This window comes from Oryx dammah, unplaced genomic scaffold, assembly GCF_014754425.2.
Source record: "Oryx dammah isolate SB20612 unplaced genomic scaffold, SCBI_Odam_1.1 HiC_scaffold_15, whole genome shotgun sequence".
Lineage (NCBI taxonomy): Eukaryota > Metazoa > Chordata > Mammalia > Artiodactyla > Bovidae > Oryx > Oryx dammah.
In genome coordinates, this window is record NW_024070199.1 from 35597996 (window position 1) to 35741004 (window position 143009).

Genomic DNA, 143009 nt, shown 5'->3' on the forward strand with positions numbered 1-143009 from the left:
CCAAAGAAACATGTAAAATACATAACCTACATGGACCTACATTACCAAGGGAGGTGTATTAAACACTGAAATAACCTGTATGTTGAACAACAAACATACATGAATAGACACATGCATGGGGATAAAAGAACAAAATTTCAAAACTTTAGGGGAAAAACAACAATGTAAGTCAAATTTACTGTAATAAAAATACACATTACCTCTACTTAAAAAAAAAAAAAGGTGAACTAATGACACACAAGCTGTCACATTCCAAATGGATTTTCAACCAGGAACCAGGACTAAGCCTAAGTCTCCGGTTACCATAGTAACAAGTGTAGGGGAAGAAGAAATTCTGCCACGAGTGGTCCTTTCTGCAAAATCAACATTCCAACTATTGTTCATGGTTACTTCATATTCACAAGGACTACTGGGCATTAACTGATACTTGCACTTGAAACATTTTTAAGGGAAACCAATTGAAAATAATACACACTGGGCAAGCAATCAAGAAGAAAATTTCTAAAGTAACTTCAACTCATAATGCTGTTTTAAAAAAATAATCCATGAAAAGCTGCTGAACCCGGTGACTCATGATAGACATGCAAATCCTAACTACAAGGAGGGATCACTCCCCATCAACCTGAAAGGCCGTCATGAAAAATCTACAAAGAATCAATGGTGGAAAAGGCATGGAGAAAATGGTATCCTGTAAAGCAATGCTGGAGACCAGGCTCGATCGGATCGGTAATAGCTTACCCACTCCAGTGTTCTTGCCAGGAGGATCCCACGGACAGAGGAGCCTGGCGGGCTACCGCCCATGGAGTTGCAAAGAGTCAGACACAACAGAGCAACTAACACAAAGGTCCTCGTCGCATGTAAACGGTAAAGGTCACTGTAGAGAGAAGCATAGACCTGCCTGCAAGAGATAAAACAGGCCCAACAGAAAATCCTGCAGAACCACGACAGAATGCTTGAGGGGAAAGCAAAATGAAAAAAATTCATGCAGCCAAGTCGCACTGGACTAGATTTACAACATCCAACAAATGGAGTATGCAGCTGGATTTTGGGAGAAGTGAATAGATAATGAGTGTGTGACATCAGTGCAGAGTGCACTGTGCTCAGCCAAGAAAGAATGAAACAGTGAGATCTGAAGACACAGACAAAACTAGGGGGAACTAGTGAAGAAGTCAGTCACAGAAAGAAAAGTCTCATATCACTTACAGTTAGAATCTAAATATGCACACCAATGAACTAACAGAGTATCAATTCAGAGACTTAAAAAGCAAACTTCCTCTTAGTAAAGGAGATAGAGTAGTGCAAGAATAAATTCAAAGCCTTAGATGCAACAAATATATTCATTCCATATAAAGAGGAAAATCAATAAGGACCTAGGTATGCCAAAAGATTTCTACTGACAATATCACAAATAATATGGGTAAAGTCCAAATGTGAATAGATATATGTGTCTTTAAAACTGAAGAGCACGTTTTGGATACTTAGAACTACACAGCCTTTGACCGTGAGGATCACAACAAACTGGAAAATTCTTCAAGAGATGGGAGTACCAGACTACCTGACCTGCCTCCTGAGAAACCTGTATGCAGGAAAAGAAGCAACAGTTAGAACTGGACATGGAACAACAGACTGGTTCCAAATTGGGAAAGGAATATGTCAAGGCAGTATATTGTCATCCTTCTTATTTAACTTATATGCAGTGTACATCATGCAAAATGCTGGGCTGGATGGAGCATAAGCTGGAATCAAGATTGCTGGGAAAAATATCAATAACCTCAGATACACAGGTGACACCACCCTTATAGCAAAAAGAGAAGAGGAGCTAAAGAGCCTCTTCATGAAAGTGAAAGAGGAGAGTGAAAAAGTTGCCTTAAAGCTCAACATTCAAAAAATGAAGCTCATGGCATCCAGTCCTATCCCTTCATGGCAAATAGATGGGGAAACAATGGAAACAGTGACAGATTTTATTTTGGGGGCTCCAAAATCACTGCAGATGGTGACTGCAGCCATGAAATTAAAAGACGCTTACTCCTTGGAAGGAAAGTTATGACTAACCTAGAGAGTATATTAAAAAGCAGAGATATTACTTTGCCAACAAAGGTCTGCATAGTCAAAGCTATGGTTTTTCCAGTGGTCGTGTATGGATGTGAGAGTTGGACTATAAAGAAAGCTAAGCAGCGAAGAATTGATGCTTCTGAACTGTGGTGTTGGAGAAGACTCTTGAAAGTCCCTTGGACAGCAAAGAGATCCAACCAGTCCATCCTAAAGGAAATCAGTCCTGAATATTCATTGGAAGGACTGATGCTGAAGCTGAAACTCCAATACTTTGGCCACCTGATGCGAAGAACTGACTCACTGGAAAAGACCCTGATGCTGGGAAAGATTGAAGGCGGGAGGAGAGGAGGACGACAGAAGATGAGATGGTTAGATGACATCACTGACTCAATGGACATGAGTTTGAGTAAACTCAGGAGTTGGTGATGGACAGGGAAGCCTGGTGTGCTGCAGTCCATGGGGTTGCAATGAGTTGGATACTACTAAGCGACTGAACTGAACTGACTGACTGCCCCACACCTATCTTGCCCCTCCCACCTCCCTGTCCCCAGTGGTAGCCACTAGTTCTCTACATCTGTGAGTCTTTCTGTCATTGGTAAGTGCATTGATGTCATATTTTATATTTTATATATAGGTGATTACATATGGTGTTTCTCATTGTTTTTCTGACTCACATCACTTATTCAGATAATCTCTAGGATTATATTGCTGAAAGTGCCATTATTTTAATCTATTTTATAGCTGAGTAGTATTCAGCATATAGTTCATATATGAAAGCCTAGGTATATATTTCACATATGAAAGCCTAGGCATACAGTTCACATATGAATACATAGGTATAGATCCCACATATTACATATAGGTATATATTTCACATATGAAAATATAGGTATATGTATTTGCAGAGTGGACTCCTTTGCTATTGTCCTTCAACCAAAAGAATAAAAATTCTATTGTAACTTATAATGACACTAATTCTTACAACTTGGGCTTGGTAAAATGTGTGTTTCACCAGGACTTAAAGGGCAATAGTTCTCAAATTTCAGTGTTTCAGAATCACCTGAAGGTCTTATTAACTCCAATTGTCAAGCTGCAGTTCCAGAGCTCCTGAATTAGTAGATCTGCAAATATCAGTCCATGGACCATGATGAAGATCCCTGTGCCTTTTGAGTAATGCTGTTAGAGACTTAAGATGACTCTTCTAACTTAGGAACACTGTCTTGCATCTTTATACAAAAGTCTTAATTTGAAACAAGAATATTCCAAATGCCTACTATTTATAAGGCATTGTGAACTGAAATCAATCTGTAGACATCAAAAGTAATGAAAAATAAAATGTTCTGTCAGAGAACACTGACAGAAGCAACTTAAGTTAAAAAAGAAAACGTATTTATCCTGTAGCTAGATTGATTGGCTTGACTTGACTGATACATTCTTTGTAAAGCAAATTAAAAGAGTAAAACTACTTTAATGTGACTTTTAAAAATTTCATTAAAATTAGCTTCTTGGTGGAACTTTTAAAAATTTCCCATTTTTAGTTTGCTATTTTGAATAGTATTCCATTTATATTTCATATATGAAAATAGAGATATGTTTCATATATGGCAAAATAGTTATATATGTCATATGAAAATATCAGTTTTTATCTCTTATATGACAATAAATGTACATATCACATATATGAAAACAGTGGTACATACCTTACAAATGAAAATACAGGTACATATTTTTATATCATGCAATTTAAAACTTACATAAAATTTAAAACTTTCAAAGAGTTAAAGCCTTTGATTGTGTAGATCACAACCAGGTGGAAAATTCTTAAAGAGATGTGACTACTAGACCACCTTACCTGACTCCTGAGAAACCTGTATACAGGTGAAGGAGCAACTGTTAGAGCTGGACATGCAATGCTTCCTCCTTGGGAGAAAAGCTATGACAAAGCTAAACAGTGTATTAAAAAGCAGAGACATCACTTTGGCAGCAAAGGTCCATAGAGTCAAAGCTATGGTTTTTCTAATAGTCATGTACGGATGTGAGAGTTGGATTATAAAGAAAACTGAGCACCAAAGAGTTGATGCTTTTGAGTTGTGGTGCTGGAGAAGATTGTTGAGAGTCCCTTGGACAGCAAGGAGATCAAACCAGTCAATCCTAAAGGAAATCAACCCTGATTTTGGCCACTGGATGCACAGAGCCAACTCATTGGAAAAGACTCTGATGCTGGGAAAGATTGAGAGCAGGAGTAGAAGGGGGCAACAGAGTATGCGATGGTTGGATGGCATCAGTGATTCAACGGACGTGAGTTTGAGCAAATTCCAGGAGATAGTGAAGGACTGGGAGGCCTAGCGTGCTGCAGTCCATGGGGTCACAAGGAATCGGACATGAGTTAGCCTCTGAACAACAACAAAGAATTGAAAACGTCCTACATAACTATTTCTACATATATATTTCATCAATAAAATTCATAAATTCTATAAAATTAGTAACGTCCATAAAATAGAAAATTTCTCTAAAATTAAAACTTCCATAAAGTTAATAACTTCCATAAATTGAATAACTCATAAATTAATAACGTTTATACAATCAATAACATTCACTTACTTTCATACAACTAAAACCTTCCTCAGAAAACTAAAAGCTTTTTCAGAAAATTAAAATTATAAAGTTACTTTTAATATTAAAATCTTCTACTCTATGAAACATCTTTTAAGAAAAATTTAAAAATGAACCAGAAACTGCAAGAGACTATTTTCAAAACACATATCAGATAACTGATCTGCACTCAAATTATACCAAACAGCTCCACTACAATTTGGTAAGGATTGGTATGCATACCTGGGAAAGAAAGATAAACAGCAAATAAAGAAAGAAGGACTAGGGTGGGATAGAGAGGGAGCCTTGAGATAGATAACCCTAGGATCTGATGTTACCGACTCAAGTGGCTGTACGCTGACAACAAGCACAAAACTGAAATTCGACCATACACCAGCACAGCATCCCAGGAGATTAAAGAAAAGGAAAGAAAATAAAAGGAATTACTAGTTTATGCTCCACCGCCTCCTTAACTTGGGCTGATGTCCCATCCCTGGAAACTGAGTGGGCTTGAGAGCCAGGGCTGGGCTGGGGTGGACACAGCCTGGAGGGTGCTCTTCACTGAGCTGTCTCTTCAGCCTGTACCGTCTGGTTGGCTCTAGCTGGGGCCAGAATCCCTGGAGCAGCCCAATGATGGTGGCCTGACCTTCTGGCTTCCGGGGCCAGGTTAAAGTCCCCAAGTATCTAGGTCCCCGTTGCTGGGGTACCGAGCTGAAGCCTCCTTCCTGAGAGTGCAGCCTCTTAGGAACCACAGCATGGAGCAGTGCTGCAGGTCCCTGAAGTCCAGAGGGGAGGGTGAAGCTTTAGGAGGAAGAGGTAGAGCGACATAAGCCCTTGGGGTTTGCTCATTCCACTGGAATTCACAGCCTAGGAAGATGACTTTCCCTAAGGCTCTAGTTGCAGCTGGGAACAGAGCTGGGCGTGAAGAAGTGCTGCCCCCTTGTGGACATTATCTGTAACTACAGGTTGACCGCTGGTGCGTAGTCAAAGTGAAGTTGCTCAGTCGTGTCCGACTCTTTGCGACCCCATGGGGGGTAGCCTACCAGGCTCCACGGTCCATGGGATTTTCCAGACAAGAATACTGGAGTGGGCTGCGATTTCCTTCTCCAGGGGATCTTCCCAACCCAGGGATCAAACCCGAGTCTCCTGCATTGCAGACAGACGCTTTATCGTATGAGCCACCAGGGAAGCTGTTAAGGGCAAATGACATCAGGAAAGGTCAAGCGGCGGGGTTTGCCGAAATAAATTTCAAACACAACAGACTTTCAAGAAGCCAACTGCAGCAGGTCAACCTTATTCACACACTTTAAGGGGCGGGGGAAGGAAAAACTATATAAGAAACACCCAAACAGCCACGGGATGAGCTGCTCAGCATCCCTCATTATGACAAGAGGAATGGCAATGAAAACACAGGAAAAATCAAATCCAATCTGAGAGAACGGCCGTCCTGACTCCTGAAACAGTAAATGGGGGAGAGAGCCGGGAGACTATGCAAGCCTCCACGTGCTCCGCAGGAATGGACGCTGGCCTTAAACCCTAGACAGGGGTGCCTTCCCCGGCCACAGAGAAAATGTCAGGAGAGCTAAGCCTAGGACTTCCACACTTGTACCTGGGTTACATCATGAAAAACTTTCAAAATGACACACACACCCCAACATTCACTGCAGTGCCACTTCTGCCAGTCGTGACACAGAACCAAAAAAATATCCCTCACCAGACTGAATCTTAAAGAAACGTGGTACATATATACAACGGGCTATTCCTCAGACATGAACGACCACCACTGAAATGAAGAGATTATGACGCTGGTCCCCCCAAGAAGGACCTTGAAGGACTGTACACGAAGTGAGGTGAGACACAGAGGAGGAGCCCAGATGATGCTCCTCCCAGGCCATCTTTAAAAAACAGACACATGGGAAGTAATTAAAACCACGAAACAGAGACCGAGATTCAGACAGAAATCAAGAATCAGGAAAAACAAACTGCGGGCGAGACGGAGGCGAAACAGCCAGGGATGGATTAGGGTCGGTCCTAACATATACAAGAGTACGTATTTGTGTTATGGAATCCACAAGGCTCATCTCCTGCCTGCCTTCCTTTCTTCCTTCCTTGCATGCAAATATACACAGAACTATTTATCTCTAACATATACATAGAAGTCTGTCCCTGTAATAGGTAATCCACAAGGAGTATGTCCTTTCCTTTGCTCCTTGCATGTATACATTCTGCGTTTTTAATAGTTAATCCACAGGAATGTGAGGTTCACCACAGAGAACTGACTCCACCTTGTTCAATAACTTCTATGTGAAAAGAGTACAGATACGCTCTGTGTATAGTCATAGCTGAACCCACCTGTTGCACACTGAGGACAAGCCTGGAAGTGCAAACCAAATACACTTCAACATAGCATCAGCAAGAGATTAAAGACAAGAAAAGGAACGAAAGTATTGCCTAGTTTACTCTCTCTGACCTCCCTCACTTGGGATGCTATCCCACCCCTGGAATCAAAGTAGGCTTGTAGCCCATGGCTGCAATGGGCTGGGGTTGACACAAGCCAGGAGGGTACCCTTCACTGAGACCCCTCTGAAACATGGACTGACTGCTGTGCCCTGGCCATCCTTAGAATCCCTAGTGTCCACAGACCACGGTGGTCTGACCCTCTGGGGTCAAATGCCTGGGGCAAGACACCAAGAATCCAGGTCCCATGCTACAGGAGTCCCCAGCTGAAGCTTCCTTCCTCAGAAGGCAGCCTCCAAGGAACCTCAGTCTGGAGGGGAGGGGTGAGTCTGGAGGGGAAAGGTGATGCTTTAGGGCGAGGAAGTGGTAAGAATCCAACCCTTGGGTGCTAGTTCAGGCACATTCCACTGGAGTTCAGAGCCCAGGAAGCTGACTTTCTCTAAGGCTCTGGTTGCAGTTCGCACCGGAGTCGGGCATGAAGTGCTGCCGCCCTGTGGATATTTCCTGTAACTACAACCTGACTATTGGTGCTTACTGAAAGTGGAAAAGTAAAAGTGAAAGTCATTCAGTCCTGTCCGACTCTTTGTGACCCCATGCACTGTAGTCTATGGAATTCTCCAGAACACTGGAGTGGGTATAGCCTTTCCCTTCTCCACGGGATCTTCCCAACCCAAGGATTGAACCTAGTTTTCCCACATTGCAAGTGGATTATTTACCAGCTGAGCCACAAGGGAAGACCAAGAATTCTGGCGAGGGTAGCCTATCCCTTCTCTAGAGGATCTTCTGGACACAGGAATTGAACCTTGGTCTCCTGCACTGCAGGTGGATTCTTTACCAACTCAGGGAAGCCCACTGGCGCTTACTATCACCTCCAATTCACAAAGCCTGAAGTGTTGTTAATGAATGCTGTCATCAGGAAAGGTCAAATGGCAGGATTTGTCAAAATAAATTTCAAACTCAACTGTCTTTCAAGAAGCCAACTGCAACAGGTCAACTTATTCACACTTAAAGGGGAAAAAAAAGGAAATACGACATTGGAAACACCCAAATGGCCACAGGACAAGATGCTCAGCATCCCTAATTATTATAAGAGGAATGGCAATGAAAACAAACAGAAAAAATCAAATCCAATCTGATAGAACGGCCATCCTGACTGCCTGCAATCAGTAAATGGGGGAGACAGCTGGGAGGCTATGCAAGCCCCTCTACATGTTCTGCAGGAATGGACATTGGCCATAACCCCTAGAAAGGGCAGTCTTCATATGCCTGAAAGAAAATTTCAAGAGGGTTAAACCTGGGATTCTCAGATCCACACCTGGGCCAATTCTATGAAAAACTACTTCTGAAATTGACACATGCACCCAACACTCACTTCAGTGCTACTTCCAACTGCCAAGACACAGACTCCAGAGAGCATTGATTAACAGATCAATTCATTAAAAATATACAAAGGCATACTGAGACATGAGATACTGACACTGAAATAAAAAAATCATGAGACTCAACCCCACAGGATTGGACCTTGGAGGACTACACCCTTAGTGAAATCAGTAACAGAAGAGGAGAAAGCAGATGCTGTCCCTTCCAATCAATATATAAAGAAGAGATGCACTGGAAGGCATCAAAGTAAAAATAGGGACTCTGACAGTCAAACACAAACAAAGAATTTTTTTTATTAAAAAGGAGAAATGACCAAGGATCTTTAGGAATCGTTGTGATGTATAATGTATAGACAGAACTCTGTCTGTTTTATGTTAGACAGAACTCTGTTTTACGTAACCCAAAAGGTTTATCTTCCGCCTGCCTGCCTTCCTTCCTTTCTTTCTTTCTTCCATCCATGCACACATATTTCATTGAGTTTCAGGGGAAAGAAAGAATGAGAAACAAGCACTTGGGCGTTTGATCACGCACATTCCACACTAATTCACAGCCCAGGAAGGTGACTTTCTCTGACTCTGGTTATGTTGGAACGAGAGATGGCATGGAGAAGTGCTGCCCCCTTGTGGACATTTCCTCTAACTACAAAGAGGCGGCAAAGGGCCAGGGGTGGATTAGAAATCCATCCTCATACACACACAGAACCCTGTATCTGTGTTATGTAATCCACAAGGATTATCTCCTTCCTTCCTTCCATGCAAATAGACACAGAAATATTTGTCTCTAACAAACACATTGAAATCTGTTGCTGTAATCTGTAATCCACAGGGACTATCTCCTGGCTTTGTTTCTTCGATGTACACAAAAATTCAGTGTCTCTAATAGTTACTCCACAGGAACCTGAAGTTCAGCACAGAGAACTTTACTCCACCTGTTCAGTCACTTATAAATCCAAAGAATCAAAGGGTACAAATATGCTTTATGTATAAATATTAATTGAATCAGTCCATTGTATTCCGAGGATGAGCAAAATCTGAAAATTGACTATACTTCAGCGTAGCATTGGCATGAGCTTAAAGAAAAGAAAGGGGAAAAAATAATGCCTAGTTTATTCTCTCCAACCACCTTAACCTGCGATGCCATCTGATCACTGAACTCTGAAAAGGCTTGATTCCCAGGGCTGGACTGGGGTGGGTTAGACACAGCCTAGCAAGGTGCCCTTCATTGAGACCTTCATCAATGCCCCTTTTAGGAAAAATTAAAAAACAGATACATGGGCAGTAATTTAAAACACAAAGACTCTGAGGTGTTTTTCTATGCATGCGTGCTCAGTCGTGTCCGACCCTTTGTGACCCCATGGACTTAGTCGGCCAGGGCCCTCTCCATGGGATTTTCCAGGCACGTACTGGAGAGGGTTGCCACTTCCTGCTCCAGGGCGTCCTTCTGACCCAGGGATTGAACCCATGTCTCCTGCATTGTGAGGCGGTTTCTTTACTACTGAGCCACCTGGGAATCACTAGAGACTCTGAGAATCAAACACAAATCAAATAAAAGAACAAAAAACAGGCTATAAATTAAAAGTTGGTACTAATCTATACATAGAAATGTGTATGTATAATAAATAAACCACATAGGTTATTTCCTTTCTTCCTTCTAAATATGCACTGAAATCTGTATCTGTATTAGATCATTCACAAGGATTTTCTCCTTCCTGTGGACTTGATGTTCACCATAGAGAACGTCACTCTGCCTTGTTCAATAACCTCTATGTTAAAAGAATAAAAAGGAATAGAAATCTGGGGGTACATACTTCATAACTGAATCAGACCGCTGTATACTGAGGACAAGCACAAAACACATTGGACCATACATCAACATAGCATCGGCGTGAGATTAAAGGAAAATAAAAGGAAAGAAACATTATGCCTAGTTTATTACCTCTGACCTCCCTGACCTGGGATGCTATCTGATCCCTGGAACCAGAGTAGGTTTGAGTCCCAAGGCTGGACTGGGGAGGGGTAGAAACAGTCTGGCAAGGTGCCCTGTGTTGAGACCCCTTTTAAACTTGCACCAATTTTCCCTGGGAGCCCGATCAACGATGACACAACCGTCTGGCCACGAGGACCAGGGTCAATTCAACAAGTACCCAGATCCACGGGGCTGGGGTCCCCAGCTGAAGCTTCCTTCCTGAGAGTGCAGCCTCCTAGGCACCTCAACAGGCAGGGGTGTCTCAGGTACGCATGATTCTGGAGGGGAGAGGTGAAGCTTCGGGGCGGGGCGGGGGGGTAAGAAGTAGTGAGACACAAGGCCTTGGGTGTTTGCTCAGCACATTCCACACTAATTCACAGCCCAGGAAGCTGACTTTCCCTAAGGCTCTGGTTCCAGGTGGAAGCAGAGATGGGCATGAAGAAGTGCTGCCGCCTTGTGGACATTACCTGTAACTACAACTTCAGCACCTGTGCTTACTGGCACCTCCAAGTCACAAGGCCTGTAGGGCTGTTAATGACAGCTGCTCTCAGGAAAGGACCTGGGTGAGTACTGTGGAAATCGATTGCAAACACAACTGGCTTTGAAGAGGCCAATTACAAGGTAAATTTTCCATACATCCTTTAAGGTAAAGAAAAAAAGAATAAAAATCCCCAAATGGCCAGAGAACAAGATGTTCTATATCCCTAAATATGACAGGGTAAGTGCTAATCACAGTGACACCAAGAGATCAGTCTCACCTCAGAACGGCCAACTCACAATTCTACAAACAATAAATGCAGGCAACGGCTAGAAGAGCGAACCCCCCCTAACATGGTCATTGGAGTGGACATTAGCAACAGCACTAGAGAGCTTGTTTGTCCACATGCCAGAAAAATAAGATTTCAAGAGAGGGCAGCCCGTGATCTGACATACCCACACCTGGGCCTATATCCCGAGAGAACCATCATTCAAAGAGACACGTGCACCCCACATTCACCACAGCACTACTTACAATAGCCAAGACACAGAACCTGCAAGCTGTCTCTGGACAGATTAAAAGTTAAAGAAGAAGTGGCGCATATATACAATGGAGTATTACTCAGCCATGAAGAGAGGCCACTGAAATTATGAAATTATCCCGGTAATAATCACAAGGATGGACCTGGGAGGAATATAGTCTAGGTGAACTCAGGCAGACAGAGAAAGAAAAAAACATATGATGTTCCTTCTAGGCAAAATAAGAAAAGAGTAACAAAGGAACAAATTTACAGCACAAAAGTGACTCTCAGAATTCAAACAGAAACAGAAGGTTCCAAGAAAATGTGAAAGAACAAGGATGAATTAGTAGGTCAGGGTTAACACACACCCAGAAATCTATATCTGTTATAGCAAATTGAGAAGGATCCTCTCTGTCCTTTCTTCCTTCCAAACAGAAACTTGTACCTCTAACATATACAGAAAAATCTCTATCTGTAATAGATAATCCAAAATCATTATTTCCTTCCTTCCTACCACATATACACAGAAATCTGTATCTTGAATAGATTTTCAGGAAGAACCTGATATTCAACACAGGGTACTTTGCTCAACCTTCTGCAATAACCTCTATGGGAAAAGAACTGCCCCACCCACCAAAAAACAGATAAGCTTTATTTATATGTCATTAGTGAATCATGTGGCTATACCCTGAAAACAAGCAAAAAACTGCAAATCGACTATACTCCAATGTAGCACAGGCATGAGACTAGAGAAAAGGAATAAAAAGCAACGCCTAGCTTATCCCCTCCCACCTCCCTGACTTGGGCTGCTCTCCTATTCTGGGAGCCTGAGCAGCCTTGGGTCTCAGGTCTGGACTCATCTGGGGTCAAGGCAGCCAGGTTGAGACACCAAAAGTTTAATAGAGATGGACAAGCCTGCAATTTTGGCTCCACTAGGTACAACAGCCAAAACAGAAAGGCAAGTTAACTATAGACGTGCAGGTGAAGGGGTATACAAAGGGGTAGGGCACATGTGCACAATGCCACACATCTCAAGCATAAAGAAGTAGGAAGAAGTGCCAAGTCCAGAGTCAGGAAAGAAAGTAGAGATGATCATTCCATGTGAAGTAAGAGAGACAGGAAGAGACTAATACCATACTATATCACACTATTCTAGGTGTAATCTAAGGATGGATGCAAGTGAACTTACTGCCTGGAGACACGGGCTCACAGATTTAGAAAAGAAACTTCTGGTCACTAAGATATAAAGATGTGAGACAGGGAGAAAAGAGCTGCTTCAGACTAATATATGCACACTGCTATTGATAAAACAAGGGACCAGGACCCACCATGTAACAGAAGGAAACATCCTCCACACTCTGTATTAACCTATAAAGAAAAAATCCCAACAAATCATATGTACAACCATGAAGAAATGAAACAGTTTGTCATAGAAGGAAAAGGAAGAAACAAAACCCTCACGAGATTGTAATTCACCTGTATGCTCCAGTTCAAATGATGGTTGAAAATAGATATAACAGAAAGGATATTCCAACTCTGTTCCCCTCAGGCATAGTGACTTGTGGTGTCATACCCCTGGGGCCCAAGACTGGTTTGGGTGCCAAGGCTGGAGGGTCCTGGGGCAGAGCGAGCTGGGAGCATGTAGCAGGGGGTGCATCCCCAAAATGAACCTGGAGTTCCTGTTTCCCTCTGGAGAGACCCCACCTCCAGATACAGCAGAATAAACTAAGAGATTGGAAGTAACATATACACATTTATATATATATCAAATAGAGGATTAAAAAGTACCTACTGAACAGCAGAGGGAAGTTTACTGAATATAGTGTCATCACCTATATGCAAAAAAGAACCCTAAAGAGAATAAACATCTATGTATAACTGAATCAAGTTCCTGTAAGCCCGAAACAAACAACATCAGAAATCCACTCTATTCCAACAGAAAATAACAAGGAATTTCCGGGGGGTGGGGGGGAAGCATGCGGCAGGAAGAAGTGCTGCCGCCTTGTGGCCATTTTCTGTAATAACACCATGAAGAGCTGTGCCGTTGGGCGTTTAACATTCACAAGGATCCAGGGACTGTAAGTAAAACACAGCTGCCCTCGAAATATGTCCTAGGGGTTGTCATCGAAAAAGAATCCAAAGGATGGCAGGCGTTAAGCCAATTTCAAGATGTAAGTTTAATTCACAGTCTTTTAAAAAATCACATGAAAAAAAAAGTCAACATCACTAAACATTAGAGAAATGCAAATCCAAGCTACAGCAAAATATCACATCACACTGGTGAGAATGGCCGTGGCCAGACACTCTGTAAACAAACAACGCCAGAGAGGGTGTGGAGAAAGGGAACCCTCCTGCAGCGTTCTTCACACTCACATAGTACGTCCAGCAGGAAGAATAGTATGGATGATCACTTGAAAAATAACACAGAAGTACCTTGCTGCTGCTGCTGCTAAGTTGCTTCAGTCGTGTCCGACTCTGTGCGACCCCATAGACGGCAGCCCACCAGGCTCCCCTGTCCCTGGGATTCTCCAGGCAAGAACACTGGAGTGGGTTGCCATTTCCTTCTCCAATGCATGAAACTGAGAAGTGAAAGTGAAGTCGCTCAGTCATGTCCGACTCTTAGGGACCCCATGGACTGCAGCCCACCAGGTTCCTCCGTCCATGGGATTCTCCAGGCAAGAGTACTGGAGTGGGGTGCCGTTGCCTTCTCCGAGAAGTACCTTAGGACCCAGAAATACAGTACCTGGAAATAAATCCAGAGGAAACCTAAAATTTAAAGGCATAGGTAACCGTCGATCTCAGTCCCACTAGCCAAGACAAGAAAGCAGGCTAATCAGAGGACAGATGAAAGGATACAGAGGATCGGGTGCACACACAAGGCAATATCCCTCAGCCATAAAGAGGATGACATCATGCCATGTCCAGCAACAAGGAAGTAGAGAGGATCATAAAAAGCGAAGTCAGAGGAAGCAGGGCAACTATCCTATGGTTCACTTAGAGGTGGCGTCTAAAAACAGATACAAATGAACTTCTTTACCAAATAGAAATTGGCCTCAGGACATAGTGAACTCCGGGAGTTGGTGATGGACAGGGAGGCTTTGGCGTGCTGCGATTCATGGGGTTGCAAAGAGTCGGACATGACTGAGCGACTGAACTGAACTGAACTGATAATGTTGAAGGCACTATCTTGCTTCTGGCAGGCTCGGTCCTTTCTTGTCCCGCTGAGGAGCTGAGAAAACACACCAGAAGCAGGGCTGGAAGACGGGGGGCAGGTCTGGTCTCTGCTGAGTAGGACAGTTGACCTGAAGGAGGTCACGGCCGCAACCTCACCTGATCCCACTGGCTTTTTGCCTGATCCACGTGCCCTGCAGTCAATCCACTGGGTGAACCTGCCCCCCTTCTCTCCATGCTCATGCTGGAATAATTACCAGGTAGCCCACCTGAAGAGTCCCCAGGAGCTCCAGGGAGGGTGAACCTCGCAGGGGTGAAGAGGTAAACAGGTACAGGCCTGTGTGAAGTGAATACACTAAAGCATTCATTCCTAAACACAAGTGAAGCTCTCACGTGTTCTTCCCTCTTTCTTTGCCGGGGTCCAGCCCCGGCGGATACAGGGTAATTCGAAATGGGGACGGAGTTGGCGACTGATTTAGGGAGAGATAAGGAAAAAATGTTGTAGATAAGAAAATAGAGGAGAGAAAGAGGCTGATATTTTTTGGTTTACATAGAAAGCCAATAAAACACCGAGACAAGGAGTTTGCCCTGTTCACAGAGGCCACAGGTGCCCTCCCGGTCTCCCGAGGGAGTGAAGATGCAGAACGTCTTCCTGTTCAGGTCTTAGAAACCCGGGCAGATAAGTGAACACAGGGAGCCTCTATGCTCCACGGGATCAGCCTGAAAAAGAGAGTAAGAGAGAGAAAGAAAGAAAAAAAAGACACGGGGTGACCAAGCTTCTTTGAGTGAGGCCCATTACTTTATTTTTAAAAGGGACTTTTATACCTTAATTTGTACGTAGAGGGGAATGAAAGATACAAGGTCATACAGAGTCAGCCCAAACATTCCAGCAGTTTTGCCCTTATCGAAACCAGGATTTTTTCTGTATACCTTTTCCATAAACAATGTTGTGTACATTATCTTCTGGCCTTGAAGGCCTGTGGACATTTTATGACCCTCTTTTGATAAAAGCTGCTCAACCAGAAAACTTATTTTCTCTCAAAGTGTTTTTTCTTTATATTTCTAATCTATGTCAGCCTCAGAAAGTATCAAACAAAGTTACATTTCTCACGGAGCAAAGGTGCAGTAAGTTACAACAAAGAAAGAACCAATTAGCTCAAAAATCTGATGTGGTTAATTTCAAGGCTACTATTTTGTTTTTTTACATTCCAGCTATGTTAAACAATGCACTTCCAGGTGCACAGTGGATAAGAGATAGATATGGGAACTTAGCAACAAGCATTGGCCCAATAATGAAATCCTACACCAGCACTACTCTAATAACTTTTAACTCTTTGAAAGGCTCTATGTTTTAGGCTTCCCATGCCTCTCACAGTTGGGGGGCTGTGAACAATTATATGCGTAGCTGCAAGAGTCTGGATAAACCTGCCAAGCAAGCTAGAATGCTAACAGAGGGGGTTTGATTTTAAATACTCCTCTCATGTCCAGGAGACTCATTAGCTAGAGCCCTAAGTTGATTTTCTCCAGAGAAAGGTGGTCGGGGATAGCCCCTGTTAATGTCAGAAACGTAAGCAAAAAGCATAATGCAGTAAGGCAGGCAGACTCTGGTTTTGGGGGTAGATGCTCGAGAAAGTCCAGGGGGAACCCTGAGGTCTGATCCCGCCTTTGTGTATGTCAGGCCTCCTTCCTCATGACCTTTGCCATGGGCGGGATTCCTCATGCTGGCTCCCGGCATTTCTTAGCTTTGTGTGGGGGTCTCCCCACACATGATCCTGACCTTGCAGAGGGGGTGAGACTCACACAGTCCCCAGACCCCCCACCTGAGGTCACACATCCCCTCAGTCAGGACACCATGGCTGTGGCCAGCAAGCCCCCAACGTGTAAACCAGCCAGGTCCCTGGGGCCTCCTGGGACCCTAGAAAGAAGTGAAGGGTCCTCTCCTCTCCCCACAGTGGTCCCTGAGAAGGCAGGCCCCTCCTGTCTTCACTTTGGTTCTGTGTGATCTTTTGCTGGTTTGAAAGCTTGTGCTAGAGTTGAACACTTACCTTGGTTCTGGCAGGCTCTGTCTTTCCTGTCCTGCTGAGGTGATGAGAAAACAGGAGAGCTGGGCGGAAGGCCGGGGGGCAGCCCTGTTTTCTTCTGAGGAGAGGTGACCTCACCTGCTGCCTGCTGACTTCTTGCCCGATCCCTGGAATCAGTTCAGCAGATGAACCTGCCTCCCTACTCAACCTGAATGTGCTGGTAAATTGGAATGATTGCCAGGTAGCCACCTGAGGCACCTCCATGCCCCAGGGAGGGGGAACCTGGCAGGGGGAGACACTCAGAGCCCACCACAGCCCCGACCCCGGGAGGGCCACGGAGCCCCCTCAGAAAAGAGCATGTTGCCCAGAGAAGCCACCTCAGCTCCAGACCCCAGACATCTGAGCGCTGACATTCAGATGCAGGCGTGGAGTTTTCCAGGACAGAGGCAGGCCAAGTCCTACCCAGGTCTCCAGTCCTAGCACACAAACAGGGTCAGGTCTAAATGAGCTCATTATACAAAGTACACAGTCACGTGTAAACATCATTAGTGTGGACAGGACTTGGAAAGGTCTAAATCTACCATGTAGACAGGCCTTGGTCAGGTTTAAACTAGCTTAAAGCTGCTCTCCCAGGACGCACAGGTCACACACCTGCAGCATCTCTCATCTTTGGACAGGGAGCTCCCCCTCTCGTGGGAACTAGGATGTACATTATTGAAGAGGAAATAATCTGTGAGCTCACCCTTCACTCACCTCAGGGCAGGGTGAAACTGAAAGAATCTGTGTCATTGAACATTCCGACACGCAAAACAAAGTGTTACCAATTGCTTTGGCCATGTGATGGTCAGTGTCTCAGTGTACCTCACTGTTTGTTGAATCCAAGCTAGGCAAGGCGAGAGCAGGGAAGTTGCAAGAAAACTTGGGGAGCCGTAGGAACTGCAGACTCGTTCAATCTCTCCTGACTGGCGCAGCGGCTGTAACAGCAGACTCGCTGTATTCTCTGGTCTTGGGGTGATCCAGCGGATGCAGCCATAACACAGCCGCAAGGGCTCTTCTGGTGGATCTTACTGATGTCTACAGAGCAAAAGTGGTCTCCGGCCAAGCAAGTACCATGGGCGCCTACAAGACGGTGCTGATCCGGCACGGTGAGAGCGCATGGAACCTGGAGAACGTTTCAGCGGCTGGTAAGACACGGACATGAGCCCAGCCGGGCACGAGAAGGCAAAGCGAGGCGAGGAGGCAAAGCGAGGCGGGCAGGCGCTGAGAGATGCTGGCTGTGAGTTTGACATCTGCTTCACCTCAGTGGAGAAGGGAGCAATCCGGACCCTCTGGACAGTGCTGGATGCCATTGACCAAATGTGGCTGCCAGTGGTGAGGACTTGGCGCCTTAATGAGCGACACTATGGGGGTCTGACTGGCCTCAATAAGGCAGAAACTGCTGCCAAGCATGGTGAGGCCCAAGTAAAGATCTGGAGGCGCTCCTATGATGTCCCACCACCTCCCATGGAGCCCGACCAGCCCTTCTACAGCAACATCAGTAAGGATCGCAGGTACGCAGACCTCACTGAAGACCAGCTGCCCTGCTGTGAGAGTCTGAAGGACACAATTGCCAGAGCTCTGCCCTTTTGGAAGGAAGAAATTGTCCCCCAGATCAAGGAGGGGAAACGGGTATTAATTGCAGCCCATGGCAACAGCCTTCGGGGCATCGTCAAGCATCTGGAGGGTCTCTCTGAAGAGGCTATCATGGAGCTGAACCTGCCGACTGGCATTCCCATGGTCTATGAATTGGACAAGAACTAGAAGCCCATCAAGCCCATGCAGTTCCTGGGGGATGAGGAGACCGTGCGTAAAGCCATGGAGGCTGTGGCTGCCCAGGGCAAGGCCAAGAAGTGAGGGCAAGCAGCAGGTTACTTTCCCAAGGACTACCCTCCTCCCCTGCCCTGGCCCACCCTATTCCTCTGCACCTCTCCCTGGTGCATGTCCCACTGACGACATCTGTAGGCATTGTAAGTTGTAGCTGCAGGTGGGGACCAGCGGCTCCCAATTCCACATTAGCCAATTTATCTCTTGCACCCACTCCCTTCATACAGTCTAGTCAGAATGGCACGTCTGGGGCATGGTCCTCAGTCCAAGCCGAGGGAAGACTTATCCAGAAGTGTTGAGAAGTCGTCACTGGGGGGGTTGATGGTGGTTTATTACTAAGGAGCTGCTTGAGGAGGGAACAGGGAGAAAACCATGCTGAGGTGTGACCAATGAGAAGTAAGAGCCTATTCGTGTCCCCAGAGGCCAGCCGGGCACTGTTGTTAGGTGACTCGGGGCTCTAGTCATTCCAGTGGAAGATGAATGTAACCTGCATGGTGACTCAATCAAATATTCCTCCCTGACTCTAAAAGGCTGGATCAATCCTGAATGTTTTTGTGTTGCATCTACTTTAAAAAAAATTATATATAAATACACACAAAAAAACTCTTCTGGGGTTTTTAGTGGTGGTTGAAATATTCCCACATGTGGTCATCAGCAAATAAGTCGTTCCTTACATCATCATGGGATAAGCTCCTTGACTTCCTAAGGTGTAGGAGTTCATCCTGCTGTGTGTTTTAGAATCCCTCCTCTGCCTTACTGTTTTGTGGCAGCGGAATGCCTCTTGATCATGTCCAAGTGTGACTTCTGAATCAGGTTCCAATTGCTTGGCCCAGTACTCATTTGAGCATAACTGTACAAAAAATATCTTTTTTTCCAGATCAGTATAAAATAAAGGAGTGATGTGCAATTAAAAAAAAAAAATTCAGCTGGAATATTCTCTAGCTGATTGCTTGACTGATTGCTTCATCAGAATCTGCTTCTGCTGCTCCTGACCAGTTTTCTCTGTGTTGTTATAGCTTACTTCTCCCATTGTCATGAGCAGCTTTAGAGCCTGCTTTTCTGCATTTGATACAATTATATTATGCATTGTGTGTTTCTCTTATGCTGCAGAAATGCAAGACTATGTTTGGTCATAGGTAAGTACCAAATTTAATAACTGGATCAAAATTCTAGATATAACTGAAAAAAAAACTATGATGAACGGTGTATATTTGCAATGATCAAGGTATAAAAAAAACAACCAAAGTTATCAAACATCTTTGGCAGAGAAATATTTAAAAAGAAAAAAAGCTGAATTTCCTCCAAAGTTTTGTCATGGAAATATTTTTAAAATCAGTTTTCCTTCAGTATTTGGAAACGGTAGAAACCTCAGAGAAAAAGGAACACCTGGGGCTACCAGGGCTGGAAGAGGCAAGGAAGAATCCTCCCCCCAGGGGGGCTTTGGAAGGAACGTTGTCAGACCAATGCATTCCTTTTGGACTTCTACCTTCCAGGCCTGTGAGAAAATACATTTCAGTTGTGTTAAGCCATTGAGTTGTGATACTGCATTACAGCAGCCCTAAAGCCAGCCTGGGAGCCCAGTTAAGCAGCCATCCACCCTTCTTCTCTCCTGTTCTGAACCAAAGGAGCAAAGACAGAATCAAGCAGATGTAGATGAAATGATCAGCTTTATTGTTGACTACCATAGTTGAGCACCGAAGAATTGATGCTTTCAAACTGTGGTGTAGAGAAGGCTCTTGAAAGTCCCTTAGAATGCAAGGAGATCAAACTAGTCATTCATAAAGGAAATCTGTCCTGGATATTCATTGGAAAGACTGATGCTGAAGCTGAAGCTCCAATGCTTTGGCGAAGAACTGACTCCTCAGAAAAGACCCTGATGCTGGGAAAGATTGAGGACAGGAGGAGAAGGGGGCAACAGAGGATAAGATGGTTAGATAGTATCACTGACTCCATGGACATGAATTTGAGCAAACTCCGGGAAATCGTGGAGGAAACGAGAGCTTGGTGTACTGCAGTCCATGGGGTTGCAAAGAGTCGAACATAACTTAGTGACTGAACAATACCAACAACACCACCACCACAGTTGGAGAAAAAGTTTTAAATCATTGGCCAAAATTAACCTGCTAATGTACTGATACCTCCTCTCATGAATTAAACTCACCCCGCTAGTTACAGATAGACCACCAGTCTCCCTACACTGGCCCTAGACAAGTTCCAGATGTTGAGGTGAGGAACTCGTAGCTGTGAGCACAGGTTGTTCTCGAAGGAGCTGGCTTCCTTCTCTCAAAAATCAACAATTAGATAAATCTCTGCTTCTCATGTGGGGAATTGTATGTGAAGAGCATTGAAAAGCAGCAGAAGCTATTCTTTACCAAGAAGGAGGAAACTCCTTCTTGGGAGCATTGTAGCAATGTGGAAGCAGAGGGAGAATGATTCCACCTTATACATGTCATAATGCTCATGATACATAAGTTAAAAAAAAATAGAGCATGCAAATTACTCATGCACTGGGGGAAAAGCAATAAAACACAGGTCACGTAGTCACTCTCATCAAATGAGAGCCTATAAAGAGAGAAAAAGATGGGCACCAGTATAGCATATGGTCCTATATGTCATCTCTCTGCTACTGAGTCTTCTTTTCATGTGTGAAATAGAAATAAAAGCATCCAACTTGTAGGATTGTTCTTCAAATTAAGTGCTTACTATAATGTGTGACACATATATAAGTACTCAGTAAAATTGGAAACATATTTTATTGTTATGAAAAATACCCCCCAAATCATCATAGGTATGTGAGACTGTTGGGATGAATGATTTTTACCCTATTTTCTGAACATTGTTCCTGTTTTAAATGGTTAATTAACAATAGGAATATTTCTTTTCTTTTTCAGTTAGCTGGTGGTATGCTTTTACAATATTTAGTCTTCAGCAGCATCACAGAACTGATTGCTGTAGTCGTAACCATCTCCTGGATTGTGCGAGCATTGTATCATCCAGAACCCAAAGAAGAAAGTAAGCAGTTTTGTTTCTGGCTGACAGATCAAGATAAAACAGCTTCTGCTAAAACCCCTCTCTGAGGGACCAAAGTTTAGCTAGACTTGAGGAACAGAAGTGTTGCTTCTAAACTGAGGTCAATAGCAACAGAAAATACGCTAAAACGTCACTTGTTTGATCCTGTGCAGAACGGAAGCCGAACAACTTCTCTGGGACAAAGTTAAATGGGAGAATTATGTCTTTTAGAACTGGCATCTCCCAATTCAAAGAGGAAACAGACTGAAGAGGTTTCACGGGTCATACCAAATATAGGAACACTGGATGCTATAGATTCAGAGGTTCAAATTTAGTTATGAAATATTGGTTTCTAAAAGTTGGGATCTTCAAATGCCTTCCCAGACAGCTCGGCAGGTAAAGAATCTGCCTGCAATGCAGGAGATGCAATTTCAATCCTTGGAGAAGGATTGAAGATCCCCTGGAGAAGGAAATGGCAATCCACTCCAGTATTTTTGCCTGGAAAATTCCATGGGCAGACGAGCCTGGTGGGCTACAGTCCATGGGGTCACACGACTGAGCACACAGGAGCACAAATGCCTTCAGAAGATGAAGATTTTAGAGGTCACTTCAGAGAATACTGGAATAAAAGAATAAGAATCTCTAAAATCCATTCTTCCATAAAATAAATGACAGCATTGGCGAAAGTTGTCAAAATCAACTTTTTCAGAAATCTGGAAATTACTTAAAAACTTGCAATAATCCAAGAACCACTTATTCAAGAAAAATGGCTGCATGTTGGCAAGAACAGTGAGGTCTGTGGTGTTTTCATTTGTGACATTCCCATTCTCCTTGCCCCATCTCCAGAGAAGCCTTTAAATTAAACAATGTGGCGACCACAGTACTTGTGAAAAACACCCACCTAACAACTACAAAAGCAGGAGTGGTATTGGAGTTCTCTCAAAAAAAGCCCTATTCCTAGAGAATTCTTATTAACTTGTCTGGCAGCTCCCTGGAAACCTCCACTGGCAAGCCTTGTCTTAATCTGATCTCACTTAAAGTTCAGTCACTGTGAACAGCTTTCTCCCTGGGGTGTTTGAACAGACAGTGGAACTTAACATCATGCCTGCTTAAACCAAGGATGACAGTTGGGGAATAAAAAAGGCTGATCAAAGAACTTAAAAAAAAACACAACTGTAGAGTACAGTGTCCATGGTTTCCCTGGTGGCTCAGATGGTAACGAATCTACTTGCAGTACAGAAGACCTGGGTTCGATCCTTTGATTGGGAAGATCTCCTGGAGAAAGGAATGGGTACTCACTCCACTATTCTTACCTGGAGAATTCCATGGACTGGATAGAGGAGCCTGGCAGGCTACAGGCCATGAAATCACAAAGAGCTGGACATGATTGAGTGACTCACACACACACACATACACATACACGATATCCATAAGGGACTTTAAAACTATGACAATATTTGGAAATAATAAAGGCCATGTGCATAAGCAGGGTTGGATACATGCTGAGGGAAAACCTGAGAATGCCCTAGTCTCCCAGCTCTGATTGACCTATGGCTGTCTGCAAGCAAGGAGCAATGGCTAAGGCAGAGTTGCCAACGGTGTCCCAGAGCTTTAAAGACTTATCCCCCAACACACACACACACATGCACATGTGCACACACAGCTTCTCAGCAAAGACTGAAAATTTTATTTGCTGAAAGCAGATAAGGAAGTGAAGACCAGTGCAACAAAAACAATAATAAATAAGAGTTTAAAAAATACACAATGAGATACTATCTCACACCCATTAGAATGGCTAATATATTTTTTAAGCAGAAAATAATTGTTGGTGAGGATGTGAAAAAATTGAAACCCTTGTATGCTGTTACTGAGAATGTGAAATGGCACAACCTTTATGGAAAACAATACAGTGGTTACCCAAAAAATAAAAATAGAATTATCATATGTAATAGTAATTATACTTCTGGATCAGTTCAGTTCAGTTCAGTTCAGTCACTCAGTCGTGTCCGACTCTTTGTGACCCCATGAATTGCAGCACACCAGGCCTCCCTGTCCATCACCAACTCCCAGAATTCACTCAGACTCATGTCCATCGAGTCGGTGATGCCATCCAGCCATCTCATCCTCTGTCGTCCCCTTCTCCTCCTGCCCCCAATCCCTCCCAGCATCAGAGTCTTTTCCAATGAGTCAACTCTTCACATGAGGTGGCCAAAGTACTGGAGTTTCAGCTTTAGCATCATTCCTTCCAAAGAACACCCAGGACTGATCTCCTTTAAAAATGGACTGGTTGGATCTCCTTGCAGTCCAAGGGACTCTCAAGAATCTTCTCCAATACCACAGTTCAAAAGCATCAGTTCTTCGATGCTCAGCTTTCTTCACAGCCCAACTCTCACATCTATACATGACCACAGGAAAAACTATAGCCTTGACTAGACGGACCTTTCTGGATACATACCACAAAAAATTGAAAACAGGGTCTCAAAGAGATGTTTGTACACTCATGTTCAATAGCAGCATTATTTACAATAGCCAAAATAGAGCAATCTAAGTTTCCATTGACAGATGAATGTGTAAGCCAAATGTAGCATATCCATACAATGGACCATTACTCAGACTTAAAAGGGAAGGATTCTGACATATGCTACAACTTGAATAAACCTTGGCAATGTTACGCTAAGTGAAATAAGCCAATCACAAAAAGATAAATATTGTATCATTCCATTCCACTTATAAGAGATGCTTAGAATAATCGAAATTATAAGGGAGAAAGTGAAAGGATAGTTGCTAGAGACTGGAGAACGGCCAATGTGACGTTACTGTTTAATGGATATAGAGTTTCAGTTTTACAAAATGAAAAAAACTATGGAGATATATAGTGGTGATGGTTGTACAATATAATGTACATATTTAAAACCACTTTTAAAACAATTTAAATCAATTTTTAAATTAAGATGTTAAATATTACATATATTTTAGCACAATTTTTTAAATGGAAAAAAATCAATCAATATGTTAATAGTAAACTGCATTAATAGAATAAAAGAAACAATCACTGAAGAGTGATCGAAGGAAATATTAATAGATTGTAATGGCCGATAGTCTTATCTCCTTACCTCTAAATTCTTTCAAAATAAAAATCAATCATTAATCCCTCCAAAAAACTGCATATTAATAAGGCAACCTAAAACTCTGCCTGGATCCAGAATAGATATTTGTGGGATTCCTGGAGGATAATGGGTTTCCAGGGTGGCTCAGTGGTAAAGAATCTGCCTGCAATGCAGGAGACGCAGGAGATGCAGGTTCGATCACTGGGTGGGGAAGATGCCCTGGAGGAGGGCATGGCAACCCACTTCAGTATTCTTGCTTGGAGAATCCCATGGACAGAGGAGCCTGGCGAGCTACAGTCCATGAGGTCACATGGAGTCAGACATGATCGAGCACACAGGCATGCATAGGATAAGTGTGTAGAGGAGATAATTGGAAAATGAAGGCAGAGAAGCAAATTGAGGCCAATTTCTAATACAGCTAAACCAGCTTACTAAAGAGTTTGGAATTTAGTCTGTGTTATGCCCAAGGTCCCGATCCCCAGAACTGAGAGAACAAGACATCCACGGCCATGCAAACGCAAAAAGGGAATTTATTGCTGGCTCGAGCCAGGGCCCTGGTTACATCCAACAAGTGAAATAAAGCCAGAGCCCCGAGCCCTGTATTACAGCAGTTTTTATAGATTTAGGACAAAGACAGGGAATTGGCAAGGTTGGATTGGTTACAAGGGTTTCTTTGCATCTACTAATTGGCTAGATTTTCGCGCACGGGGGCTTTCTTAGGAGATATCTATCCTTGTCCCAATTGGCACAGACCAGGCTTACGGGGAACATGCTGACAGGCTGAGTCCTCTCGTCTGGGGGGTAATTAATTTTGATCCCGCCTGGGCAGTGTCTCAGCTGTTTCCAGGATGCTTGCTCCAGCCTATTTTAGTCATGGCGTCTATCAGGCCTCAACAGTCTGTAAGAAACACCATGCTATTGAAGGGTTTTACACAGCAGTGTTTCTTTATTAAACTTTATGATTATATCATTATTTTCTGCAGCAAATTACAGATCTCCTAACTCAAACTGCTTAATCGATCAGAAAACATGTCTTATAACAACAACTTCCCAAGTAAGGGACTTCTGGATCAATTGATTCAACAGCTCAGTGACAGTATCAGTGACCCAGATTCTTTCTGTCTGCCTCTGGAATCTTAATTCTAAAGTTGTAAGGTGCATACTTCCTGGCTCACATCCAGCAGGAGAAAATGGTTTCTCTCTCTCAGAAGCCAAAGGGAAGCCTTTCTTTACCTCACACTGGCCCAGTTACTTTAGTCCAGCTCCTCTCTGAACTGAATAATAGCAAAGGGGATGGAATTGCCATGGTGAATTTAGATAAAGGTGTAGGAGTATGATTTTGAAGAAGTCACTCACCTGAAGAATGGAGATAGAATTGAAGAAGAACAAGCCTAGAGAGAAGGATAATTAGATGATTGCTCCACCAGAGGCCACATTAGAGCCTCTAATGATGAATTCCTAAATTTGAACTGTAGAGAATTAAAAAGGGTAAACTTGAAAGGTATTTAGGAATTTTATCAATGTTTCATATATTAGTTAGGCTCACACTCAATGTTGCTCAATAGCTAAAATTAGTAGTTAGATACAAGAGTAGCAGATTAGTTACATAAACTGCTTATGCTTTATTTCTAATTCCAATGCTCCTCAGTAACCATTGAGCTTAGCTTTAAATGCTGATCCGTGTTTCACTTGAATATAAAACTGTTCAGAATGTTCATTGTTTTCAGTTTTTTGTGTCTGTGTTAATGTAACAATATTCTGCTACAAACTTAAAATGCAGAAACACCAAAGTTTTACTGGGGCAGGAATGACACTATTAGCATCAGAATGCCTTCTGCAGCTATAGTGACCCCCCCAAATCCTGTAATCTGAGCCAGATAGCTGTCCATTCCAGGATATTTCTCTTTCTAACCCAGAACATGAAGTAGAGGATCCAGAAGGAATCTTGTGACCCATGAGAGTCCAGTTGAAGGTGAAAACTGTTTTGCAAAGAGTCATAATTTAGTTTAACATGGTTGTTTGTAGTCCATTGAAACCACCAGTTTCTGAGGGGCCATAGGTCCGATGTGTCCTTGAACCTGCCCCAGGACAGAGCAGATGCTGTTCTCTTTGTATGGTTTCAACTGGTCGCATAGGTTTACTTGGTTGTTATTGCTATTGTTTTATCTTGTTTAGACTCAGTGGCTAAGGATAAGGCTACTATTTTATAGTATAATAATGAGGAATCTGCTATCACTCAACTCACCCCAGGTTACACACTGTCTGAATCTTCTGTGTCTTTGTAATTTGAACCAGTGTGACTCCAGGCAAGAAAAGATTGATTGTGAATTAGTGAAGAACTCCATAATTTTTTTTTAAAGAAACCTCATGGAAAATGCATTCTAATGAAGTATTTTCCAGTACTCTTTTTTCCTACCTCTTCAATAAAGGATGCAATTTGATCACAAGTTGACTGTTCCTTTCGTAAAAGCCAATCTGAGTTGACATGGAAAAAATGGAGTCAGTCTGGGGAATATAGGAAAGTAATGTTGAATGCCCACTTTATCTCCCATTGGAGGAGACTGGCCTGAGTGAAGGGATTCCTTCATCTGAAAGGAGGCTCTAACTTTGGAAACAGGCCGATGTCGATGTGGCAAAAGCAAGACCCTATGTTTTTATTCCTCACCCATGGTAGCTCAGATAGTAAAGAATCTGCCTGCGATGCAGGAAACGTGGGTTCAGTCTCTGGGCTGGGAAGATCGCCTCGAGAAGGGAATGGCAACCCACTCCAGTCGTCTTGTCTGAAGAAGTTCATGGATGAGGAGCCTGGCAGGCTACAGTCCATGGTGTCACAAAGAGTCGGACATGACTAACTAAAACACTTACAGAACAGAAATATAGTCCCTAGCCCACAGAGCAGATACAAAGATTAATGACAATACATCATCAAAGAAGGATTTACAACAGTGCCTAGTTTATGGTAATCCTTCAGTAAATTATTATTTTTCATCATTTATTAGTTCTTATTATAGCTGTAGCATGATAATGTTAAAGGCTATGTGGAGTTCTTCCCATTTTCCAAGAATTTGTGATCAGAGTCCACTTCTGAAAGGAGAAGATATACTCAATATTCTAAGCCCAAAAGATCAATTGAGAACTTGCTAAGAGGTGCTACTATGGGCTGAATTGTATCTCTCAGAAAAGTGATGAAGAAGAAAGTGAAAAGTGAAAGTGTTGGCCGCTCAATTGTGTCTGACTCTTTGCGACCCATGGACTGTAGCCCGCCAGGCTCCTCCATCTGTGGAATTCTCCAGGCAAGAATACTAGAGTGGGTAGCCATTCCCTTCTCCAGGGGATCTTTCTGGCCTAGGACTCGAACCCAGGTCTCCTGCATTTCAGGCAGATTCTTTACCATCTGATTCACCAAAGAAGTGAAGTGTGTGTTAGTCACTCAGGCGTGTCCAACTCTCTGTGACCCCATGGACTGGGGCTTGCCAGGTTTTTCTGTCAGTGGGATTCTCCAGGCATGAATACCGGAGCAGGTTGCCATTTCCTTCTCCAGGGGATCCACTAGGGAAGCCTCCAGAAAAGCAACTGTAGAGTCCTAATCCCCAGCACCTGATCATGGGACCATATTTGAAAATACTGTTCTTATGGAAGTAATCAAGTTCAAATGATGTCATTAGGGTGGGCCCTTTATAAACTATGACTGGTGTCCTTACAAAGAGGGGAAATTTGCACACTGAGAGAGACATACACATAGGTAAGTTTATGTGACGACTCAGAGGGAAGACATCATAGGAAGACAGAGGGTTGGAGTGATATATCCACTAGCTATGAAATGGCAATACCAAAGATTATTGGAAAATCAGCAGGAGTAAGGAAGAGCTAAAGAAGGGTCCTTCTTGAATAGATTTCAGAGGGAGGTGATCTTGATTTGGGACATCTGACCTTCAGAAGAACAAGAAATAAACTTATGTTGTTCTAAACCACCCAATTTGCCACACTTTGTTACAGGAGTCTTAGAAGACTAATACAGGTGACTTTTCTCTATAGTGGGCACCATATAACCTCCCCCCGCCCCCGACCCTGGAAGGTGTCAGATTTATGAAGAGGGGTTTTCCTCTTCCCTAGCATCACCCAGCAAGAGTGTGGCATTTGAGTGTATCTACTCTCTGAGGGTGAGGGAGAGGAGATGCAGCAGTCAGGTTTGTGGGTGTCTACAGGATGAATTGCATTCCCCCCTGATACAATCTTTGAGACCCAGGTAGGATTTTCTGGGCTGCCCCAAAACATCTGGAGAAAGAGCTACCAATGTTAAGAGGAGGCATGACTGTGTGACCGGGGGCTGTGAACCTGGAGTTCAGAATTTGCAAGTAGAAAAGAAGGGTCCCATCACTGCCTGCAGGACACACCCTGGGACACTGGAGAGAGATGAGACAGGAAGCTTCAGGCTTTCTGAGGACTGCAGCATGGAGAGTAACACAAGCAAAACCTTCAGCTTAAATGCTGCCACTTGAGGATCAGTAGGAAGATGAGGCCACCAATGCCTCAATGCCACCAATGCCTAAGAGAACTGCTCAGAATTGAGCGTCTCTCTGTTATGGCCAGTAGAAGCCTTCATGTACCCACTGAGATTGAAGATAGAATCTTCAGTAGAAAATCTTCATAGAAAATGGACATATCGTTACATAGGGTTATACACTTAGGGAATTATACTCATAGCAAGCAAGCAAGAAAGTCACCCAACCATGAAGAGTCATGTTTCAGGGATTCCCTTGGTACCCATACTACAAATAGAGGCCCTGGCACCAACCATCCCACTGAAATCTACATTTGTAACTATCTCATGCAATTATGTAACAGAAGGGATCTAAGACACCTTTAACATAAAATCATCATTCACTTAATTTCAGTTCAGTCGTGTCCGACTCTTTGCCACCCCATGAACTGCAGCATGCCAGGCCTCTCTGTCCATCACCAACTCCTGGAGTTCACTCAGACTCACGTCCATCGAGTCAGTGATGCCATCCAGCCATCTCATCCTCTGTCGTCCCCTTCTTCTCCTGCCCCCAATCCCTCCCAGCATCAGAGTCTTTTCCAATGAGTCAACTCTTCACATAAGGTGGCCAAAATATTGGAGTTTCAGCTTTAGCATCATTCCTTCCAAAGAAATCCCAGGGCTGATCTCCTTCAGAATGGATTGGTTTGATCTCCTTGCAGTAAATTTCAGTAAATACGTGAAATACAGGGAGCTCATTTAATTAAAAATGTAGCAAAGGTTATTTTAAAAATAATTCTTATGCAATGCAATCCTTATCAAAATACCAATGGCATTTTTCACAGAACTGGATCAAATAATTTTAAATTTTGTATGGAAACACCAAAGACCCTGAAAAGTGAAAACAATCGGGAAAGAACAGAGCTGGAGGAATCATGCTCCTTGACTTCAGATTATTTATATAAAGCTACAGTAATCAAAACAGTATGGTACTGGCACAAAAACAGACACATAGATCAATGGAAGAGGGTAATTCAGAAATAAATCCACCCACTTATGGTCTTTTAATCTACGACAAAGGAGGCAAGAATAAACAATGGAGAAAAGACAGTCTCTCCAATATGCATATTTTAACATTTTATAGCATATCAATTTAAAAAATCTCTGTTGTGAACATTACACATTGAAGGTATATATTTGGGGGTTTGCTGGGTTTTTTCTATCTTACTCTGATACTATCCCCATGGGTTCACCATGTAGCTTCTGCCAAGCCGCTTTTATAACCATCCTTCCAAGCAATCCTGGATTATCCCATTGCCGTGTGACAATGATAGCACCCAAGATTGTGTTGAGATCACCACATGAACATATGCCTTCCTTGGTGGCTCAGTTGGTAAAGAAACCACCTGCAATGCAGGAGACCTGGGTTCAATCCCTGGGTTGGCAAGATCCCCTGGAGAAGGGAATGGCAACCTACTCCAGTATTCTTGCCTTGAAAATTCCACGGATAGAGAAGCCTGGTAGGCTACAGTCCATGGGATCACAAAGAGTCAGACACAGCCGAGTGACTAATACACATAGTGCCCACATTCTCCAGGGTATTTTCCAGTCCCCGAACCCATGTCACATCACAGGAAATTAACACTGTATTTGCCCTGGTTAACTATGAAAATATTCTTCATTTTCTCTATTTCAGCATTTTGTAATTGGCCTTGACGTGGTCTGCCTACATTTTAAAGATTAACATTTTATCCTTCTTTTCCTATCTTAGAGTAATAAATCTGTTCTTTTATTACTTTATTCTGTTCTTTATTACTTACAGTAGTAATTCTTACTCATACCTCTGCTCTTGCTTGCACACGCTTGTATGTGTGTGTGTGTGTTTCTTGTACAGATGGCTTCCGATTTTATTTCTCTCAAATACAAACTCACTATTATAAAAAAGTACAGACATATAATTAATATATTCAGACCTGAAATTTTACACAATGAAATAGATACTTTATTATATATATTCTTGCCCTTTATATTACAGTGAAGGTACTATCTATGCTGGGCTGGAAGATAGGAGAACAACCCTTGTTTTGCCACTAAGTAGCTATAGGTGGTGAAGGCAATGGCACCCCACTCCAGTACTCTTGCCTGGAAAATCCCATGGACGGAGCCTGGTAGGCTGCCGTCTATGGGGTCAAACAGAGTCGGACACGACTGAAGCGACTTAGCAGCAGCAGCAGCAGCTATAGGTGGTAAGCAAGTGTCAGTTACTTCAAGTGTAAAGTGAGAGTGCAAGACTGAATAAATTATGTTTTCTCCCAAATATCACTGTTTTATGTACAGTGCTCAATCTCCCATTGAGAGGGTAACGGGCAGGAAGGCCAGGGGTCTCCAAATGGAGAAAATAGCCTGCAAGTGTCAGACATTTTTATCTCTCTTAAGCGCCAGGAGGAAACAAAGTAGCGATATTTTTTTTCCTTCTCTATACAAATTTAAAAGGTTTCTCTTAAAATTCTGTGTTGCCATGACACCTGGTTTCACCTGAAGTTGACAAATGCCTTTTTCTTATGGAAATGTTTATCTTAGGCTACGCTAATGTACTATGCATTTACCCCAAACTCTGTCTTCAAGTCGGTTCCACCTCTTGGGCTCAGAACCTACTTGATAAACCAGTATGTTATACTCCGATATTGTTCCTCTAATCTATGTAAATGACACTATTTGTATGGTGCTCTGCCCTTCTTCAAGATTCAAGTTAATCGTTTTATGGCCCAAGATGAACCATTTGGAGCTAAGATTATCCCAAAATACATCTTATGGGTGAGGGGCCTGGTGCCATTCTAAGTTTTGAGACATTCCTTTCTTTCATTAACAGACTGCTGATGACTATATAACACCCAGCTAAAGACTAGCAGGGGGGTACTCTTTCTGCCCTCTTCTGATGCCTATGTCAGAAGCTTTCTCTATCTCCTTTATACTTTAATAAAACTTTGTTACACAAAAGCTCTGAGCGATCAAGCCTCGTCTCTGGCCCCGGATTAAATTCTTCTCCTCTGGGGGCCAAGAATCCCGGCGTCGTAATTCAACAACCACCTTTCACCATCCCCTTATCTAAACTCATTTTCTAACCAATATTTTTGATACAGTGTACTGGTACACAGACTTTGAAAGAAGAGTTGCTCATCATACTAGTTATGCAATAATTTCCCCTCCATAGTGTAAACACTGCGTTTCCCAGCTGTAATTAAATCTTTGCATAAATGTCAAACTATGAAGAAAGCATTAAATATAGACTGAGCTGGTAGAAGCCAGAGGAATATCTGGATTCACTAGAGACTACCTAACAAATAACATTAGAAGTTTCTTGTACACGTATACAAAGAAGGAGTTAATCTACTGGAAGGAAAGTATTCTAAATTAAAACTATATGAATTCACACACAAGAGAAAGTCCATCATTGTTTTCAAGAATATGAAAAGTAAAGTGGGCTATAAAACCCAATATTTGAGATTTAATTTCATGTTGTAAAACCACATTCAGTAACAACAACAAAAAAAGAGAAATATATGCTGCAGTCACCTGTATGTTTTTGCCTTCTTTTATTCACATTTTTATGACCACTAATTGTTAGCTTGTTGTCAATTTACAAACTTTTGTTTTTATGGTGCAGCTAGCATAGAATGTGAGGCCATTACACACAATGTTAAATTGTCTCTTTTTCTCCCTAAAAAAAAAAAAAAAAAAACTGTTATAAGGGGCAATAAACTGAATCCTATTTAAAATTTTATTTCATCTAGTATTTATACATTATCTCATTTTACTATTTCTTAAATATTTTTAAACTGGTTTTAGAAAAGGCAGAAGAACCAGAGATCAAATTGCCAACATCTGCTGGATCATGGAAAAAGGAAGAGAGTTCCAGAAAAACATCTATTTCTGCTTTATTGACTATGCCAAAGCCTTTGACTCTGTGGATCACAATAAACTGTGGAAAATTTTGAAAGAGATGGGAATACCAGATCACCTGACCTGCCTTTTGAGAAACCTATATGCAGGTGAGGAAGAAACAGTTAGAACTGGACATGGAACAACAGACTGGTTCCAAATAGGAAAAGGAGTACGTCAAGGCTGTATATTGTCACCCTGCTTATTTAACTTCTATGCAGAGTGCATCATGAGAAATGCTGGGCTGGAAGAAGCACAAGCTGGAAACAAGTTTGCCGGGAGAAATATCAATCACCTCAGACATGCAGATGACACCACCCTTATGGCAGAAAGTGAAGAGGAACTAAAAAGCCTCTTGATGAAATTGAAAGAGGAGAGTGAAAAAGTTGGCTTAAAGCTCAATATTCAGAAAACGATGATCATGGCATCTGGTCACATCACTTCATGGGAAATAGATGGGGAAACAGTGGAAACATTGTCAGACTTTACTTTGGGGGGCTCCAAAATCACTGCAGATGGTGATTGCAGCCATGAAGTTAAAAGACGCTTACTCCTTGGAAGGAAAGTTATGACCAACCTAGATAGCATATTCAAAAGCAGGACATTACTTTGCCAACAAAGGTCCGTCTAGTCAAGCCTATGGTTTTTCCAGTGGTCATGTATGGATGTGAGAGTTGGACTGTGAAGAAAGCTGAGCGCCGAAGAATTGATGCTTTTGAACTGTGGTGTTGGAGAAGACTCTTGAGAGTCCCTTGGCCTGCAAGGAGATCCAACCAGTCCATTTTAAAGGAGATCAGTCCTGGGTGTTCTTTGGAAGGAATGATGCTAAAGCTGAAATTCCAGTACTTTGGCCACCTCATGTGAACAGTTGACTCATTGGAAAAGACTTTGATGCTGGGAGGGATTGGGGGCAGGAGAAGGGGACAACAGAGGATGAGATGGCTGGATGGCATCACCAACTTGATGGATGTGAGTTTGAGTGAACTCCGGGAGCTGGTGATAGACAGAGAGGCCTGGCGTGCTGCAATTCATGGGGTCACAAAGAGTCAGACACGACTGAGCAACTGAACTGAACTGAATATTTTTAAACACAGTTTTGTTATTTAGTTTTTTCACTTGAGAAATATTTTTTTCAAATAGAAGTTCATCATAAAATTCAGTTAAATGGCAACTTATTTTTAATATCTAATATATTTATACATTGGGCTTCCCTGGTGGCTCAGAAGTTAAAGCATCTGCCTGCAATGCGGGAGACCTGGGTTCGATCCCTGGGTTGGGACGATCCCCTAGAGAAGGAAATGGCAACCCACTCCAGTATTATTGCCTGGAGAATCCCGTGGACGGAGGAGCCTGGTGGGCTACAGTCCACGTGGTTGCAAAGAGTCAGACATGACTGAGCGACTTCACTCACTCATATTTATACAACTTACAGAATATATAATTCATTATTTGGCTTTCTTTGTAAATAGTGACTGTGGAGCCTACATTTTAATTTTACCTAGGCATGGAGAGATTTTTCTTGTATAACTAATTGTTTTTCTTCTTAGGAGTTTTTGAAAATCTTTACCTTGTATTTGTATATAAGGGCTAAATAGTTTCTTGGACAGATCAAAATAGAAGTCCACTATTTGAAGAGACTTTACAGTCTTTATTCTTTCCTGCCCTCAAGGACAGACTGTCAATTCAATTTAGAGGAAACCTTCTGAAGGAAATAGTTTCTTCTTCATTGTTCAGAAATGTCTTGAACTTGAGGACTGACACTTTACACAACTGTATTGTTTCAGCATTAGACATTCTTGCATTTATTTGGGGGAAAGGAGAGTCTAGGCGTTTAAAGTCGAGATTTCTAGAAATATATAAATTAAACTGATTTACCTATGTACACTTTGATTTTCCTCAGTGTTTCTTTCTTGCAAAACATGCTGGTCCTACAGGTACAGTGCTTCAAATCAAAAAGACTGAAGTCTCGACCGGTATCCTAGCAGGCTCATGGATTCCCCACTCCTAGCCCTTACTCCCCAAGGACTTTTCCACAACAGGGAAAAGAATGTGCTCTAATAATGGAAAAACAATTTTTAATTGTTGAGTGAGTTGGAGGTTATACGCACTTTCTTTTCCAAAGAGAAAGTAGAAAAAAATATATGCATTAGGTAGAAAAAAAATGATACCTACAGTTGCTCTAAACTTTTCATGAACCAGGCCTTCTCCAGGGGAGGATAGTTGTCATGGACTCATTGGAACCCCTGTATTGATTTGAATAAGTAGGACTCCAGATTCTTCCTTGAGATGAAAACCAAATCATAGGGATCATGTTTGCTTCCATTTGGGGCAGGGTCAGGAAGACCAGAGAGAGAGACAAGTCTCCACTTGCCCGTCCAAACTGTTCTAAGGGTGGATCCATTTTCTATCCTTAGAATAGTCAGGTAACTGATCAGACTAAGAAGGAATGTTCAAATGGGCTCATTGAGGGATAGTTAATACAGCGGCTTTTTGCAAAATGTGGGTGGGATGTAGAGAAACCACATGTGATAGAATAATATCGCAAGTTGTTTAAGAACAGAAGCAAATCATAATCTTCCAAGCCTGATGAAGCAAGTAGTGGTTCCTCAGGAGACAGAGCTAAGCAGAGAAGCCACTTTGCCCTTTGGTCAAGGAGCCCACCAGCCCTTGAAACATCACAGAGGGGGAAAGTGAGAGAATTAAATAACTTGCACTTTCCCTCCTGCAATCTCCTAATAGGGTGTCCTGCTATTTGCAACCAGCTGGAGTAGGAGGGCAAGGGCGCCTGTTGAGGAAATCCATATAAAGATCAGCCCCCAGGGACACAATAGAAAAGTGGGGAGGGGAGATTCGGGAAGCAGGTGCCCTGCTCTGGACCTTGGGAGGCTAGCCCACATGGACTGCAACGTCTCATGCCTTGGTTTTATCCTTCGGGTGGTGTTCATCCAATCAAACTGGAAGTCAGGAGAAAACAAGTCCCTTTTTCTGGTCACAGTTTTGACAGTAACTGGTTTCTTCTATGTAAGGCCTTGATTATGAGGCATCACACTTCCTCAGCTACAGAGCTGCAACTCTTACTGCTGTGGTTACATGGTTGCTGCACCTTGCCCCTTAAGGCTTAGGGGAAGTAATAGCTTCCCTCCAATATTGGTTCCCAAATGTGTCAACATCACTTTCCGTTCCCATGACTCTGCTCATATTTCCATAAACAGTTTCTTCATTAATCTTCCTTTAGTTAAACATTTTAAGACCGACTTCCGTTTTCTTCCAGGATCCTGAGTGACACAGTAATGTACAAAAGTTTGCATAAGCCATCAGCAGGCCCAGAATGAGCGGGATCAATGTAGAGACTGCATTTTGGGGGGATACTCAGTTCTCTCTAGGTCACTAAGGGAAGATAACCCATTTGTTACCTTCCCCTAACTAGAGAACAAGAGTAGCAGTGAGTTCTCAACTCCCAGAAGTGTTTAGCACTGACAGAGATGCTGAAGATCAAAATATATTTTGAAATATTTCTGTCTGATCTCTCTCTTGTTCTGTGATTTCATTCTATGTTTTGGTCCTTCTATTCTCTGGCTTCACTTGTACAGGCTCTTGTTTATAATTTCTGAGGTGGCTGTTATTCTCATAGTTTCTTTTTCCTTTAGTATTCATGAGCTCCAGGGAATGGTTGGTTAGAGTTATTCATGTCTTGGTAATCTCCCAGCTAATTAAGTGCTTTGTTTTGAGATATAATTCACATACCATATAATTGAGCCATTAAAAGTATACAAGGGACTTCCCTGGTAGCTCAGACAGTTAAAAATCTGCCTACAATGCAGGAGACCTGGGTTTGATTCCTGGGTTGGGAAGATTCCCTGAAGGAAGGCATGGCAACCCACTCCAGTATTCTTGCCTGGAGAATCCCCACCGACAGAGGTGCCTGATGGGCTACAATCCATGGGGTCGCAAAGAATCAGACACGACTGGACGACTAAGCACAGCACAGCACAAAGTATACGAGGCATAATAACCTAAATGGGAAAAGAATTAGAAAAAGAATAGATATATGTATATGCATAACTGAACTACTTTGCTGTATACCTGAAAGTAACACATAAGGTTAATCATCTGTACTCCAGCATATAATTTAAAAGTTTTAAACAAAAGAAGTTAAGTGTACAAGGCAATGGCTTTTAGACTGTTCAGAGCTCTGTAGCCTTCACTACTATCTAATTTTAGAATCTTTTTTTACCCCCAAACAAACTTTATACTCATAGCAGTCACCCACTACTCCACCTGCTTTGAGCCATAGAAAACCACTAATCCACTTTCTATCTGTATGGACTCTCCTATTTTGGACATACCATAGACATGAAATCTCAGAACACGTGGACTTGTGTGTGGCTTCTTTCACTTAGTTCAGTCCATCTGTGTTGTAGCAGGTATTAAGTACTTCATTATTTTTTCTTGTTGTAGAGTGATATCCGTGGATGTCTATACCATTTTTGTTTATCCTTTTATCAAATTAAGGACATTTCAGTGGTTGCCACTTTTGGACTGTTTTTAACATTTCTGTATATGTTTGCATGTGGACTTACATTTTCATATATATATATATGCTAAGTCTCTTCAGTCATGTCCAACTCTTGTGCAACCCCATGGACTGTGGCCCACCAGGCTCCTCTGTCCATGGAATTCTCTAGGCAAGAATACTGGAGTGGGTTGCCATGCCCTTCTCCAGGGGATCTTCCCGACCCAGGGATTGAATCCACGTCTCTTATATCTCCTGCATTGGCAGGTGGGTTCTTTACTACCTGGGAAAGTATATATATAGGAGTAGAATTGTTTGGCTATATAATGCCATATATTCAACCTTTTGAGGACTATAATAAATAATTTGAACAGGTAAAGTAGTCTTTTGAGTAACAAGTAAGAAGTATTAAAAGAGTTACACTAACCAATCTTCCTGATATGATTTCATAGAGTAATGGTTTATTTTGTGTGGATATATGTGGTTTTAACTTTTACATCTTATGAGGATATCTTGTGTAATGACAGGAAATCATTGAAATTAGTGAGTGTACTTGCCATTTAAACAGGAAAAAAAATTGATGACACTTGAAATTTTAAAAAAATGCTTGCTGTTAATATATCATATTTTTAAAAACAATTTCAAAGAAACAAAACCCAAGAGAAATTCTGAGACTTTGGAAAAACTTCCTCATGACTAGCCAATCATTATGCAATGTACCTCAAAAAGAATGATGTCAAGAAATTGGCCTCTTTGTCTTTTTTTTACCAGCTTGACTGAGTATTATTCTTCCTCCAGGTGCAGGCTTTGTTTGCACATTGATTCCTTCCGCATGGTTTAGTTGGTTGCCTTAGCCTCTATTTTTGTTCTTGTTCAGTCACTGAGTCATGTCCAAGTCTTGCAATCCCATGGACTGTAGCATGCCAGACTTCCCTGTCCTTTACTTTCTCCCAGAGTTTGCTCAAATTCATGTCCATTGAGTCAGTGATGCTATCTAACCATCTCATCCTCTGCTTCCCCCTTCTCCTTTTGCCCTCAGTATTTCCCAGCGTCAGGGTCTTTTCCCCAGTGAGTCAGTTCTTCGCATCAGGTGGCCAAAGTATTGGAGCTTCAGCTTCAGCATCAGTCCTTCTTAGGGGCTTCTCAGGTAGCTCAGCTGGTAAAGAATCTGCCTGCAATGCCAGAGACTTGGGTTTGATCCCTGGGTTGAGAATATCCCCTGGAAGAGGGCATGGCAACCTACTTAAGTATTCTTGCCTGGAATCCCCATGGAGGAGCCTGGAGGGCTACAGTCCGCAGGGGTCACAGAGTTGGACACAACTGAGCGACTAAGCACAGCACAGCACATCAGTCCTTGCAATGAATATTAAGGGTTGATTTCCTTTAGAATTTACTGGTTTGGATCTCTGTGTAGTCCAAGGGACTCTCAAGAGTCTTCTCCAGCACCACAATTCAAAAGCACCTATTCTTTGGTGCTCTGGCTTTTTTATGGTCCAATTCTCACATTCATACATGATTACTGGAAAAATCATAACTTTGAATATATAAACCTTGCCATACCCAAAATATGTCCTACATTTTCTCTCTTCATGCCTTTGCCCTCCTCCATTCCCTCTGCCTGTGATAATGTTCTTACATTGACCATTTTACCAAGTTCTCGCCATCTGATCAGTTTCATCTGTTCACTCAGCAAGCATTTCCTTAGTGCCTATTATATGTCAGTAGGAATACAAAGGTGAGTATGTCACAGACTATTCCATCAGATCCTCAAAGTCTAGTATAACAGTTTTTGTACACTTTGCCCGTGCAACTCATGTGATGTTCATCATAGATGCACCAATATGCCTGCCCACTCTTGGGCATTTTCTGCTTTTCTGCAGACTCTGATGTAGAGCTTATGACTTAAGTTCATTGCAATTCTTATTTTACAGGCTGTGGCTCCCCTTTTCTCATGCAGTTTATTGATTTCAAATTCCACTTTTTGTTTGATGTATTTCCTAATCTCTTCATATCCAGTGAATCAGTTTCTCCTTCATTCTCCTGCGAGGGTCTCTTGTTTCTCTACTGGATTGTTTACGTTGCTCTGTCTTGCTCAAAGAGTCGGACACGACTGAGCGGCTGAACTGACTGAACTGACTGTCTTGCGTTACAGCTGAGATGTGACCACTGTACACCCACCTCCTTCCTGTGTTTCTCAGGGCACCACACACAACTCTTCCTTTTCCAGTAAATACTGAATTGCAATTAAGTGGTTCTTTGACCAAATCAGGAAGTAAATATGGGTGTGGAAGCTGAACTCTGCGTAACTGGTAACCAAGTCTGTATCTGGGAGGAAAGCAGAGTGGACTTTGGATCTTTTTAAACACATCCCCAAACCCAACCCAGTGTGTTCACTCTCTAAGGAAAAATAAGCTACCTACAGCAAAGAACTGGGAATAGACAGAAAGAAGTGAGAGAGACTTCACTGCTGGCAGAGCAAAGTGAGTACCCTTGATCTAATAGTTTCTATGGATAACTGAGGGGCAGTGATAATGTTTGCTGCCAAATGAGATTTGAATGAACCTGGGTGTGGGGTGGAACATGTGGCAGGGTTTACTGTACCAGCTTTTGGGGGTCTGCTCCAAAAAAGAGTAGAAAAAGAAAAGAAAATTTTAAACCAGACCAGAATTCACCAGTAACCTGTGTGTGTGTGTATGTGTGTGTATATATATATATACACACACACTTTTTCAGATTCTTTTTCATTATAGGTTATTACAAGACATTGAATATAGTTCCCTGTGCTATACAGTAGGCCCTTGTTTATTTTATTGCACTTGCTTTTCAGCAGCATGAATCCAACAACTTCAGCAGGCCCCATGGCCAACTCTATGTTTGTGGTGACACCCCCAAATGGATATACAGTGTTCCCTGGGGGCATGTCTCAGGTGCCCATATATCCAAACTACCAGTCCCAAGTCCATGTAATTCACGGGAACCCACCTGCGTGGCCATCTGTGAGTCAGCAACCCACCGAGAGAACCCTAAAAGAAGGCAAAGCCTTAGGGGTAAGTGAAACTTCACTCTACAGGGAGGGGGTCACATGCCTGGAGCTGGAGGAGGGGGGAGTTTTGGAAATACGGACACTCCAAATCTAGTAAGTGGGGTTGGAGCCGACCCAACCTCGCCAAACTCAGATCTATGAGAAAGCTCAGCTGTGCAGCATCACTAGGGCCTCTGTGCAGGGCCTTGTATTTTTTGACTCAGGCATTTTAGGAAAGTGGAAGAGAAGCAATGGGGGAAAAAAAGCAGTAAGCTGACACCTGTGTTGATCCGTGTGGCCTCTGGAAGAAAGTGGGTTCAGCAGACCATGAGGTGAAATCTAAAAGAGCTTGAATGGAATATCTGCCCAAGAAGAAAAAAAGCACATTAGAGAACTAACAAAATAAGAGATCTCAACAACTTTCCCCCTAAGAGGTTGTCCTGGGTAGTTCGAGGAGAGGCCCATTTCATTGTAGCATCTGGATTCTGATCCAGACTGTCTGGAGCTCAAATCCTAGCCCCACTCCCCATTCACTGTCCATGGGAATGTCAATAAATACAATCTGTAGGCCAATTTGTATCTGCCACATTTACAAAATACCCAGTCGTTCCATTTCTGAGACTTTGTCCTGCAGGTATACTTGCACATGCAAGAAATGTGACAGGTATGAGCTTACTCATGGCAGCACAGCTGGTGATCACAAAAGAATGGAAACAACCAAAATATCCATCAACAAAATCCTGGTTAAATCCATGTATCATACCTCCAAAGAATGAAATGTAGTGAAGCTTTAAAAAGAACAAGTAAGCTCTTTGTGCAACAAGGTGGACATAACCCCAAGATGTGACATTAATGAAAAAAAAAAAAAAAAACAGAGACAGACATTGCATATAATTTGTTATTGTGCAAATTTAAGGAACTAATATATTCATATCTGCTGCCATGTTTGTCATCTATATACCATTAGTATGTATAGTATTTGTGTGAGAACATACCTGCATGAGTTTCCAAGGGCTGCCATCACAAAGTGCCATAAACTGGGTGGCTTCAAACAACAGAATTTTATTCTCACAGTTCTGGAGGCCAAACACAATCAAACTGTCCACAGGGCCATGCTTTCTCTGAAGGATAGGTCCTTCAGAGGAGGAGCCACTAGGGAAGGGTCTGTTCCAGGCCTCTCTCCTAGTAATAGTTCCTTGGCTTGTGGCAGCACAACTTCAATCCTGACACCCATGGCGTTTTCCTGTGTTCATGAATGTGTCTCTCCACATGGCATTCTCTTTCAAAGGACAGCAGTCAGGGACTTCCCTGGTGGTCCAGTGGTTAGTGCTCAGCACTTCCACTGCAAGGGTTATGGGTTTGATAGCCGAGGAACTAAGATCCTGCGCACCACATGGCATGGCCAAAAAATTTAAAAAGGACAGCAGTCATATAAGATTAAGTGTTTCCTAGGTGGCGCCGTGGTAAAGAATCTGCCTGCCAATCAGAAAATGCAGGAGATGCAATTTTGATCCATGGATCAGGAAGATCCCCTGGAGAAGTGAATGTAAACCCACTTCAGTATTCTTGCCTGGAGAATCCCATGGACAGAGGAGCCTGGTGGGCTACAGGCTACAGGGTCGTAAAGAGTCAGACACAACTAAGCACGCAAGCACATATAGGATTAGGGGTTCAGCCTACTCCAGTACACCTTATATGACCTAGTTTTATCTGCAGTGACAGTATTTCCAAACAAAGCTATAATCTGAGGTGCTGGGGATCAGAATGTCAGCACACAAATTTGATGGGGGAGAGGCAGTCACAATTTAATCCATAACAATATCCTAAAGACATAAGTGATGAGCACGAAGATTTATCTGCAAAGATGTTCATCACAGTGTTATTTATAATACGAAAAAAATAGAAGCAGTCTTTTTTACTCATACAAGCTCTCTGCTCCAATGACTCCACAGAACATCCACATGACAGAATCTGGGCAGCCCTTAAAAAAATATAAGTTTGAAGGATATTTAATTCTATAGGGACATGTTCATGATGAAATGTTAAATCTATAGAGACATTGTGAATTATCCATGTATATATCTGAAAAGGATAATGGAAGTTTATCCAACAAAATGTAAACCATTGTTTTCTCTGAGTGAGGGGGAATGGTGGGCAGTTTTTATTTCAATTTTATATTTTTCCATATTATGTTTTAGACCAGGGAAACAAAAGATTTATTAAGATAAAAAGGGGGCAGAATCCAGACTCAGAAACAAAGGCTTCCGTTTGTGGCTCTCCTGGCAGGCCATCCAGATCCTGATTGGCCTGATTCACCTCGGCCTCGGTTGCGTCATGGGGACACTCCTGAGGAGCTATACTGCTATTTCATTCTACGGAGGCTTTCCCTTCTGGGGAGGCATCTGGGTGAGTAATACGAGTCACCTCGCAACCAAGTTCTCAGAAAGTGCCAGCACACTCTGGGTCATCTTGTCAAGTTGTGCCCTGTAGGTTCCCAGCCAAATGGGCAGGCTGGATGGAAACCCAGCTCAGGTCTTGTTGACCAAACGAACTACTTTGCTTGGGCTGCCCTGACGAGTACCACTGACTGGGTGATTTACACAACAGAAATGTGGTATCTCACAGTTCTAGAGGGCAGAGATCTGAGATCAAAGTGCCAGCAGGTTTGGTTCTGAGGCCTCTCATCTTGGCTAGTAAACAGCTATCTCTTCCCCTGAATCTTTGCATAGTTGTGTGTGTGTGTGTGTGTGTACCCTAATGAAAATGTGTGTGTGTGTGTATACCCTAATGAAAATGTGTGTGTGTGTGTGTGTGTGTGTATACCCTAATGAAAGGTTGCTGCTACAAGCTGAGCTGTGAACAACGCTGGGATTTTGGGCCTCCGAAGAAGAGGAATTTGATCTGGGGCAAATGACAAGGCTTGATCGCTCAGAGCTTTTTGTGTAATAAAGTTTTATTAAAGTATAAAAGAGATAGAGAAAGCTTCTGACATAGACATCAGAAGGGGACAGAAAGAGTGCCCCCTTGTTAGTTTTCAGCAAGGAATTATATACCTATTAGAAAGCTACTAATTAGAGAAAGGGAACACCTCAAAACTGGGAGAGTTGCACCAGGCCCTTCACCCACAACATGTATGCTGAGATAGCCTTGGCACAAAATGAGTCATCCCCAGCCATAAAACAATTGACATGAATCTTGAAGAAAGGCAGACTTCCAAGCAAATACACATAGTTCATTAACATAGCTTAAGGAAGAGATTTCCATGAGAAAAACACATTGGTTAGCCCAAGGTTTGAGATAAAGTTAAGTTCAGACAGAACCAGGTATCACCATGACAACACAGGATTAGAAGAGAAAAGAAAAAAAATGTCTGCCACTTGTAATTTTATTTCCTTCCTGCTGCTTGGGGACCTCTGGCCTCCCTACCAAGGCCATTAACACTCTCACTAATCTCCTCGTTTCATAAGAACATAAGTCATATTGGTTTAGGTCCAAGTCCAACCCTGATGATACCCTTTAACCTTAGTCAGCTCTTTTTTAAGTCAAATTTTTTGGTTATTGTTTGGTTGATTTTTTCATTTATTTATTTGTTTATTTGGCTGTGCTGCAACTTAGTTGCCGTATGCAGGCTCAGTAGCTGTGTGCATGGGCTTAGTTGCCCTGTGGCAGATGGGATTTAGTTCCCTGACCATGTATCAAACTCACATCCCTTGCATTGCAAGGCAGATTCCTAACCACTAGACCACCATGAAAATCCCCCTTAATCATCTATTTAAAGGCCCTGTCTCCAAAGAGAGTCACATTCAGAGGTACTATAGGTTAGGGCTTCAAAAGATATATTTTGAGGGGACATAATTCATCCATAACACCAAGGGTTACAAGACAATGCAAGGCAGCATTCACCCAGAAAGGCCACTTTCCTAATCCACCCACCCCAGAGGGCAAGGAATATTTTTCTAGTTTATCAACCCAGAGGAGCTACCATTTTCTAATTCCCACAAAAGCACCCATGTATAAAAATATATATTGGGAACAGCCCTCAAGTGTTGTTCACTGTAGACCTATAGCCTGAACTCGAGGAGAAAAGCATTTCCACCCATGCTCAAGGGTCAATAAGCCATTAAAAAAAATGGGGACTCAGCTTAGAGTCCATGGAAGGGCTTCTGAGTCTCCATTCTGGTAAAATACTTGGGGGGTGTTTTCTGTCAAAGTCCATAGCTTTCATCAGATTCTCAGAATGATTTGTAACTCCCTAGAAGGTTATTTAACTTATATGCAGAGCACATCATGAGAAATGCTGGGCTGGAGGAAGCACAAGCTGGAATCAAGATTGCCAGAAGAAATATCAATAACCTCAGTTATGCAAATGACACCACCCTGATGGCAGAAAGCGAAAAAGAACTAAAGAGCCTCTTGATGAAAGTGAAAGAGGAGAGCAAAAAAGTTGGCTTAAAACTCAACATTCAAAAAACAAAGATCATGGCATCTGGTCCCATCACTTCATGGCAAATAGATGGGAAAACAGTAGAAACAGTGACAGACTTTCTTTTCTTGGGCTCCAAAATCACTGCAGATGGTGACTGTAGCCATGAAATTAAAAGACGCTTACTCCTTGGAAGGAAAATTATGACCAACCCAGACTGCATATTAAAAAGCAGAGATATTACTTTGCCAACAAAGGTCCATCTAGTCAAAGCTTTGGTTTTTCCAGTAGTCATGTATGGATGTGAGAGTTGGACTATAAAGAAAGCTGAGTGCTGAAGAATTGATGCTTTTGAACTGTGTTATTGGAGAAGACTCTTGAGAGTCCCTTGGACTGCAAGGAGATCCAACCAGTCCATCCTAAAGGAAATCAGTTCTGAATATTCATTGGAAGGACTGGTGCTGAAGCTGAAACTCCAATACTTTGGCCACCTGATGTGAAAAACTAACTCATTGGAAAAGACCCTGATGCTGGGAAAGACTGAAGGTGGGAGGAGAAGGGGATGACAGAGGATAAGATGATTGGATGGCATCACTGACTCAATGGACATGACTTTGCATAAACTCCAGGAGTTGATGATGGACAGGGAAGCCTGGCATGCTGCAGTCCATGGGGTCACAAAGAGTTGGACACAACTGAGCAACTGAACTGAACTGAAAAGGTTAAGGAGTACAAGTCCTTTCTCTTCTCCAAGGCCTTGTCTTTAAGATTGTTTTGCATTCTCCCTAGTGTCCTCCTCACACACACACACACACACACACACACACACACACACACACGCATTCTTCGCCCTCCACCCACCAGTCTCCTTTTCCTCCCTACTGTTAATACAGTCTGTCCTCAACTCACACACCTATCTATGACTCAAATGCAACTTTTCTGACAAACAGCAAAATTCCAGACTAACCTAGACGTCAGCCAAAATCACCTTATCCCATGAGATTTAAATAAAATAGCCTGGAGCTTCCCTGGTGGCTCAGTGATAAAAAAAAAAAATCCATCCACCTGTCAATGCAGGAAACAAGCCAGGAAGATTCTACAAGTCTCGGAGCAACTGGGCCCACACACCACAGTTATTGACCCTGTGCTCCAGAGCCGGGGAACCACGACTACTGAACCTCATGAGCCCTAGAGCCCATGCTCTGCAACAAGAGAAGCTACTGCAGTTAGAAGCCTGTGCATCCCAACTAGACAGTAGTCCCCACTCTTTGCAACTAGAGAAAGCCTAGCACAGAAACAAAGACCCAGTACGGTCAAAAATAAAATGAATAAATAAATGAAATTAAAGGGAACAGGCCTCAATAATTTAAGGACCACTATAATAAATTTCACAATAAATAAATAACATAAAATAGCCTAGAGTTAGCCCCCACCCTCATTCCCACACAATATCTGCAAAATGGCAGGGTTTGTGCTCTAGGGAATGTCTTTCTTTGCATCACTGCTCCCTCTCTCTCTCTTGCTCCCATCTGTCTCGTCTCCTGAGATTCTGGTCTTCTCTCTTCTCTACACATACCTAACTTGGAACCAACCCCTCTTCCTGCCCCCAAGCACTCACAGGGAACCTGTTGGGTATCACTAACTTTAGAACCAACCCCTCTTCCTGCCCCCAAGCACTCACAGGGAACCTGTTCCGTATCACTAACTTTAATGGAGTTTGGGGTGGCAGAAAGAACTAACACGCCAGACAAAGAACACCTTGCTATTGAGCATTAGCCTCCACTGAGTATTAACTGCCCAGTAGCTGCCCTGACATTTCAAATACCTCACTGGCTTTCTCCTCTTCTGCCAGGATGCTCAGTGACCTTCATCCCTCCTCCCGTTTTTCTGCAGTTTTGTTCTTAGCTGCCTTCTTGACTCCAGGACTGTCTTTCTATTTCTTAAAGATCACTAATGCCCTGTTCTAAAACAAAGGCTTATCTCCCTTGGTATCTCAAAAGGGCCAGCAGGAACATTAGAAATCCAGCCTTTTGTTCCCTTTCTTCTTCATCAATTCTCTATAAACAGAAGGGTGTACAACTGAGATTCGTTTTTACACTTCTAGGAAAAATGGCATTCCCCTTAGAAGGCATAAGCAACTCGAGTAAGTTTTCACTGTAAATCACCATTTACACTCCCAGGCACATGCATCCACCCTGACTGGGAGCAGATAGACAGTGGAGGTTAATACCATGGGATCTGGAGTCAACTCTTTGGATCTGACTCTCAACTCTGCTACTTTCTGGGTGGTCTTGGATGCATTATTTTAAATCTCTAAGACACAGGACTTCCCCAGTGGTCCAGTGGTTAAGAATCCTCACTTCCACTGCAGGGGTGCAGTGGGTTCAATCCACGGTCGAGGAACTAAGATCCTGCATGCTGTACAGTGTGGCAAAAAAAATAAAAATAAAAATAAAATAAATAAAATAAAAAGCAGGATGTAAATAAATAAATCTCTAAGCCTCAGTCCACCATCTATAAAATGGGAATAATAATAGTGCCCGATGGGACATCAGGCAGTTAAATAAGGTAAAGTTATAAGAAACACTTCATGTAGTGCTCAGCAAAGCTTTTCCTAAACAGTGGCTGATGCCCTTTCAGACCACTGTTGCTGCCATATTGGGCAAATGCCATACTGGGTAATCTGTCCAGCCACTGTGCCTACAGAATACCAGTGCTGAAATAAATGTACACAATCTACCTTGCAATTCTCACATTGGACATTCAGTTTTGTAGATATGTGACACTTTTCTGAGTCACTAAAAGGTACTCACCTAGGTGTGCAGACAGGCAAGGACTGAGGTTGGGTTAAAACATCTCAAAGCAGTACAGCTGGTAGCCTTTCCTTCTCCCCATCCCGAGTCCCCATGCCCAACTGAATCCTGAGATATGGGTAGGAAACCAACAAGATATTGCATGTGGAAAAGTAAAAGAAAAAGAAATAAACAGCATTGACTCTGTATAGGATCTACTATGTGCAAGATACACTAAATGCCAGATGAGGGGCATAAATTTTCTAGTGACAATGACACTTAGGAAGACATGTCCTTTCCCCTCTTTTCAAATGAGGAAATAAATATTTGAGAAATGAGTAACTTACCCAAGATCACATGAGTTTCAAGCCAGAATTTACAACTAATCTGCTGGATCCCACTTCACTGCCCTGTGATGTGGTGCAAAACACATTCATCCATTCATTCATTCTTTCCCCTCATGTTGAGCTAGGGTCTCAGCAGAGGAACATAGTGTGAACATAGTGTGTATGAGAGAACATGTGTGTAAACAGAAGAATGGAAACCTGAAGACGGGGGCCCTAACCCCTGACCTTTTTCTAAACCACCTCTCTTCCTTGCCAGTTCATCATTTCAGGATCCCTCTCGGTGTTGGCAGAAAAGCACTCACGATCTTCTTGTCTGGTAAGTCACATCCTGGGACTGACTCTCCCAGCTGGGGACCTATAGGAAAGACACACCAGGGGGAAAAGAAGATTAATCTCTCCCTCATCCACACACCTACTCATAACCAGACATGTTGTTCAGTCACTCAGTTGTGTCCAACTCTTTGTGATCCCCATGGACTGCAGCATGCCAGGCTTCCCTGTCCTTCTCTATCTCCTGGAGTTTGCTCAGACTCATGTCCCTTGAGTTGATGATGCCATCCAACCATCTCATCCTCTGTTGCCCCCTTCTCCTCCTGCCCTCAGTCTTTCCCAGCATGAGGGGTTTTTTCCAATTAGTTGGCTCTTTGGCCAAAGTATTGGAGTTTTAGCTTTAGTATCAGTGCTTCCAATGAATATTCAGAGTTGACTTTCTTTAGGATTGATGGGTTTGATCTTCTTGCAGTCCAAGGGACTCTCAAGAGTCTTCTCCAGCACCACAGTTTAAAAGCATCAATTCTTCTGACACTTGCTCACACATAATCACAGGGCCACATGAACCTGGCCAGAATTCCAAAAAGGAAAGTGTCTGGAGGACTTAGGGGAGGGGAGGGCAACACAGCCACATTAGTTAAGGCATCAGAGAGTGGAGAGAAAGAATAGCTTCCCAAGGACGTTCTTACAGGAGGAGGCACAGAGCTCCCAGGGGCCCAGGGCTCCCCCACAGCTGAGCAGCACACAGAGCGGGCCTCCGATTTTTCAGGACAGCCAAGGAGGCTCAGGCACCTGCCTCTGTAAGGAATCCAGCCAAAGGAGCTCTGAAAATCAGCATGGACAAGGCTTCATGGTCCCCTAGCAGTATGCCCAGAAAGTACCCTGGTTCCTCTCACAAGCAGGTTATCTAGCCTAAAAGGCTTCAAGACAGCCAGGTCCCTACACCAGAGGAAATCTATTTGAAAATCTCCAAAGGAAAGCTCAAAATTATGGGCATGTCTATTTGCACCTGTGCTTCCCTAAGTAGCTCAGCAGTAGAGAATTTGCCTATCAAAGCAGAAGACATGGGTTTGATTCCTGGGTCAGAAAGATCCCCTGGAGAAGGAAATGGCAACTCACTCCAGTATTCTCGCCTGGGAATTCCCATGGACAGAGGAGCCTGGGGAGCTATAGTCCATAGGGTCACAAAGAGTCAGACATGACTGAAGCAACTACACAACAACTTTCTGCATGTGGCCCAGAATCATGGGCCACCAGAGCCTGTCACATTCCAAGACACCAGAGGTTGATCCTCCTGCCCATCTCCTGTGGGATAAAAGGATGGAGTGTTTCCCAAAGATTATTCTTGGGGACACTTGTCCAATGACATACTCTGTGAACATGGGTAGGTAAACTTGGAGAGATTTCTATTTATTAGCATCCTGCCCCCGAAGATCCATAATCCTTGTTAAAGGCTCTTATATCCTGCAGCAAAGACCTGTTTAATTTTGTTTAACTTAACTTTGTTTCAAAGTTAGTTTAGCCCCCAAATTTTCTGTTAAAAAAATTAAATTAAAAAACTTTAAAAATATTTATTTACTTTTGGTTTCCCTGGGTCTTTGTTACCTTACAAGGGCTTTTTCCCTAGCTGCAGTGAGTGAAGGCTGCTTTCTAGTTGCAGCGCGAGGGCTTCTCACTGCACTGGCTTCTCTTGTTGCAGAGCACCGGGCTCTAGGCTCACAGGCTTCAGTAGTTGTGGTGCATGGGCTTAGGTGCTCTGCGACACGTGGGGTCTTCCCAGACCAGGTGATGGAACCGATATCTCTTGCACTGGCAGGTGGATTCTTTTACCACTGAGCCACCAGGGAAACCCCAGCCGCACTCCTTTCTGCACAAAACACTGCCTTGTTTTCGGCAGAACTAAGATTCTGGGAAATCCTGTTAAGAAATACTTGTTGAGTCGCTGCCCATCTCAGTTACAATTGTTTTCCTCTGCCACTCTGACCTTTTGTATCTTTTTCAGCTGAATAGCAGCGTGGGTTTCAACATCGTCAGTGCAATCTTCTCCATGGTTGGAATCACACTCTTCATCGTAGATTTAATTATCACCCCTCCCTACAGCTACCCTGTCTATAATCCTCACTATCCCACCTGGGGCAGCGTGAGTATCCCTCCTGACCAGTGGCCCCCTCGGTACCACCTCAGTTCGGTTTAGAAATTGTTGGAAAGGGCCTGACATGTGTTTTTGAAATATGGTTTTCCCAGGGTATATGCCCAATAGTGGGATTGCTGGGTCATATGGTTGTTCTATTTTTAGTTTTTTAAGAACCCTCCATACTTATTTATATTCCTACCAACAGTGCAAAAGGATTCCCTTTTCTCCATACCTTCTCTAGCATTTATTTGTAGATTTTTTGATGACGGTCATTCTGAATGGTGGGAGGTGATACCTGATGGTAGTTTTGAATTGCATTTCTCTAATAATTAATGATGTTGAACATCTTTTCAAGTGCCTCTTGACCATCTGTGAGTCTTCTTTGGAGAAATATCTATTTAGGTCTTCTGCCCATTTTTTGATTGGGTTATTCTTTTTTTTTTTTTCATTAAGCTGCATGAGCTGTTTGTATATTTTTAAGATTAATCCTTTGACCATTGCTTCACTTGCAAATATTTTCTCCCATTCAGAAGGCTGTCTTTTTGGCTTATTTACAGTTTCCTTTGCTATGCAAACTTTTTAAGTTTAATTAGGTCCCATTTGTTTATTTTTGTTTTTATTTTCATTCCTCTAGGAGGTGGGTCAAAAAAGATCTTGCTGTAATTTACATCAAAGAGTGTTTTTCCTATGCTTTACTCTAAAAGCTTTATAGTGTCTCCAGTCTTACTTTTAGGCCTTTAATCCATTTTGAGTTTATTTTTGTGTATGGTGTTAGGTAGTGTTCTAATTTCATTCTTTTATATGCAGCTATCCAGTTTTCCAAGCACCACTTATTGAAGAGACTCTCTTGTCTCCATTTTATGTTCTTACTTATTTTGTAATAGACTAAGTGACCATAGGTATGTAGGTTTATCTCTGGGCTTTCTGTCCTATACCATTGATTTATATTTCTGGTTTTTGTGCTAGAACCATACTGTCTTGATTACTGTAGCTTTGTAGTATAGTCTGAAGTCAAGGAGCCTGATTCCTCCAGCTCTGTTTAAAAAGACACATGTATCTCAATGTTCATTGTAGCACTGTTTACAATAGCCAGGATATGAAGACAACCTAAGTGTCCACTGACAGATGAATGAATAAAGAAGACATGGTGCATTTACACAATAGAATATTACTCAGCCGTGAAAAAGAATGAAATTGAGTCATTTGTAGAGATATGGATGGACCTAGAGTCTGTCTTACAGAGTAAAGTAAGTCAGAAAGAGAAAAATGCATATCATATATTAACACGTATATGTGGAATCTAGAAAAATGGTGCATATCAATCTAGTTCCCAGGGCAGGCATACAGACGCAGATGTAGAGAATGGATGTGTGGGCACTGGGCAGGAAACGGAGGGTGAAATGAATTAGGAGACCAGTTTGCTATAAATACACTGGACTTCCCAATAGCAATACACTGCTGCTGCTGCTGCTGCTAAGTCGCTTCAGTCATGTCCAACTCTGTGCGACCCCATAGATGGCAGCCTACCAGGCTCTGCTGTCAATGGGACTCTCCAGGCGAGAACACGGGAGTGAGTTGCCATTTCCTTCTCCAATGCATGAAAGTGAAAAGTGAAAGTGAAGTCGCTCAGTCGTGTCCGACTCTTCGCTACCCCATGGGCTGCAGCCTACCAGGCTCCTCCGCCCATGGGATTTTCCAGGCAAGAGTACTGGAGCAGGGTGCCATTGCCTTCTCTGAGCAATACACTACCGTGTATAAAATAGTTAGCTAGTGGAAACCTACAGTATAGCAGAGAGCTCAGTTCAGTGCTCTGTGATGAGCTAGATGGGTGAGGTGTAGGGGGAGGGATGCCCAAGAAGGAGGGGATATGTGTATGTTTATAGCTGATTCACTTTGTTGTACAGCAGAAACTAACACAGCATTGTAAAGCAATTATATTCCAATAAAAAAAGAAGAAAGGGCCCAACAACCAACCTTCTCCTCCAAGTGCAGTAAGAATTGCAACAGAGTTTAAAGTCTCTGATCATTCTTAGTTTCTACTTTTGTAAAACAGTATCTACCGTATGACACTGTTAGGAAATTTTTTAAATTTATAATTTCATTTATGTAATTATATATTTAATGCATGTGTACCTGCCAACCTGCCTCTACTCACTTTTTTGCCTTCCTCCCCATCACTAGGGACAAGGAGTCAGTAAAGATTTTCTGTAAAGGGTAAGAGAGTAAATATCTAAGTCTTTGCAGGCCATCTGGTCTCTGTTGCAACTACTCCACCCTATCTTGTAGTGGGAGCGCAGCCATAGAAAATACAGAAACAAATGAGCTTGACTATGTGCTGATAAAACTTTATTGACAAAAATAGGCAACAGGCAGGATGCAGCCACAGTTTGCCAACCTGTGCTCTACACCAGTGCCATCCAATAGAAATAGGACATGAGCCATGTATATGATTTTGAATTTTCTAGTCATCATCCTGAAAGGGGGGAATAGATGAAATTAATTTTAATAATGTTTTATTTATGATTTTGAATTTTCTAGTCATCATCCCGAAAGGGGGGAATAGATGAAATTAATTTTAATAATATGTTTTATTTAATCCAATAGATTCAAATGTCATTTCAACATGTAATTCATGTAAAAAAATTATCTTTTTATTTTGTATTTGAGATATGAAGTGTTTGAAATCCATGGTGTATTTTGCACTTGCAGCCTAGCCACATCTCAAGTGTTCAACAGCCACGCAGGGCTCGTGGCTGCCTAATACAAGAAACCAGCTATAGATGAGTCTCATGTAAATTCAACCTCTCCATCTGTACAGCAGAGTTCATCTCCTCCCCCTCCTCACAGCCTTTCTTCTATATCAGCCATTCTCCCCTTTGACTGGAGCTTTCCCATCAGCATATGAACATGCTTTTGTTCCCTCCATTGTAAAAAACCAACCAACCTTCTCTCGGGCCAGATACCACTCTATCTCTCCGGTCCTCTTTGCAGAAAAATCCTAAAAAGATTTGTCTGCCCTCACTGTCTCCAACTCTCTCCCCTTACATTTGCTCTTGAGCCGACTCTAATCAGACTTTCTGCTTCACTTCTCCAAGAACTTCCTATGCTCTAAGTCCCCATCAGGAGTTCTCTGTGATGGATGTCTCACGGTGTCCAGGCTGCACCCTGTAGCTGGTCCTTCTCTCCTCTCTCTCCTCCCTCTCCTTTGCAGGTTCTGCTCTTTTTCCCAGTCTCCTAGGCTGTCCTTGGTCCTCTTTTTTCCCCCTGCTTGCACTACCTTGGCAATCTCATATGATGGTAACCACAAACACCTTCTCCAGAGTAAAGAGCACCAACCCAAATCTCTCTCTCCCATACTCCAGTCTCTTGTGATCAACTGTCCACACAACATCTTGAAATGAACGTATCCAACTCTCATCTACAGATTTTACTTCCCAGACCTTCCCTTGGATTTCCTTATCCCGGTTGATGACAACTGCATCTTTCCAGTCACTCAGGATAAACCTTGGAGTAATCATTGACCCTCTCTTTCTCTCACGCCTCCCTGCCAGTTCCTCAGGGAATCCTGTTGCCTCTACCTTTAAAATGCATCCAGCATCCAACCATTTTCACCAGTTCCTCCAGTTCCTCTCTGGCCAGTCACCATCATGTCTCAGATTCCTAATGATACCAACTATGGCTCTTGGCCTTCCCCAGTCAATCGAAATAGACTAGAGGTCAGACAAGAAATTCAAGAAAGGCTTTATAGCGGCCCCTGTTGCAGCAGGGGGTGAACGAGGACAAACAACAGGTTCCTCTGCTTGCTCACTACCTGGGAGGGGGGTGGGGGGTGGGGGGCGGGGGCGGGCGGTGAGCTTGTTCCTTGCATAAGGTGAGGGAAGGGCTTCCCACGTGGCTCAGTGGTCAAGAACCCACCTGCCAGTGCAGGAGATATGGGTTCCATGCCTTGTTCGGGAAGATGCCCCAGAGAAGGAAATGCAACCCATTCCAGTACTTTTGCCTGGAAAATGTCACAAACGGAGAAGCGTAGTGGGCTACGGTTCATGGGATCGCAGAAGAGTCAGACATGACTTAGTGACTAAACAACAGCAGGAGTGTGTCCGGGGGTTGGGCCAGAGGGGTGGCTTTGGCGTTTGGCCCACCCCCTAGGTGGTGTTGCGTGCCTTGAACATGCGCAGCATGCTGCTTTTGCTCCTAACACCCTGGTTTTGCTCCAGGCTCTTCAGAAGTGGCAGTTGGGATTTTTGGTTTCTTTGTATCTTTTGTGCATAATTTTGCCCCAGCTGAATATGCACACAGTTATTTTTAGTCCCATATAGTTTCTTTGTATTTTGTTGTTCAAGATGAGGTGCCTCCAGGTACAAGCATTGCAGCATTCCTGCAGAGGGTCCCAGATCTCAGCCTGTTTCACTAACCGCTCTCCCTGCTCCTCCCTTGTCTCCTTACAGCTGTAAGGACAGCAACTAGAGCGAGAGTGAGCCTTCCTGAGATGTAACATCACATCACTTCTCTGCTCAAAACCTGCCACTGCTCCCATTTTAGTCACACACACCAAAAAAAAAAAAAGGCCAACGTCCTTACAGGAGCCTAAAGATGCTGGCCTCTGTGGCCCCTGACCCCACCCTCTGGCTCTCCCCACTTGAACCACACTAACCTCCTTGATGTTTCCGCAAACACACCAGGCATGTTTCCATCTTCAGGCTTGGAAAGTTCTCTTGGCTACTCCCCCAGCCCCCTTGGTCCTTCAGGCTGTTTCTTAGTAACCACCTTCTCAAAGATACCCACCTGAATGACAGAACCACTGCACTCCCAGGATCCTTCTCCCCCACATCCCCAATTTACTTCCCAGTAGCCTTAACCATCATCTGATGAACTCTGCAATTTACTTGTCTGTTATATTTCATGCTTACTAACTGTCTCCTCCCACTAGAATATAAGCTTCATAAGGGCAGGGACATTTTTCTGTTTCATTCACTGTCCTGTCTCAAATACCCAGGCCCATGTCTGGAACATGATTGACAGATCATAACCATTTGTCAAATGAAATAAATGTGCCTGGCATGGCCTATACTCGGTAAATAGAAACCATTAATTGTTATTTATTTTGATCAGAAGTCCTTCCCAAGACTTTTGTCTCCAAGATTTGTGAGAAAAGCCTTGCCCCAGAGAACCTATCGACCATGCCCATGTCTTTTATCAAAAGTACCTTGAGTTTCTCCCCTTCTGGAAACAATTTATGGCTCCCAGTTGCTTTAGGATTAAAGTCTAAATTCCTCAGCCAGGTATTTATTGCTGCCCAGAGACCTGGCTCCAACTCTGTGTGCCCTGCCACTCACTTCCCTTCCAATCCCTTGCTGCCCCGCTCCAGTTCCTCCCGCACCCCTATCCTCGCCTCCCACCCATCATTCTGAGAGGCAGGCGCTGAAGAATGCTTGTGTCTTTTCTTCTGGGAAAGAGGAGGCATGGAGTATTCATTGTAAGAAATGAGGAGGCAGGTGCAGGTTGAAGAGCTGAGGGAGTGGGATGGATGGGAGGGGAAGAGGCTCAGGAAAGACTAAACCACCCAGCACTGCCAATGCCCTGGAGTGGAGGCTGCAGTAACTTTAAGTCAGAAAATGTGGCTTCTAATCTTGGTTCTGCCCATGTCTGATCTCAGAAGAACTCCTCCCACCCCAGTTGCCCACCCCACCCTCAGACCTCAGGCCTGACATCTGGACAAGAAGAGCTGGACTTCATCTGATCTTTGTAAATGATGACCCAAGGGATGGGGTGCTCCAGGAGCTCGACAAGCATGAATTAATGCCCATCAAATGATACATGTCTAAATTCTCTGTGTGTGCGCTCAGTAGCTCAGTCATGTCTGACTCTTTGTGACTCCTTGAACTATAGCCCACCAGGCTCCTGTCTCCATGGGATTTCCCAGGCAAGACTACTAGAGTGGGTTGCCATTTCCTACTCCTGGAGAATCTTCCCAACCCAGGGATCAAACTCACATCTCTTGCGTCTCCTTCATTGGCAGGCATTGGCAGGTTCTTTACCACTGAACCACCTGGGAAATCCATCTAAGCTGCTTGAAGGACCCCTTTTCCATGTGTTAAAAACAACTTTAGAAAGGACCAGAATCATTTGAAAACACTTCCTTCCTGAAACTCTGTGATTCTTTGACTAAGCCTCATCATCCCACCTTTCCATTTGCTTGGACCACCCTTTTCTACCCCCACCCTCTCTAACTCATGTAGGGTGAATTCCATCTCTCTCTCTCCTCAGTGCCCTTGAGGCACCTTTTCCCGACTCTTTTATAGCTCTTACTCTGTTTGATGTGGATTGTAATTATCCACATCCGTTATCTGTCTCCCTCATTCAACTGTGCCTCTTGGGATGCTTCTCTGAGCCCTTTGTACTGAACAAATCTTTAGTAAATACTTGCTAAATTGAGAGGGAGGCAAAGGAAAGAAGGAAAGATGGGGCCTCTCCAAAAGGGAGAATTTTCTGAGCAGCTGACTCTCACCTATGTCATTTTAAAATTATAATCAATAACATATATTTGGTATATATATATATAAGCCCCAATTACTTCCCTCTACAAAATGGCACTATCACAGCCAAGAGAATGACCTCAGTAGCTGACTTTCTCTAAAAGTTCAGAGAAATGGTAGAGGTTTACATCAGAACCTAGGAAACTATTGATACCTAAAGATTAGATATTCCTGCTTTGTGAAGTGTCATCTTTTCATGAGATGCCTTTTTCTGCAGCTGCCACCTTCCCACCACCTTGCTCAGTCCCATCTTTCTCCTCTACCGATACTGCTTCTCTCTGTAGCTTGTCCATACTCCCAAATTTCTATTCACTTCCTACACAGAACAGTTCCACTGTTTCACTGTCTGACTCCAGACCATACCCTCAGGTCCCTGATATCTGAAGCAAAGTGTCAAGGGGTTTCCCTAGATAGTGACTATCCTCTCTTTTAGGGCAGCATTGCTAGTAAGTGTTAAGATAAAATTTGTTTCACAAACACACTTGGCCTTCACAAAAACCCAGTGAGGTATTTTCCCCACGAAGCTGAGATGAGGTTAGGGGACTTCATCAGAGCCATAGAGATGGCCACTGCAGAGTCAGAGCTCAGACTCTCAGACATGCACTCAGGTCTTCCTGTTCCATTCTGGTTCCAGGTCCCTGGAATGGCCATTTCTGGTTTGCTGCTCATCTTCTGCCTCCTGGAGGTGTGCGTTGCAAGTGCATCTGCCCACTTTGGCTGCCAGCTGACCTGCTACCAAACCAACAACGTGAGTCCCAGAGGCTCCTCGGAGGATGGGAAGAGGTCCTAAAGAGGGTGGAGACTAGAGGGTTCATCCTACTCCCCTTCCTGCCCAGGAACAGGAGGGCTCCCTTGGTACCTAAAGGCATGCCCAGTCTTTCTTGCTTAGTCACTGGTACACTTCTTGTTTTCCTGTTTTCCAGGTGGGCGTGGTCATCCCAAATGTCTATGTGACAAACCCAGCGGTCAATCCAGAACCAGAGAACTCACCACCAAATTATTCTGAGATCCAGGGTGACAAATAAGCAAACCTAAATGTTCTAGAAGCATTTTTCACTGGAACCCAAAAGAATACCTCCCCTGTCTGGGCTCCTGAAACTAGATTCTTCCTCCCCTGACAATCTAAAGGAAACATCTCTCCAATAGCGTGCGTTCCTGGACTTCATTCCATTCAGCCTGGTAGTTGTGCTGCTCTTCTTTCAAAGAGTAGATGGGAATTTAAAATGGATTTTAATAAGAAAAGGTCCTCCCTAGGGCATCCATGCACGGGTGTCTTTGTGCCACACATGTCTAGACAACCCAACCTTCATTCTTTCAATTATTCATTCATTAATAAAAATGCACTGAGGATTTGATATGTTTAAGGCTCTAGTCACAGCAAAAGGAGGGTGAACACTGAGGAACACAACTGTCCTTGACCTCCAGGAAATTCTGGCCTCAGAACAGAGGACAATATACAAGCAATTTTCTCTGACTTGGAGAAGAAATGTGGGGATATGAAGCGAGAGAACAGACAGGGATCTGATTTAGTCTGGTAGTGAATCAAAAAGGAATGTGGAAAGCATTGATTGCAGCAACATGTAGGGAACTAAAAATGATCATATTAAGTGAAGAAGTCAGACAGAGAAAGACAAATATATTACTCATGTGGAATATAATTTTTAAAATTGATACAAATGAATTTATTTACAAAACAGAAACAGACTTACAGATATCAAAAACAAACTTTTGGTAACCAAAGGGGAAACGTGGCAGGGAGAGATAAATCAGGAGCTTGGGGTGAACATTCACACACTACTACCTATAAATAGATAACTGGCAAGGACCTACTGTATAGCACAGAGAACTCTACTCAATACTCTGTGATAACCTATATGAGGAAAGGATCTGTAAAAAGAATGAATATGTGTGTATGTATAACTGATTCACTTTGCTTTATACCTGAAACTAACACAACATTGTACATCAACTATACTCCAAAATTATTTTAATTAAAAATAATAAAAGGAATGAGGAAAGCAGAGAACAAGGAAAGTTGAGGAAGCAAAATTTTTAGTGCAATAAGAAAGTGTTGGGAAGATCTTTGGAAAGAATGAGTTATCCACTAAAATGATCAACCCCTTTTCTTTGCTGTTATAACTGATGCAATAGAGCTCAAGAGTCAACATTGTCTTATGATAGCTTACAAAGTTATGAGGCTAGTACATCTTTATGATTAAAAGGACAGGGACAAATTCCTGTATGAAATGGCTGTACATTGATAACTTCTAGATGCACACATTAATTTAAATACTGTTATCCACAATGGCCACTAGCTTCCAAAAGTTTCCATGCCAATGGGTTAGAACAATTGTTCCTAAAGATCAGGTGTTCTCAATCATCTCCCTGGTGTCAGAGAGCAGAGGAAGAGGGGAAAATTAAGGACAATACCAAGGTTTCTGCCTCAAGTAACTGGGTGAACAGCCATTTACTCAGATGGAAAAGGCTAAAGTAATAAAAAGGTTTCAGGAGAAAAGCTAAGATTTCAGTTAATATGACACTCAAGAATTTATAGGAACATCGCATCTCAGAAAGTGAAAGTGTTAGTTGCTGAATCATGTCTTGACTCTTTGCAACCCCATAGACTGTAACCCACCAGGCTCCTCTGTCCATGGAATTCTCCAGGGAAGAACACTGGGGTGGCTACCCATTCCCTTCTCGCAGGGATCTTCCCAACCCAGCATTTCAGAGGTGGCCCCACATTTAAAGATAACTTCTATCTGATGCTTGAATATCCCCTATAATCACCCCCATATTTACAGCATCACCCAGGAGCCAGTTAGACATACAAATTCTTTGGCCCCACCCCAAACCTACTTAATTAGAAACACAGCAATCTGTGTTTTAACAAGCCTGCCAGGCAATTCTGATGCCCACTCAAAATCTGAGAACCTCTTTTCAACAGTATCTTCAAATATTCCTTCTAATCTTGAGCACCTTGTATGGTGGTATATATTATGATGGTGTCTCCAAAGGCATCCAGCACCATCCTTAGACACCTCTTCTGAGAAGCTCTTCTAAAGAGTGAACTATGTCTAAGTGGAAACCCAGATAAGACATTCCCCAAGCTCTCACCTGGGAGACAAAATGATGACCTTTCCCCTTTAGGGCTGAACAATCAGAGACTAAATGAGTTTCAGTCCCACCTATCTATTTCCCATCTAAGCTATTGAAAAGCCCAGGTCCCTCACCTTTCCCTCGATACTTCTGCCCTCTTTCTAGCCAGGCTACAGATAAGTACACTTTCACAAGTTGTAACGTTAACTCGGGAAACAGGAGTCATCAGAAAGAGGCTGGACAGATGCAGAGGACAATTAAGGCAGGAACAGCAAGATCAGACTTTGCCCAGGAAAGAGGCCAATAAAACCCTGTAAAGGACTAATACCTGGGCCAGTCTAACTGCTGCCAGAAGTCATTTTGCCATCAGAGAATACCCCCCAACTTCCATTATTGAACAGCACCCAGGGATATAGATACTCGCTAATATCCATTGAATGGACTCAATCTTCTAGAAAAAAAGAAACAATGTTTATTGAGTCAATATCTACTGTTATTCTTCTCAATGCCTTTTCACCTTTATTATTTCATTTCCTAAACAAACAATACAGAGTGGCATTATCTACATTTTAAGAACAAGAAATATGAAAATCTGGGGCTCAGAAAGGGTAATTTGCTCAAGTCTATTGCTCAAAATTCTCCAAGCCAGGCTTCAGCAATATATGAACCGTGAAATTTAGGATGTTCATGCTGGTTTTAGAAAAGGCAGAGGAACCAGAGATCAAATTGCCAACATCTGCTGGATCATCAAAAAAGCAAGAGAGTTCCAGAAAAACATCTAGTTCTGCTTTATTGACTATGACAAAGCCTTTGACTGTGTGGATCACCACATGCTGTGGAAAATTCTGAAAGAGATGGGAATACCAGACCACCTGACCTGCCTCTTGAGAAACCTATATGCAGGTCAGGAAGCAACAGTTAGAACTGGACATGGAACAACAGACTGGTTCCAAATAGGAAAAGGAGTACATCAAGGCTGTATATTGTCACCCTGCTTATTTAACTGCTATGCAGAGTACATCATGAGAAATGCTGGGCTAGAAGAAGCACAAGCTGGAAACAAGTTTGTTGGGAGAAATATCAATCACCTCAGATATGCAGATGACACCACCCTTATGGCAGAAAGTGAAGAAGAACTAAACAGCCTCTTGATGAAAGCGAAAGAGGACAGTGAAAAAGTTGGCTTAAAACTCAACATTCAGAAAACTAAGATCACGGCATCTGGTCCCATCACTTCATGGCAAATAGATGGGGAAACAGTGGCTGACTGTATTTTGGGGGGCTCCAAAATCACTGCAGATGGTGACTGCGGCCATGAAATTAAAAGACGCTTGCTCCTTGGAAGAAAAGTTATGACCAACCTAGACAGCATATTAAAAAGGAGAGACATTACTTTACCAACAAAGGTCTATCTCATCAAGGTTATGGTTTTTCCAGTAGTCACATATGGATGTGAGAGTTGGACTATAAAGAAAGCTGATCACTGAAGAATTGATGCTTTTTCAGAACTGTGGTATTGGAGAAGACTTGAGACTTCCTTGGACTGCAAGGAGATCCAACCAGACAATCTTAAAGGAGATCAGTGCTGGGTGTTCATCGGAAGGACTGATGTTGAAGCTGAAACTCCCATACTTCGGCCACCTGATGCAAAGAGCTGACTCATTTGAAAAGACCCTGATGATGGGAAAGATTGAAGGCAAGAGGAGAAGGGGACAACAGAGGATGAGATGGTTGGATGGCATCACTGACTCAATGGACATGAGTTTGGGTAAACTCTGGGAGTTGGTGATGGACAAGGAGGCCTGGCGTGCTGTGGTCCATGGGGTCTTGAAGAGTCAGACATGACTGAGCGACTGAAGTGATTGTTATTCAGTCACCAAGTCATGTCCAGCTCTTTGTGACGTCATGGACTGCAGCACACCAGGCTGCCCTGTCCCTCACCATCTTCCAGAGTTTGCCCAAGGTCATGTCCATTGCACTGGTGATGTTGTCCAACCATCTCATCCTCTGTCACCCTCTTTTCCTTCTACCTTCATTCTTTCCCAGAATCAGGATCTTTTCAAATGAGTTGTCTGTTTGCATCATGTGGCCAAAGTATTGGAGCTTCAGCTTCAGTATCAGTCCTTCCAGTGAGTATTCAGGTTGATTACTTGCTTAAGTTTACATCACTAGCAATTGGTGACATTGGATTTGAAATTATATTCCCTGCCAACAAAACCCACATTCTTTGACTGCCTCATCCTGACCTGCCCCCAGTGCTGGCCCCAAGACAGAAAGAAAGCACGTGATGGTGTGATGATGATAAAGTCATTGTCCATTGTGTATTAAAATCATGATCCTCCAAGCTACTCACTCACACTGTAGATGAATTGGCTGTGATCCACCCACCTGCTCTTGCTGTTGTTAATCAGAGGCTTTCATGGTGATGGAAGCTGTAAGCACACAACCATGGTTAGGGGAAGGGTTCTATTCACACAAATAGGGCTTGACCGGCACTGTAAAGGGCAGAATAAATGTCAGGAGTGGCACACTCACCAGTCTTTTATGGGACTGGGTTACAGGTTTCAACTTATATTCAACACAAAATAAACACTGACTAACCAGGAAATTGCTCTTTACAGCATCAGATCTTGCTTCTATCACCAGTCACATCCACAGCTGGGTATTGTTTTTGCTTTGGCTCCATCTCTTCATTCTTTCTGGAGTTATTTCTCAACTGATCTGAGCGACTAAACTGAACCAGGAAATAAACCAGATTGGTAAACAAATGGCAAGACAATAAAGGGAGTTTCCTCCACCAACCATCAGCCCTACACAAGGAAGGGCAAAATACCAATAGGGCATAGAAAGGTGCAGGAAAGCAGAACAGAAATATGCCTATGAGAGTCACTTCCTTCTGCCTCTTTTTTCACCAAATATAAAGAAACTAGTCCTCCTTTCCCACAATAATCCCTGCTTCCACCCCACTTCAATCACTCACTTTAAAGGTCAGAACTCAGCCTTGGCATTTCCACAGCTGCACCTCCTCCATAACCTGGGTTTCTCCAGCCTCCACACATCCTACCTCTCCTCCTAAGTCCTACAGTTCTCAACTCCAACTGGACCTACAACCCATCAATTTCCCATCTCTTCACTGCCCCCTGCCCCCCACACCCCCGCCCCGACTTCCTGCCTCCATGACTCTTACACTCCATGGTTCATCACCAAAATCACTATCAACTCCCTGGTTCAGCTCAGTGTGCTATCTGACAAAATCTCAACCCTGATTTAACCGAACCAGCTGCCTGTTTCCTTCCTAAAATAGCCATCTAGCAGTTCTGTTTCATTTCACTAATCTATACTGTCTCCCAACTTCTATATAACTATATCATGCTTTTTCTTTGACCACACAGTCTGGTGTGCAGGATCTTAGTTCCCTGACCACGGATCAGACCTGTGGCCCCTGCATTGGAAGCATGGAGTCTTAACTACTGGACCACCAGGGAATTCCCAACTATGTTTTATCTTTTCCTCTCTCTGCAAACCCACGTACCTCCCTCCCCAATTCTCACCTAATGAGCTTACTTCCTGTTTTCCTGAGAAATCAAATGTAGTCAGAAGAGAATTACAAGCCCTGGCCAAACACTAGACCTTTCTGTGATCATAGACTGCCTTCTGTCCAGTTACTATAGAGGAAATATCCAGGCTCCTTCTACCTGGCACCTGATTCCACCCCCTCATCTACACTTTCCCATTTCTTAGTTTTTCACAATCTACTGAATTATCCCCAAGAGCACGCAAACATATTATATGTTCTTCTCTCTGCAAAATGAAACCCTCTTCTGACCCCAGAACCACCTGGAGATGCTACCCTATTTCTCTACTCCTCTTTACAGAGATGATCTCCTCAAACTAATTTCTGCTTGCTGTCTCAAATTACTCTCCCATTGTCTTTTTTTTTGCTACCCCTCAAGGCATGCAGGGATCTTAGTTCCCTGACCAGGGATCAAACTCATGCCGCTTGCAATGGAAGCACAGTCTTGACCACTGGACCATCAGGGAAGTCCCTCCCATCGATTCTGAACTCATTGTAATCATGTTTTTACACCTGCTCACTAGAATCATTCTTATCAAAGTCCCAATGATCCCACATTGCTAAATCTGAAGCCAAAAGCTTGGCCTCTGTGCACTGGTACCAAGTTGAATCTTGAAGACAGAGTTTTGGTTGAAGTAAAAAAGAATAGCTTTATTGCTTTGCCAGACAAAAGGGACACAGTGGGCTCATGTCCCTCAAAAACTGTGTTCCCATCAGGGAGGTTTTATAGCAATAGTTCAAGGGTGGGATTGCTGATAAGATTAGGGTGTGTTCAGGGCTTGCACTTCCTTGGTCTCAGGTAATCTCTCAAGTCCTGCTCAGTTTCAATAGCTCCAAAAGTCTTAACACATTCCACCATCAATTTAAAAGTCTAAGTCCAAAGTCTCATCTAAATCAGCCATGGATGAGATTCCAGATGTGAACCTGTGAAATCAATCATGTTATATGCTTCCAAATTGCAATGGTAGAGCTGGCTTATCATAAGCCTTTAAAATTGTCCTGCCACATTGCACTCGGGGCCTTTGGAATTGGGGCAGAGGGGGAGGCAGCAGATCTCCAAAATGCCTTCAGGATCATTCTTCCATTGATGTTTTGTCATGGATAACAGATCTTGGCTCTTCTGTTTGGACATCTGACTATTGTGATGAATAGCACCTAATTTCCATTGAGATTGCCATCTAAACTGATCTCCTTACAATTGGTTTGGAAATTTTCACAACCAAACCAAATTTAGTTTCATTGCTTTCAAGTTCTGCCTTCCACAAAATACCAGGTCAGGAACACAATTCAGCCAAGTTCTTTGCCAGCACCTCCAGGATAAGATTAGATTTCTGACAGTGGCATTCAAGGCCCTGATCAAGGGCTTGCTTTTTAAGATGTTCAATCTCACTCCTCCAGCATGTCTGGACTTCTGCCTTTGATTTGCCACTTTCAGGCATATATGCACTCAGACACCAAGCCGCAGCCTCTGCAGGTAAGAACCAGATCCAACCCCTTAGGGACTCAGAGCCTCATCAGGAAGTGTAGACCTATAGAGAGATAACAGTAGCACAGGAATAACTAAGACCAAGGCCACAGAGAGGTTCAAATAAAATGATGCTATGGAATTATGATGCTATGGGAGTTTGGAACAGAACAGTGTCGAGAAAGCAAACATTTCTTTTTGTTCAGTGACAGCAAATTTTCTTAAGGGACAACTCAACTATCTTTGGATCTCTAGAGGTATAAGAAGTGAGTCCCTCCTTCCACTCAAGGGCCTGACCAAGCCGGGGAGGCTGAAACAGGCTGCCTCATCATGTGGGAAGAATCCATTGATTCTGGGGGCAACACGAAGGGGCCATGAGGAAGCCCAGGGACAGAAAAGAAAAGTGAGAAAAGAAGGGAAGGGGGTCCTGGAAACGTGGAGGATGTCCAGGGTCCTAGAGAAAACCTGCCTTGAATTCTCTGTGCTGGGAACGGGTTAGGGACTAAGATCAGAGACACCTACTACCCAAGGTTAGATTCGTTGCTCTGCTTTGCTGCACTGCCCCTGCTCAGTTCAGTTCAGTTCAGTTGCTCAGTCGTGTCCGACTCTTTGCGACCCCATGAAACGCAGCACGCCAGGCCTCCCTGTCCATCACCAACTCCTGGAGTTCACTAAGACTCACGTCCATTGAGTCAGTGATGCCATCCAGCCATCTCATCCTCTGTCATCCCCTTCTCCTGCCCCCAATCCCTCCCAACACCAGAGTCTTTTCCAGTGAGTCAACTCTTCGCATGAGGTGGCCAAAGTACTGAAGTTTCAGCTTTAGCATCATTCCTTCCAAAGAACACCCAGGGTTGACCTCCTTCAGAATGGACTGGTTGGATCTCCTTGCAGTCCAAGGGACTCTCAAGAGTCTTCTCCAACACCACAGTTCAAAAGCAAGCTCTATTCCCTACCCCCAATTTTAGTACATGTCTGCCACATGGAACTTTTTCCTGTAACTGAAGAAGAAAGAAAATCAAGCCCCATTTGTTTTCCAAACTGCTTGTAACAAAGTATCACAAACTGGGTGGCTTAAACAACAGCAGTGTATCACCTGTAGTTAGGTTAGTTCTTTCTGACCATGTGATAGATGGCCAGGTCCATGCTTCTTGGCTAGCTTCTGGTGATTTGCTGGCAATCTATAGGATTCCTGGCTTGTAGATGTATCACCCTAGTCTCTGCTTTCATGTTTCTATTATGTTCTCCCTGTGTGTACATCTGCCTCTGTCCAGATTTGCCCTTTTTATGAGGATACCAGTCCTACTGGATTAAAGACCATCTCACAGACCAAATTCTAACTTGATTACTTCCGTAATGAAAGTGAAAGTGAAGTTGCTCAGTTGTGTCCAACTCTTTGCTACCCCATAGACTGCAGCCCACCAGGCTCCTCCGTCCATGGGATTTTCCAGGCAAGAATACTGGAGTGGGGTGCCATTTTCTTCTCCAGGAGATCTTCCTGACCCAGGGATCAAACCCAGGTCTCCCGCATTGCAGGTGGATTCTTTACCACTGAGCCACCTGGGAAGCCCATCTGTAATGAACCTGCCTCCAAATAAGGTTGCATTATGAGGTACTGAGCGACTGAACTGACTGATGAGGTATTGGAGGTTGTTGTCATTGTTCAGTTGCTAAGTTGTGTCCAACTCTTTGTGACCCCAGGGACTGCAGCATGCAAGGTTCCCCTGTCCTTCACTATCTCCTGGAGTTGGTTCAAAGTCATGTCCATTGAGTCAATGACGCCATCTAACCATCTCATCTTCTGTCACCCCCTTCTCCTTTTGCCTTCAATCTTTTCCAGCATCAGGGTCTTTTCCAATGAGTTAGTTCTTTGTGTCAGGTGGCTGACTTATTGGAGCTTCAGCATCAGTGCTTCCAATGCGTATTCAGGATTGATTTCCTTATGGATTGACTGGTTTGATCTTCTTGATGTCCCCATTTGGGGCTTGGTGTCCAAGGGACTCTAACATATTTGGGCATGGGATGTCGCAGAAAGAGATCTATTTCAACCTATAACAAAGAGCTGTGTTTCATGACTGAATTCTTTCAGGTTGGAGAAACAACTGGAAAAGGGAGGTATGACCTAGATCAGAAATGTATAAAGCATGAAGTTGAGGCAAAAGGTGACTAAGAAAAGCATAATCCACAACCCAACTCCTCCAGGTTGTTGGGAGTAAGACCACAATATGTATAATGGGGCTTCAGCTAGCCCATACTTTGGCCACCTCATGCGAAGAGTTGACTCATTGGAAAAGACTCTGATGCTGGGAGAGATTTGGGGCAGGAGAAGAAGGGGACGACAGAGGATGAGATGGCTGGATGGCATCACCGACTGGATGGACGTGAGTCTGAGTGAACTCCAGGAGTCGGTGATGGACAAGAGGCCTGGCGTGCTACGATTCATGGTGTCTCAAAGAGAGTCGGACATGACTGAGCGACTGAACTGAACTGAACTGAGTGTTGTAGAATCCAGAATCACAAAACACACCTCAGAGGACACTCAAGACAGTGGAGTACAGTTTATTACACCAGCGGGTCCAAGGGGAATCGGTTGCCAACAAGGACCCCCATGATTTCAGAGGACTCGGTTTTATACCCTCTGTACATGACTCAGAGAAGGTAATGGCAACCATCTCAGTACTCTTGCCTGGAAAATCCCTTGGATGGAGGAGCCTGGTGGGCTGCAGTCCATGAGGTTGCTCCGAGTCAGACACGACTGAGCGGCTTCACTTTCACTTTTCACTTTCATGCATTGGAGAAGGAAATGGAAACCCACTCCAGTGTTCTTGCCTGGAGAATCCCAGGGACAGGGGAGCCTGGTGGGCTGCCGTTTGTGGGGTCGCACAGAGCTGGACACGACTGAAGCAACTTAGCAGCAGCAGCAGCAGCAGCTACATGACTGGTTACACATTAGTAATTAGTTTTACAATGTACAGGGGTGGAACAATTAACCATTACAACACGCAGGTGCAGGCACTGTTGTTAATCTAACTGAGACAACCTGACTTTTACTTTCAGTCTTTGTTTGCCATCTGTTAGGAAGGGGTTTCCTGTTTTTTCTTTAATGATGGTTAACAGGGTTCATGCCCAGTTCTCATCCTGCCTTAAGCTGGCTGACAGTCTTCAAGATGGAATTCCTCTTGCCCTCCTCCCAGCAGCCCAAACAATAGAAACCTAAAGGAAAAGGGTGATCCTACAAGGCTGCAATAATCAGAACCCATCCCCAGGCAGTTGACATTTGAGACATTTGAGTCTCAAGGAGATTTATTTTCACTGGAAAGTGTAAGGAAGTCTTCATGGAAGACAGGTTTCAAGATGGGTCTTGAAGAGTTAGTTTGTTGTTCAGTTGCTCAGTCATGTCTGACTCTTTACGACCCCATGGCCTGCAGCATGCCAGGCTTCCCTGTCCTTCACCATCTCCCAGTCCTTCACCATCTCCCATCTTCACCATGTCCATTGAGTTGGTGATGCCATCCAACCATCTCATCCTCTGTCGTCCCCTTCTCCTCCTGCCTTCAATATTTCCCAGCATCAGGGTCTTTTCCAATGAGCCAGCTCTTCACATCAGGTGACCTAAGTATTGGAGCTTCAGCATCAGTCTTCCAATGAATAATCAGGGTGGACATTTTTTTCCTCCTCTTTTTTCTAAAAGAGGAGGAAAAAAATAATTTTCCTTTTCTACTCTTCTAAGTTCTCAGCTGGGGCCCCTGAAACAAAAGACAGATTAAAAAGAGAAAAACAGAAGTTTATCACATAAACTGGCATCTGGTCCCATCACTTCATGGCAAATAGATGGGAAAACAGTGGAAACAGTGGCTGACTTTATTTGTGGGGGCTCCAAAATCACTGCAGATGGTGATTGCAGCCATGAAATTAAAAGATGCTTACTCCTTGGAAGAAAAGTTATGACCAACCTAGAGAGCATATTAAAAGGCAGAGACATTACTTTGTCAACAAAGGTCTGTCTAGTCAAGGCTATGGTTTTTCCAGTAGTCATGTATGGATGTGAGAGTTGGACTATAAAGAAAGCTGAGTGCCCAAGAATTGATGCTTCTGAACTGTGGTGTTGGAGAAGACTCTTGAGAGTCCCTTGCACTGCAAGGAGATCCAACCAGTCCATCCTAAAGGAGATCAGTCCTGAGTGTTCATTGGAAGGACTGATGTTGAAGCTGAAACTCCAATACTTTGGTCACCTGATGTGAAGAGCTGACACATTTGAAAAGACCCTGATGCTGGGAAAGATTGAGGGCAGGAGGAGAAGGGGCCGACAGAGGATGAGATGGCTGGATGGCATCACCGACTCAATGGAGCTGAGTTTGGATAAACTCCGGGAGTTGGTGATGGACAGGGAGGCCTGGCATGCTGCGGTTCACAGGGTCACAAAGAGTCGGACACGACTGAGTGGCTGAACTGAACTGAAATAAACTGTGTACACAGAAGATATGTAGGGGAAAATGAGTAACACTCAGAGTTGACTCAAAATTCAGGCTTAAATCCCATCTTCTGCTCCAGAGAAAAGAGAGGAAGATGTGAGGAGGCTGATTATGGGAGGTAAACAAGAGGAAGCTTTGTCACACAGATTTAAGGCATGCCTTCTCTGCAGGAAAGAGTTTCTTGTGATTTTGTCATCCTTTCCTTCCTGGTACAGAGAGGAAGGCATCCTTACAAATGAAGACTTCCTTTATAAAGGTATGTTTCTCTTACAAAAAGGTAACTTCTGTTTTCTGTATGCTCTTCCTCAAAATAATCAGTCCAAAACACAGTTGACCCTTGGACAACATGGGTTTGAACTGCACAGGTCCACTTATCTGCTAATCTATTTCATTGTAGTACTGCACAACCCAAGGTTGGTTAAATCCACAGATGTGGAACCTCAGATACAGAGGGTTTACTCTAAATTATACCCAATTTTCAACTATGTGGAGTGTTGGTTCTTCTAGGCCCTGTGTTGTTCAAGGTTCAACCAACTGTAATTATTATGCCAAAGAGGCATATTTTGGAGTAGAATTTTCTGCTACAGTTTTCCCCCCTTTTGTTCTTTTTCTAATTAATTTTTATTGAAGTATAGTTGCTTTACCTATGTTTGTGTTAGTTTCTACTGTACAGAAAAATAAATACATATACATATATCCCCTGCCTTTTGGACTTCCTTCCTACTCAGGTCACTGTCCCATTCAGGTCAGTTCCCATTCAGGTCACCTTCCCATTCACAGCATTAAGCAGAGTTCCCCATGCTATGCAGTACACTCTCATTAGTTACCTATTTTATGTTGCTTTTTCCAATTGCTGTCCTGTCTGACTCTTTGCAATCTCATGGACTGCAGCACATCAAGTCCCTCTGTCCTGCACTTTCTCCCAGAGTTCATTCAAACTCATGTCCATTGAGTCAGTGATATCATCCAACCATCTTATCCTCTGCCACTCCCTTCTCCTCCTGCATTCAATCCTTCCCAGCTTGGGTGTCTTTTCCAATGAGTGGGCTGCTCACATCAGGTGGCCAAAGTATTGGAGTTTCAGCTTCAACATCAGTCCTTCCAATGAATATTCAGGACTGACTTCCTTTAGAATTGACTTGTTTGATCTCCATAGCATCAAAAGTATGTATGTGTCAATCCCAGTCTCCCAATTCCTCCCATCCCTCCCCCTTTCCCCCTGGTGTCCATACATTTGTTCTCTACATCTATGTATCTATTTCTTCTGCTTTGCAAATGAGATCACCTATACCACTTTTCTAGATTTTACATATATGTGTTAATACTGGATATTTGCTTTACTCTTTCTGATTTACTTCACTCTGTATGACTCTTCACTCTGTGTGGATTCTCCAAGTCCATCTAAGTCTCTACAATGACTTCATTTCATGCTTTTGTATGGCTGAGTAATATTCCATTGTATATATATACCGTATCTTCTTTATCCATTCTTCTCTTGGTGGATGTTTAGGTTGCTTTCCTGGCTAATTATATAGTGCTGCTATGAACACTGGGGCACATGTATCTTTTTGAATTATGGTTTTCTCTTGAGTATATGCCCAGCATATATTGCTGGGTCACAAGGGAGTTCTGTTTTTAGAATCGCCATACTGTTTTAAGGAGCCTCCATACTGTTCTTCATAGTGGTTGTATCACTTTGCATTCCCACCAACAGTGCATGAGGATTTCCTTTTCTGTGCACCCTCTCCAGCATTTATTGTTTGTAGATTTTTTGATGATGGCCATTATGACCAGTGTGAGGTGATACTTTATTGTAGTTTTGATTTTCCTGACACCTTTTAACATGCACCCGTGCCTCTGGTTCACACTCTTCTGGAATAGACTGTGCCTTTTGTGCAGCTTTAACCTGAGCCTCCTTTCAAAGTCCACTCTTAGTTGGATGTCCTATTCAATGTCAGCCACTCACAAACCTTCAGAGACCAGCCCAAATCTTTGACATGTCTTCCACCTACTTTATCACTGATAGCCTGGCTCTTTCTTTGTTTCCAGCCATAACTTGTACAGGCACAACTCAGAGATGTTGTGGGTTCAGTTCCAGACCCTTTCTAAAAAGTAAATATGCTACTGAATTTTTGGTTTCTCAGTGCAACTAAAAGTTGTGTTTATGCTGCACCATAGTCTATTAAGTGTGCAATACGATTATGTCTAAAGGACTATACCATAATTTTAAAATAATGCTGATGAGAAAATAGCGCTACAGACTTGCTCAATGCAGGGTTGCCACCAACCTTCAATTGATAAAAAAAAAATGCAATATCTGGCAATCACAATGAAACAAGGTATGCCTGTACTATGATTATCTGACAATGGTTAAATTCTATCTTGCCACGTCATTATAAACTTCTAGAAATCTACATACCTCAGCATGTAACATACCATCTGACACACAGAAGACACTCAGTAAATACTTGTTAATTACTTCCTAAAATTGCTTATAAATCTACTGGCTTATGAGGTCTCAGTGGCCCACTTCTGAAAGGCCCATGGAACCCCATTCCTACTCAATCAAGGCCATAAATATTCTGAAGGTCAAATGAGCTCAACTCGGAAGCCAGAGAATGGATTCATTGTTTGACTCAAAGTGAAATTGCAAACAAGACTTTGGAGCTTCAAAGAGAAACCAAATGTTCTTTTATCAGAAATTTCTAGGCCAGGTTTCAGAGGCCCACAGGATCAGAAGAAGGAACATTGAAAGGCTCGCCGGGTTGACCAGGTAAGACATCTATGACTTCCTCTCCTTGGTCCTCACAGAAACTGGACCACACTAGGGGAGACATGGGGCCTAGTCAGGCCCTGAGTAGGGTCTCTGGGGAAACGCCATAAGTCAGGGAACTATATATGATGTATATACCTTTTTATAAAAGCATTTAAGATAAGCTAGCGCAGCCCACAGAGACAGAATTTGCAACCACCTAACCTTGGAGATGCAGAGTCTGGCCAGCTAAGGAGGTAAGTGAAAAAACAGAAACAAGTTTCAGAGATAGTTCATATCTCTATGTGAACCCAGATATCTTAAGACAGAAGGTGGAAAACTCCACAGGACATCTCCATTTCCCCACTCCCTGAGTCCAGCTGTAATTAAAGGGTGATCAGGTATATGAAGGACCTAGAACTGATGGAAAGGCTCCTAAAGAACCCGCTCCCTTGTTCCTGACAGCAGCGGGGACTAAAGGGGTCTCGGGAGAGTCTATCACAGGATCCAGCTGCCTCTGCCAGTCGCCAGGTTTGTAGTTGTATTATTTATCACACATGTAAAAAGAAAGTGTTCTGAAAAAGGGAGACAAATATAATCCATTCTCTCATATCATGTAGCAGGCTGTAACATTCTGTGTGGTATCCCTTATGAAAATTGAAGGCAGACAGACCAGAGTTCAAATCTCAGCTTTGGCATTTTCTAGCTGACCAGAGTTCAAATCTCAGCTTTGGCATTTTCTAGCTGTGTGTTCATGACCTGAGTTACTTAACCTGTTACTTTGTCTGCAAAATGCTCACAGCAGTGATATATAGCTGGAGGAATTGCCTGATGCCTACAGGGCTGTGGAGTCTAAACACTGATGCTTGCTGTAGTTGTTATTATAAACCACCCTTACGGGAAACCTGAAGTTCCTCCGAGAAAGCAAGGGGTAAATCAAGGTCAAGGCAGAAGTGGCATATGCTGCCTACGTCCATCTCAGTTGACACTGCCAAATATTCTGCCACTCCTATGTCACCTGGAAGACAGAACATTCTTTTTGAAAAAATTTTTTAAAAAATAGTAAAAAGAAGATAGCAGTCAGAAAGAATAAATTCAAGTCTCAAATCCATTTATCCACAAGCAAGTTATTTCACTTTCGAAGACTCCATCTCCCTGTTTGCACGGATGCAGGTAGGATCAAAAATAGTGGGAGAAAAAAGAAAAAGAACAAATACTTTTAAAAAAGAAAAAAAAAGTGAGGAGACACAGCAAGTAACTGAACTGTCAGTTGACAGACCAGTGAAAGCTGTTGCTCTTATGGGAGAACTGGAGAGACCAGCTAGATTTTTTTTAATTAGTTATTATTATTTTTTAATATTTACTTGGCTGCATCAGACAGCCCACTGTCTTAGCTGCTCGGGGACATATGAGATCTTAGGTCCCCAACCAGGACTCAAACCCTTGTCCTTGCATTGCAAGGTGGATTCTTAACCACTGGACTACCAGGGAAGTCCCTAGATTTTAAAATAAGAAAAAATTTGGGAATTTCTTGGAGTTCTATATAGTTTATATTTTTACCTGTTAGGATCCAAGAAAAAGAATTAAACCAAGAAGGAGATGTGTAGGACATTTATATACCACCATGATTCTCAAACTTCACCAGCCTCAGAGTCACCTGGAGAGTAAGTTAAAACAGATGGCTGCAAATGGCACAATTTTGTTCTTTTTATGGCTGAGTAATATTCCATTCTATATATGTACCACATCTGCTTTATCCATTCAGCTGTTGATGGACATTTAGGTTGCTTCCATGTCCTGGCTACTGTAATAAGTGCTGCAATGAATACTGGGGTGTATGTACACCCCAGTGTGAGTGTACTTAGAGCCACTGAACTGTACAATTAAATATGCTTAAAATGCTTAAAATAGTATGTTTTATATTATATATCTTTTACCACAATTAAAAAAAAATTTTTTTTAAAAACAGACAGCTGGTCCCCACACTTGGGGAGTTCTTATTTAGTGAAAGTGAAATCGCTCGGTCATGTCCGACTCTTTGCAAACCCATGAACTGTAGCCTACCAGGATCCTCCATCCATGGAATTTTCCAGGCAAGAGTACTGGAGTGGGTTGCCATTTCCTTCTCCAGAGGATCTTCCTGACACAGGGATCCAACCCGGGTCTCCCAAATTGCAGGCAGACGCTTTACCATCTGAGTCACCAGGGAAGCCCTTCTTATTTAGTAGGTCTAGGCAGAGGACCAGTAGTCATGTATGGATGTGAGAGCTGGACCATAAAGAAAGCTGAGCGCCGAAGAACTGATGCTTTTGAACTGTGGTGTTGAAGAAGACTTTCAAGAGTCCCTTGAACTGCAAGATCAAACCAGTCAATCCTAAAGGAAATCAGTCCTGAATATTCATTGGAAAGACTGATGCTGAAGCTGAAGCTCCAGTGTTTTGGCTACCTGATGTGAGGAGCTGACTCACTGGAAAAGACCCTGATGCTGGAAAAGATTGAAGGCAGGAGGAGAAGGGGATGACAGAGGATGAGATGATTGGATGGCATCACCAACTCAATGGACATGAGTTTGAGCAGGATCTGGGAGCTGGTGATGGACAGGGAAGCCTAGTGTACTGCAGTCCATGGGCGTCACAAAGAGCTGGACACAACTGAGCGACTGAACTGACTGAACTGAATGAGGCAGAGGACCGAGAATCTACATTTCTAGTAAGTTCCCAAGTGAAACAGTCTCACCTGTCCAGAGACCACACTTTAGATCCATGGCTGTAGGTACTGGGAATTAGTTTAAGATCAATTAAGAAAAATGTTCAAAACAAAGGCCCTTCTCCAAGAATGGTCTCTGGTGGTGGTAGTGGTGGTTTAAATCACTAAGTCATGTCTGACTCTTACAAGCCCATGAACTATAGCCTGTCAGGCTCCTCTGTCTATGGGATTTTCTAGACAAGAATGGAGTGGGTTGCCATTTCCTCCTCCAGGGGCTCTTCCCAACCCAGGGATCAAATCTGAGTCTCCTGCATTGCAGGCGTATTCTTTACTGCTGAACCATCAGGGAAGACCAAGGATGGTGTCTACTCATCAACAAACAGATGTTAAGTATGTCTTCTGTGCCAGGCTCTGTGCGGGAAAGTTTCTCACTTAATCCTGACAACACCCTCTGAGAAAGGTGTTATTATGATCTACCTGTCAGAGATAAGGAAACTGAAGCCTAAAGAACTCATGCAACTTGATCAAGGTCATGTAACTAGTAAATGAAGGGACTGGGAAAAGGACCCAAGGATGTCTGAACTCTTAGCCCTGATGCTGTCTTGCCTTTGAGCTTATTTTTTAGCTTATTAATATTAAATAGTGCCAATTAATTAGCCAGCCAAACCCAGGTTGGTCATTGATAGTTCGGAGTGTTTCTCTCCCTCTGGAAGCAATTAGGATCATGGTGGGGTGGGATGTGATGGAATTCATGTTGTAAGTGCGACTTAGAGGCACTTTCTATTGGGCAGAAAACTCTGTGATAGCAGACTTCTGGAATCTGTTGTTTTTGTTCAGTTTTGTGTGACTTGTTGCAGTCCTAGTATGCTAGGCTTCTCTGTCCTCCCCTCTCTCCCAGTTTGCTCAATTTATGCCCATTGAGTCGGTGATGCTAGCTGGAATCTAGTAACTGTAGGATTCAGTTTCTTGCCAGCAGGGAGTGTATCATTTAGGTGGAGAGACAAGATCAGCAGCTGCAGCAATTAACATTAACAGTTAATATCAACATTAATGACATAAGGGACCTTTTCTCTCATCTAAATGGGAAACCTTTCCACCTGTCAGTGTCTTCAGAATCTGAAGCTACTCGTCCAGCGCCACCCATGGCGTACTTGCTCATCAGCACAGATAATGAAGAAATTCTCCAAGCCTCTCAGCTTATCAGGGCCTCCCAGGTGGCGCTAGTGGTAAAGAACCTGCCTGCTAATGCAGGAGACATAAGAGACATGGGTTTGATCCTTGGTTCAGGAAGATTCCCTTGGAGGAGAGCATGGCAACCCACTCCAGTATTCTTGCCTAGAGAATCCTATGGACAGAGGAGCCTGGCAGGCTACAGTCCATAGAGTCACAAAGAGTCAGAAATGACTGAAGAGACTCAGCACGCACTCAGCTTATCAGGGGTCAAATCATGGTGAGATCCAAGTTTCACTTCAAGCCCTTCCCTTCACAACAGTCTCTAATGCTCAGGACTCAGTTGTAACAACATGTTGTTAAGGGTGTGGCCACTATCATAATACCCAGTACCTTGGCCCATAATGGTTTAAACCCAGATAAATAGAAATAAGCAAAACTCCTACATGGTCCTAACCACAACACCAACTGGGACGTGACTCATGAGACGTAAAAGACGACTCTTCACAGTCGCCACGGGGTCCATGGTCCCTCCTGGGAAGACAGGTAGCCAGAGATAGTCTTGTTTTCCACTCCACAACCAATTAATGTTGACAAGTGAAGAGAAAGTGTTAGTTGCTCAGTCGTGTCTGACTCCTTGCAACCCCAAGGACTATAGCCCACCAGGCTCCTCTGTCCATGGAATTCTCCAGATAAGAATACTGGAGTGGGTAAGCCATTCCCTTCTTCAGGGGATCTTCCCAACCCAGGGATTGAACCAGGTCTCCTGCATTGCAGGCAGATTCTTTACTGTCTAAGCCACTAGGGAAAAGTCATACAGAAATTAGCTTCATTAGATTAAACCCATAACTAGTTACAGATTTCAAAAGGCTGAGAGTACAGCTGGGGATAATGAGAACTTGGATAAACAGTCAAAAATCATCAGGATCCAAGGTGTTTCCTTCTCTTTGTCTCTCTATTTCTGTCCCTCTCCCACCACCTGCTTCTTCATCTATTTCTCCCCACCTCTCAGCCCTGCTATATCAGCTTCATTCTTTTCGTTCTAACTGACTTTCTCTACTACCCCTACACATGACACAATTGTGACCCTCTCCAGCTCTGCATAAACCCCTCAACCCGAAATGGTTCTTGGGTCCAGTTCCACATTCCCAAGATTGGAAAGTTCTAGACCCAGTTGGGGTCCCTTGTCCACCCCTAGGCCATCAGCTGTGGCCAGGGCAGGGGAGAGGATGGCGAAGTTACAACCAATGACTCAGATATTTAAGGCAGGCAGATTGAAACATTGACCTCAGAATTCTAAATAAACCCACTGCCTCAGCTGTAAACAAGAGTCTACAGGGATAAGGGGCCCCAGGTAACCTAGTCTTGCAAATCCAAACCTCAAAGAAACCAAAAAACCGAAACCAACCAACATGTCCCAAAGAACACAGACTACAAGGAAGAGAAGGAGATCATTCTGTGTAATATCATGCTGGATGTTCCGATGTTTTTATTTTTGGTGATTTTTATTTTAATGAAGATGAATCTAAAGGTAAGGATGGGATCAGATGCAGCACATATTAATTTTCTCAGAGGAGGGAAAATGCACCTTCTTACCTGTTTTGCAGCACTTGAGCATCATGACGGAGCAGGGAGTTGGAGTCAACGCTGTGCCTGGTGTTATGGCACCAAGTAACGTGTACGTGATCCAGGCCAGGAATCCTGTGGCTCCTGGGAGCAAGGGGCAGCCTGTGGCAATGGCCACTTACTTAACATCCAGAGTGACCGAGAGTGATGCAGGAAGAGCGAACTTACAGACGCCACACGTAGTGATCCAGAATCCAGCGGAAGTGAACGCCACACAAGGTCCGCCCACTGTGCTTCAGCTTCAGCATCCGACAGCAGTGGCCAGTATGCAGACCCCACCTGGGGAGATCCAGTACTCACTGGGAACCACAGACCTCCAAACCCTGCCTGGAGGCCCTCAGAATCCCCCGACATGTGCCCCTGGGCCGATGTATACCTCCAACCAATTCCAATGGAACATGCCATTTGGATCATTGTTCACGTTCGATCCCAAGAAATTCATAAAGGACGAGGTCAGGACATTGGGGGTGAGTGTGATCTCTCTCTCTCCAGTTTGGGTCCCTTCATGAGCCCGGCTGTAGTGAGTGCATTTGGATAAGGAAGGGAATGGATTTAGAGGGTAGAGGACACAAATGTAGGTGGCAGCTTCTGGAGGTTGGGTCAGGACGACCCCACAGAGGCCAGTCTCTCCCTTGTTTTTGTCCAGAAACCATCCTTGAAGACCTAGGAGGGACTGTTGTAACTACAGTACCTTCTGGTAATTGCCACAGGACATGCATAAATTGTCCTGGTGCTTGAAGAGTACAAACTGGCCAGCTCTCCCAAGAGGACCCAACCACCTGCTGGGGGCAGGAGGATAGGACCAGCTCACACACACCCCAGCCCACCCCTCCTTGTTGATCCTTCAGGGACAGATAAACCAGTGTACTGCACCAAGAGCAAGGTATTGTTTGCCTCCTAAACTTATCCAAATCAAATCTTGGATTAACTTCTATAAAACACCGCCAGCAAAAATAACCAATCTATAATAGGAGTAGAAAAAGGTTTCATTTGAGCCAAACTGAGGTGTGTAGCCCAGAAGACAGCGTCTCAGATAACTCTGAGAAACTGCTCTGGAGAAGTAGGGTGGTCAGCACAGTTTTATATCTCATTGGATCAAGTGTACAATTCTTGAAGGTTTAAAAAAAAAAAAACAGATCAACATGTACACAGGGACTCAGTGTGGCCTTTGCACCTGGGAGTGAGTGCTAGCTCTCAGTCGTGTCTGACTCTTTACAACCTTATGGACTGTAGCCCACCAGGCTCCTCTGGCCGTGGAATTCTCCAGGCAAGAATGCTGGCATGGGTTGCCATTCCTGTCTCTAGCAGATCTTCTGGAGCCAGGGATCTAACCCACATGTCCTGCAATTACCATCTGAGCCAACACACCTGGGAAGGGAGGCTTATCACTGAAGGAGCACCAGCATTGGCATCCCAGGAAGGGAGGCATTTCATCTCTCTTCGTCTTTTTTTTTGGCTGTGCCAGGTCTTAGTTGCAGCTTGTTGGATCTTTTTTTCAGTTGTGGCATGTGGAATCTAGTTCCCTGATGAGGGATCAGACCCTGGGCCCCTTGCATTAGGAGCACAGAGTCTTAGCCACTAGACCACCACGGAAGTCCCAAAATTTCTCAGGTGAATTTTTTTTAGAGGGGGATCAAGGTGCATAGCTTTCAGGGTCGTAGTCCCTGACCAGGGATTGAACTCACACCCTTATCAGTGAAAGCGTAGAGCCTTAACCACTGGACGAGCAGAGAATTCCTAACATTTATTTAACGTAGACATTCTTTACTTCTGGTAAATATGCCCTTTTCTTTAATAATTAAAGCAAATGTACAATGGAGGTTTGATAAGCCACAAACAGGCTGTTTTAGTCAGCATTACGTGTATAAACCAGAATGACTTCCCCAAACCTCAGTATGGGAAATTTTCTCTTATCAACAGTATCAGGAATAGAAATCCTGGTCACAGGCAGGAAATGAGATTATAAATGTGGGTGGAAAACCTTCAATTGGTGAAGATATTATACGATATTACATAGTAGTTATAATTTCATGTTATGATTACTTTCCTTATTAATTAATACTTGACAAATGCTTGTTAACTTTGGGTTCCTATTACTTTAAAGTCTTTCGAAAGAATTATTCTGAGTTAGAGCAAATGCCTGGGGAACCTGATCAAACACAGAGAAAGACCAAAAACATGGACTCCCTTTAGTGAACTACAGTTCATTTGGGAGAAGCTATGTCTTTATCTTAAGATAAAGTGGGCACACAGACAAGATCAAGCATGTTATTTGATGAAGCAGCTAACATGAAACCCAGATCTGTACACTAAGCTTTAGACTCATTGAGCATGAGAGCTGACACATCTGTTCAACACTGATCACTTGCCGCCTGAGCAACCTGAGGCCTGAAGAAGTCAAATGTCACCCCAAGTCCTCAGGTATAGCAAGTGCTGCAGGATCCCCAAATAGGAGGTATTTTGTCCTGAATGTGGGGGTGTCAGTAAAAGGATGTATTTGGTCGTTGAAAGAAAGATGGGAGTAGGATGAGGGTGAAGCCAGTACCTTTCAGACAGAAGTGGAAGAAAAGCAGGTGGGAAGGAGGAACAACACAGGCTTGCAGGCACTGAGGCTCCCCCAGCAGGGAATACACAGGGGTGGGGCCTAGAAAAGGTGTGGGTGGAGGGCTTGCAAACACCTCCCAAGTGGCAGGACCTATCTGTAAGCTTTATGGGCACTTTAAAAAAAAAAAAAGAAAAAAACTTTGGCCATGCCTGTGACACATGGGATCTTAGTTCCCTAACCAGGGATTGAACCTGTGCCCCCTGCATTGAAAAGCAGAGTCTTAACCACTGTATTGCCAGGGAAGTCTCCATAGGGCCCTCTTTCTAATCTCTGCAACCGGTGGTTCCCAACCTTTTTTGGCACCAGGGACCGGTTTCCTGAAAGAGTTTTTCCACAGGCGGGGTGGGGGGAATGTAGAAAGCAATGGCATCCCACTCTAGTACTCTTGCCTGGAAAATCCCATGGACAGAGGAGCCTGGTAAGCGGCAGTCCATGGGGTCGCTAAGAGTTGGACATGACGGAGTGACTTCACTTTCACTTTTCACTTTCATGCATTGGAGAAGGAAATGGCAACCCACTCCAGTGTTCTTGCCTGGAGAATCCCAGGGACAGGGGAGCCTGGTGGGCTGCCGTCTATGGGGTCGCACAGAGTCGGACACGACTGAAGCGACTTAGCAGCAGCAGCAGCAGTGTGGGGGGAATGGTTTCAGGATGAGCATTATATTTCAAGAGCATTATCGTACTCGTACTCTTGATTTCTGTTATTGTTACATCAGCTCCACCTCAGATCATTAGGCATTAGATTCTGGAGTTTGGGGACCCCTGTCTACAGCAACCCCACAAGCCAGATATGGTCATCCCAGTCTTAGGGAGAGACACAGGGAGGGTGCTTGCCTGAGGCCACACAGCTGGTGAGTGCCAGAGCCAAGATTCAAGCCCGTCTGGTTTGCTGCCAAAGCCCCCGCCCAGGCACCTTGTCTGCAAGCCTGAGTCCAAAGGGAAAGTCATCCTGATCTGTTCTACCCCCCACCCCTCCACCTTCTGTTTAAGTCCATGGCTCTCAATTCTGAGTGTACATTGGCATCATCTGTGGAGCTTGACATGGACCCCACTCCGAGAGATTTTGGCCCCAACAGCAGTCATACTCAGGGATTCTGGGGGTACAATCTGGGCTGCTGAGGGAGCTACAGTCCCATAGGCCCCCAGCTTTGCTCTTTCTCACGATGCCTTGTCTTCCCCGCAGGCTATCCAGATTCTCATCGGCCTGACTCACATCTTCACTGCCATCAATCCTTCACTGTATTGGAAAGAAAGATCTTATTCCGCGATATCAGGGTACCTGGTCTGGGGAGGAGTATTCGTGAGTATAAGGCCCTGTGGCCTCCTTCTGGGTTCTGAGTTACCAGATCGGGATGGGGGAGCAAAGGAAGAAAGAGCCTGGAATGCACTCCCAATAATAGGGCCCGGGAGCCCAGAGCCAGCCACCTAAGACTGTAGGTGCAGAACAGGGTTAAAGACCCGGCCCTGACCCCTTGCCTCAGCAACGCGCCCCCTGCCTCTAAGGAACTTTCAGCTACTCACAAGCCAATCACGCGCTTTAATTATTCCACCCTCTTGGAATTTGATGTAAATGTAAATATGTAAATCATGTATAACCCCACCCTTATTCTCCCATGCCCTGTTGCTGGGAAGGATTGAAGGCAAATGGAGAAGAGGGCAACAGAGAATGAGACGGTTAGACAGCATCATCAACTCAATGGATATAGAACTTGAGCAAACTCCAGGAGAGAGTGAAGGACAGGGGAGCCATGTTGCAGTCCATGGGGTCGCAAAGAATCAGACACGACTTAGCAACCAAACAACAACTCCAGGATCACATGCTGCTGCTGCTCCTGCTGCTAAGTCGCTTCAGTCGTGTCCCACTCTGTGCGACCCCAGAGACGGCAGCCCACCAGGCTCCCCCGTCCCTGGGATTCTCCAGGCAAGAACACTGGAGTGGGTTGCCATTTCCTTCTCCACAGGATCACATGACCCTCTTGTAGATAGAAAGAGCAGGGTCTGTTTGTTCATGTCCATGTGCCAGATGAGAAGACTGGGGCTCAGAGAGGTTAGGCAAGATGACTACAGGCTCACAGCCAGGAAGGGTTGGAAGAAAGTCCTGATGGAGCCCAGGCCCCCTCAGTTCAGGGCTCTCATAACTGGACCAAGTTCTTCCTGCCTCTGAGTTCACACATCCGTCACCAGCCTCGCAGCATCTAGAGCCAGTTAGGACCCCCAGGCTGGAGCAGTAACTTGCCTAGGGTCACAGCAAGGTGAGTTAGGAGCAAGAGTGGAGCAGAAGCCTAGGTCTCCCGTCTCCCAGCCCCAAGGCTCTGCTCACCCTGCTACTCTGTCCTTGCTTTTCCAAGATCACAGTCGAGAATAGGGTGGTGGGAGGCCAGATGATCCATGAGTTTGGGCGATGCCTGTGCCCAGGCAGTGGGCCCAATGGGGACCAGACACAAAAATGAGATGTCTAGTATCCTGAAACAAAATGTAGGCTTTTAGGGGAAAAGATTTTAACCTAGACACAGAGGAGTTCAGGTATTGTGGTATCTAACCATTGGGATAGTGAAAATGTTGAGGGGAGGTAAACAGACATGCCCATCTTAAGAAACAAGGTATGTAAGCCTTAAGGACTCAGAGCTACACCTCTGAATGGACTGTGGTCTTTCCAACACACTGTACAACTGCTGTTACTCCTTTTTGTCTGTGTAGTTTATCATCTCTGGCTCGCTCTCAGTGGAGGCTGAAAAGGACCGCAGTTCTTGCATGGTGAGTTGTAATTCCATCTTTCATCATCCTTCAGTGTTGGAATGTGACTCTCCAGGGGGAAGGGGCCTCCCAGTAGCCTCCCAGAGTGGCCTGGTCCTGGCTCCAGGGTTCAGCGCTCTTACATACCTTACTTCATTCAGTCCCCACAGGCCTACAAAGTTCTGTGATCCTCATTCTGCAGAAGAGGAAACTGAGTCACAGAAAGGTCGGGTGACTGGACTTAAGATCACATAGCAGGAATGTGGCCAAGCCGGGGTTTATGCCCAGAGACCTCTGATCCCAGCACTGTGCCTTCACCTATTGTATTTAACTACTCAGACACTTGGCATTTTGGCAAATGGCCAAGTAGTCACAGCACCATGAGCTTGGGGTGTTCTGAAATAAGCAGAAGGTCAGATGGAGACCAAGTGGAAATGTGTATACATTTCAGCCACCTCTTTAAGGCCCTTCCTGCCCTCCCCTTTGGCTAGACCTAGAAAAATGAGGGGAGAATGTGCCTTGAACAGTTCAGAGTTCAAACCATAGGACACAGGACCCAGAATTCCCTTGCACCGTCAGAATGTCATCCTCTGTCTCGACAGCCAGAGATACACTGTGCATGTTTTTATTTTTGTTGCGGCCTCTAAAAAGCTTAGGGATAAATGTAGAGCTTCTAAGGGCCCTCCTCTCATCCTTGGCTCCAAGTCCTTCCTGCCCCTCTCCATGTTCTCCAAAGGGCTTCTTGTCTCTTCTGCCTTTTCAACGGGAAAGCCATGGGTTAGCTAGGGGGCTGGGTTGTCCCATGGAGGGTTTCCAATTATCAGTCCTTTGTCTGCAAGGCAAATGTCTGCTGCCTCTCAGTCTGCCTTACTCCATCCTCTACAACGGGATTGAGACCCCCTTCCCCAGGCCCCCCAACATCAGCTAAGCTCACAGTGCTCCTTAATTGCCTAACAAAAGTGGATCAAACTCTTGTCCCACATCTGGGAAATCCAATGACCTCTCCAAGATGCCTACCAGTTCCTGGGGGGCTCCCAGTCCCCCTGGTTCTGATGATTGACTTCCAGTTGAAGTGTCTACTTCCATCTCTACTCTGCTTGCCAGCCTTCCCAGCCTCAGCCCACAGGTGGACTCAGTCCTTCCCTCCCCATCTCCATCCCCCAAGGGGAGGGAGTTGAGCAGGGGACATCGTGAGTGACTGGAGGATTTCAGCAGCCCAACACTGGGCAGCAGATCCCTTAAAATGGAGTACTAGACTTTATGGTTCTGAAAACCCTCCCCAGCCAATCCTGCCAGCCCAGACTCCAGCTCCCTCCAGCAGGACCAGAACTTTCTTTTCCCTTCTCTCAAGGCAATCCTCTAATCCCAGTTCATGCCCCCTGCCACCATCAGCCGCATCCCTGCTCATTTCTTCCGCAGGGCAGCTCTGCATCCTTGCCGCCTCTCCTCCCAATCTGGCTTTTGAATCTCATTTCCTGCACCGTCAGCTACTTATGGAGGTGTATTCCCAAACAAATACAGCCCCTGCCCCAGGTGGACTCTGCCTATTGAATAAAGAATAATCTTCTCACCTCAGTGAGTTTAGGATAAGCTGGCTTCTCCACAACCCACCTCTTTCCTGCCCAGGCTCCCCTTTCCTCCTGCTCCCTGAGAGTCCCCACAAGCCTGGCTTCAGACTCGACTCACAGCTGCCTCTCCCCCTGCTCCTTCCAGGTGCATGGCAGCATCGGCATGAACGTGGTCAGTGCTATCACTTCCCTGGCTGGGATCTTGCTTCTCATCATGGATCTGTGCTTTACCCAGCTGGTGAGCATCCAGACTACCAGCACCCCAGGCTTCCGAAAGATTGGGGAGGCTTGTTTATGAGGTTGTTCCAGAGCAGGAAGGAATCACAGCCAAATTCCATCCTAGTATGACAGCCCTAGGTCCTAAAATGTGTTAGTTGTTGTTCAGTCACTCAGACATGTCCTCCTCTTTGCAATCCTATGGACTGCAGCACGCCAGGCTTTCCCATCCTTCACTATCTCTTGGAGCTTGCTCAAACTCATGCCCATTTAGTTGGTGATGCCATCCAATCAACTCACCCTCTGTTGTCCCCGTTTCCTCCTGCCCTCAATCCTTTGCAGCATCATGGTCTTTTCCAATGAGTCAGCTCTTTGCATCAGGTGACTAAAGTATTGGAGCTTCAGCTTCAGCATCAGTCCTTCCAATGAATATACAGGGTTGACTTCCTTTAGGATGAACGGGTTTGATCTCCTTGCTGCCCAAAGGACTCTCAAGAGTCTTCTCCAGCACCACAGTTCAAAAGCATCCTAAAATGTGTAACCCTCACCAAAACCCCTGACTTCTGAGGCAGATGAGATAGACCCCATTTTATAGATGAGGACACTGAGATTCAGAAAGCTGGAGCCAGGTGGCCCCTCCTTGTACCTGTTCTGTTCCTGCTTGGAGGCAGCAAATGCCAGCACAAGCAGGTGGGGCAGTAGCCACACTCAGATCTTAAGGCCACCTGTCCCCAGGAAGCTGTTGAGGGAGGGACAGCTGGTGGCAAGAACAGGAGGTGCTGCCCCCAGGTTCTCCTCTTATCTGGGGCCCCCAGAAGCAGATGCTGGAACAGGGATTCAGGAGCAAGTCATTTATTTCAGAGGTTCCCCTAGGAAATACTGGTAGGGGAGAGAATAAGATGAACAAGGAAAGGAAGGTACAGGTAAAGGGTGTCACCAAGCAGGTCACTGCCGGAGCTTAATCCTGCTGGGACTCTAGCATACAGAGAGGACACTGCCTCAGAGTTACAGCCTGTCCTGAGTGAGGTGCCTGGGGTACTCGCCCACCAATTCCCACCATCACTGATTGAAAACTACTCCTGGGGGCATCGAATGCCCTGGACTCCAGTCTGCCACACAGGTACCAGTGTGCTTGTGAGGTGGGTCTCACTTTGGGTTCCTCCCATAGCTGACTTTTTTTTTTTTTTTTTTTTGGCTGCCCTGGGTCTCATTGCTACATGCAGGTTTTCTCTAATTGCAGCCAGCAAGGGCTATTGTCTAGTTGCAGAGCGTGGACTTCTCATTGCAGTGGCTTCTCTTGCTGCAGAGCACAGGTTCTAGGGCTCAAGGGTTTTGGTAGTTGTGGCACGTGGGCTCTAGAGGGCAAGCTCAGTAGTTGTGGCACACGGGCTTAGTTACCCCGAAGCATGTGGAATCTTCCCAGACCCGGGATCAAACCCATTTCCCCTGTATTGGCAGGCAGATTCTTTACCACTGGACCACCAGGGAAGTCCCACAACTGACTTTGAGACAAGTAGCTTATTTGGGGGAGGAAGCAAATGCCAGCAGGGTGATGAGAAATGGGGTGGGGAAGAGAAGGGACCAGTAAAGATGTGATGTAATCAAGCCACTGACCCTGAGTGTTGGTTCCTAAACCAGTCCCCGCCCCTGGAGGGCAGGGGGAGACTGACCAAAGAGGCACCCGTGCCAGACTGGCCGGTGGCAGGTCTAATAAGCCAAGGAACTGATGTATGAGGCTTGTCTTGGGCTGCTGCAACATGAGTTGACCTCTGCACTGCCCATCAGAATCCTACAAACGTAACTGCATCCAGTCCAGATGGTCTTAACACCACCTACTCTCAAGGCTGCATCCTCAAAAATGACTCCCACTGTGGAAGTGCATTCCAAGGACAGGGGAGGGGTGAAGACCTCCAATTGCCTGGGTCCAGCTGTCAGAGGACTTCCCCCAGGTGACCTCATCCAACACTGAGTACTCACCTGGGAAAGTAGTGCAGACACATGCTTCAGTCACGCCCTCTCAGCCCAGGGGTGAGAAACGAGGGTATTTATCCACTAGCCCCTGTCACTCATTGATAGACCAGAAATGCAGGTACCGGCAGTTGGAAGTCTGGCTGTTATGCCCTCAAAGGTACCATGGGGGCATGTGAGAGGGGCACCCATAGCAACTGCTCATGGAGCACGTGCCAGAGGGTCTGGGGCTCTCCAGCTGAGGCATGTGGTGCTTGCCTAAGATGAGCCCTACAGGTGTGGATGGTCACAGGACAGTCACCTCTGTGACAAAACCCTTCGCATTCCTCTCTGCCCCTAGGTTAACGTGAAGGCAATTTCCGGTGGTCTTCTCCCCTTCGCCCTGCTGGAGTTCTGCCTCACCTGTGTGGTCTCACATTTTGGGTGCCAGACTACGTGTTGGAACCAGTTTGTGGTAAGTGTTGGGCCCTGCTCCAGGAATCAGAGAGTGTTCTGGGGGTAGCAGAGGTCACTGGACATTGGGAGAAGTGGGGCCTGAGAGGACATCTTAGTTGGTTCAGGATGTTATAACAAATATACCACAGGCTGCATGGCTTATAATTATTTCTCACAGTCTAGGAGTCTCAGATCAGGGTGCCTGGATGGTCCGATAATGGTGAGAACTCTCTTCCTGGCTTTCGGATGGCTGTCTTCTTGTTATAGCTTCCCTGTCTTATAGGGAGAACTCTCTGGCATCTCTCTCTCTAAGGGCACTAAACCCATTCATGAGAGCTCCCTCCTCATGACCTGCGAGTGTGCTAAGTCGCTTCAGTTGTGTCTGACTCTTTGCAACCCCATGGATAGTAGCTTGCCAAGCTCCTCTCTCCATGGGATTCTCCAGGAAAGAAAACTGGAGTGGGTTGCCATGCCCTCCTCCAGGGGATCTTCCAGACCCAGGGAATGAACCCATGTCTCCTGTCTCCTACATTGGCTGGTGGGTTCTTTACCACCAGTGCCACCTGGGAAGCCCCCTCATGACCTAATTACCTCCCAAAGTCCCCACCTTTGGATACCATCAGATTGAGGGTTAAGATTCTAACATACAAATATTCAGTCCATCACAAAGAGGGTGTTTCTGCGGAGTTTTGCTGCAAAAGAAACTGCTGGAAAACTCAGCAGCTTAAAACAGCAACCATTTCTTTAGCTCATGATTCTGAGTCTCAGTGTGACCAGTGGGTCTTCTGCTGGCCTCAGATGGACCCACTTGATACCAAAAGCTCAGCTTCTCTATACACTGGTGCTGAATTGAATATCAGAGACAGAGTTGTTAGGCAAAGGAGGTGGGGTTGGTGATGGTCACAGTGGCCTAATGCCCTCATCAAAATTTCTGTGTCCCAACTTGGGGAAGATAGTGGGAAGTATTATCATAATTGTTCAAAGAGGATGTGATCAGCTTGTGGACATTCTTTTGATGGGTTGGTGGTAAGGTAGGTAGAAGCCAGCATCATCAACCTTCAGGTCCAGCTGGTCTAGGGTCTACATACGTGTGGACGGTACATTATTGTTAATCATTAACTTCTTTCACCTGGGGGTTTCAGTATCTGTAAAATAGCTCAAAGATATTGTGTGTATCCACTGATAGGGAAATAGGACCCTGCCCAAGGCTGCTCTTGACTGTTTTATTTCTCCCTGGTCTTGCATCTCCTCCCGTCTACTCCCTAATTAACAACTTTGAATATGCCCATTGGAACTCAGGAAAGGTCAGGGGACCTAAATAAAGGCTGTTTCCTATAATCAAAGAGATGAGGGACACAGAAAGTCCTCGTGCCCAGGAGCCCCATAGAGCCCTGCATGGTATCACATTCAGACAGGTGTAGCAGCTGCCAGGTTGGCACCAGCTGACCAACCAGAATCTTCAAGGAAAAGTCCATCTCTGCTCCAAGTGGTATCACTTCCTCCAGGAGGTTAGCCTGAGCTTCTCAGTGTAGCTGGATTCTGCGAGCAGTGAGACACAGCCAGCCCCACAGGCACAGACTTTTAAGTCCCTGCCCATGTCACATTCTTTAATGTCTCTTTGGCCAAAGTAAGTCACCTGGCCAACCCCAGATTCAAGGGGATGGAAACTGCAATGTGCCCTCCTGTTTTATAAGAGGAAGATAGGGCAGTCAAGGCTCCGTAACAATCCTGACACCCTAGGGCCAGCTGGCTATTACCCCATCCCAGGGCCAGGGAGTGTGCCTTGATGAGAGACCAATTCTACTCCCCAGAAGAGTTTGCCCAGATCACAGTTCTCTAGCGCTTCCATCTAGGCTCTCTGCAACCTTGACTCCATCCTCTGAACTCTTGGCTCCACGCTTGAAAACATTGTTTCTTTTCCATAAGAAGTGACCCATTTTCCATATGAAATGGTCCACCTTTTTCATCTTGTGGAAGAAGAATAGCTCTCTCAAACTGCCTCCTGTATGAAGAAAGTAGGACCCAAAGGCCTTTTTGCAGTTTGAGCAGCTCCAAGTTAATCCAAGGCAATGGTCTGTTTGCTGACACAGTTTCCTTTAAAACAGTGAGAATGTTTTATCAGATTATGGTTCTTACTGTTTGACAAAAATCACACCTGAGATTATGTTCCAGACAGTCCTCTCTCTTTCAGAGTATCTATTTTGGGATTAAGTTTCTGTGGGACCATGCCCTTAAACTTCTTAGAAGCTTCTCTATCTAGCAGAAAGGATCTACTAGTCACTGCCTTAAACCTTTTATAGATTTTAACAAAGAATTGTATAGAGACATGTTGGTTTGATCTTTGTTCTCAGGCCTACTTTTACTTCAAATGTCATTTATCTATGAGGAACCTAGAAATAAGAGACAATTTTATTTTCTAATTTTTCAGGTCCAAGGCCCTCTTTTTTTCCCTCTAAATATTACTTGTGAAATGAATCATTCTTTATCTGATCTCTTCCTTATGGTACTTTACCATATGGAGCTAGGAGCAAGCAACTGACGTTCACATATAATGCCCGGTGATCTCCTTTATCAAGGCTTCCCTACTGGCTCAGATGGTAAAAAATCTGCCTGCAATGGAGGAAACCCTGGTCTCCGTACCAAGAGGCAAAAGTTTTTAGGTGCATCTTCTGTCTTCTAAAATGCGACAGTCCTTCACCACTACATACTGTGGGTAATTATACATCTAGCCTGTTATGCCAGTTTCCTGGCTACTTCTCCAGCCTCACTGGCTATCCAGTCCCAAAGCCAAGGCACATGTTAGATTTTGTTATCCTGCTTCTAGCTACTGATTTCTCTGTACATTAGCTTTTGCTACATATCAAACAATCCCCAGACTTAGCCCCTTAAACATAGCTGCTTCTGTAGCTTATGATTCTCTGGGTCTGCTCGGTAGTTCTTCTGGTTTGGGCCAGCTCAGCTGACCTCTGCTGGACTCGCCATGAGTCTACAGTCAGTTGGTGAGTTGCCTGCTGACTGGATTGTCTAGAATGCTCTCAATTGTATGTCTGGCAGTTGGCACACCACCTACCAATAGGGCCAACTGGCTTACTTTTCTCTCATCACCCAGTGGGCCAGTCCAGTCTTCTTTACATGGCAGCCTAAGCGTTTAGAAGAGCAGCGAGAGAGCAAGCCTGGATTTGCAAACATTTCTCAGATCTCTGATGCTTCATATTTTCACTGTTGGTCCATTGACCCAGGGAAGTTCCACGACTAAGACCAGCATCAGCAAGGGAGGGTCTACCCAAGGGCATGGCAACGGGAAGGGGAAGAATTTGTGGCCATTTTTGCAATTGACCACAGGGGAAGTTGATGGCCTCATATCCTTTGTCTTTCAGAACAGGACAGAGGTTCCGACCATAGTCATTGCCAACCCAGCCAACACTCCCACCGGCCCCTTCAACGTGACTGACAATACCACTGGCCATGCCAACGTCATCACCAGCCCTGTCAACCCCACCTCCCCCACCAACGCTGCAGTGATGGTGCCCCCTGTACCCTCCTAGGAAGGTGTAGCTGATTTTGCCCAGAAACAGTCTGTTTCAGTGACGAGGAGGAGCCATTTCAGTTGACGGTTTCCTTCTCCCAGAAACTTATGGAAGCCCTTGCCCAGCACTATTGCTGGTCCAAAATGAACGATCCCCTTCTCCCTTCTTTACTCCTCACTTTCATTTATTGCTGTCTCTTTTTTTAAATTCATAAATCATTTCCTGGGACACGGCACCCTTTAACCTTGGTGAAGGGCAGGGTGCACTTTTACTCACTCCTGGCAGAGGTGTGCTGTTCAGCGTTAGCCACTCAGTCGTGTCCGACTCTGGCGCCATGGACTGTGGCCCACCAGGCTCCTCTGTCCATGGGATTCTCCAGGCAGGAATATGGCAGTGGGTTGCTATTTCTTCTCCAGGGGATCCTCCCGACCCAAGGATTGATCCCAGGTCTGCTGTTCTAGATTGGTGCCTCAGTCATGGAACTCTTGGAGGTCCAACTCTGGCCCCTTCCCCAAAGCTCTGACTCTGACACAGTTGCCCCAAGGAGCAAGGGGAGCAGTGGAGAGTGTGGACGCTGCAGCTGCGGTGTAGACGCCTCAGCACTCATGGGTGAATGAGTAGAAGAGTGTATGGACCCACGTGCTGCTGTCTGGGGCTCTGGAAACATGCCTCACCCCCACCCAGGAGAGAGAGCTAGTTAGGTGGCTCAGTGGTATATACACACTAAGTGAAAACACCTTATCTTGATGAAAAGGCACCTTCCCCATTTGCACAAAATGCCCCATGGACTAGTAGTGTCCTGGCACATGCTTTCGGCCCATGGAGAGTCAGCTGCTGGGGAGTCCCCTCATCTCGCTTCCCCCTCCAGAGTCCTGACTCCAGCCTGACAGCAGACCCCAAAGTGGGACTTCCCTGAGGGTCCAATGGCTAAGACTCTGAGCTTGTGATGCACGGGGCCCAGGTTCAACCCTTAGTCAGGATCCCATATGCCGCAGCTAAAAGAGCCAGAATGCTGCAATGAAAAGACCCTGCATGCTGTGACAAAGACCCAGCACAGCCAGATCAATACATAGAACATTTAATTAATTAAGGTTTTAACAGTGATGGAAACCACATTCCTGGTGCCATGCAAGAAGGTGGCAGTGGCTCCTTACAGACCTCCAGAGTTACTTCCAATTGATGTGTCAACAAGGGACCAACCAACCTCTTTCTTGCTAATGTGACAACTGCTTCTAGCATAACTGCAATAAGTGATTCTGCTCAAGCATCTCTTTTTCTACTAGGAGTAAGGAAGAGGGAGCAAAAAAAAAAAAAAAAAAGAGTGAAGAATGGGAAACTCCCATCCCATCATACCTGATGCCCTGAAGCGTCCCAGTCACAAGCCCTGGATGACACATTTGTGTCACTGAATATCAGAAGAGCCTTGTGACCACTGTGTAGCCCTTAAGGTGTGGTTCCAGAGGTCATTCTAATATAAAAATTCAGAGGGTGGGAGGGGGAGCTGGGAGGGTAAGGGGCAGGACCATCAGTAACATGTATACAGCAGCTGTATTTCACGAAACACAAATATTTCATCTCCCAACAATAATACAGGTAGATATTTGAAGCCTGTTTTACAAATGAGGAAATTGAGACGCAGAAACTGTCCCACAAGGGGCATCTCAGACGGACATAAAGCCAGTGTGAAGGGGATCCCACTGGCTTAAAAAGGAACAATTTGAACTTCAAGAATAATAACAATAGCAAAAATAGTAATAACAACAACAACAATACCTGTGATGGGTTGGAACATGAGACTTCATAGGGATACTAAAAAAATATCTTTTATCACCTGTGGAGGCAGTTAGGGCACTCTCATTATTCTGAAAATGGTAAATGACAGGAAAGAATCAAGCATTCCCAGAAGGAAAAACAAAGAGTCACTCAGCTAGAGACGGTGGCTGCCCACAGTGCCCAAATCATGAAGGAAAACGGGTCACCAGCTGTGGGAAAGGACTGGGCGGGGCTTAGTGCTGGGCTTAGAGTCTGGACGCTTCCATTTTTCTGGCTGCTCCCGGTTCTTAAAGGGTCAGCACAGCTTCTTTGGTCTCTGGCTTACGGAGTTGCTGGTGTGAGAGATGAGGAGGCAGCCACAGGAGAACAGACGTCTTCATTCACCTATCGCCAGAGAAGGATCACAAGACAATCAACCATGGAACCTCCGTGGCATTCCTCCATAAGCGTTTACTTTTGCTCACCAGTCACTGGGTTGTCTGGGCAGGCCTCCTGCTCTGATCTAGGCTCAGCCATGTGTTTGTGTTCAGCTCAGGGTCAGCCAGATGGCCCTGCTGACCTTGGCCATGTTCTCTCACACTCTGGGGCCTCTGCGGGCACAGCTGGGCTGGCTTGGCTCTCGTCCTCCAGCAGGCTGGCCAGGACATGCTGCGGGGCAGGTGTTGGTTTCCTGAAGAGAATAGAAGCAGGTGGCACCTCCTGAGGCCTCAGGTCAGAGCTGGCACCGGCCACTTCTGCTGCACCCAAGGCAGCCTGGATCCAAGGGTTTGGGGAACTAGACTCCTGTTGTAGCTGCAGGAGGTGTGGATACAGAGAGGGAAAGAGAACCAGGCCCATTTCTGCAATCAGACTGTCCTATCCCTGGTTGAGCTGAGAGCCGGCCAGGGCCATACGCTTCCAATCCACCCCAACACCATCTCCCTGACTGTGCCCAGAGGTCACAGGAGCTATTTTGATGAGAACTTGAATCTAGAAACTGGTGCACAAATTCTCTGCCCCCACACCACTTGAACACCACTCTGTGGACATGCACGCTCATGGTCACACATGCTAACACATTCAAGTACCCTCACACAAGTTCACACCCCCACATACACACCGCAGTCACACCTGCACACACGGTCACATGCTCACAGACACATATCCCCACACTCACACACCGGCACTTATGCGTGCCTCCACATGTTCACATGCATGCACTCACACACACACACACACACGCTTTCACAAGCTCAGGTACACTCACACAAATTCTCTGTGCCCATGCTGTCACACACATGTACTCATACCCGCTCACTCACTCCTACAATCACGCACTCTGCGCTCTGCCATGGGAAAGCGAGGGACTGACTACCCTCTCCGCCGACGTCAGACAAGTTCAGCTGGAAGAAGTCAGGCCACCTCCTCCGGGTAACTTTCAGTCTTCCCCCATCCTGAGCAGCAAGAGGGTGGGGGCTGATGGGGACCCCTGTGGACCAGGTCCTGGCTCTGACGCTCACAGTGGGACCCCAGCAGGCCACTGGCCCCTCCGGGCCTAGTCTCCCCTCTGAACATTGAGGGAAGGGGCTGATGCCCACAGGGGCCCTGCTGCTGGGCACCCATGCTCCCGGCAGCAGCTTCCTGGGCCCCTGGGTGGGTCAGGCCAGATGGGTGGCGCCGCAGAGCCAGGAGGGACTTGAGAACTTCCCAGAGGCGGCAGCTCACAGCAGAGGATTTCCAAGCCCCACACGAACAGCAAGGCTTTCACACGAGCATGTGTGAACTCAGGAGGGGCAGCCGGAGAGCAGAGGCAGCGGGGAGCAGGCAGCAGCGGGCAAGGCGGCGGTGACAGCCAGGTGAGTACGCCTGCCCTTCCAGGAGCAAGGCCCAGGCCAGTCCCTGGGCAAGACAGGGGACCTGGGGTGTGACGGGGGACCTGGGGCGAGTCAGGGCACCTGGAGTATGACGGGGACCTGGGGTGTGACAGAGGAGCCGGGGCAAGGCATGCCAGACGCCAGGCAGGGAGAGAGGAGGAGACCACTGGGCAGAGACGGCGGTGACCCCGGTCCTTCCCCAGCTGGCACTAAGTGGGCAGGACAGCTCCCAGGCCTCTGAATTCCTGGCCTCCCTCTGATGGGGACCCTCAGCTTGGGACCAGGTGTTGGGCTAAAGAAAGGGCATGGGTCTTCTCTCTTCAAAGCCAGTCACTGAGAAGACTCAGGTATCCCCTGAGACCCTTGGCCGCCAACCGTCCTCTCAGGGAACCAGAATCCTCCTCTCAGCTTTCCCCACCTTCCCCCACCCTCCCTCTCCTTACCTAACCGCCCCCCTCCCCTCAGGAAGGCTGAAAGGTGATTCCAACCCTGTCCCTCCCTTCTCCCAGGAAAGAGAAGGACCTGGCAGATTCTGAGCTGGCAAGGGGCTTAGGGGCAAATATTATCTTGCCTCTCTTATATAGATGAGGAAACAGAGGCCCAGCAAGGGGAAGGGGCTGTCCCCCAGGCCCTTGATGCAGAGCGGGCAGCAGAGCATAGTGGAAACCTTCAGAGGGGCCAGGCAGTAGGGGTCGGGAGAGGCCTGCCCTCCTCCAACATGTGTGTGCGTCTGGCAGCATCATCTCTGGGACAGCAGAGCAGGTCTGATCCGTCCTGAATGGGCTGGGATTGGAGAAGCCCAGTAGCTTCCTGCCAGCCTGACACCATGGGCTCAGACTTAGAGAGAAGGGACCAATTTCTACCTGTCGACACAGAGATGGGGCCAGGAGGATGGTAGGGGGGTGGGGGTAGATGGGGCATCCTTGGAAGACTCTATCACCTCCCACTAACATCACAGTCACCCACTTGACAGATGGGGAAACTGAGACCCAAAGAGGTTAGGCAACTTGCCCCAGGGCCTGCAGCTGATAGAGCCGGCAGAGGGGTAGGCTGGATTCTTCCCCCTGGGGCCTGAGATCTCAGCCACTCGGCAAAGCTGCCCCCTCCCAGACGTGCAGTGCCCCTCTTCCAGATGTGCTCTTTGCTTTTCATCAAGAGCCTCTCTCCTCCAGCTGGCACCGCCTCCCCTTCCCAGCTGCTGTCACTGTGAATGAACAAAACTGTTTCTGGTGCCTTATGAGTAAAGTTGATGCTCAGAGACGCTCATAAGACAAGTCCAGGCAGCTGAGAGGTGGAGTTGGCCCAGCCTGAGGCGGTGGGCCCGTGAATCAGTGTAGGACCCCAGGGCACCTTGGCTCGGGGAGGGAAGCCAGTGGTGTCAGTGTCCTGGGCCTCTCTGTGCAGCTCTGTGTCCCGACAGCATGGCCCCCACATCGGAGGGGCCTCAGGGAACTGGGAAAGAGCAGGAGGTGGAGTGAGAAGACCTAGGTTTGTATCCCAGCTCCATCCCTTACCCTGACCATGTGACCTTGGGCTGGTCACCTTGCTTACATTCAAAATAACAGGTAATAAGCCCTCTCTCCTGAGCCATCCGTGTCTTTGCCTTCCCACGAAGGTCTTGGAGAGAACCCCCAGGGAGAGGACAGTTCCCCTCACCGCAGGTTCCACAGGAGCAGGGCTTGAGCACCAAAAGGGATTTTTAGGGACCCATTTTACAGATGGAGAAACTGAGGCTCACAAAGAATAATTCACTGGACAGCGATTATACACATCACTTAATGTCTCTGAGCTCAATTTCTTCATCAGCAGAATGGTAATAGTACCTACTTCTTAAGGATGTTACTAGCAACAGAGACTAGAAGCACTGGTTGCCCCCTACATGCCAGGCACTGTGCTGGGCACGAGGCAGGCACTGTTTCTTTTAAAACTCACAGCAACTATGTGAGATTGAAACTGGGATGGTCACTATGCTCTTCTGGCTGCTCTCATGGCAAACAGCCCCGATTTGGTCACTGGAGGGTCCGATCTCCTGTTAGGTCACAAGGAGGTTTAGCGCACCAGGATTCTCAGCCCAGCACACGGTAGGTGAGAAGAGGACCTGGAGGACACCCCTCGCTTTCCCACCAGCTTTCCCTCCCCCCAGCTGGTTGACTGCAGTTTCTCCAGGGCCGGATGACAGAGGGAGGAGATGAAGGGACAGGGGAACTAGCTGCTGCTCTTGCAAGCACCCACCACCCTCCTTTGAGGCTGGCCAATGTTTGAGCTGGTTTCTCTGCAGAGGTGTTTTACCAGGTCTCTGGATGTGCCCCCTCATCACTGGGGGAGGCGGGGTTCTCCTGTGTACCTCCCCCCAAAACCCCTCCCTCAACTCAGAATCAAGGGAGGCCCAAAATGCAGGAGTGCGTATCAATTTCTCCAAGTGTCCATAAAGCCAGCCCCTCCCTTTTGTCTCAAGGTGAACAGCAAAACTTCCCTTCCCCTGTATTTAGACTCAGATCACTCTAAATAATCTCTCCAAAATCCACTCTCAATCTCCATTCCCAGCCATATAGGCAAAGGTGGCAAAGTCACCCAGGAGGTTCACGACCACCCACTTTGTGGCAAGTTCTACCAGGTCATCTGTGGCACAGCTCACTCCAGTATCTGAACTCAGCTGAAACTTTTGTTTTAACATCTCTGACAATTACGTCCAATTTCAAGGCCCATGGCCTGGGCCACTCGACTGCACAATTTCTGACCCTCAGTTTGGTGGTGGCTTAGTCATTAAGTTGTGTCTGACTCTCGCGACACCATGGACTGTAGCTCGCCAGGCTCCTCTGTCCATGGGATTCTCCAGGCAAGAATAATAAATGGTTTGCCATGCTCTCCTCCAGGGGATCTTCCAGACAAAGGGATCAAACCTGGGTCTCCTGCATTGCAGGTGGATTCTTTACTGACTGAGCCACCAGGGAAGCCCTGGCCCTCAGTTTACTGGTCTGCAAAATGGGCTGATTAACACTGACCTCAGGGGCTGTTATAAGGGTGCTTGGTTCCCATACACATGAGGACTCCACAAACTGCAGAAGGCTGTGCAGCTGCTTATATCATGCCTTGTTGATGTCTGGGTATTTCCTGTGTCCCAGGCAGCCGTTCCCCTGGTGGGTATCTGGTAAGCTCCTGGATACAGGGGATCATGTCTTTGCCTCTTTTCCACCTGCCTGTCCCTGATACGCGTGCATCAGGGTTTACGGCAAGGTGACTGATTCATTCACATTCATTCACAAGGAAAATAGAGTCTCTTTTTGGGTGGCACATAGCTAGGGGCATGGGCCAGGTGGCCTCTGGAACCCAACAGAACGGTGGTCCCTGGCCTGATGGTGCGGCTGTTCTGATGTCAGCTTCAGAGGGGTGAGTAGAGAGAGATTTCAAGTCTCAGGAGCTCTGTGACACTTTCATTGCCTCTTAACCCGTGACATCAGCTGAGAGCCTATTTTTGTACCTGTTTTATTTTCATCTAAGAGGAAGTGAGGTCTCAGTTTAAGCAAGTTTCTCACCACCCACCTTGGGAGAGATGTCGTTAATTATGCTTGTGCTCCCTTCTAAAGCCGCTCTGGGCCCCCTTGGAAAGCCCAGGAAGGGTGTAGGTCATGGTGTTGCTTCTTGGGACCCCAGAGAGTGTTCAGATACACTCCAAATTGCCATGGGTCCCAGGCACAGTTTTCACCTATGTTGAAAGTGTTAGTCACTCAGTTGTGTCTGACTCTTTGCGACCCCATGGACTATAACCCGCCAGGCTCCTCTGTCCATGGAATTCTCCAGGCAAAAATACTGGAGTGGGTTGCCATTCCCTTCTCCAGGGGATCTTGCCGAGTCTGGGGTCAAACTCAGGTCTCCCGTGTTGCAGGAGGATTCTTTACCCTCTGAGCCACCAGTGAGCCTTGTCCCTGATGAAATGACAACTCTACAGGCAAAGCAGCACCGAGTTAAACGTGTTTCACCTAAAGGTTTTGTCCTTTTACTCTAAAATTATGCCCTTCTTCCCTCTCTGGTGCTAAATATTCTTTCCAAGTGATGGTGAGAACGTGGGTGATTTCTTTAAATGAACTTGCAGGAGGAAGTAGAAAGTTGGCAAACTCAGGCCCCATTGGTTGGTCATTTGCTTCTCTGTGGACTCCAAGTATTTTATTTATTTATTTTATTAATTTATATTGGAGTATAGTCGTATATTTTAAATTAACTTTTATTTCAAGCATTTTAGAACTAGTATTCCAAAGAGTGGAGTACAGGATTGATCCCATCACTCTGACAAAGGCAGGACTTGAACCCAGGAGTGAATGCCTCCCATCAATACAACAGTCCTTCTACCAGGAGACCAGAGTCCAGACTCACCCCACTTCTTCAATACTGAGGTGCTGTGTGACCGCGGGAGACACAGTCACCCTCTCTGAATCTCTAGTGCCTCATCTCTGTGCTGTGCTTCGTCACTCAGTCGAGTCCAACTCTTTGAGACTCATTGGACTGTAGCCCACCAGGATGCCCTGGCCATGGGGTTTTTCAGGCAAGAATTCTGGAGGAGTTGCTGTTTCCTTCTCCAGGGGATCTTCCCCATGCAGGATTGAACCCGTGTCCCCTGTGTCTCCTGTATTCCAGGCAGATTCTTTATCTGCTGAGCCATCAGGGAAGCATCTCTAAGCAGAGCTAAACACCCATGCCTTCTCTCCCTCAGAATGAGATGAGGACTTAAATGTTCATTATTCACACCTCAAGAAGCAAAGACTCCTGGGGCAGGAGGGGTTCTCCTCAGCCCAGACCCTTTGTCTCCCAGCATCTCACTCTGGTCCCATGTGCTTGGACTGCCACGGACTCTTCCACAACACCCTCAGCAGTCGCCTACTCTTCTCGAATACGTCTGGTGAAGAGGGAAAAGGCCAATAGGCGGGGAAATAAAAAGCTGGAAGATGAGAGAAAGAGAAAAGGGAAGGAACGCGGTGCGGGGAGGTGAGAGCAGAATAGCCGCCTCTGAGGACCCGAGTTTCAGGTCTGCGTCCTCCCTGAAGACACGAATGAGCTCACAACCAGTGAAGGGGAATCAGTTCCCACCTGCACCAGCACCCTGTCCTGGCAGAGCCCTGCTCTTCGTTGCCAGAGTCTGAGGACAAGACATTCTTTTTTTTTTTTTTAACTTTTTATTCTGTATTGGGGTATAGCTGATTAATTATCAATATTATGATAGTTTCAGGTGCACAGCAAAGGGACTCAGCCATACATATACAAGTATCCATCCTCCCCCCAAACTCTCCTCCCACCTGGGTTGCCACACAATGCTGAGCAGAGTTCTCTGTGCTATATAGTAGGCCCTTGTTGGTTATCCCTTTTAAATATAGCAGCGTGCACCTGTCCATCCCAAGGGACATCCCTTGTTAATTCTTCTTCCTACTCCCAGCCCTGAGCTTGGTGCTCAGTCAATGCTGTCATAATCTGTTGGGCTGAACTACAAGCTTCTCTTGCTCTTTCCACCAGACACAAGGCTCCTGGAGGGCATGGACCCTGTTCCTGACTCCTAGCAATGGTTAGACTCTGAAGGATGCCTTTTCTCAAGGTTGTGTGTTATTTTAGTTCACACCAAACCCTATGAGGTTATCTCTCAGTGTTATTATCCCCACTTTACAGATAAGGAAACTGAGGCTGAGGCAGGTGGCCATCTTGCCCCCAGGTCTCCCGGTACCCAGAGGGGCCAGGATTCAAGTCCCGGCTTCTGTCTGCAAAGTCATGTGCTGAACCAATTAACGCCAATGAGAAGGATGCCTGTTCTTCATTTCATTGTATAATCTGGCAGGTTCATCCCTCTGCTGTGTCCTAGTAAGCCCATCTCCTGACAGTTGGGTGGTTTTCCCCAAAGAATTTGCTCAGGCCAGCTATGCATAAAGTTTCCATAATCCATGCTTGGCTTGTCTAGGATAATGGTGATTGCTTAGGTGGCCAAGAGGAAGGCTCCCACAACAGGAAATCACCCAGGGGGATTATTTACACAAGCTCAGAAATGGCAACCCACTCCAGTATCCTTGGCCTGGAAAATCTCATGTACAGCAAAGCCTGGTGCGCTGCAATTCATGGGGTCACAAAGCGTCGGGCACGACTGAGCGATTAACACTAAGGGACAGGAAGTGGTGGGTGAGCTCCAGTCCCCTGTGCATTGATGCTCAGCTCTGGCTTACACTAGCTGTGTGTCCTTGAGTAAGCCACTTTCCCTCTCTGGGCAAAGGAGGCAATTAAATGCATGTTCCTCCTAAAGGTCCTTTCCATGTAATAATAGCAGAGATGGAGAATGTGGTTTCTAGGGTCAGAAAGACTGGATTCAAGTCTTGGCCTTGCCTCACCTTGACCTCTGACATCCCTCTATTTCCCTGAGGGAAGCTTCCCTTCTTCACTGAGCAGAGATTTTGGTGCCAGCCTCTGGGGACTGCAATGAACAGGGGTAGGTAGGCAGACAGGTTGTGGATAAACTGACAATCTCTTATGCAGATGTGTAACCATCATCACTATCATTATTATTTCCGGAGCCTCTGTCTCCCAGGCACTCTGAGCACGATGTCCACGGCTCCCTCCAGCAATGGGGTGTTTGTCGTCATCCCACCCAGCAACGCCAGCGGCCTTCGCTCGCCCCCAGCCATCCTGCCCACCTCCCTGTGCCAGCCTCCAGGGATCATGCAGTACGAGGAGCCGCCGCTGGGGGCGCAGACACCACGGGTCACCCAGCCACCAGACATGCGGCCCGGGGAGACATTCCTGACCGGAGAGCCCAAGGCTTTGGGGGTAAGAACAGCCTCTCCGACCACCGGGGGCATAGGTGCTTGGCAAGGAGGGAGGACTCATGCACCTTGGAGATAATGCGCTACGCTTGGTCGCTCAGTCGTGTCTGACTCTTTGCAACCCTATGGACTGCAGCTCGCCGGGCTCCTCTGTCCATGGGGATTCTCCAGTCAAGAATACTGGAGTGGGTTGTCACGCCCTCCTCCAGGGGATATTCCCAGTCCAGGGATCAAACCCAGGTCTCCTGCATTGCAGGTGGATTCTTTACTGTCTGAGCCACCAGGGCAGCAATTGGTAGATGCTTAGTGAGGACTTGAAAGTGCAGCCGTGCACCAGGCAGACAAGGACCATTCTGCAGAGCTGACAGAGAGTAAACCGTGAACAAATGACTGCTGCGACTGCTGCTGCTGCTGCTGCTGCTGAGTCGCTTCAGTCGTGTCCGACTCTGTGTGACCCCATAGACGGCAGCCCCCCAGGCTCCCCCGTCCCTGGGATTCTCCAGGCAAGAACACTGGAGTGGGTTGCCATTTCCTTCTCCAATGCATGAAAGTGAAAAGTAAAAGTGAAGTCGCTCAGTCGTGTCCAACTCTTAGCGACCCCGTGGACTGTAGCCCACCAGGCTCCTCCGCTCATGGGATTTTCCAGGCAAGAGTACCGGAGTGGGGTGCCATTGCCTTCTCTGAACAAATGACTGAGATAACTCCAAATAAGGCAGTGAGGTAAAAAATGACCATGGGGGAGGGGCAACGCTAGGAAAGATGGACAGAGAGGTCTGTCTGGGGAGATGACATTGTAGCTAATAATCTAGATGTTGGGCTGAAGCCAGCAAAGTGAGGGTCAGAGACTGGCTCATTGGATAGAGGAAACAGCAAGTGCAGAGGCCTTGAGGTGGCTTGTTCAAAGACAAAATAGAAGGTGGACATGGTTGGAAGGTAATGAGCAAAGGAAGGAGGGAGAGGAGATGAAGCTGAAGTGGTAGCCAGGGCTAGCTCTTGCCTCCTGCAGGGCTGACAGTCCAATCTCAGATGGCCTTGAGATATTGATTCTTGAGATATTGATCTCTTGGAGGGACAGTAGATAGACAGATAGATACACATATTTATCTATATATTATATGCGGAGTGTCTTCAGCTTGTCCCTCTGCCTCAGTTTATCGTAGTGGAAGATGGAATCTTAATCAATTTAAGATTGATCATAATCAATTAAATCCATGGGATTCTCTAGGCAAGAGTACTGGAGTGGGGTGCCATTGCCTTCTCCATTGAGAGGTGAGCACACTGGGCCAAAGAATTTGCATTCATTGTCTCCTTAGGGTCTCATCACCACTTGTGAGAGAGGGATCATAGTTCCCATTGGACAGATTAGGGAGCTTAAGCTCATCAATGCTAAGTCGCTGTCCCAAGGCTCGGGCTTGAATATGCTGGAACTTAGGAGCCTAAAGCCTACCAACTCCACTGGGGCAAGAATGGACTAGAAGCAATGGACAAAGATGGTGGATCCATTGCTGGAGACTGGAAATCTCAGACCAGACTCTGGGAAACAATGACCCCCAAAGGGCTTTGCTGAGACAAACGCAATTTGCTGAAAAATATAAAAAGAAGAAACTATACATATATATAGGTTCTAGGGAGTGTCAGCCAGGGAGAATACTGGCTTTAGAGTTAGTAGGCCTGCCACCTCCTAGCTGGGAGACCTCGCACAAATTATTGAATATCTCTGAACCTCATTTTCCTCAACTTCCTCATTTCTGAAATCAGGATAGTAATTTTAGGATACCTACCTCATCACATTAGGGTTAAAAGAGATAATGTCTGTAAAACACCCAGCACATCGCTTAGTGCAGACAGGCGTTTGCTAAGTGGCAGCTGGTGTCTTACGAGGAGTAACAGTGTTGATTCAGTAGCAGGGGAAGGGCCGGAGGAGAGCAGCCTTGGCAGCTGGGACGTGATGCCCCATAAAGGGCACAAAAAAGATGGAAGACATGTGACCAGAGAGAGAAAGAAAGAGGATTCAAGGGGTCACGCCTTTAAATGTACAAATGCTTGGCTCTCGTGTTAGTAAGACATATATATATATATATATATATAGCACATGATCCTAAGATACCATTCTACAGTCTGAACTGCCCTTAAATGGACCACAGGGAGCACCTCATCACTAAGGGAGTCCATTTAGAAGTCAGGAGATGGACAGTTTCCTGGATTAGGATCTTCCCTTGTAGCTCCGTCAGTAAAGAATATGCCTGCAGTGGAGGAGACCTGGGTTTGATTCCTGGGTCGGGAAGACTCCCTGGAGAAGGAATTGGCAACCCACTCCAGTATTCCTGCCTGGAGAATTCCATGGACAGAGGAGCCTGGCAGGCTATAGTACATGGGGTCGCAAGAGTTGGATTCGACTTAGTGACTGAAACGCCACCACCACCTGGATTAGACAGAGGCTGAGTTCAGCAGCCGTCAATGTCCCTTTCCACTCAGTTCTAGATTCAGTTGTTACCAAAACCATTCGGAAAACAGGGACTTCCCTTGTGGTCCAGTGGTGAAGAATCTGCCTTGCAAGGCAGGTGGACGAGGGATCAATTCCTGGTCAGGGAAGTAAGATCCCACAGCCTGCCTGCCACAACTACTGAGGCTTGTGCACTTTGCAGCCTGCATGCTCCAACTAGAGAATCCATGCTGCGTGATGAAGGATCCTGCATGCCTCAACCAAGACCCAAAGCAGCCAAATAAATAAATTCTTTAAAACAAACAAACAAAACAGAAAAAAAAAAAACAAACCCACTTAGAAAGAAACGTGGCAGCATGAACCAGAAGCCCACGTTGTTCTCATCCTTGGAAAACCATCCCCCTTCTGAGAATGATCTGTGGGAAACCACTCCTTTAATTAATTGATTAATCAATATAAAATCTAAGTCCAGATTCCAGCTGGTAGGCAGCAGCTCCTGCACGTGACTGGGATGCATCAATGACACTCCAATGAGAAAAACACGCAAGGAGATATCTGTGCAGGCTGCAGGGGCACAAGGAAGCAAGCGGTGAGGCAGTCAGCGAAGGGAATGCTGAGCCGTTGACATGAGGGCTAAGAAGCCAAGTAGCAACACAGTACGCTTGAGACCTGGTTCAGAGCAAAAGGCAAACCCGTGGAGACATAGAAACAGAAGGGTGGGTCCTGAAAGCTGTGGGGAACTGGCTTTCCATCTTAAAATACCTTGTCTTTCACAGTTGTTATAATGATGTCTCCTTAAAAGAAGGGAATCTGAGTTTATTTCCGAGTTGCTGAGGGTTCCAAGCGGGACTGCAGGGCCCTGCCACGCTCTCCTCTGAGGCCGGCAGGGGGCGGTGTGGAGCCCGCCGCGCCCGCCTGGCTGAGCCGCTGTCTGCTCCCCGCAGACCGTCCAGATTCTCATCGGCCTTATCCACCTGGGCTTCGGCGGCGTGCTGCTCATGGTCCGCCGCGGCCACTTGGGGATGCTCTTCATCGAAGGCGGCGTCCCTTTCTGGGGAGGAGCCTGCGTGAGTGCCTGGGCCCTCTGGGCGGGGGGCTGTGCCCAGGCCCATTCTCCTGGGCACAGCCGCTCCTGGGTGGGGGCCTGAGCCTAAATTTAACTCTCAACCACAAACCCTAATCATGACCTGACCCAGACCCCACTCCCGTGTGTGAAAAGCTCCCAGCATAGAGCTTAGCCTGCTCCCCGCTAAAAAGGATGGAATGAAGGAGAGGAAGGCAGGAGCTAAGGACACTAAACACCTGTAGTTACCCAGCTTCCATTCTTCAACTTCTAAGCATTCTTGATTGTTTGTTTGCTAAGTGTCCGTCTTCCCAAATTAGAATGGAAGCCTCATGAGGGCAGAAATCTTGTCTGTCTTATTCAACTCTGCTAGGATCTTGCCACATGCCTGCTGCTCAGGAAATGTCTGATGAGTGAATGTCTGAAGGAGCAATGTCTTCCCTATCGATGACACAGTGTCAATGAAAACATTCATCTTGCAAGCCATGGGCCTAATTCCCTGGACAGGGGCCCCTAGTAACTATGGGACACCCTCACAGAGCAATCCCAAGTGCCTGGCCAGGAGGCCAAGAAGGTGGCATCCAGGAGGCTGCTGGCCTCTCCCTGATAGCCATGGCCTTGACAGTGCCAGGCATAGTGTGCCCTGCCCAGTGCCCTGGCTGAAGCCTCACTAGGATACCCACTTCCCTACACAGTTCATCATCTCAGGGTCCCTCTCAGTGGCAGCCGAGAAGAACCACACCAGTTGCCTGGTAAGTCTGAATGGGAGACCCAGGGGTGAGGCGGGGCCACAGCCAGGCTCCACTCTGCTCTGCCTCCAAAGATGCTCCTTCAATAAGCACTCCCTAGGGGGCTGCTGGAGGCCAGGCATGGGACAACACCCAGACAGCCAGACACAGCCCCTGCCCTACCTCCAGGAGAGAAGAAACCAAGACGCACTTTCAGAATACCCTGAGAGGCAGAAAGTGAGGGTCCACAGATGAAGTGCTCATGGCCCAAAGAAAGGGACGAGGCAAAAAGCCCTCCTGAACAGGAGATGGTTGAGCTGAGCCTTGCTGGGCATGTGGGACTGAGAAATCCTGAAGGAAGAGCCTGAGGATGCAAGGAGGGACGGTGGGCAGGGTCACCGTGGAAACTATGTGTGACCACTTGACCAAGGCAAAAGTCTTGGGAGGGAAGTGCAGAGAAGTTAGAGATGCACGGGGTCGACATCTCAGACAGCTCCATGCCTTCTGCGGGTGGTTGCGGGGGAGGGCAGGGGGCGATGGAGGCTTTGGATGGGAGAGTGTTGAGCATCGCACCAGAGTCAAGTCCCTGCCCTCGTGGAGCTTACATTCTAATGTCTGGTAAGACACCCCCACCCCCACCTAAAACAAAACAAAACAAAACACACAGATAAAGTCTTTACAGAGTGAAAAGTGCTGAACAAAGCCCAGGGATAATATGAGGAATTCTGCTCAGCTGGGAGAGTCTGCAGTCCCTGAGCAGGTGTCGCTGAGCCATTGTTCAGAGGGCAGCAGCCATACAGGAGCCTGGAGACCACTATCCCGGGCTAGAGGATGAGAAGAGGCCAGAACCTTGGATGACAGCAAGCCAGGGGCTGAATGGGAGGAACTAAGCCAAGAGGGAAAGGTGGGGAGACACTTGTGGCTGGAGTCAAGTTTTAGGGCAGTGGGAGGCCAGTGAGGTTGGAGCCCAAGGTGTGGGCGGGAGAAGTGAAAGTGTTAGTTGCTCAGTTGTGTCCTGCTCTTTGTAACCCTGTGGACTGTAGCCCACAAGGATCTTCTGTCCATTGAATTCTCCAGGCAAGAATACTGGAGTGAGTCGCCATTCCCTTCTCCAGGGGATCTACTCCACCTCGGAATTAAAGCTGAGTCTCCTGCATTCCAGGCAGACCTTTTACTGTCTGAGCCACCAGGGAGCAGAGAATCGGTGCTCTGTTTACACTCCCGAGAGCTGCCGGGTAGAGAATGGATTGTAACAGGACAGGACTGGACACAGGGAACCCTCAGAACCAAACCTATATCCCCCCACCCCCAGGCTGTAAAGTCTGGATGGAGGCAGGGAGAGGGAGCTGATTTACTGATTTACTCTGCCCCATGCTCACAGCACCCTGGACAGTGTCTGGCAGGCACTAGGTGCTCAACAGAAGTTTTCATTCATCAGTTAACTGATTACGTCTGAGGCTGCTCTGATCTCAACAACCTCATCCAAAAAAAAGAGGAGTTGGGGTCTTTTCTGAACCTGAGCAAATCCTGCAGTCCCCAGCCCACCCATGAGTGGTCCCCACTTTAAGGCTAGGGCTGTTTAACCAGATGGCTTCAGCTAGTGGGTCAAAAGAGCATCAGGTTGCAGCAGCATGGGGAGGGTGACCCCTCCACCATCGCCTGGACCACCCAGTGGTCCACTTGTCCCAAGTCCAGAGCCTCCGGATGACAGTGAGGCCCAGACCTTTGCTCCCCGGACCTCAGGCTCACAGCCCCTGAGTCTCCACTGCCTGGTGCCCTGCCAGCGTCTGCAGTGCTTGCTCTGCCAGCCCCTACCTGGGCCCACGTGGAACCCCAACACTTCTCCCAACCTCAGTGTCCACAGCAGAGGGCCTTCCGCGACCCCTGCCCGTGGGCTAGCGGCACCTTCAGGATGCTCAGCCCGAGGGATGGAGCACAGTAATGGGGGGCGAGGAGCCTCTGCAGGCCTCACTTAGGGAGGTCATGAAGGAGGTCGGGCCCCTTTCCCAGCAGCTTTAAGAAGAGATGCACGGTAAGACCCGGGGGAGTGGTCAGCAGGGCCATTCGCCTGAGGACTCCTGGGAAGGACAGGAGGAAAGGAGGTTAAGGAGGACGCAGGTATGGGCATGGGTGTGAGGACCCGGGGGGCGGCGGGAGGCCTGCTGTGGGAGGCTCCCGGGGCAGAGCTGTGGCCTCCTGTCCCTCCTCCTCTTCCTGCCTCCCCTCTCTCCTCCTTCCCCTCCATCTCTACCCCTGCAGGTGAGGATCAGTCTGGGGACCAACATTCTCAGCGCCATGGCGGCCTTTGCAGGGACGGCCATTCTGCTCATGGATTTTGGTGTCACTAACTGGGTGTGTTGTCCGACGTCCCCAGGAGTGGGAAAACTTGAAGAAGAGCAACAGCCACATCCAGGAGGAGGCACGGGTGGGGGGAAGGGAGGTTGTAGGGCCCTAGGCATCAGCAGAGTCTGCCAATCCCAAGAGACCCCCAGGTGTATACGGACCCCAGGACCCTACGTCAAGGGTCGGCGTAGTTGGGGGGTGGGGGGCGGGTCTCGGAGAAGCAATCTTGAGTTCAAGGGAGAGTATGTGTGTTCAAGGGAGAGTACGTGTCACGCAGCAGGGGGACCCGCTCCAGCTCTGCCATCAGCTGACTGTGTGATCTGGGGCAGGTTATTCTCGCTGCTCTGGGCCCCTTTCCCCCTCTGTTCTAGAATTCTCGGCTGGCCTTGACTGTGGGTTTTGGTCCCCAGGATGTAGGCAGGGGCTATTTGGCCGTGCTTACCATCTTCACCATACTGGAGTTCTTCATTGCAGTCATTGCCACCCACTTTGGGTGCCAAGCCACTCGCGCCCAAGCTCACGCGGTGAGTGCCTCACACCACCCCCCGCCCCGCCCTGCAAAGAGCGCCCCACTCGTACATCTGGGAACTCAGAGGAGTTTCCGAGGGAAGGTTTTCCTCGTGGGTGGCCACGGGGGCGCGCCAGCATCAAGGGACCTGCTGCTCTTTGTGCCTGGACGCGGAGTCCTGGAAGGCAGGCTCTGGGGACGAGGGAGATCGCTGTCGGAGATGAGTGGGACCTTCCAGAAGTTCACGAGTCAAGAGACGTGGGCATCAGGAAGGGCAGCACGACTCGGGTGGGCATTGACCTCCGTTTTCCCCAAACTGGAGGATAGTGCAGACAGAGGGGATGGAGGAAGGGCCTTCGTGGCAAGGGGACCAGTTGGAAGTCAGCCTCCGTGGAAACAAACCGGCAGGCCATGGTGCGGGCGGGGGCGGGGTGGGGGTCCCCCTTGGGAAGTGGGTTTGTGCAAAACGGGGTGTGGAGCTGTTGAAAGTCTGAGCAGAGGCCTGTACGCTCAGAGGGGAGGGTGAGTAGAGTGGGGCTCAGGGAAATCAATCTAGAGGGTTTGCCCACTGCGGGGGCAGGGAGCGGGGCGGAGAGGTACGGGTTGGGGGCAGCGAAGACGCTGCAAAGACGCTGCAAAGATGTGGTATCCAAGCCTTGAACCAGTGTAGCGCTGTCCAGAGACAAAGAAATCCAGAACCTTAGTTCTTAGAGAAATGAGACTCCTGTCTGTTTCGTTGCTGTATCTCCAAGGCCCAGATCATAGCTGACTTCAGCAAATACTTTTTGGAAATTTAGTTGAACTGATGAGTGGGGCCAATTCATCCTTGGAGCGTTCACTACTAGGGCGCTGTTCTCACAATTCCCACAAGAGGGCACTATTGCAACAGCTCCCTGAAGGCGCCAGAGCCACCAGGATTGCCTGGGTTTGTTTTCTTTTGCTTTGCAGCCTGTGATTTTCCTGCCGAATGCCTTCAGCACAGACTTCAACATCCCCAGCCCCGCAGCCTCTCCTCCCCCCGCCTACGATAATGTGGCATATATACCCAAGGAGTCTTCAGAGTAGACGGTCGCGCTGGGGGTTGGAGCCCAGCCTCCCTCACTTTCCCCCGTCCCCCTTTTCCCTCCCCACGTTCCTCCAGGCTCTCCACCCCGCCATCCCGGGCCCAGCCTCTCCCCACCCTCGCCTTATCTGGTGGCAGCCCGCCGCCCCAGTCCTCTCATGTTGTGGCACCGAGTGGAGTCCCTGGGGATGTCTGTCCCACACGTTTCCCGCAGTGGTTTATTTCCTTGAAAAGCTAGCTGATGTCAAGGGTATGTGTTCCTCTGCTCCCTGGGCTCCTCCCTTCATCAGAAAATGCCTCCTGATGCCGCCCTGGATTTCTCTCTACTCATTTGGAAACCCTAGCCTCGCTGGGGCAGGGGTTCAAGGGCCGCCCTGGCCCTCAGGCCTTGGGACAGTCATTAAGCTCAGAGAGCCCAGAATCCTCCAGAAGGGAGAACTGAGTCCAGCTGCAGAGGTCACAGAGCCAAACGGCAGTGGCTTGGCCTCTGGTCACCAGGCTCCAGGACCAGCTCTATAATCTGCTGCTATGTCATCAGGCCTCAGTTTTCCCGCCTGGAAAAGAAAGTGTTGAACCAGATGACATTTAAGACACTTACAGTTCCCCTGGGCTCCCAGAAGTCTAAAGTCTAAGTCAGGCATGTCCCCCGACCCCAACTGCCTGCAGAACTGTTTGGAGGCCCTGTTGCCTCAGCCCTGCACACCCTCCAGGGCTGGAGGGAGGCTCAGGACCCCCCCTGGCCTCTCACTGCTCCCTCTCACACCATGCCTGCCCCCCTCCACCAGCCCAGCCTGAGGAGAAAGCCACCTCTGAAGGTATGATGAGTTGGGCTGGGTCTCCAGGCCAGGGGACAGTTCCACCTGGTATTTAGAGACCCTGGCAGGTGGCTTGTCTCTCATACCACAGAGGGAAATAAACTGCGCTTACAACTTGATCTGGTCTCATAGCAATGACTTGTTTTGTTTTTAACCTTGGGAGCTTTAAAGGGTTGTCCCATATTGATCAGGAGACCTGGGGAACTGTCTTACCGTCACAGCAAAAGGGTACCTCTGGAGGCTGGGCTCTGTGTGGTGTGATCCTTACCCTTGTTCTGTCCCCACCTGAACTAAGCAGGCATTCATGTCTCCACTCTACCACTGAAGACAGGGAAACTTGAAGAGGTTAAACCATGTGCACGGGGCCACCAAGCTAGTAAAAGTCAGTGCCAGAATCTGAACCCAGCTTCATCTGACCTCAGGGTCTGTGCTCTTACCATACAGCTCCCCACAGTCCAAACCCAAGTGCATCCCACCAGCTCTTTCCCCTCCCTTCTCCTGTTTCTTCATCCCAGAGACTGGGGCAGGACTGCATTTCTCAGCACCCCGCTTCTTCATTTAACAAACTTCTGCTCCGTCTTCAAAACCCTATTTTAATGTTTCTTCTTCCACGAGGTCTTCCCAGAGGAAGTAGTCAGCTAGGTGGCTAAGTGCTAATGAGCCAGAGTGGAGATGAGAGTGGGGTAAGAAGGCCCGCCTTTTAAGGAGTCCCTGCATCCTGGGGTCATGCATGTGCAGAGTTGGGTGGGGATCACAACAGAATTTGGCTTCAAAATCAAGAACAGGGACTTGAGGACATAGAGCTGAGAGCTGAAGACCCCAACTAAATAAAGTTGGGAGAAATGTATTGGTATATTTAAGAATGGTTTTCCTGCCACACATAGAGGAGATTAGAGACTTTTTTGAATTGAGGGGAGATGTTTGGAGAGAGGAGGGAGAAAGAGGGAGAAAGAGCCCCAGACTGGGATTTTCCCATCTCTGTGCCCTGTTAACTACATTCCACAGAGATGGCCAAAAACCACAGATCAATTAGGAGGAATTAAAGAACTGATGCTTCTTCACGTCCCAGGCTGTAACATGAGGAGATGGCAAGGCCCCTAGAGATGCCCCTTGTCCAGACAGCATGGAGCCAGAATGTGGAGTTGAGATGGCCAAGGGCGTGCCTGATGGCATGACATGGAGCCCTACACTCCCATGTGGGTATGAGTAAAAGCATCAGAAAGCTTCCCGTGTCCCCCAGGGGAAAGCACAAGAGGCTAAGAGGGCTGACGTGTAATGTGGGTTGTATGAGACTGAAGCATAACAGTAAATAAAAGTGGAGAGAGTGGCCACCATGCAAAACCAGCAAGGAAGATCACGCTTCTGGACTGGAAGTCAGGGGAAGTGACTGAGTTATCTTAACTGGCAATATTAAGTCCTGCTGCTGAGAGGAAATGGGAGCTGGAGACATAATTAACAATGAAGCAGAAGAATTCTGAAAACTACTAAAGAGACATTAATGAAATAAATGAAGAGTCATACTATGTTCATGGATTGGAAAGCTCAAAATTTTGTTAAAATGCCATTTATCTCCAAATTTTCCTGTAGACTTCATACATTCCCATTCAAAATTCCAACAGTTTTATTTGGGGAGAAATTGACAAGCTAATTCTAAAGTTCATATGGAAATTCTAAAATATTCATAAGGATCTAAAATATTCAAGAAAACCATAAAGAAAAACAAAGTTGGATGACTTAAACTACCAGATTTCAAAACTTACTATAATGCAATAGTAACCAAGACAGCATAGTTTTTAGTGACTAGAGAATTAGATCAATGGAGCTCAGAAACAGACCGTCACCTATATGCTGCTGCTGAGTCACTTCAGTCGTGTCTGACTCTGTGTGACCCCAGAGACTGCAGCCCACCAGGCTCCCCCGTCCCTGGGATTCTCCAGGCAAGAACACTGGAGTGGGTTGCCATTTCCTTCTCCAATGCATAAAAGTGAAAAGTGAAAGGGAAGTCGCTCAGTCGTGTCCGACTCTTCGTGACCCCATGGACTGCAGCCTACCAGGCTCCTCTGTCCATGGGCTTTTCCAGGCAAGAGTACTGGAGTGGGGTGCCATCACCTTCTCCGATATAGTTCACCTATATAGTTCACTTGATTTACGACAAGGGCTCCACTGCAACTCAGTGGACAAAGATATTCTTTTCAATAAATTATGCTGAAGCAATTGGATTTGGTTATAGGGAAAAAATGAAACACAATTCCTACATCACATACCATACATAAAAATTAAGTCAAGATGGGTCATAGACCTAAATTTTACAACTTAAAAGGAGTTTCTTTAAAAAAAAAAAAAAAGGAAGAAGAAACTATCTTCAGTACATTGGGATAAGCAAGGATTTTTCAAGTTGGACACACACACACAAAAACTAATCATAAAAGAAAAGATTTAGAAATTTGTGTTTATTAAAATTAAGAACTTCTATTTATTAAAAATTGGAGAAGGCAATGACAACCCACTCCAGTACTCTTGCCTGGAAAATCCCATGGATGGAGGAGCCTGGTAGGCTGCAGTCCCTGCGGGCGCGGCGACTGAGAGATTTCACTTTCACTTTTCACTTTTATGCATTGGAGAAGGAAATGGCAACCCACTGCAGTGTTCTTGCCTGGAGAATCCCAGGGATGGGGGAGCTTGGTGGGCTGCCGTCTATGGGGTCGCACGGAGTCGGACACGACTGAAGCGACTTAGCAGCAGCAGCAGCAGCATTTATTAAAAAATAAGTATGAAAGTGCTCTACAGACTGAAAAGAGATTTTAAAACACATAATATCTGATAGAGGACTTGAATACAAAATATATAAATAGCTCCTAAAATTAAATAAGAAAAAAGGAGGCAACTTAATTTAAAATGGACAAGGAACCTGCACAGGCACTCTGCAGAAAAAGATCTCAAAATGACCAATAAGTGTGTTCAATATCTTTAGCCACTGGAAAAATACAAAGTAAAAACCACAAAGAGCTACCCCAACATGCCAAAATGGCTGAAATTTAAAAAGACTGACTACTCATATGTTGATGAATTTGGGGAGCTCATCTTATAGATTACTGGTGGGAGTCTGTTTTGATGCCGCCACTTTGGGGGAAAAGAAATGTTTCACGGGATATGTTAAAACATACATTATATAACCTAACAATTCTGTTGTCGGATGTACACCTAACAGAAGTGAGTGAATTTTTCTATCAAACCAGACATGTACACGAGTTTGTTATGACAGCTCTACTCATAAAAGGCAAAAACTTGAAACATCTCAAATGTTCACCCACAATAGAATAGGTAAGCAAATCGTGGTATATTCATTAAAAACCTTCCCTGGATTGAAAAGATCCCCTGGAGAAGGGAATGGCTATCCACTCCAGTATTCTTGCCTGGAGAATTCCATGGACAGAGGGGCCTGGCGGGCTGTAGTCCCTGGGGCCACTCGGCTGTGCACTGGACTCACCTCTATGAACTCTACACACCCCCTGGGAGATCTTATCCACTGCTCTTGCTTCATTTCATGGTTTATTCAGTAGGTGCTTATTGGCTGTGTATTCAGGCTCTGAGGATGACAGACATCGGCAAAATCCCTGATCTCATCTATCCCCATCCTGACCGTTCCCAAATCCCTGTCTTCTACCCAGAGCTCTCCTCTGAGAGCTTCAGCATCTACTTTCACATTCCACTACAGTGAAACTCACACCATTTATCAATCAATGTTGCTACAGACTTGGCAGCTTCCCAAGACAAAATTTGAGAATCATTCTTAGTTTCTCCGCTGCCTCAGCCCAAGATGTAATCGTGCCCCACTGATTCTCTTTGTTCTAGCTTTCTCAGCTCAGTCCCATCCACCTTCCTTCCCGGCACCTGTGAACTACCATCATCTTTCACCTGCATCGTGGCATCAGACTCCTGACCCTAACCTCTGTCTTCAGACCCAAGCTAGGTCAGCCCATATCTGAACTAGATAGAGCCCAAGAGATTTGAAATACAAAAGCATTTATTGCTCTGCTTAAAGTCAGTAGGAGCTCTCCTTACCCTCAGGGTAAAGTCTACGATGCTCTTGGAAGGTTTATAGAACCCAGCCCACTCACTTCTGCAGCCTTGACTCTGCCTGTCTCTTCTTACACTTCACCCAGCAGCCATACTGAACCTCTGTGACACCCCTCTGTTCCCTGCCTGCCTCCCACTCTCCTATTTGTCCCACTTAGTTTCCAACCCTCCTTCAGACCTCCATGTAGACACCACTTCCTCCAGGAAGCCTTACTGGCTCATCCTGGGCTCTCAGCACACCTGCATATCTAGGGTCCCATCCCCACCCTCCAGACTATCACCTGTCTCCCTGGTCATCATCACAGCTGCATTCCATCATTTTCCTATCACTGCTGCCGACCAGTTACTATAGTGGACAGGGAACTGATAGAATGCAATGGTGAAGACGATCGGGGAGACAGATGACAGTCCGGAGAGGCAAGGACAGGACCCTAGATATGCAGGTGTGCTGAGAGCCCAGCACAGGGCCTGTAATGCAGGAGACTCAGGTTCAAATCCTGGGTCCGGAAGATCCCCTGGAGAAGGGAATGGCAACCCACTCCAGTATTCTTGCCTGGAGAATTCAGTGGACAGAAGATCCTTGTGGGCTACAGTCCATGGGGTTACAAAGAAAGAGTCAGACGCGACTGAGCAACTAATACTTTCCCACTTCCTGGAGGTCAGGAAGTCTGCAAGTCTACTGGCAGGGTTGAATTTCTTGGGGAGGCTCTGGAGAAGAATTCATTTACTGTCATTTTCTAGCCTCGAGGGGCTGATGCATTCCTTGGCTTCTGACCCCCTCCTCCATCTTCAAAGCCAGCTGTATAGCCCAGCCAATCTTTCTAACTGACCCTGATTCTCTTGCATCCCTCTTATAAGGACCCTTGGGATTACAAGGGCTTCCCAGATAGTGTTATTGGTAAAGAACCTGCCTCCAGGGCAGGAGAAATAGATGCAGGTTCGATCCCTGGGTTGGGGAAGATCCTCTGGAGGAGGAAATGGCAACCTACTCCAGTATTCTTGCCTGGATAATCCTCATGGACAGAGGAGCATGGTGGGCTACAGTCGAAAGGATTGTAAAGACTGACAATCGTTCACCACTGAAGCGACTTAGCACACATACCTGTGAGTCCATGGGACCCACCAGACAAGCCAGGATAACCACCCCTTCTCAAGACCCCTAACTTAATCCCTCTGCAAATCCTTTCTACTGTGGAAGGTGACATATTCACAGGTTCCAGTGATCGAGGTGTGGACATCTTCCGGGCCATTATTCTATGGACCACAACCTCCCAGTTCCTCAAAGATGGCAGTGTCTTCTTCAGCCTGGCCCCCTAACACGTGGCACAGTGCCTGGCCGGTGGCAAGTACTTGTTAAATGTTTTATATAAATGAATGGATCAGTTAATGAATAAGGGCATGAGATGGTGTGTGTGTATGTGTTTGTTATATGTTGTGCGTAAGTAAAAGGGGTGAAGCAGAAGCCTCTAGCCCAGTGAAAAGCCACAGGTGCTGGAAAAACTTTATTCCATGAACTAAAGTTGTGCGTGCTGAGTGGGTGCATCTGATCTACAAAAGAACCTGGCATCCAGACCCCAAGAAGATGGTTATTTTGAGTCGCTAGCCTGCCATCTTCTCAGACAGTTGGCTTTCTGAATAAAGTTTCTTCCTTGCCTCAACCCCTCATTTCTCAGATTCATTGGCCTGTCGTGCAGTGAGCAGAGAGATCTTGGACTCGGTAACAGAAGAGAGATTTGAACTCAGGCCGTCTGGGCCCCATAGATAGCTCTGAAGTCAGCAAGTGTAGTGTAGGTGACTAGCCAGGGTGGCCACTTGGCTCTGCATCACTTCTCTGCCCCCACCCCCACTCCCACCTGGCATTAACAGCACAGAGAGAGAAGCTAGAGGGAAAAAGAGGAGCCTAGGGTGGGAGCTGGAAGTGGTCAACTAAGGCTTCCCTGGTGGTTCAGACAGTAAAGAATCTGCCTGCAGTACAGAAGACCCAGGTTCGATCCCATCCCCTGGAGAAGGAAGTGGCAACCCACTCCAGTACCAGTATTCTTGCGGATTACAGTCCATGGGGTCACAAAGAGTCAGACATGACTGAAGCAACTCACACTAAAAGGTGGGAGCTGAGGGTGGTCAAAGCCCGCCCATACCTCCTTCACCAGAACCACCTGGCAAGCGTCTGCTCACCTCCCAGAATGCGGACGCCAAGCTAGGGGCAGCATGTGGATGGGGTGCCAGGCAGAGTGAGACAGCTCCACCCTCCAGCCTAATGCAACTTATGGGTCTGGGTCCTGAGTCAAGCAAATCAAAGGTCACAAGATGTTGACAAGACAGTCAGAGAACTTTGAACACTGAGTAGATATTCGATATGTATTAAGTAGCAAGAACTGAGAGAAAAAGAGGTTTTCCTGCCTCCTGGTGTTGAACTTTTCCTCCAAGAGGGCTGCTATCTAACCCAGCACAGAGCTCTGCATGGCTGCAGGGCAATGCATTGCTCAGAAACAGGCCCCTTGGAGCAGCAGGTCTTCACTGGTTTTAACTTTTCAGTTGTGACATGTGGTCATACTTATTTTAAAAGTTCTTATCTTTTAAATGGGGTTCAGCAGTGGCTCAGCTGGTAAAGAATCTGCCTGTAATGTGGGAGACCTGGGTTCGATCCCTGGATTGGGGAGATCCCCTGGAGAAGGGAACAGGTACCCGCTCCACTATTCTCGTCTGGAGAATTCCATGGACTATACAGTCCATGGGATCGCAAAGAGTCGAACACAACTGAGTGACTTTCACTATATTTTAAATACTAAAATGTTTGAGGCTTCCCAGTGGCTCAGTGGTAAAAAATCTGCCTGCAACGCAAGAGATGGAGATTCAATCCCTGGGTCAGGAAGATCTCCTGGAAGAGGAAATGGCAACCCATTCCAGTATTCTTGCCTGGAGAATTCCCATGGACAGAGGACCCTGGGGGCAACTGTCCTTGGGGTCACAGTCGGACATGATTGAAGTAACTCAGTGATCCAGGGTGGCCACTTGGCTCGGCATCACTTCTCTGTGTGATTTAGCACGCACACATGCCAAAACTATTTCCAAATAAAATGGTAGGATATCTGAGGTTTGTTTACCACTGGGAAGGAGTGGGAATAGAGGAACAAGATTCAGAGAGCTGACAGTTGTCCCTAGGAATTGACAGGGCCCTTCTCTCTACTTTTGTGAACTATTGAAATTTTCCAGGATTAAAAAGTCTTTTAGGGATGTCTCTGGTTGTCCAGTGAGTAAGACTCCACATTCCCAATGCAGGGTCCCTGGGTTCTATCCCTGATCAGAGAACTAGATCTCACATGCTGCAGCTATAGATACCCCATGTTGCAACTAAGACTCAGGGCAGCCAAAGTAATCAATAAATACTTTTTAAAAAGACTTTTAAAAAAGTTTTCTGACCTGCACAATTGTCAACATTTTACTTTCCAAAGGAAATTTGCAACTATAAGGAAAGACATGCGGAAGTTACTGAGAGCTTCACTTGCCTGGGTCTAGGGGATGGGGAGGACTTGGCAGCTCATCTGGGCCATGAAGCAGGAGGTGGGGCCAGGACAGAAAATATCCAAAGTCTAACATTGTAAAGATGTTCTGATCTTCTGGCGCTGTCTCTGTGGGACTGAAGCAGATCCAGAGAGCACGACCTGGCTGGAGCTCAGAGCAGAGGTCCCGGGCCAGGTGAGTGGACCCCAGAGTGTAAACAAGGAAAGAGGGTCTCCTATCAGGTTATCTAGAAGTGGAGCCTGAGACAAGGATTTGGCATAAGTGGCTTATGAGGGAGTAGTCTCAGGGGTTCAAGTAAACTCCAGGGGTTGGTGATGGACAGGGAGGCCTGGCATGCTGCAGTCCATAGGGTCGCAAAGAGTTGGACACGACTAAGCAACTGAACTGAACTGAACTGAGTCTCAGGAGAAGAGCAGGGGAAGCAGGACAGGGCAGGGGAAATAAGCCAAGGGACAGAGGTGGTTTCAGCTGCCCGCTGGTTTTAGCGGATCCCGCTGGTGTCGATTCAGAAGCACAGACTGGGTCTCACCATCAGGCCAGGGGGTAGGCCTTTTCTACCCCATGCCAGCCAGTCATTGGCTGCAGGGTTGGGGAAGGGAATGTCTTTGTGTGTGTGATTAAGAATATTATATATATATATATATATAAAGATTATATATAAAAGATTCTTAATATGATATATATATATATAATTGTTGCTGTTGTCTACTGGCTAAGTTGTGTCTGACTGTTTGTCACCCCATGTACTAAAGCTCGGTCCATGGGATTCTCCAGGCAAGAACACTGGAGAGGAGGTCCCATTTCTTCCTCCAGGGGATCTTCCTGACCCAGGAATCAAACCCGAGTCTCTTGTGTCTCCTGCACTGGCAGGCAGGTTCTTTACCACTGAGCCACTTGGGAAGCCCCTAAACATGTATATGTGTGTGCATATGTATATATGTATATGCATATGTGTGTCTGTATTTACTTACTTGCCTGTGTTGGGTGTTAGTTGTGGCATGCGGGGTGTTCGTCATGTCATACGGGATTGTTCACTGTGGTGCGTGGACTTTATAGTTGTGGTAGTTGAGCTCAGTAGTTAGGGCACATGGACTCCAGAGCATGCAGCCTTAGTTGCTCCAAAATATGTGGGAGCCTAGTTCCCCAGCCAAGGACCAAACCTGCATCCGCTGCATTACAAGGTGGATTCTAAACTACTGGACCACCACTGAAGTCCCTGGAGTGTCATTTAAACTTAAAATGTAAAGGGGGCAGCTGTGAGCCCTTCAGTTCAGTTCAGTCACTCAGTCGTGTCCGACTCTTTTTGACCCCATGAATCATAGCATGCCAGGCCTCCCTGTCCATCACCAACTCCCGGGGTTCACTCAAACTCATATCCCTTGAGTCAGTAATGCCATCCAGCCATCTCATCCTCTGTCGTCCCCTTCTCCTGCCCCCAATCCCTTCCCAGCATCAGGGTCTTTTCCAATGAGTCAGCTCTTCACATGAGGTGACCAAAGTATTGGAATTTCAGCTTTAGCATCATTCCTTCCAATGAACACCCAGGACTGATCTCCTTTAGGATGGACTGGTTGGATCTCCTTGCAGTCCAAGGGACTCTCAAGAGTCTTCTCCAACACCACAGTTCAAAAGCATCAATTCTTCGGCGCTCAGCTTTCTTCACAGTCCAACTCTCACATCCATACATGACCACAGGAAAAACCATAGTCTTGACTAGTCGGACCTTTGTTGGCAAAGTAATATCTCTGCTTTTCAATATGCTATTAGCAGTCAACAATTACGGCAGCTAGAAATGGGCATCTCCACCCCAGTAAAGAGCATCTGGGAAGTAGGGAGAACCAACAGCATCTCTCCCTGGGGAGGAATTTACCTCCTGCCTGGCAGCCCCATCCTGCTGCCAGTCACAGACCACAGGAACTGGGAGGAGCCTTGGTCATTTCCATTCCAACCCCAGAAACTCACACACAGAAACAATACCGAGGACACAGAGCCCCAGAGAGGGAAGGGAGGTGCCCAGGACCCCTTGGGGCCAGAGCTGGAATCCAAGTGTGACTCCATCTCAGAGCAGAGCCGTCTGGCTCCTACAGGGACCCTGGCTCCTGACAGTGAATCCCTTTGCACCAGCACCTTGTTCTGATGCCCTGGGGGGAGGCTGGCTTTGGTGAGTTTGTGGCCGATTTCTAACTGGCATCCACTGAACCCTGATCCTCTGCAAGTGTCCCTGGCCCTCTCATCCTCCCCTCGGTCACATGGTGTGTCCCTGTGTTGTGTCTCTTAACCCTGCCTGTCTCTGCTTGGCATGCATGCAAACACACACACACACACACATCCTGAGAAGCTTGCCCTGTCCTCTAGGCCTCCACAGTACAGGTTTTCACTGCCTGCTTGACCACAGACTCCCACGGCCAGATCTTACTCACTGCTGCCTGGGTCCCTGTGGTGTTGAGCTCAGGACTCTGGAGATAAATCTCCGAGTACTAGCTCTATATCTGTGGTGCTCTCCTGCCCTCCCCATATCCCTCTCCCCGACCCCTAGAGCCCAGAGCTCTCACACTCTCTCCCCCGACGATCACCTCTCCTGATGATGAGACCAGGGTGTCTCAGATCTTAACAGAGAACCAGTCAGGACAAAGTGGAGCCCAATGGCAGTATTCTAGGCACGCAGCAGGCAGGAGGTGAGGCTGGCCAGCGTCAGGCCCTGCATGTTACACGTTACCCTGCCTAGGCCTCACAGCCCCGCCCCGCCCCCCATCCCCAGGATAGGCACCAGCCCTCATTACATAACAGGTGAGGAGACTAAGATGCTGAGATATTATCATCTCATTTGACCTGCTCAAGGTCAAAGTTCATGGGAACAGACCCAGGATCCAGCCCAGGCTTGTCTAGCATTCATGATCTGGACCTGGAGAAAGGCAATGGCAACCCACTCCAGTACTCTTGCCTGGAAAATCCCATGGGAGGAGGAACCTGGTGGGCTGCAGTCCGTGGGGTCGCTAAGAGTCGGACACAACTGAGTGGCTTCCCTTTCACTTTTCACTTTCATGCATTGGAGAAGAAAATGGCAACCCACTCCAGTGTTCTTGCCTGGAGAATCCCAGGGACAGGGGAGCCTGGTGGGGGCTCCTGTCTTTGGGGTTGCACAGAGTCGGACACGACTGAAGCGACTCAGCAGCAGCAGCAGCATGATCTGGACCATTCTTTGGGAAGGGGGTGGTGCTGGAGGGTCCTGCCTCGCACTGTCCTTGCCTGCCCTGCCCCTGGGAGCTGAAGGTACAAAGGAGACACATTTGGGCCCTGGTTGGCTCCCTGGGGTGTCAGGCTGGCTGGACCTGGGAGTCCTAAGCTGGCTGAGGGGACTGGAGAGGGGTCAAGGCTAAACATGTTCCTCCCACTGCCCATGACAGTCTCTAGCCATCTCCCCTCCCAGCCACCTCCCCCTGAGCAGCCTATGCCAGGTTCTGGGGGTGCAGTGGGCAGGACAACAGGGCACCTGCCTCCTGAGGACCCAGAGTCCGCGTCCTTCTTAGAGATCAGGATCTCAGCTTCACAAACAAGAGACTTTGGTTATCTACACCTGCCCTTTGCGCCTCTCTCCCCTCCTGCTGTTTAAAGTTCCTTCTGCCTCATGAGAAAATTACTGAGTTGGAAGTGACCCTAGAGACCACAGTCCAATCCCTGCCTCCACCATGATATACACATGAGAAAATAGAAAGGAGGGCAAATGTAAGTGTTAGTCGCTCAGTCACATCCAACTCTTTGCAACCCTGTGGACTATAACCTACCAGGTTCCTCTGTCCATGGAATTCTCTAGACAAGAATAGTGGATTGGGTGGCCATTTCCTTCTCCAGGGATCGAACCTGGTTCTCCCACATTGCATGTAGATTCTTTACCATCTGAGCCACAGAGAAGACCAGAATTTAAAGTTTATAAGTTTAGGGCCAATTGCCCATAAATATTCCCCACAGAGTACCAAGTGTGTAGAATCATTGGACTATGAGAACAAAAAAATGTTCATTTATCATGGCCTTTTAAGTTTGGGAAATGCCCTAAATATTACAGTAAAGTTATTCCATTGCAGGAATTCTCAGAGCCTTTAACATGCTAAAGAGGGGACTGAAGACAGATATCCAGGGTTTCCCAAACTTATTTCATCATGGAACCCTTTTGCTACTGATCCATTAGGACCAGTGTTCCGTGGAACATACTTTGAGAAAGGTTACTCTGGATTCCTGAGAAATGAAAGCCAAGTAGAAGCACCCTTCCAGTGATGGGAGACTCACTATCTCCCTGGACAACCTATCTCATCCAAGATGCCTCCACCAAGAAGTCTTCCTTCTTTTGTGCTTCCCAGTGGCACTGAGGCTCAGGTCTAGGTTCTGCCTGTCCAGGTGCAGGGGAGAAATCTGGTTTCAGTCAGTGGATGATGATACTGGCCTCTGCCACCGACTGCACCCCTGGGTCCAGCTCACTGTGCCAGAGGGGCTCTGGGGACTGACATAGGGGTGGATTCCCTTGCAGAGCTGGCCCAGGTCCGAGAACAGAGTCATGCCACCACGTGTCTCTGGGCTCTGCTTCTGGAGCCCAGCCAGGAGGGGGGCCCAGCCTCCTCAACCACCCCCACTAAACCAGGGGTTGTCACCACAGGCCGGTGGAGATACTGCTCACACATCCCAGCAGCCTGGGCACGGAGTGCTGCAGTCGAACCAATACACACAGTCCTAATCCCAAGCACTTCCTTGCTTGTGTGACTTTGGCCAAAGTACTTGACCTCTCTAAACCTCTTTCCTTTTCTATGGAATAGAGTTAATCAGCTTCCTGAGAATCGAGGGAGGTCAGCATGCAAAAATGCCTTCCCGCATAGTGCCTACATGGAGCTGGTGCTCACCAACCCTGGGGCCCCATCCGGCCCTTTGGCTCTGAAGGACTTGCAGTCCGGGATCTAGTCATCTGGGCTACTTGCGCCTCCCAGCTTCTTTCCCTCTTCCTGCATCCCTACCTCCTTGATAGGAAAACAGCAAAATGTGGATGCCCACACAGGATCTCCTGAGTTCACACAGAATTGAAATCAAGAGGAATGTGACCTCCCCTCACCTTTTTTTTAACTAGAAAGAATGGGAACAGCACAAACCCAGCTCCCCCCACCAACTCTTTTCTCACTGAGTCACCAGGAAGCCCCCAGGCCCTGAAGTGCCCCCGCATCAACCCACAATAGAGTCATCCAGCCCCTCAGCAAGTGGCACTTTCAGCCTCCTGCAAAGTTTTCCCCCAACCCCTTTCTCATGCCTGTTAAAACATCCAGAGTGTTCATTTTTATTCATTAAGGCAACTGTGCATAAAAGATGGAGGCCCCCAAGCTCTGGAACCAGTCTGCCGAGCTCTGAGTCCCAGTCCAGTCATTCACTGGCTGTGTGACCTCTGTCAGGCAGCTTAACCTGTCTGAGCCCTATCTGCAAAATGGAAGGAAGGATAACCCATAGGGTTGAGATGAGGATACAATCAGGTAATGCATATAAAATGCTCATCCTGCTGCTTGCAACAGAGAAAACTCTAGTAAATTTTGATTTATTGTCATTGTTAAATGGCTTCCTGGCTCCCTGCTGGCTCCTTGTAAGCCCTCAGCAGAAAGTTTCCTTCCCTTCCATTCCCTAATGCCCCACACCCAAGAGCCATCACCGTCACCCCAGGTGGGAGCACAATTATTTGGTTCCCATCTGCCTTCTTTTGGCTCATCCTGTTGCTGCTGCTAAGTCGCTTCAGTCGTGTCCGACTCTGTGCGACCCCATAGATGGCAGCCCACCAGGCTCCTCTGTCCCTGGGATTCTCATCCTAATCCAATGGAAATTAAAAGACGTTTGCTCCTTGGAAGAAAAGTTATGGCCAATCTAGATAGCATATTAAAAAGCAAAGGTATTACTTTGTTAACAAAGGTCCATCCAGTCAAAGCTATGGTTTTTCCAGTAGTCATGTACGGATGTGAGCGTTGGACTATAACGAAAGCTGAGCACCAAAGAACTTATGCTTTTTAACTATGGTGTTGGAGAAGATTCTTGAGAGTCCCTTGGACTGCAAGGAGATCCAACCAGTCAGTCCTAAAGGAAATCAGTCCTGAATATTCATTGGAAGGACTGATGCTGAAGCTGAACTCCAATACTCTGGCCACCTGATGCAAAGAGCCAACTCATTGGGAAAGACCAGGGTGTTGGGAAAGATTGAAGGCAGGAGGAGAAGGGGACGACAGAAGATGAGATGGTTGGATGGCATCACCAGCTCAATGGACATGAGTTTGAGTAAGCTCCAGGAATTGGTGAAGAACAAGGAAGCCTGGTGTGCTGTAGTCCATGGGGTCACAAAGAGTCGGACAAGACTGAGCAACTGAACTGAACTGAACTGAAGCCAATGGATGGCGGGGGTGGGTGGTGCTGGTTACAAAGATATCCCCACTTGCCCAAGCCTCCTACACCCTGGGCTCTTGGCCAAACTGCAGTCAGCCAGTTTGGGTGGGGGTCAATCTGTCTTGTAATGATGGGGAAGTGTGTCTGGTCCTCGTCTTTCTGCCCTAGAAGAGGCAGAGGCTATGAGTCAGCTTTTCCCCATGCCCAGACCCAGCGGATTCCAGGTCAAAGCAAGTTCAGGCCAGCTGCTATTCTGGAAAGTCCTGGTCCAGAGGGCAGACGGGACAGGCACCCAGGCACGTGCCCAAGAAATGAGACAGTTTGACCCAGCCTTTCTCCTTGGCCAGGAGCCAGGTCCTCAGCTGGAGTCATGGCAGCAGCAGCCAATGGAGCGTCCCCAGTTCCTCCTGGGTCGGAAGCTGAAGGATACCCATCAGAGAAGGTCCTCAGCCCTACCCCGCCTGGCCTGACAGATCTACCTGAGAAGGTGACCCAGCCTGCCCTCCCACCTGGAAACTGGCACCAGGAGAAGCCCAGGAAGAGTAGCCGGGTTCTCAAGGAGCTGGGCGTGAGTGTCCATTTCCTGCAGTGCGGTGCTGGGGTGGGGGTGGTCATGCAGGGAGGCCTGAGGTTGGAGGGGGATTGAGACAGTGCTGAACACTTATTCTAAGATTTAAAACTCCATGGAGGGATGGGAGAGGCAGTCTACGTCCACACAACACTGGCTCGGTGTGGCTCATAGAAGCCTCAGTAGAAGAAGCTTCCTCTCCTTCCCCTCTCTTTCCCACCCCCCCCCCCAGCCCCCAGAGACACTGCCACGGCCACAGGTGGTGGGACAGGTACGTGACTCCCACCTGCCTTCCCAAGAAGCAGTCCTTCCTTGCAGGCCCACCAGGATCCTTAGAAGGCAGGAAGTGAGCTCTGTGCAGCTCGCTGGTCCAGGAGCTCAACGACCTCCATTAGGGCCAGTTCCCTGACAGCGGCTCTCTGTCCCCTGCCCCTGTCTTGCCCAGGCCGTCCATGTGGTCATCGCTCTGGTGTACCTGTTCATTGGAGGTTACCTGGTGGCTGCTGTCCAGAACCTTCACCTGGTGGTCCAGAAGTGTTGGTATCCGTTCTGGGGGGCTGCCTCTGTGAGTAGGTGTCAAAATATGGGCCGGCTTTGGGGATGCACAGGCAGGCCCAGAGAACCTGGCTTTTGGGAGGGGGTGCAGGGTGGGGCGGAGTGAGTGAATAGAAGTGAGGCCACCTGGGCCCCTGCCCAGCCTCCTCGCTCCATGTCCACTCTCTCAGTCACCCTGGAAACAGCTTCTTCCCAGGGACTCCTGCGAGCCTGCAGCCCAAGAGAGCAGCCCCCAGGCTCTCAGTGTGCGTGTGCGCTAAGTTGCTTCAGTTGTGTCTGACTCTTTGCTACCCCATGGACTGTAGCCTGCCAGGCTCCTCTGTCCATGGGGTTCTCCAGGCAAGAATACTGGAGTAGGTTGCCATTTCCTCCTCCAGGGAATCTTCCTGAGCCAGGGATTGAACCCAGGTCTCCCGCATTGCAGGCAGATGCTTTACTGCTGAGCCACCAGGGAAGATCTTGGTACCCTCCTCTAATTACCAAGCGCATCCAGCACAGAGGAGGGTGAATGTGAGCTGGGGCAGCCGCACCTTCCCCAGGCTTCCTCGGAGGCCTTTGGATCTGGCCACACATCCCTGGTGCCCAGAGTCTCTGTCAGGGCCAGTCTGCAGGGCACAAGCCTGTTGGCCAGGATGGGAGGAGAGAGGAGACCACTGCCCACACCTTCCCTGGAGGCTCCCCAGGGCATCCTCTTCCATCGCGGGTCACAGTGGAGTCCTGCTTCCACACCCAGTACCAGCTCCCAGAAACCCTCCTGGACACGTGTCCTGGCCCCTCACCTGCTGCCACTTCAGTCCTCTGACCCCACAGCTCCCACTTGAGCTTTCTGCACACAGTGGAGAAACTACTGTCCCCACACGCGTGCCTACCCATCCCTGTGCTCCCAGTGATGGGTGCGTAGTAGGCGCTCAGCACACATATGAAAGAATAATCACAGAAAAATACCAGAGACCCTGGAACCAAGAGCTAATATCCTCCAAACTGTAGGATCCAGGAAGGGAGCGAGGCTTGGAGTGGAAGCCACAGTTCAGTTGCTTGCAGAGGGGTGGGCTGGGCTGCTACACTGGGGAAGCAGGAGAGAAGAGTAGCCTGGCTGGAGTGGGCCTGGGATGAACCGTGTAGGGGCAGGTGAGCTCCCTTTGTTGAAGGAATGATGTTCCCTATCCCACCAGCCCCCACAAGTTGTCTTTTTTTAAGATCATAGGGGGAAGGGAATTTGTGGGTTTCAAGGAACCCCAGCCTCTCCCTTAAGACTGTTTCAAATCTGTTCTGCAGTTTCTTATTTCTGGGATCTTGGCAATAACAATGGAGTCATTTGAGAAAAATTATCTGGTAAGTTGGAGGGTTAAGACTCTTCTCTCCCATCCCAAGGCTGGGCTAATGTCACCTAGGGCATCGTGTGTAGTAGGGATTCCAGAGGCAGTTTGCCAGGATTTACCAGAAGTGGGTACAAGCCTTCTGGATGGCACAGAGTGTCCAAGCAGAAAAGCCCCTGTCGTGGAGGTCTGTCTCTCACCCCAACTCCCTGCTTTCTCTCCACCTGCTGCCTTTCCTCCACCCCAGCTCTGGCCACCATCCCATCAGGCCAGGCCTGGAGGTGTCACCCAGCCTGTTCACCCAGCCGCCTGGGTGACTGTTCTGGCAATCACCCCTCAGCTCCCCTGTGCCCTCGGCTTACCTCCCATGTCAGCAATTCTGAGAGTCCTGAAAGCCAAGTCACAGCTGGGAGTCCACCAACCTCTCACCTCTAAAGCCCAGCCAGACACAACTGTTTCTTGCCTGTTCTGTGCTATTTTCTGCCAGAGTACCTTACCCTCTCCCCACTGGGCATTCTCTCCCGGCTTTGACTTTCCTTCTGATCATTCTTCAAGGCTCAGCTTACATGTCTCCTCTTCCAGGTAGTTTTCCTGATCTGCCAGGCTGGCTTCTGTGTCCCCACAGCTCCTTAGACCTCCTGTCTCCCTCTCCCATGCACTAAGCTTGGGCAGCCGGTGTCTAAGCATCTTTCTAGCCTGGGGTGGCCGAGGGAGGCAGAGTGGGCACCCTCACAAGCCTGAGTGGACGGAGGTGGATGGAGGATGGAAGGACCATCCCACCAATCCTGTGTCGTGGCCTCAGCCCACCCTCCACCCCCAAGCCCTGGCTGGGTCCACACTCATAGCCCCCCAGCCTGGGCTGGGTGGTGGCTGCCCTCTGCCCTCTCAGGGATCACATCAGAAGGGTATAGTGCCATTTACCCAGAGCAGAGGCAGGAGATGCTTGGCAAAGCCCTGGCTCTTCCTCCTGGGCTGGGCCCCTTGCAGAACCAAAAGCGTCCCCATTTCCTACACCTAAGCCTAGGGAAATACCTACTGCAGAGAAATCCATTCTAGCACAAGGGCTTGGAGGGGCCTTATGTTCATACTCTTTCCCTGTTACAGGGGTTTGCACTTGGCAACAGGCTCATGGAATAATGCACAAATAACCCAAGATAAGGATGAACAGAGTCATTTCAGGGCCCATGGTGGGTGGGGGAGGAGGCAGACCTGAGTGAGAGAGGATAAGGGACCGTCAGGGCTCGTCGTGTCCTTTCCTGTGGAGGATGGGGGCATTTGGATGCCTGAGAAAGTGAAAGTGAAAGTCGCTTAGACATGTCATGTCCAATTCTTGGCGACCCCGTGGACTATACAGTCCAAGGAATTCTCCGGGCCAGAATGCTGGAGAGGGTAGCTGTTCCCTTTTCTAGGGGATCTTCCCAACCCAGTGATAGAACCCAGGTCTCCCGCATTGCAAGCATCAGTTGGCATATCTGATGCCAAGATGACTGGAAACCTAGGGACCCAGTGGCAGTCCCAACCAGGAGAACAATGGTACCCAATCTTTTTTTCCACAGACTGGGGGCGGGGCGGGGAGGTTTCACAATGATTCAAAAACATTACATTTATCGCACACTTTATTGCTATGACTACATCAGCTCTACCTCAGATCATCAGGCATTAGAACCCAGAGCTTGGGGACCCCACCATAGAAGATGAGGGCTGGTGGGGGCCTCCTTAGGTGGTCGGCTGGCTCAGAAAGCCGTGTTGGCATGAGGAAGGAGCCTCTGGCCCAGAGATGGGCAGCATTTTCCTGAGGTCCCAGGGTGAGCTACTGGCTGATCGGGGAAGAGAACTTAGACCCCGTCTGTAGCCTTTGGACAATGATTGTTATTTCTTCTTTGCTTATAGAAGGTGTGCCTGGTAGCAAACTCCATCAGCTTCCTCTGTGTGCTGGCTGGCCTCTTTGTCATTGCCAAGGACCTCTTTCTGGAGACTCCATTTGACTTCCCCATCTGGAAACCGTACCCCAATGATACTGTGAGTGTCCGACCCCAAGGGTCCTCTGACTCCCAGGAAGGCCTGCCTTGGGCTTGGCTCAGAGGAAGTTTCTAGCTCTCAGAAAATCTCATCTGGAGCCCAGCATAGGTGGCCAGCCCATCCCCCCACACCAAGGTACAGAGATGATATTGGCCTTCTTGCTGGTTGGCATCAAGGAGCTGGACAGAGCCTGGACTCACGGCTCCCACTTTAATCATTAAGGAAACTGAAGTCCAGAGAAGGGGAGGGGCCTGCCTGAGGTCAAGTAGCAAGTTGGCAGCAAATTCAGTACCATAACCTAGGACTGCTGATTCCTTGTTCAAGGCTTTATGAATAGCATAGACCCAGTGACCCCAATAACTCTGAACCTCACAGCAGCCTTGCAGAGCTGGCCGAGTTCACTTTGTTACCCCCATTTTATGGAGATGAACACTAAGGTCCAGAGAAGCTAAACTAGTAGATCAAGACCACACAGCAAGGCAGGGGTGCAGCAAGGACTCAGCGGGGTCTAGACTTCAAGCTCAGTGCTCTTTTAGCCATAGCCTCCCCTGAACCAGGAGAAGGGCATGATGACCCATCGCAGTATTCTTGCCTAGAGAATCCCATGGACAGAGGAGCCTGGTGGGCTACAGTCCATGGGGTTGCAAAGAGTCAGACACGATTGAAGCAACTTAGCATGCACGCACGCACTCCTGAAGCAGAAGGTGGGCCAGCTGTCCCATGTGGGTGGCTGCTGGCCTCAAGGTCAGTTTCCAAGTGTTCTGACCACGGTGGTTCACTATTTCTTATTGTCCTCCACCATGCTCACACAGGTTGAGCACACACATGGACACGTGTGCACAGATACACACATGCACACGTTCCCTACCGGATGCTCCTGGCCCCAAGAGATATCCCAGCTGTATGGTGATCCTCAACCCAGTTCTTCCCCTCCCCTGCTGTAAGCGATGCTGCTTCTCCCTGAGCTTAGATACCCCCATCTAAGTGGAATTGGATGAGATGATGCTGAAGACCACCTGCCATTCTACCAGGGGCCCATGAGAAAACCCCAGTCTTCAAACACTATGCACCAAGGACCCATGGGTGCCTGGTACTGGGCATAGAGCAGAGCCACACCCTGCCTACTGGGCACACCTGGGAGCTGAAATCCCACTGTCCTTGCTGGCAGGTCTGACTGCGGCCGTGCCCAGGTGATGGGGGCAGACACCCAGTGGAGGCTCACCTGCCTTTCCCTCCCCTCTCTTCCTCACAGGTCCACATCCAGAGGCTAGTGCTGGCCCTGCTCTGTGTCACCTGTGTGGAGGTCTTCCTGCCTGGGCTCATGGCCGTCATGGCATACAGGGATACCCGCCTGTCTGCAGAGGTGAAGGCCTCCAGGAGATGGGGAATGAGGCTATGGAGGGCAAAGAGAGGGGAGCATCAGGCAGAGGGGTGTTGCCCAGTCAGCTGGACCGCACACAGAGGCAGCCCACAGTCTAGTAGGGGAGACAAGGCACAGGATGGGGGAGGGCGCCAATTCAAGGTGAAAAATGTGGGGCCACCAGGGAGGAAAGGCCACGGATGCTCAGACCAACAGGCCACAGTGCTCCCAGCTCTCAAGCCCTTGGAGACCTTATGGGGGAGATCTGTGGAGACAGGCAGGATCTGGACCTGCAGGTGGGATGGAGAGGGACCCGTAGTAGAGGGAAAAGCAGGGGCAATGGCTCGGAGACCTGCCAGGGAAGGCTGGTGGAACCATCGTATGTTGTGGGCTGTGGCTGTGGTGGGAGCCAGCGAAAGGGGGATCACAGGGACTGAGCACTTCAGGGATACCAAATACCCTCTCTGCTAAGCATGTGAAAGAAACACGACTTGTTTAACATAATCTTGTCTACTGCCCTTTGAAGTGGGCACTGACCTTCCCCCTATTCTACAGATGAGTAAACCGAAACTTAGAGAGGCCACATCACTTTCCAAGGTCAAACACCTGTAAGGAAATCCAGGACTCAGTCCGAGGCATGTTTCACCCAGATCCAAGCCCTCGAGTACTTGTGAAGCTGGCAGAATGGCAGGCTGGGACCAAAAAGATCTAGAAATAAAAGACTAGTCTCTCCCCACCCCAGAAGTGATATCCTAGACTCATTTCTTTGAAGGGAAAAAAGAGTTCACACTATAATCTTAACTGTAGAACACTAAAAAAAAAAAAAAAAGGAAAATGTATGGTCTAAATTCCCCATAATTCTGCAAGGTTAACACTTCATTTGTTTTTACGTTAAGGTCATGATGTTCTGAGTTTTTACATAGCACTGACATGACTTTACATTTGAGTTTTACTCACACCAAGCAAATAAGTTGTCTCAGTCACCGCCTGGCTGTCTGGCAGGAAGTCTTCTTGTTAAGGCATCAGAGAGCTAGAAGGGGCCTTGTTTGTGTCAGTTTCCCCACCTTCATGGGAACTTGAGGCTCCAACAAGTGAGCCATTGGGAAGGGCTTTGTTGATCACCACATGCTCCTCATATTTGAGCATCAGGAACAGTGGCTTCTCTCTTTGGCAGGAGGATGACCTGCCTCTTATCCCCGACTCACCACTGGAGCTCAAGGAGCAGTCAATGATGCCTCCACCATCCTACGAGGATGTCACTCAAGGCGACCTGCAGGACAAGCAGAAGAGGAGGTGAAGAGGCCCTGGGATCCCCACACTGTCCAAATTCACCCCATCTCCCTGGCTGATATGAACTGGTTCCAAGGGGCAGTTACCAGGAAGGGGCAAACAGTGTCACTGCTAGAAATGTCTGCCCCATGCTGGTAGCCGAGCCAAGGACCCAGCCTAGCCCCTCAGCCCAGAAGCAATCTCCAGGCCCCCACCTGCTGTAACATTTCTGCTGGACCAGAGCACAGCCGGGAACTGCCCACCCACCCGCTCAGCCCCAAGAGTGGCTCTCTGGGCCAGCAGCCCCCCGGCACACTCTTCACCAGTCTGCTTCCCTCAGTCAGTGATGGGTGTACCAGGAGCCTGTCCACATGGGGCTGAGAGTGGAGCCAGAGAAGATCCTTGAGAACCCAAGGAGGCACCGTCTTCCCTCAACTCATCCTACCAAGAGGTCTCTACAAGAACTTGGGCATCTGAATCCCTGGGTTCTGGGGAAGGGGGAGGGTAGGGTGGGCGGCAGCAGAGGCATTGAGTCAGACACAAAATGACCAGCTTTTCCCACCAAACCGTCAATGTGTCTTCCTGCCTCTCCCTCTCCCCACCCCAGCTTCAGTGTCTCCATCTGTACAGTAAGGTGGTGGGCAGGTGAGATGATCAGCTGGAAAGCTCTGAGATCAGAGACAAGTTCAGAATCCCAGCTGTGACATCCGCGGTTGTCGTGAAGTTTCAGCCTCAAAATTCTGCACCTACTTGGGCTGAGTGAATGAGGTAGGGGGTGGGATGAGACCGACCTTTCTCATTTCCCAAATTTCAGTCATCCAAGTACAGTCTTCATGAGTTTGCTTTATTGTATTGTATTCCGTTTGTTTCCTTAAATTGCCTTTTTTCTCACATACAATAAAGTTAGCCAGGTACTTTGTATCTGCAACAAACAGGAAGTTAGTATCTTTCCATAAAAAGAAGCCAACCACAAAAATCATGTAAGCACAGTGAAAACCAACAACAACAGCAACTTGCTGCCCCACCTCTGTGATCTCACACTCTATACCGCACCTGGCTTCCTGGTGGTCTCCCACACATCTCTGGCACACCCCTGCCTCAAAGCCATCCCTTTGCCCTTCCTCCACCTGGATGCTCTCCACATGGATTTGCAGAGCTCGCTCTTTGAATCCTTACTGGGCTATGACTCTGGGCCATTGATGATGTCATCTAATCCTCCCATCAACCTACGAAGTAGGTTCTGTTGCCATCCCCATTTCATGCAGGATCGGAGAAGTTAAGCAGGTTGTCCAAAGGCAACCAGCTATACATTTGCAGCAACACAGATGGACCTAGAGATTATCCTATTAAGTGAAGTAAGTCAAAAAGAGAAAGACGAATACCATATGCTATCGCTTATATGTGGAATCTAAAATAGTACACAAATGAACCTATCTACGAACCAGAAACTGACTCAAATACACAGAGAACAGACTGTGGTTTCCAAGGGAGAGGTGAGTGGGGAAAGGATGGAGTGGGAGTTTGGAATTAGAGACGTAAACTATTACATAGAGGATGGATAAACAATACTCCATAGCATAGGGACTATATTCAATATCCTGTGAAAAACCACAATGGAAAAACATATAAAAGAATATATATGTGTATAACCGAGTCACTTGGCTATACAGCAGAAATTAGCACTGCATTGTAAATCATCTATGCTTCAATTAAATTAAAAAAAAATAAACCAAGTGGCCGAGATGGGATTTGGACACAGACAATCTGGCTCCAAACTGAAGGGCTGCCTCCTGACGTTGCCCTAACACAGCTCTAGCAAGGCCCCTCTTCCCCGGGGACCTGCACTTTCACTGGTCAGATGAGACCTGCAGGAGTGGGCAGCCACAATTCCTGGCTACATAGCAAAGTCAGCCTTCGCAGCTCGTGGGAGCCCTCTCCTCCCAGACAGACCTTTTCCCAAGTGGTTGTAGCCCAGCTTTTCGGTTGCCTGGAATAGGACCCTCTGTGCAGTCTTATAAAACTCCTACGTACATGGATGCCCTCAGATCACTTGCCCTGCACCAAATATTCCTAGGGTTTGACGTTCTTCAAATTCTCCTATCTGCTTTGTCACCTCCCCTGTTGCTGCTTCTGGTTGTCACCTCTGGTTTCAGTCACTGACTTACCTTTTTTCTCCTCTTCTGACCTGCAACTTCTGCAGGTTGTAGTTCGCTTTAGGACAGAAAGTGAAGTATTGATAAGTCACTGGACTCCATGGAAGCACCACAGACAGCTAAGAGCCATGCAAATGTTTGAGACAAATGTGGTCTTTGAGAAGCATGCCAAACAAGCCCTGGTGGCTCAGACAGTAGAGAATCTTTCTACAATGAGGGAGACTGGGGGTTCGATCCCTGGATCAGGAAGATCCCCTGGAGAAGAGAATGGCTACCCACTGCAGTATTCTTGCCTGAAGAATTCCACGGACAGAGGAGCCTGGCAGGCTATAGTCCACAGGGTTGCAAAAAGTTGAACATGACTGAGCAACTAACAATGAAAAGATGAGAGAAAATGTGTGATGGGCAGCATGGCTGTCTGGAGATGTGGGAACAAATTCCAGTCCTGCTCACCACGTGGTGCTCCACAGCCTTGCTCACCCTCTTTCCTGGGAGCCTAAGAGCAGGAACAAGGCCGATCACTAACTGCAGACAATCCCCACCCTAATTTTTCCCCAAATCTATGGTATCCTGTCTATAGGGTAACTGCAAATGCTAACCCCACCCCTACTGGAGAACTGGAGAAACCACAAAGTCATGGCCCTCCTCCTTCCCCACACTCCCACCTTGCACCCCTGTCCTCAAGGCAGGTGATGGAGGTAGGGCAGCCTCGCATTCATTCATTCCCTCCTTCCACAGGTAAAGACTACACTTCACCTGCTCCACCTCTGGAGAGGGGAAAGGACCACCCTCAGCGAACCCTGACACAGTCCTCAAGCTCTTTGAGATTAGATTCTGGTGGGGGAGACAGGCAGTAATCAAACAATCCATACCAATAGACACCTAACTGCTGGAAGGGAAACCGAGAGGGGTTAGGAAGAATGTAATGGGGACCTGATGTGAAACGCGGGGCAGGCAGAGACAGAGACGGGGTGTGGCTCAGCCTTTTCTCTGGAGGTTGTGTTAATTGAGGACTGAACACTGCCCAGTGCTGACCAGGGGAAGGGCATTCCCAGATACAGGTTTGTGCTGCCTCAGCCTTCACCCCTCACCTTCAACTCCCCATCACCTCCAGAGGGTTACCATCACTCCCTCCCCGCTCCCTTCCTAGCATCCTGCTGCCCTGAATTCATCCAGTAGCAAACTGTCTGCTCAGTGCCAGGCGAAACAGAGCCAGTGGGAGATACACATTGAGATTTGTTGCAGAGAATTGGCTCCTGGGGTTGTGGGGCTGGACGGACAGTCAGGAAGGACATGCTGGATCTTCCGGGCTTGGATCTGCCATACATGGGGGAGTTTCTTCTTCACCAGGGAATCCTCAGTTCCACTCTTTAATCCTTTCAACTGAATGGATCAGATCCCACCCAGGTTATCCAGGAAAATCTCCCTTACCTAATAGCTGACTGTGGATTCAATCACAGCTACACAATACCTTCACAGCCACACCCAGATTAGTGTTTGATTGAACACTAGCCTCACAACAGTAGCCTCACCAAACTGACACTTTCTAAGGCTATCCCAGACACACAGACACAAAGAAGTTGCAGAGAGGGGTAGACGTAGGATTATCTTTGGCTGGTGCAAAGAGGGATCACCTGTAAACAACCGCACGTTAAGGAATTTTATTCTGCTCTAGCAACTAACCTTGATTGAGTGTTTTCACTGCACCAGCCACCATCCTAGTTCTTTTATAAGAAATCCTCACAAAAAATGAGTTTACGGTTGAGGAAACTCAAACACAGAGAGGTTACCTAATTTACGAAGTCACACAGCAAGGGGCTGGTAGAACCAGGAATTATCCTCAGTCAGATGCCAGACCCTGAACTGATGACCACTCTGCAGTGCTCCCTCTGTTTGTCAGCTTATTTATGTCAGAGGAGACTGACCAATTTGTTAGCACCATCTCTTAGTCCTCCAGGATCTTATAAGGAAAGGTCTGGGGTTGCCCCAATTTTACAGATCACTGCAGCCTCAAGAGGTTGTGTAATGCAACTCCTAGGTGGCAGAAGTGGGACTCAAGCCTTTGTTTGATTGACTGCCAGGTCCAGCTCCTTCACCTCCTTGAAACAGAGATGGAAAAGCCCTTCTTTAATGGCTCTGGGGAGTGAGAAATAAACACAGGCCAACATAGTGAAATTAGGACACACAGGGCAGGGTGTGGAGGAAACACAGAGGGGACAGGGCAACCAGGGCCATGCTGCAGGAGGCCTGGAGAACTTGCTGAGCCTCGGAGCGGGGAATGGTGTCCTGACAGAGGGAAATGGTGTGGGCAAAGGCACCGGAGGGAGGGGAGAGGAAATTCCAGCCTCCACATGAAGAAAGTCCCCTTTACAAAGAGGTTAGTGCCCAAAGTCAGCGAGGGTCAGATAAAAGCTTCCTGGGTAGCTCAAATGGTAAAGAATATGTCTGCAATGCAGGAGACCTGGGTTCGATCCCTGAGTCAGGAAGATCCCCTGGAGAAGGGCATGGCAACCCACTCCAGTATTCTTGCCTGAAGAATTCCATGGACAAAGGAAGCCTGGTGGGCTACAGTCCATGGGGTCAAAAAGAGTCAGACACGACTGAGCGACTAACGTGCACAGGGACTGAATGTTTGTGTCCCCACCCAAATTCACATTTGAAACTCTAACCCCCCATGTGATGGTGTTGGAGATGGGGTTTCGGTTTCTGGGGGTCCTTAGCTCATGAGGGTGGTGTCCTCATGATGGGATTAGTGCCCTTAGACAGGAAAGACCTCACAACTCTCTCTGTCCTTTTTTGGGCAGTCGGCACTGAGTCTTTGTTGGCACACACAGGTTCTTTAGTTGTGGCAAGCAGGCTTATTTTCCCTGAGGCACGTGGACTGTTAGTTCCCAGACTAGAGATTGAACTTGCATCCCCTGCATTGGAAGGCAGACTCTTAACCAATGGTAAGGTAAGGTGAAGTCGCTTAGTCGTGTCTGACTCTTTGCGACCCCATGGGCTGTAGCCTACCAGGCTCCTCTGTCCATGGGATTTTCCAGGCAATAGTACTGGAGTGGATTGCCATTTCCTTCTCCAGGGGATCTTCCCAACCCAGGGATCAAACCCGGGTGTCCCACATTGTAGACAGACGCTTAACTGTCTGAGCCACTAGGGAAGTCCAGTGGACCATCAGGGAGGTCCCATTCTTTCTCTGTTCTTGACTATGTGAAGATACATTGAGAAGGCAGCCGGCTGCAGACCAGGAAGGGGGCCCTTACCAGAACCTGACATGTTCACAACCTGAAGTCAGATTTCCAGGCTGCAGTAACTGGAGAAATAAATATATGCTGGTTGAGTCACCCAGTCTGTGGGCCTCTATTACAGCAGCCTGAGCAGGCTAAGACAATCATGTAGGGTCCAAGCCAAGTAGGGACTTGTCCTCAAATGCCATCAATTACCCTGAAGTCCAGATAAGACAAACCAGACCAAGCAGGGAGCAGTACATCTACTTCCATCAGGGCTCACTCCGGGGCATCAGCTTGTGGACAAGGGGATGGGGAAACAGCAGGACCCTGTGGTCCTTGTCCCACGTGTTCTCGGGCTGCTTTTTGTCTGCGGACAGCCTTTGGTGTTGGCGTTCAGTCGCTACGTCATGTCCGACTCTTGGCGACCCCACAGACTACAGCATGCCAGGCTTCCCTGTCCTTCACTGTGTCCCGGAGTTTGCTCAGATTCATGTCCGCCATGGATCACTGCCTTGTCTTTGCGAAGGGGCTTGTGTAACTCAATGAAGCTACAAGCTATGCTGTTCAGGGCCACCCAGGATGAACTGGTCATAGTGAAGCATTCTGACAAAACATGGTCCACCGGAGGAGGGAATGGCAAACCACTCCAGTGTCCTTGCCTCGAGAGCCCCCATGAACAGTATGAAAAGGAAACCCTTTAGCCAAAGAATAAGTTTAATCTGAGAAGTGAGAATATGCAGAAACAAAAGAAAACAGTCCAACAAGATTAAATAATAATAGTTGAGTCACTAAGCATAGTCAAGGACCTTTAGTTCCTTCTTAAGGGCTATAGATAATCTGGGCCATATCCTGTGAGCCGTCTTGTAAATACTAAAACCCCCACCAGGTGGAAGACGTTAACTACATGATAACCAGGCTGTAGCCATGACATAAGCTGCCACAATTCCAAGAGCTGAGTTCAAGGAAATGGGAACAAACAGACCCTGGAAGTGAAGATTAACTGTACTTCTACCCCAAATCCCTGAGAAATTCCTTTGGAGGAGTTCCCAGGAGTTGGACCTTCCCTCTTGTCTGGGAGAACTTGGCTTAGGAGGCTCTGAGGAAGGGGAAGGAAGGAATAAGGGAGCAGGGGGTCCCCTGGCAGCTTGACTCATTGGGGGCCCACTCACCTGTGATTCCAGAGAGCATGCCTCTGGCCCTAGGGGTGCAGCTGGTTTCTTGGGGTGAGAAGGAAGCCTGGGGAAATTTGTCTGTTACACACACATCCCTCCAGGGTGGTCTTTGCAGCCGCTAGAGGAGCCCACCATTCTTCTCCTCTCCTTTCCAGAATTGCCTCACTGCAACCACAGGACATCTGGTGTCCCCCTCCCCTGACACACAGAGTCCTGTGTCTCCATTCCACTGTTTGTCTGTTCTTCTGCCTTGAAAGCCCCCAGCCCCAGAGTGCACCCCACTCATACACCTCTGTGGAGCCTCCTTACCTACACTCCTCTCTCCCATAACACACTGGCTCTCAGAGTGTGCTCCCTCTTTTTAAAATTAACTGATATGAATACATGTTTTTTTTTCTGTTATTTTATTTTATTTTTTTCCTCACTTCGCAGGATCTTAGTTCCCCAACCAGGGATCAAACTTGTGCCCTCTGCAGTTGAAGCATGGATTCTTAACCTCTGGAGCACCAGGGAAATTCCTGCTGTTCATTTTAAGGATCTCAAACTCAGAGCCTTTCAGGGGTCAGGTACACTGTATAAATGAGTGAAGAAAGTGGGTATAAGTCAACATAAATGGCTGCAACTGGAGAGGGCTTCCCTCTTCCAAAGTCATGTAACTTCCAAAAAATTGAAATGAGTACCCTGCTGGTCAGACAAGGCCCGTGAAACAGGAAGGTTTTTCTGACGGTCACAGATGCCTGTCCTCTCATCTATGTGCATCTTCCCCACTAGACCACATGCTCCTTCAGCCTGGAGACATCTTTTATTGCTCTGTTTGTAAAATAAACCAGACAGAAAGGACAATAGGGTTCAACCAGCAATGGCAACACAACTCTCACCAAATCTCTGCCTTAGTCTGGATATAAATCGGGCACCCCAGAGGGGAGATTTCCTGGTTGTCCAGTGGCTAAGACTCCATGTTCCCAATGCAGGGGGCCTGGGTGTGATCCCTAGTCAGGGAACTAGATTCTACATGCCTCAACTAACAGTTCACATACCTCAAGGAAGATCAATGATCCCCATAAATAAATAAATACACCTGATGTGAAGAGTCAACTCATTGGAAAAGACCCTAATGCTTGGGAAAGATCGAAGGCAAAAGGAGAAGAGGGTGGCAGAGGATGAGATGGTGAGACAGTATCACCAACTCAATAGACATGAGTCTGAGCCGACTCCGCGAGATGGTCAGGGACAGGGAAGCCTGGAGTGCTGCAGTCCATGGGGCCTCAAAGAGTCGTCATACATGACTTAGCGACTGAACAACAACTTTTTAAATTCTATATCAAAAAATTTAAAAAGTGTGCCTTCGAGGGTGCAAGGTATTGTTGGGAGCATTACTGAATTTGTAGATTGATGTCTTCACTCTCCTGGAAAGTGTCTTCCCTGGTCATCCTCTGTACTGGCCCCTTCAGAACATTCCGGTGGTCTTGCTGGCATCTCTGTTTGTTGTATGCATGAGGCTCTCAAATTGGACACGGAGTAGAATTTTCATTCTTCTCTGCTTCCACTGTAGTGTGAGCCAGAGGGGTGCCCCACTCTATAGCAATGTACACAGAATTTACAGAAATTAAGAGAGCAGGGGACAGAGTAAAATGGATACATAAATTCAATAAAAGTAAGCTTTGGAGAGCAATGAATGAGGCTGGGAGAGAGGAAATCCAAAAAGTGAGGCTGCTGGACAGCCTGCATCAATGGGTCCCAACAGGAAGAGAAGACACAGTCAACATGGGTAATGGGAATAGGGTTTAAAGAAAGGACCGTTACAAAGACAAGGGCAGGGTTTAGGGAAAGGGATAAAGGTGGTATCCTAGGCCATTAATGCTAGGGGGTTGTTGTCCTTAACAGAGGATGTAGGCAATCCTTGTTGACCAGGGAGGGAAGGAGGGAAGGAGGGAAGGAGGGAATAAATACCCCAGCTTCACTCTCCCTTCTCCCTGAGATTTCCTTCCAGCATCTCTCCTTGGCTGAAACCAACAGGAGGCTGGCCCGTAGGGGGCCTGCTGTTACAGTCATCCTCCTGGGATCCTGGGTGTAGAACAGAAGGGAGACAATGGGAGAGTGATCTGGGAGAGGCACACGTGGAGACTCTAACACAGCACTGGGGTGTTAGCACACTGGTTGCCCCAAATCATCTGCAAATTCTTCCCTTCGCCTTGATGAAGACAGCCTCCCAACTCCTGCACTGTTTGGTTCTCTCTCATCATCAGGTGCCTGAACAGATCTAACATCAGCCCCTGCCTTAATCCTCCAGCTCCAGCTCAAAGAATCTCAATGCCCGCACTAGAAGGGACCTCAGACATCACCTGGTCTACTTCCCCCTTCCCCTTTAAGCAGAAGAGGAAACTGAGGGTGAGGCAAATGACCGAGGATTAGAAGGTGAATAGAGAAAGAACAGGGACTAGCCTTCAGGCTGCACACACGCCACTACAGACCTCTGTGGGTGCACACTGAATGAGAAGCACGCCAGTGATTCTGCAGCCACATCAGTGGCTGGGGAGGCAGGAAAACATAGGCAAGAATCTTAAATGTGTTAGCCACGGAACTTTTTGAAAGTCTTCTGTAGGTGAGAAAGATAATGGACAAAACAGATAAAGGTACGTTTATGGTAATAAACTTACCTTAAGACTTCCCTGGTGGCTCAGACAGTAAAGCATCTGCCTACAAAGCAAGAGACCTGGGTTCGATACCTGGGAAGATCCTCTGGAGAAGGCAATGGCACCCCACTCCAGTACTCTCGCCTGGAAAATCCCATGGATGGAAGAGCCTGGTTGGCTACAGTCCATGGGGTCGCAAAGAGTGAGACACGACTGAGCGACTTCACCTTACCTTACCTTATGGTAATAAAATACCATCTTGATCTGTTTTGTCCTTTATGTGTCTTGTCTACAGAAGACTTTGCTTTTAAAAAGTTCTGCTGCTAAAACACTGAAGATTCTTGCCTCTGTATTCCTGCCTCCCCAGGCACTGACGTGGCTACAGGGCTTTTCATTTGCTGTGCGCCCACAGATGTCTGTGGTGACGTGTGTGCAGCCTGAGGGCTAGTTCCAGTTCTTTCACAGGGGCTTCCTTGGTGCCTTAGAGGGTAAAGAGTCTGCCTGAATACAGGAGACCTAGGTTTGACCCCTGGGTTGGGATGATCCCCTGGAGAAGGGAATGGCTACCCACTCTAGTATTCTGGCCTGGAGAATTTCATGGACAGAGGAGCCTAGCAGGCTACAGTCCACAGGGTCACAAAGAGTCAGACACAACCAAGTGACTAACAGGGTGAAAAGAGCCAGCTTAAAACTAAATATTAAAAAAAACACAAAAAACAACTAAGATCATGGCATCCAGTCCCATTCAGTTCAGTTCAGTTCAGTTCAGTCGTTTAGTAGTGTCCGACTCTCTGTGACCCCATGAATTGCAGCACGCCAGGCCTCCCTGTCCATCACCAACTCCCAGAGTTCACTCAAACTCACGTCCATCGAGTCGGTGATGCCATCCAGCCATCTCATCCTCTGTCGGCCCCTTCTCCTCCTGTCCCCAATCCCTCCCAGCATCAGAGTCTTTTCCAATGAGTCAACTCTTCACATGAAGTGGCCAAAGTACTGGAGTTTCAGCTTTAGCATCATTCCTTCCAAAGAAATCCCAGGGCTGATCTCCTTCAGAATGGACTGGTTGGATCTCCTTGCAGTCCAAGGGACTCTCAAGAGTCTTCTCCAACACCACAGTTCAAAAGCATCAATTCTTCGGTCCCATTATCTCATGGCAAATAGAGGAGGGAAACGTGGAAGTAGTGATAGATTTCCTCTTCTTGGGCTGCCTAATTCTGAAGCCCAGTCTCCTAATTCCAAAGGCCAGGCTCCTGGCCACTTAGAGAAGATACACTGGGAGGCCCTTGCACATCCAGGGATGATGTAGGAGGCGTCTAGGACACAGGGAACTCCTACCTCTTAGCAGACCTCCCAAGGGAAGCTGCAGGCTCCACTGAAGCCCTATTTCTGCCAAAGAGGTGGAGGCTAGTTCTTGTTTTAAATATCCACACCACAAATCATCCAACAAAACAGACCCAAAGTTCTTTCACTGTCTCCGGGAGATGGTGAGGGACAGGGAGGTCTGGTATGCTGCAGTCCATAGGGTCACAGAGTCAGACAGGACTTGGTAACTGAACAACTACAACAATGAAAGTTCCTCCAGTTCTCCTGTTTTGTGTCCTAAAAGCACACCTGCATGTGTGAATGAGTGTGTTTGATGTCAGGAACTTCTGATGGGTCCAAGGATTTGACGATGTCATTGATAGAGTCAAGGACACCATGTGCCAACGGTGACTGTGTGCCCAGCCCCATCACAGGTCTTTACACTCGTATCTTAGTCCATCCTCTAAATGCAGAGGTTGCTGACACAGGTGCTAGTCTTTCCCCCACTTCACACGAGAAGGAACTAAGGCTTGGAGAGGTAAAGTGAGAGCCCTCACCCCCTCACCCGGAACACACAGCTGAGGAATGAGACCACCAGACTCCAGAGCCAGCTCATCTAATGCTCAGGTGTATACCAGCTCTGGTGCTTGCAAGCTGTGTGGCCTTGCAAGATGTGATTCCCTTAGCCTCTCTGTTTCTCTAAACTTGAGAAGTAGTTCATTTCACAGGATTGTCAAGAAGACAACATAAAAACTGCTAAAAGAGTGAATGCATCCATGATTGAAAGAATAAACTGGGGGAAAATGTAAGCTATAATTATTTTGTAGTCTACAAGGAGCTATGTGAATGTTAGCTATGAGCAGACAGGTGGACGTACTGTGGGGTACATACACTGGTGCCCGGTGTGATGAACTCAGCAGACATCATTCACTCCACACACTCAGTGAGCATCCATCTAGCCGTTCACTAGTTCACTGATGACCCATTGATTATCTCCTATGTGCCCAATACTATGATAAACTGAGAAGAGAAACAGATATGTCTTTAAGTCAGTGGTTTTCAAACTTGACTGTGCATCAGAA

At 46.6% G+C, this 143009-nt stretch overlaps 5 protein-coding genes across 8 annotated transcripts; all 5 read left to right on the forward strand.

The window, feature by feature from the left end:
• The first annotated feature begins 17751 nt into the window (after positions 1-17751).
• LOC120874473 (phosphoglycerate mutase 1-like) lies at positions 17752-19152 on the forward strand. Its single transcript, XM_040255887.1, has one exon. The coding sequence runs from the start codon at positions 17834-17836 to the stop codon at positions 18434-18436; it is 603 nt and encodes a 200-aa protein (XP_040111821.1). The 5' UTR covers positions 17752-17833; the 3' UTR covers positions 18437-19152.
• Positions 19153-19540: 388 nt separating this feature from the next.
• Positions 19541-58426, forward strand: MS4A8 (membrane spanning 4-domains A8). 3 transcript variants are annotated; one of them, XM_040255888.1, is made up of 7 exons: positions 19541-19635; positions 40375-40594; positions 42856-42975; positions 48388-48447; positions 50404-50541; positions 57706-57819; positions 57995-58426. In XM_040255888.1, exons 1-7 carry the CDS (start codon positions 19601-19603, stop codon positions 58094-58096), a joined length of 789 nt encoding a protein of 262 aa, XP_040111822.1. In that variant the 5' UTR covers positions 19541-19600; the 3' UTR covers positions 58097-58426. The 3 variants fall into 3 exon arrangements, with proteins under 3 accessions (XP_040111822.1, XP_040111824.1, XP_040111825.1); XM_040255890.1 differs by lacking the exon at positions 19541-19635 and adding an exon at positions 39719-40027; XM_040255891.1 differs by lacking the exon at positions 19541-19635 and adding an exon at positions 39719-40027 and having other exon boundaries at positions 40378-40594.
• Positions 58427-77925: 19499 nt separating this feature from the next.
• Positions 77926-91161, forward strand: MS4A18 (membrane spanning 4-domains A18). Its single transcript, XM_040255892.1, has 6 exons — positions 77926-78399; positions 81721-81837; positions 83235-83291; positions 84984-85076; positions 87363-87476; positions 90835-91161. The coding sequence occupies exons 1-6, from the start codon at positions 77926-77928 to the stop codon at positions 91000-91002; spliced, it is 1023 nt and encodes a 340-aa protein (XP_040111826.1). The 3' UTR covers positions 91003-91161.
• A 10004-nt stretch (positions 91162-101165) lies between these two features.
• On the forward strand, positions 101166-110467 carry MS4A15 (membrane spanning 4-domains A15). Of its 2 annotated transcripts, XM_040255895.1 has the most exons (6): positions 101166-101402; positions 104786-104908; positions 105600-105656; positions 107892-107984; positions 108386-108499; positions 109432-110467. In XM_040255895.1, exons 1-6 carry the CDS (start codon positions 101178-101180, stop codon positions 109546-109548), a joined length of 729 nt encoding a protein of 242 aa, XP_040111829.1. In that variant the 5' UTR covers positions 101166-101177; the 3' UTR covers positions 109549-110467. The 2 variants fall into 2 exon arrangements, with proteins under 2 accessions (XP_040111829.1, XP_040111827.1); XM_040255893.1 differs by lacking the exon at positions 104786-104908 and having other exon boundaries at positions 101176-101402.
• A 14577-nt stretch (positions 110468-125044) lies between these two features.
• MS4A10 (membrane spanning 4-domains A10) lies at positions 125045-132374 on the forward strand. The gene is made up of 7 exons (XM_040255188.1): positions 125045-125077; positions 125154-125192; positions 125367-125486; positions 126752-126808; positions 128683-128811; positions 130064-130174; positions 131346-132374. Exons 1-7 carry the CDS (start codon positions 125045-125047, stop codon positions 131466-131468), a joined length of 612 nt encoding a protein of 203 aa, XP_040111122.1. The 3' UTR covers positions 131469-132374.
• The last annotated feature ends 10635 nt before the right edge of the window (positions 132375-143009 follow it).

Bases quoted from the DNA above. Each gene is read 5' to 3' on its own strand.
- LOC120874473 (XM_040255887.1), top strand. From the start codon at position 17,834: ATGAGCCCAGCCGGGCACGAGAAGGCAAAGCGAGGCGAGGAGGCAAAG.
- MS4A8 (XM_040255888.1), top strand. From the start codon at position 19,601: ATGCTGCAGAAATGCAAGACTATGTTTGGTCATAG. The intron at 40,595-42,855 runs GTAAGTGAAACT...CTCTCCTGGCAG, and splicing joins AAGAAGGCAAAGCCTTAGGG to GCCATCCAGATCCTGATTGG. The intron at 57,820-57,994 runs GTGAGTCCCAGA...CCTGTTTTCCAG, and splicing joins CCTGCTACCAAACCAACAAC to GTGGGCGTGGTCATCCCAAA.
- MS4A18 (XM_040255892.1), top strand. From the start codon at position 77,926: ATGACGGAGCAGGGAGTTGGAGTCAACGCTGTGCCTGGTGTTATGGCA. The intron at 81,838-83,234 runs GTGAGTATAAGG...TTGTCTGTGTAG, and splicing joins TGGTCTGGGGAGGAGTATTC to TTTATCATCTCTGGCTCGCT. The intron at 87,477-90,834 runs GTAAGTGTTGGG...TTTGTCTTTCAG, and splicing joins CGTGTTGGAACCAGTTTGTG to AACAGGACAGAGGTTCCGAC.
- MS4A15 (XM_040255895.1), top strand. From the start codon at position 101,178: ATGTCCACGGCTCCCTCCAGCAATGGGGTGTTTGTCGTCATCCCACCC. The intron at 101,403-104,785 runs GTAAGAACAGCC...TGCTCCCCGCAG, and splicing joins GAGAGCCCAAGGCTTTGGGG to ACCGTCCAGATTCTCATCGG. The intron at 105,657-107,891 runs GTAAGTCTGAAT...CTACCCCTGCAG, and splicing joins AGAACCACACCAGTTGCCTG to GTGAGGATCAGTCTGGGGAC.
- MS4A10 (XM_040255188.1), top strand. From the start codon at position 125,045: ATGGGAGAGGCAGTCTACGTCCACACAACACTG. The intron at 126,809-128,682 runs GTAAGTTGGAGG...CTTTGCTTATAG, and splicing joins CATTTGAGAAAAATTATCTG to AAGGTGTGCCTGGTAGCAAA. The intron at 128,812-130,063 runs GTGAGTGTCCGA...TCTTCCTCACAG, and splicing joins AACCGTACCCCAATGATACT to GTCCACATCCAGAGGCTAGT.